Genomic DNA, 133,351 nt, shown 5'->3' on the forward strand with positions numbered 1-133,351 from the left:
TTAAAAAATGTCATTTTGTTGAATAAAAATAGCGTAAAATTAATAAACAAAACTTTCCTTTTGTCTACAACGTGGAAAAATTAAAAGGTCAAAGTCGCCATGTGAATTAAAATAAAGATTTGTCTACTACATGAAAGCTGAAAATTCAAGATTATCACATTAAATTTTTCTCAATAGTTATAAATCTTGTTAAACCTGAAATTCTACTCGTTTAATCATCTCCTTAATGACAAGTATTAAGAAGAAAGTAATAAAGTTATATTAAATTGTAGATTGAATTCATACTGAATTTAACAATCATTGGGTTGATGATCATATCATTATACTCGGGAGTCATTAATGAACCGCATATCGCAACCCTGGGCACGTTTTTGGTTCTGCGGCATCGCGAAGCATTCCTGCTCTATATAGATTAGTAGACCTAGGCTCTTGGTGCTTGCATAACATTATCTTGGAATGATCCGTAGATATTGTGTCATGTACCTTAGACATATTGGTATAACTCAGAATCTGACAGACTTCTTGATGTAAACGTATAAATTTTAATTTTTAACGTATTCATATTTTAAATAAGTTAAAACACCAATTTCAATAAATTAAAATATTAAATTTAATAGGTTAAAACACCAATTCTAATAGATTAAAATACTAACTTTAATAGGTTTACATGTCAACTTCAGTAGGTTTAATAGGCTAAGAAATACGTGTATGTTTTTAAGTTAAAATTTTTTTTTTAATAAAATATTAAACAGACTCGAAGGGACACATTTCTCAGCGACGCCATCTCTTTAGAGAATTTGTGATTAAAAAAAATGAATTTTCAAATATAAACAGAAAGATAATAAAGTAGTTTTAAAATCTTAGATTCATAAAATAATCTCAAAACTAAAAAGTAAAATGATCAACAAGAACAACCCTTTTTATGACATGTACTAGAGATTTAAGAGTTAGTACCAAATCTAAATGGAAAGTAAAGAAGTTTAGGGTGATAAAACCAACACACAAGGGCCTAAAGTTTACAACTTTATCCCTAGTAAACACCCAAGACTAATGGCAAGGGTGTTCAATGCAAGTAAACAACAATCTTCAATAATAAACAATGAGAAATAATAAGAAAGAAAGTAAAACAAAAGACATAAGATTTACGAGGTTCACCCCAATGTAGGCTACGTCCTCGGTAGTGGTTAGCTTGCTTGATTATGTGAATAACAATGGAGTTCTCAAGAACTCTTACAATGGAGTATTACACTTGGAGAAGATAAAGGAGATGGGTTTGTGTTTGGTTAGGGTTAAGAATCTACTTAGAAATGAGTGTATGAGGCTCCTATTTATTGTAATAGCCGTGTACCAATGATTGGGTAAAGGCCCACACTAAAACATTCCCGTAAAACTTATCGCGCAAGAAAATAGAGTGCTTTCTGGACTCCCGCTCGATCGGTCGAACGAAATGGCCTTAGTCGAGCGGCTTGTTTTTCAGTCGAGTGACAGATCAGAATAGCTACTGACTTGGTCGAGCCAACTGGCTCGGGTTGAGCATGCTTCAGGTGGGTCGAGCGGCTCATCAGAGACCCCAAAATGACTCCCACATCATCATACACACACATACACACATCCATACAACACCAAAATCATCATACTTGATGTACTCAAAATCACACCAAAACTCCAACATAGGAAAATATACAACATAAACTCGTACAATAGTCCAAGAACACATCAAACTTATGATTTGGATCATCAATTCTCACATCATTAGAGCAGGAGGAAAATCAATCCCGCGGACTCTTTTTAAGAGGAACAACAAGAGGAGATACCTTTACTTCCAAGCTCTTGGGAAATCCAATGATACGAAGTTCACCCGACTCCACTTATTCACCAAAATTAGGTCATTATCATCGTTGCTTCCTTTTCAGTCGTTGGAAAATCGGCTTCATCAGGTTACTTGCAGTAGTGAAACCTTGATCTGCAATACCAATGCTTATGGGGTGGTTCTCTTTTGTTCCATTTGAATATGTAGCTAAACCACTGAGTATCTTATCTGTATTAATAGCCTTAGTCTTGTTCTGTTTCGGGTTACCAAGTCTCTCTAATATATTTGAAGTTCTTGTGTCCAGCAGTCTGCGAGTTGATGGTGGAGATGTTCTTGTCGTCCCTAAAGTGGGCTCGGAATGAGCTAAATCCATCTTTGGAATACTACCAACAATTAGCTGTTCCCATTCTTGTGCCAGACATGTAATACCCTTTTCGTTTTCATCAGCAGCTTTCAATGGAATATCAATATCTTCAGTGTGATTCAATGGATTCGTTTTCCCTGATGATGGCGAAGTTGAAACATCTACATCAGGTAAAGCTGCGACATTTCTCACTTCACTAGGTTGCAATGGGACTGATACGTCATCAAGAGAGATGAAAGCTGGAGTAGTTGATATTTCTGGAGCAACCAACCTGCATAGAAAGGAAATGCAAACAAAAATCTAAAACATTCCAGACTCGATATAAAAATCTGACTAACTAAATTATTGAGCGAAGTCATAACAGGATCTGATCAATTACATTAGTAAGCAAAGTCACGACAGAATTAAATAGTAACGGCAAAGAAATGTTAGACTCAAGCTGAAGACTGCAAATCTTTTCCTCTGACGAAAATAAAATGCAAGAGCTGGGTGCGCTAGAAATCGATAAAAAATTTAGTGTAGTCAAATAAATTACAAAGTTACTGTCCTCTGGAAGTTTATTGAAAACTTTTAACGCCATATCATGCCTGTTTTACTAGAATTGTGAACGAAGACGAATGGTGAAAGAAGAAGTAACCATGTCGATCAAACTTGAAACATACTACTATACAATATATATACAAAATAAATCTAAATCTAAGTGATATTCCTGCTACCAATCCCGGTGGAATTTAATACGACGAGTTACTAAAATGTAGTTGTCAAAACATGTGTTGCTCATTCGTTACTCATGAACTGTTTGACTAAAATATTATCAAGAGAAAAACTCAAAAAAAGAGCTAACAGCCGACATCAGCAGTTAGCAATTAGTAGCCAAGGATGGCAAAGACCTTAAAGATCACTCAAAAACTCTTTTAATCTAACTAAACAGAGATTGTCCATCCTGAATCAAGAAAAAGCATTAGTTCCACTAGAAAATTTTCCTCTCTGATTGATGATGCTAGACAAACGTGTGTTGTTATCTATGAACACAAAATTCGTGACAGATTAAGGGAATATAAAGGCTAGAGAAGCTTCATATGAGGAAGCTTTAGAAAGAGAATCCTCTTTTTTTCAAAATATAAAATCTAAAACGTTTTCAAATTGATTATATACGCTCTTAGCAATTAGGAGTGTCATGCATTGCTGAAATTAACCAACCATTTGTAAATCAATGACTAATCTGATTGTACTATTGAGGGTTGAGATTATGCATGCAAGATGCAAACATAGAATATGCACTCCACTTGAGCTGGATCAGGTTTAGTGTAAAATGTACCCAAAATAATTAAAACAACACCAGAAATTCAACAGATAGAGCTACTGTTATGTGGATGCTGCTGTATGAAGAATTTAGTAAGCATGAAGATGTGACATTAAACATTAAAATAGCAGAACAAACTTTCACAGAGGCCAGAGCACATTTCTTCTTACCTAACTATATTATCATGGGTGCTACAAGCTTATATGGCATGATGCCAACCTGACGAAATGCTAGATAGATACATGACGATTAAAAAATTTACCCTGGTTGTAAGCTCTCTTCAACTAGCTGGCTGAGCTTCTGGTGGAAACCTCCACTATGCTGTAGCGGATTGTAGTCTCTAAGTTCCATCTGGAAGCAGGGATGCAGGAAAAAAAGTTAGAAAGTAGTGGTGTTTGCAAGGAAATTGTATAATATATTTTTTTCTGAGTTCCATGTTAATAATATCTGTTCTTAACAATCATAATCATAACAATCAAAACGACAATTGTAATGAACCAAATGAATCTATTTAGGAAAACAGGGTTTATCAATAGTGAAGATCAAACGTATTTTCCTCATAACCATATTTTTATACTCTTAGGAGGAGGAGACTGTAATCAGATGTGCAATCTTAAAAGTTTTTTTAGAAATGGAAGACAATACTATTATGTATTTTTGCCCTGGTTTTAGTTTTTGTTTTCATCAATTCTGTATTTTCCTAATGCAAGCACTCTTTCTTTTTCTTTATTCCACCATGTTGTATCCTTCTTTACCATAATACCAAATTCTCCTAAGATATCTTTACCTATTCAAGTGATAGAAATTTTCACCTTTGTCCAGGTAGTCTCTGCATCCGAAATCATTTCCCAATCAGCTTCTTCAACAATTTTATCGACAAAAACTTTGTCATATCCTCTTTTTATCTCCATCATCTAATCATTTGTTATTCTTTGTCTTTATTTTCCTTCTTTCTTGTAAGCGTACATAAAGAACAAGAAGTTTGTGTAGGGTTTGCACACACTCTCGTGTAATAAGCAACTACCTCTATCTATCCTTCTTGTTAAGAAATACAGTAGTCAATTTGAGTTGTGTTTACTCTAATTCTAAAAGTCACCAAATGGCTATCTTTCTTCTTAACCGTGTGTTAGTAACCAACAAATCATACAAAAGTGAAAAATCAAATATGGATACTCCTAGTGCATCCCTAGATCAATAGCAAAAAACCTCCATGGATGCTTTCAAAGCCATAACAATTTACGTCAATGGCCCATTCAAATATTCCCCCACCTCCGATCTATAATTTCTCGGCCGATGGAATGGTTTGCACTGTATCATCTAGATCCTCTCAAAATTCCATTTTAATTGATTTAGGAATCACCACTTGCAGAGCATTTATGATGTTCAAAATTTCTTTGCCATATATAATCTTAGCTGTTGTTTCATCAATAATAATCCAACTCCATTTTGGTATCTATTCTGCCCAGAACACCATATTGGCTCTACCTTTAACGCAATTTGTCTTTTGCAAACGAAAACGTCAAACTTCCTCATTTCCATGATTTCCACTATCTCTAAACATCTACTTGTCAAATTATCAATGTCCAAGATCTCAATCTTAACATATTTAGTCTGGTTTTCCTCAACCTCCTATGTTCAAAACTTATTTAACCTTGCTCATTACCACACTCAACAATGTAGCTCATCACTTCTGGGCATCAACCTAGTAGCCTTTGCATACTCTCCGGTTTCCACTACACTCAGGTCTAGAAAATGTAGCCGTCGCTGAGTAGTGATTAAGGAGTAAGTACCCCCATGAGAATTAGTTTTTTAATTTATGATCTTGGGATGTGACTAGGTTTTACCATGCTTCTTGTCACAATCCTACTATTCACCCTCAACCTTTATCTGGGCAATAAACCGGAAATGAGCAATAAGCACTGAGATGCGGAGAAATTTAATTAACTTGTAACTTGCAAGAGAATGAAGCCATGCAAGTGTAAATTTGCGGCTGAGTTTTAGCCTAATTATTTAGGTTGAAATTAAATAATTCTACATTAAATCATCAATTATTCAATTCAAAAAATGAATTCATGATCCTAGCCTAATTATGCTTCATTTAGAGTCTAGTAACCAAATATCAGAAAAGTAAGCATCCAGTAGCCACTGATTTCAGACACTGTGTTCTGATTAATGACAGTGCTAGAAGCCTAGGATTGCTTCCTAGGTAAAAACTTCACGTTTAATGGTTTTCAACAGTATCAGCAACCTCTTATAAAGTTTACCCTGAACAAGAAACGATTGTATATATTTTATGCCACTACCATTCTTTGAGAGTATTCGCACCTCAAGCGACATGCTACAAAAATCCGCAACAATGAATAGGGTAACTACTTTGGTTTCCACTTTTTTCTTCGATTAATTCAGAATCGCTTAAAGTCGGAAAACCTCACAAGTTATTTGAAGAATATTATTAGCCACATTTTCTAAAAACACAAGTTATGAACGAGTTAAATAATATAGCAGATATCTGAGATAGATTTTCATTTCTGAATATAGTCAATCTTAATCATGTTTAGGGAGCTTAGTGTGGTTCGATCCAGTACAGGAGGTGTCTAAGATAATAATTCTCATAGTGTAATATCCCTTCATTACTACAAGTTATCCTAGTGTGGAGCTATTCTGTTGGGGAAACTTAAAAACTTCTGGGCTAACCTATGGTGTGATGGATGTTACAATAATTAAATTCTTTCCTTTTAGTTTTTACGCATCAAAGTAACAAATGTAGACCAAACTTACTTCTTCTAGACATTGTTGAATGCTACAATCAATCTCCTCAGTATTTGAAGAGTCGTCTGTATTTGCATCAGGAAAGGGCAAGATTTCCTCAGCTCCTGCGAGTCTCTGCAATTTTAGTCTAAATCAGGACTGAAGGAGCAAAAAGAGGGCAGGAGGAGGCAGATATTCGACCAAGTGGAAGGTCCAACTCAGCGAATTAGGATTTAAGGTATATTTCTTTACCCTGAGCAGCATTAGTCCACTGTCAGATGGTTGAAGAATATAGTAGTAGATTAATGCAGTTTCTCTCATCTTGTCCAAGTTGCAAAATGACCAGCATATAAGACCCTGGTTCACTAAGTTAAGAGCACGACAAAGCCCCTGGAAAACTACCGATCATGATTTCATTTAGGGAGCTAAGGCACTTACCATGAAAAAACATTCCAACAGATACTAGAAAGAACTAAAACACATAAATGAAATTAGGAAGAGCTTCAGGATTCAGGTCACATTTGACAATGATGATCAATATGTAGCAAAAAATGAAGGGAGACAAGTGCAAGTACGCACGCATATTATTCCAGTGACACATGTCGCTTTCTTCTTGAGCTGTATCTGTCTCCTGAACAGCTGATGGAGTAACAATATAAGGTCTTCCAATCACCACACCTGTCAAAAGTATATCTTTTATTATCAATAAACGGTATTGCTTGGTGTAGCAAAATCAATAACTAGCCATGAATGAAGAATAGTATTCAAAAGAGACAATTAAATTTCTCAATTAACCAGGTTACACTTACCTTCACTTACAGAAGCCAAACTAGTTCGCTCAATTATATTAAAGATTATCGTAGATGGAACTTGACAGAAATTATTCCTGCACTGCAAAGATCCTTCAGCCAATAGGCCATATTCATCGACAACTTTGGATTCGTTGACAGTATTATCCTGTTCCACATTATGCTCTTTAACATGATAGAAAAGACCATCTGTGAACCCATAACCCTCTCTATTATTTCTTTGGATGTCATGACACGTATGTGCCTACAAGTTGTAAGCATCTGTTAAGAAAACAATCTGAATATTTTCAATAAAAATGCAAACGAAAAGAATAATGAGTTGCAGCAAAGCTCTACCTTAGCAACATTGATTGAATTCAACACTGAAGCAAAAGTAGTAAAATGATAAAGGAAATGTCAACTATGCATCGCATCCAAGAAGGATACTAAATTGGACAAAGAGAAAACAGTAATGGATTACAACACTTTCCACATTGTGTGTGATAGTGCAATGCAACGATTTTCAGAAAATAGGAGAAAGTAGCACAGATCCATTAGACAGATACAGTCAGGAAAGCCCTCTTCACATATCAAATTCTACGTTTTATTGAAATACATGTTATGCTTCAATGAGTAGCCCTTGAACCACCTTAATTATGGGCACATAAAACAAACGGCCTTTTACGATCTACAGAATTAGCATCCACTCATATCTCTCAAGCCATAACTTTGATCTCAAACCATATACTATGGAAGTACAATATTCAGAATCATCAGATTAAATTATCTCCAAGTACAATTTGAGGTCAGCGTCACCATAAGTAACCTGACAAGATGCACTATCCTGATGAGCAAGGCTGTAATTAACATTAAATTGCATAGAGCAGAAAGGCCAGTTAACATGATTCAGAATTTGTTCCACTTTCTTTTACTCATTCGTCCATGTAGAAACAAAAGGTGGAAAAGCTAAAAAAATCAAAACATTACAAATGACAAGAATCATACCTTACTAGTGAATTTCAGATAGAAGTTAATGCAATAACCACTATTCATTGAGGTAATATGCCGTTAACATGAAATAAAAAATTTGAAAAATATTTCTAAATTAGCTATTAATAATTACAGATATAGCACCTCAGATTCTAATTTCAGTAGTGCATGATATTAAGAATACATTGCACTCCTATATCATAAAAACAAAATATAAGCTCAAAGTCTTTCTGAGTTTCCTATCAGATGGGCTTACTTCACTTAAAGTACCCCAACACCCATGTTAGATTATGGATAAGGTTCACTAGCACATCAAGCATAACCAACTCAAATGAATAAAAGAATATGACCATAATAAGTTATCAATGCAATTTCTATTGCATTGGATCTGGATGTCCCCAAAAAATGCGGATGTTTAGGAAATAAGGCCATAAACAAAAACGGCGTTCAAACTTCATACATGCACCAGTTGTGGGCAGTAGTTATGCATTTTATATGTAATTTACTCTCAATTATGTCAACATATACCTTGCAAGGACTAAATCTGTCCATTACTTGATTTACGGAACTACACAACCTGCAACATATTCGGTTCATAGAACCCACAAAGGTTTTCTGAAAGAGAAAATGTGCCTGCAACCATTCTTCTGTGCTCTCTTTCAACTCCATAAGCCATTTCTTTGCCATGCCATTAAATATCTGCTCATCTGCAATTCTCCAGTTAATTCAGTAGTGCACAATAGCAAGTATATGCATTGAAACAAGCTTCATTTTCAGCACTAAACATGCAATCACCTTTCACAAGATAAAATCACCAGACACTAGTCAGTTCATATATCTAGCAGAATTAGTAATAAGAATGAATTGGCTTAAAATGTCAAAGGGAGAAATTTTGACACTCAAACATACTACAGTTGTGAAATAGTAGATTGTAGATTTCTACATTTTGTTTCTTTTATGTTTGAGGTTGGAAAGATAGCAAGGTTTAAGAGAAATTTTAGCCTCTCATATATAGGTAGACCTAACCAACGACATTTTGCTTCAATAGTTCACTAGTGTGTCAAAATAGCTCACATAAACATCACTGAACAATATTGTGGCATGTTGGTATCATATAGAAAATATAAATTGTGGACTAGCGGAGAACTGAACAAATGCTTGAAGCTGCTACCTGGAAGATATGCATTAAAAGAACAGTTCTCAAGATCACATATTTGTCCCCTAAACTTGTTTATATTCTCCGAAACATCACAGAGTTGACTTGACTTTTGCTCAAGGAAAACAAATTCCACAGATATGCATTTGTTGGCAGCATCCTGTCAAGAACATATAGCAATGCCTTTCAGATAAAAACATGAACTATCTGTAAGAGTTTGGGCTCTTTCTTGGCGATATATCAATCACATTCTACCAGGAGAGTCTTCTTAGCATTAGAATCCATATTTCCAACTAAACATGAACTGATAAGGATTATTTTTAACTCAATTTCTTTGCCACGAGTAGAGTCCAGCACTTCATCACCGATGATGCATGAAAGTTCTATATCTGCACAGTTTTGCACCAATAAAAAAACATACAAAAGTTTACATGAGTACATTTTTGGAAATAAAGAAAGATTGGAGACCATGTAAGAGGGAGGTCCCAGAATCCTCAAGTATGTGTGGCAAATAGTAATCAGAGGGCAAGTGATTGACTGCATAATAAAAATCACGAAGATTGAAACTTTTTCCCCTTGGAGAGTACACAATCTTAAGCTGCTGCTGCTGCTGCTGCAAACAAACAAACAAAAATACATATTTAAGGACTAATGCTTAATCTCGAATCTCTTGGATTCAATATATAAATGGGGATATCCACAAGAATTCCAATGAAGATTACAAAAATAACAAAAAACACTAACTTGTCTGATAGCTACATGTATTAGGCACCGCTCAATTGTCAGTTGCACCACATTGCTTAAGGATTCATGATAAGAAACCGATAGTAAACAACTTACGGGGATCACAAAGTAACCAAAATACAATAAAAGAATCTAAAACTGTGTCTAACAAATGCAAAAGTGATCATTTCAAATCAAAAATTCCTCAGAGGTGGCACTGTTTCAAAACTAATGTCAGATGAGAGAAAGTACAACATCTTTGTGAATCTAAAGCAAAGTACACCATTTCAAAAATGTTCTCACAAGCTACTGCCACACTTAAATTTCGCAAATGAGGAAGTTATTGTAAAATATAAATCTTTCTAAATGATGCAATAAGAACATCTCAAATTGGTTGCCCTTACAAACTGCAATGTTACTTTTGGAACAGCATGTCAAATTAAATGCTCTAAATACTCTAACACTTATTTCCTTTCGTTTCCCTTTTTCTCCAATATTTACTTATGCACTTGTATTTGGGATTTTGCGAAACTCAATTCAAGACAAATTTTACAAACAGCAGCCACCGGTTACAATTATAAAGCATCATTCAATCATGGCATTGGCGACACTCAAACTATTTATATATATATATATATATATATATATGTCTATTGTCCTGTTACGTAGCAAATCATCAAAAATTTTATCAATCGGACAACATCAACCAATCAAACAAAATACATTGAGAGGTTACAACGAGATATGAATCATTGAAAACAAGATTCGCGGCTCAATGCTTTTCATCGTTGAGTGAAATTTTCATAGCAAACAACTTCATGTTTTCGACAAACATGATTTACAATATCACAAGTATATTGCATTAAACCAAACATAAAAAATTATAAAACAACATCCGTACTGACTAAAAAATAACGGATAACATAAAATGTACCTCATTTGACGAAAAACATGCAGAGCTTTGCAAATAGCACAAGCCAATGCGATCTTGGAGTGAGGAATCAACATTACGGTATTTCAAGTTAAATGTAGGAGCAGAGATAGCATACAAATTCGCTAACTCTAACAAGCACTGATTAACGAACACATGAGAAATCAGCAACTAAAAATCGACATTAATCACGAAATTATCGAAACACAACATCGGTGAATTGGAAAACAAGCAAAATGATGTAAAAGACTGAATTTAGAAAGGATGAACAAGAGAGAATGCTTAACCTGCTTCAATTGTGCTAACAATGGAGGAGAGAGAGTTCGCAAATCTAGAACAAAAAACAGTAGAACCATTTTCGGAAGTTCGAGAGTTTTGAGTTTTGAATTATGTTGAAAGGACGAGGCTAGCCTGATAGGGACTAGAGTTTAAATATCATGATTTATGATGATGAGCTACTCCGAGATATTAAGTTTGCAACGGCAAACATGAAGAGCGCGCCAAGGAAATCTAGCTTAGTTAACAGCCATACCGTGAGAATCAATTCACTGTTATCATATAGTATAATATTTGGCTAATTTTTTTTCAATTATAATATTAAATTTTGATTAATAATGAATAATATCAATTTTAAATAGTATTTTTTTAAAATGATATTATTTTTTATTTAACTATTACTTTTCTTTGTTTTTAGTCAAACAACATACTATAAAAAAGTCGGTATTATTCAAGTCAAATACACCTCTAATTTGATACTCCCTCCTATTCATTTAAAATGTCCCATTTATTTTTGGGACACTATTCATCTATCACTCTTAAATTGCATTTTATTATTAATTTATAAGTTAAAACATAGTCATATGGGATCTTATTTGATTCGTTTTGATGTAAAGATTGTTAATATTAACTTTTTAAAATTTTTAATTATACATAACTTGATATATTAAGAATCGAATAAGTACATTGGATAAAGTGCATAAAGTAAATGGGACATTTTAGATGAATAGGAGAGAGTATTATTCATGATTAATTATAAGTTAATGGAGTATTATATTAGGAAATCAATGAAAATTTATATTATTTGCGATAATTCTTCTATTATTTTAAAATGAACTGAACAAGCTATTTTCGCATGTCACTGAAAATCAAATCTTATCTCAATTGAAATTCCTAATGTAAAATCCTAGAATCAATTCTCATACGAGCCTCTTCTTTTAGCCTACCTAATCTACGATAACAATAAAATGAAATTTAAAAACCTTGAAAATAATGTTGTTACCTGGGAGTCTATTCAAGGCAACTCTTCCAAGACCACCTAAAATAAATTCCCAACTTATTTTCACTTTGGAACAAAAATAACTCACTATCATTTGATATATAAGGTCCGCAAATAAAATATATAAATGAGACTAAAAGAAAATGATAAATAATCGTCTAAATATATTAAAAAAATATACAAAATAAATAAAACATATCAAAATAGCAAAAAACCTCATAGGCAAGACAACCAATTTCTATCAAACATCCAAGAGGCCATGACTAACCCGTAAATTTCATATCATCCAAAATTATAATTCGAAAATAAAGAACAAAATCGCGCAAAAATTACTAAAGAAACAATCCTGTTAAATTCTAATTTACATTCCTACAACTGAATGGAATGCTCCGAAGTGATGGTAAGAAATCTGTAGCAACCAGGCATCAGTTTGTTTCTCTCCTTATCGTATCATTTAGTCTTTGAGGAATTCGTAATGTTAAATCCAAACATATAACCATTGATCGAAGTCTCTAATTCTCACGCCTTGTTCTTCGGCGAGGAGCAGCAGTTTCTTCCTTTTCGTTTTCCTCTTCCTTCTCCTCGTTGCCTTCCTTGGTGGTTGAATCCTCTGCAGGAGCTGGCTGACTTGCAGAAGCCTGCACAAGATTAACACAATAACTAAGCAATATGAACAAAAAAAGAAGATGGAATTAAGGTAGGGATGATCATGGGTCAAAGACCCATTGAACCCATCCTAGACCTGACCCTATTTTTTAGAGTCTAGGTCCTCATCAATTTAGATTTATTTTAGACCTATTTATATTTATTTGGACTTATTTAAGACTTAAATTTGACCTATAAACCCATTTTAGATCTGATTAGACCTCAAGAGTGTGTTTAGATGGAAGGAAATAAAGGAAAAGAAAAGGGAAGGACTTGAAGAGAGGAAGAATCACTTGTTTGGATAGCAAAATGGAAGGGAAGGGATTTGGAGGGGAGGGAGTTGGAATGATTAAAAGGATACTTTTCGTTTAAGTTTCAATCTCTTTAAAGTTGGAGAGATTTAAAGGAAAAACTGTCATTTCCCTTTTTTTTTTCCCTTCCATTCCCTCTAATACAAACAAAAGCCATTTCCCTTCCCTTCCATCCCTTCCCCTTCCCTCTTTTTTTTTTTTTTTTTAATCCAAACATAGTGTAAAATTGTTGAACTATGAAGTATTAGATTAAGACTCACTTAGGAGTCAGAACCCATTTAGGACTCTAGAATGTATGGATTCAGGTCGGAGTAATGAGTTTAAATTTGGGTTGATTGGACCTGATCTAAAGCCTACCATAACCACCCCTAACTACTACTTAGTCATAAGAAGTAGTGAATCAATCAGCTAAAACAAACTAACCTGTTTTTTCCCACCAAAAAGTAGCTTGAAGAAGAGAGTGACAAAAATTACTGCAATGGAGACCAGGACACCAATGGTGATATTTGGTTGTGTCTCTGCTTTCTCGATCAATTCCTGCCAAAGAAACAAAAGGCTCAATTCACGACATTCAAATTTTAAAAAAATTGAGCAAAATATAAACATTTACTTACATTAATCTTAGCCTGGTAGGGTTCCAAAAATGGGATGTCAGCAACCTTGTACAGAACATCAAATACCTTCTTCTGGAAACGAGAAAAAACAGCAGAAGTTAAGTTTCAGAATCATAGATAGAAAATATCTTCTCAAAGATAAGGAATATATTCTCACCTGAATGCCCGAGATGCCATCTGCTGAACGGGTAGCTTCTTCCTCAACCTTCTCTTTTTCTTTTTCTGCGTCAAACTTGGGCTTCCATTGGGTCTCTCTGTATGATTCAGCTGTCTTTTCGTCATCAGCAATTAAAATGTTGTCAAACAGTATGCCATCTTGCATGGTCCATATCTCAATACCAATAGCTGCAATTGGCTCAAAGTCTGGGGTTGTAAGCTCAAAGTAGTTAGGGTTGGGAATTTCTTGTGGCTTCCAGATACCCTTGTAGTTCGGGTTGTCGATTAGTGGGGCGTGCCATTTTCCCTTGTAAGCTGGGTTTCTCTTCATTGGCCTCTTCCATTCACCACAACCAGGTGCTTCTTCGCACTTGGGATTTTCGATCTTTGGTGCTTCCCATTCACCATCCTCCTCATCATCCCAATCTTCAGGTTTAGTAGCCTCTGGGTCATCAATTTCTTCTGGCTCATCATCCAACCATCCTTCGGGTTTCTCAGCCTCCTCATCTTCAATCTCCATTGGTGCACTCTCATCCCAATCATCAGGTTTTACTGCATTTGGGTCAGGAATCTTTTCCCTCTCATCCCAGTCCTCAGGCTTCTTATCTTCTGGGTCTGGAATGGTCTTCGGTGGGATAATAGCTGGTTCAAAATGATCACCCAAAAGGATGCTAGCTTTCTTCTTCTCTTCACCATCAATGAGAATGCGCACGTCATTGTCAGGGGTCAAAATAGCCGTATAAACATGAGATAACTTATCAGATGGGACAGAAGGTGGAAATTTGAGATGGTGTTCAACATATTCTCCACTCTTAGGGTTCTTGTGCTTCAAAATGAAGTGAACCTTGTTTGTGGACCCACATTTGTCAGGTCCAAACATGATAGAATATGGTGATTCATTGTCAAATTCCTTGGGCACCATCCCAGCTTCTTGAGGACGGAGATACTTCAAGTAAGCACCACCACATTCAAGACCATTCTGGAGGCGTGTTTCGTATTGGAGAACAATAGTTTTTCCCTTCAATTCAACAGGTTTCTCAAGTTCTTTCACAATAGCGTACTTTCTTGCCTTTTCACTAACAAGAAGTCCATAGTCTTCATGTCCCTCACTTTTTGAATGCTTCCAAACACCTATAAGAAGCAAAATAATAAGAACATGGCAGTTCACTGAGATGCCAAACCAAAATAGAACATACAAGTGAAGTTGATCAGAAGTGTACATCCAACAGAAAAAGAAAGTGACCAGCAACTAACCCCCATCCTGATTTGCGTTCAAAAAGGAACTCTATCATATATTGTTCACTCCCTTTATATGAACATAGAGGATACACTACTTTACAATCCTATAAACAATCATGACTAAAATTCTTTTGCTGGGCATGAATTACAACTTACATAAAAGAATAGTAGCCTAGTAGGAAGCGTAGAAGGATTCACTACAGGGAAAACCGCCATTTTCTTCTCACAATAGAAAGTCACAACAAGAAAGCTATGTCCATAAAATAAAAACTAAACACGCAGAACACAACAGGAAATTCTCCACCTAGAGAAAGAAGCACTATACACAACTAATCTCACAGGTTCTAGAAGTGCTAATAAGCAAGAACACTAAGCATATTAAGTTCCAAAAGTATACAACTGTTTAGCATGAAGCCCACAAGATGAGCTTATCCAAGGCAGAGCCACTGAGCCACTGCCTAGCTGACATCAGCCCCGAATTACTCAGTACAATGTATTTGCCTTTCAAACAAGAAAAGGAGTGACATTTACTACTATATTCTTCTACTACTACCAGATGATAGGTTCACAAACATTGAAATGTGTAAGCTGGAACCAAGACTGCTATCAACTCATAGTTGACAAACATTGGAACCAAGATCATTGCATACTCAAAAATCCAGGTTTAAAAATTTCAACTCCTATTTCATTAAATTGCACCCTTATTGCTTTTTCAAGTTTCTTGTATAGGATTCTCAATACAAGACCTTTTTCTGGGTTATAAAACTTCACTCAAATGTGAATCCCACAAAAGTAAATAAATGAAGATCATGTGTAATTTAAATTCAATATCAATGTTGAATGAAGAATGTGAAAAGCCTTACTGGTTAGTGCCGACTGAATCAATGAACAATTCCCTGACTTAACTCATCAAATACATCTCAAAAATCTTCGTATTCTTTCTGCCTATTGCAGACATTTTCATAAGCAAAAAAATACAACTCTTTGATACATGGTTTCCCTTAAAACCTATCATATCCACCGCACATCTGAAATTATTGGCGACTCTCTAGCTAATAATAAAAATATTAACACTATGTTTGGATAAGATAATTGGAAGGAAATTGAGGAGCTAGGGAGGGGAGGGGAAGGAAGATTAGTGTGTTTTCCTTGCAAATTCAAATGTTGGAAGGATTCATCTTGTTTAAAATAAAAGGAGCTCCTCCTTACAGTTCCCTTTCCTCCATTTCCCTCCCTTTCCCAATTGTTATCCAAATGAAGGAAATGTAAACTAACTCATCTCTTCTTCTTAATTTGCTACATTTTCATTTATTCCGCTGCATTTTCTCCCATGGAAATGCACCATCAGTCCATCACTATCTTTAATTCCCATACACATTTCTTTATCTTTTATAAACATACACACAATTCAATTTTTTGTCCTATTATCTCATAATCCAATCATTTTGCCAAAATGCAGCAAATTATCGAGATTGTAGAATGAGTGCTAGCGAGAAAAATATTGGCAAAACAAGAAATTTTGAGCATATTAACCGAGAATCACAAGATCTGTCAGTTTTAAGCCAATGTCATTTTAACGTACTCGGATCTACGAACTAAACGATAACTGGTACCTAAAACAAATATCCAGCATTCAAATAAACATAAGAGGTAATTACTAATTTGTGACAATCATATAGGGGTAGACTACATCACTAATTTAAAAAATCAATCACATCATAATTACAGATCTATATATGACTTTTCTATAGAGATTTACCGTTGTACTCATCTTTCTCGGATACGATCCATCTCCCCTCAAAAGTGTCATCAAAAGATTCATAAAAGATCTGAATTCATACATTCCAAAAGAAACCAATCAATCAGATAAACAAAACTAATTCCAATCTTCCAAATACTAAACAAATTCAAATTCAAACCACTTACAGGATCAGAAGCGAAAAGTTGAATCGAAAAGCATGCAAGCAGTAAAAATCCTGCAAACTGATGCTTAAATGTTTTACGCATCTCCATGGTTATGGAGAAAATATGTAAGATAACGAGAAAATTCAAGCTTAAAGTAGAAATTTAGATGACAAAAAATGGGAGACGGTGAGATTCGAAGAAATGGAAGTGAAGGAAATGAGTGAGAAGCTGCGAATGAAGCGCATCTACTAGAACAATATGGTTTCGCGAATCGTGAGATTTTATTTTTAAGACTTTGAAACAAGTCTTCCCACCACTGATATTACACGCCACGTTAATTTAACCAATGGTTGTTTGCCATGTCATCTATGCCTACGTTGTTGCAAATTCTTTTCGCGCAAATAATTTCGAATTAGATATTTCGGATTATTTTTTAATCAGATGTTACGATTGAGTATTGTGTTATTGCTAACATTGTGGGGAAATTGTTTGGATCCACAATCAATTATTGAAACTTTATTACACTTTTATATCTTCTCTATTCCTTTGAATTTACACTATAATATTTAAATATGTGAGAATTTTCTGATTCTAAAAATACTGCAAACTCTAACCTATATTAAAATTTACATCCTTTTTATTCTAATTTGATCCTTTGGCCCGAAAATGATACAACATTAATGAATACTAAGCTTTAATTCGAAAATGGCACAATAATATGAGCTTAATAAATATCTCATCCATTATATCTAATTTGCTATATTTATACTTAAAAAAACTTTTATATTTAATGAACATATTATAAATAATTAAACGATTGAAAAAAATACTACAACCTCTAACTTAAATTTAAATTTGCACCCCCTTTTATCCTAATTTAATCCTTTGGTCCGAAAATAATACAACATTAATGAATACTAAGCTTTGACTCGAAAATGCACAATAATATGAGCTTAATAAATATTTCATCCATTATACCTAATTTGCTATATTTATACTTAAAACTTTTATATTTAATGAACATATTATAAATAATTAGGCGATTAAAATACAATTAATATATGTAAATCGCATATATATAAATATTACACATTTATATGTGTAGATGTACAAGTATTAGATATGACAACAAACGTAATTATAACATCCTTGTTAATTCGAAAGAAAGATCATCCATGAATTAATATTGCACAATTAGCAAAATATTGTGTTGATGATTAAGACTAAACAGAGTCAACTCCCACAGTTTTCAATGACTCCACCCGGTGCTCCCTGCATATATAAAACAATCAACCATTGTTGTAAACCAAATATTATAAGAATTATTTAATTTTATTTTCTTTTTAATTTAATCTAAACCTTATAGTTGTATTTTTATTTGTTACATTTATATCATCTTAATTTCATTTTAAATTAAGCTAAGTTTGGCTAGTAGCTAGCTCAAAGCTATCACAAAAATCTAAAAAATTGACAAAATTAAAAAGTATTAAAATAATCAATGTTCAATTATAATTCATTTTGACCTAAGTTTTTTTTAATTAGATCATATTCAGATTATGAGTCAAAATAATTAAATTGTCAAATTAATTCGAATCAATTTTTAATCGAATCAAGTTAAAAAATAAATGAAGTAAAAAATAATTACAAATTACGACCTTAAAGTTTTACACTTGACAAATTACAATTATTTATTGTAAATTACAGTCACCAAAGTATTAAAGCGTACAACGTTCAGGTCAAATCACATAATTTCCACCACCAAAATGGTTGAAATTTAAGATTTGACTTGAACGCGATAGATTTAGATACTTTAGTAGTTTTAATTCGCAAAAAATAAATATTAAAATTGTAATTCGTAAAAATACTAAATTGAAATACTGTAAATCGTAAATTATTGTAACGTAAATGATGGATGGTAATGGTATAGAATACAAACCTTGTAAGAGTATTTCCTTGAAGAGATTGAATAATAGGAGTTTTACCCTCTTGAATATGAGCAACTTTCCTAAACAAAGATTTATTAACAAAATCCTGAGAATGATGAGCAACGTCTTCAGGTTCAACAACTTCAGGTATTGTTTCTCTTCTACTCTTCTTAACAAATACTTGAGGGGAATGTAACAATTCCTGCTTGGCTGTGTAGAGCCCTAAACTTAAGGACACCCCTATCATACCCAATGCCACGTATACTGGTACGTAGTCACTTATTGGTTTCCCTTTTGGTAGTAATTCTTCTTTAAGGCTCTTTCTATTTTTAGGATTGGAATGGGATACCCTTAAGTTTGCCTCTTCAGGCTCTAATGTAGGTGCATATGAGTTCGTTTTTGGTGTTGATGTCGTTATGGTGCGGTTTGATCGCCCTAAAAGAGGCATCACTTCTTTAAGTCTTTTGGCCTGTGTCATAAGAGTAATAAAACATAAAAAAGTGTTAATATAATGAAGTTTTTTTAATATTTAGACCCATTTTAGTTTTAGATGAATAAAATCAATTAAATTTGTAAAAAAAATGAAGATCATATTAAAAGTAAAATTTATAAAAAATTAGAAAAATTCATTAATTAAAATAAAAATATAACACAATAAAACTTACGAATTAAATTAAAATGTGTTACAATTCTTGAAGGACGAAGTATATAATTAGCACAATCATTCACTTCTTTTAATAGATGTATTTATCTCTTAAAAATGATTTTTTTTTTTTAAATATAGCTTTTAAAAAATAATTAGAGTGATTGTTTTGAAAAGAAAATAAACATGTTTTTACGTTTCATTGTTTAGTTTTTTTTTTTATATATATAGTTTAGTAAAGGAATTTTAGAAAAACAGGTGGAAAGAAGTTTTATTTAACATTATTCTTTGCTTTTTAATTACTAACCCCTTTAAATTTTTATATAATAAATCAAAGCAAATAAAAAATTTAAAATTTAAAATTATAAAACATAATTTTTAAGTTTTTTTTCCCTAAAACAAACATTTCAAATAAAAAAAAAATTATTCTAAATAATTTACTGATTTTTCAACATAATACAAACTTTCAACTAATCATAAATAATACAAAGTTTTAAGATCATTTTTCTATCAATATTTTTTAACCTGTGACCGGTTAAACGTAGAATTTTATTATTTTTATTTTTTTTAAAGAAATTAATTACTCCCCTTTCTTTACTGCTTCACACCTTACCCAAATATTGATTCCTCTCTCCTTAATGCTTCAAACTTTACCCCGACATTGTAGTCTCCTCAATTACTTCAAACTTTACCTCATTCGAAGATAGCAAAGATTGAAGAACACAAAGATTCTCGAGCATCCCACGCTTCATAACGGCAGATTAGGATTAGTTATTCTCCTCGATTGCTTTTTTTTTTCCCCAATTTCTATTTACTCCAAAAAATTATGAGTTTAAAATCCTCAAATTTTCCATATTTTCATTTACTGTAATCTCGATTATTGCTTGTTCTTACTCAAAAATTTCTGTTTACTTAAAGCATAAACACCATGTTTAAGTGTTTTTTTAAATTAATGTTCTAAATTGAGATAATGATGAAGGAAAATACATGCTCAACATTAAATTAGTTTACCTTTAAAAATGAAAAAGAAAAAAATAATTAAAATGAAAGAATAAAGAAAAAATGAGGTAAAAAATCTGCAAAAAAGAGAATGAAATAGAGGCAGAGGATGACATTCTGATGCAACGGTCATAAATAATCTTTTCTACCCGTTACAAACCGTTTAGATATACCAGTGGAAAAATAATCTTAAACTTCATACTAAGTAGAAAAATAATCTTAAACTTCGTAGTATTATTTATGATTAATTAAAAATTCGTACTATTATTGAAAAATTTAAAAAAATATATAAAAATATATAATAATAAGGTAATGGAGAAAAATGACTTGCCATAGCTGCGTTCCTTAAAGCCATGCCCATGACCATGATGTATTTGCGATGCGATGATAAGGAAATTCTTATGAGTAGTTTGTTATTACAAGTACCTTACTGGACCAGGGGTACTTCTTAAGACTTGGCAAACTTATATAGGAATGGAAGTATAAAGTATAAAGACGTCTAGAATGTACTCAGTTCTCGCAGAAGACTCTTGAACCCACAAGTAAGCTCCTGAGTCCTGTCTATTTGTATTTGGTTGTGGATATTTATGAGGTCATGTCATGGAAATCGAAACTACTAGTAAGACTTTAGGACTGTACAATTCAGTGTATAAATTATTAAATTTCAATTGATAAATAAATAAATATATGATTTGTTGGATTTTACTATTTAATTTTTCTTTTATTTATGAATATGGATGACAGGTTGTTTATCAAGTGGATATATAAAGTAATGTTCGTTTTACGATACTTATTACACATTTTTTATTTAATCGTTTTAAATAACTTGATGTTACTATTTTGGCACAAAAATTATTTAAATGTCTACTATGTTTCTACGTTTTTCCTACTATTAGGCTTGTGCAAGTGTGCAACGGCCGAAGCCAGCCCGGGTTCTATTAGAAATGGGCTGGATTGGATTGGGTTTATCAATTTAAAACAGGGCTTTAAACGGGTTGGGCTCATCAAACCCGCCCCTCCTCGGCCTATCTATCTTATATCTATAAAATTTCTTGAATAAAGTAATATTTACATTTTACAATTTCATAATCACTGATATTTTTGATAATTCCTCAAATGCTTCTTCACTTTATTTTATATAATTATTTTACTCTATATAATTCATCTTCTTCTCTCCTACTCCCATTTCCTCCCCTTCATTTCTCACCTCCTACAACCATGCCAACAGATATAAATTTTCCTGTAATAATGATTATCAATCCATCATCAAATCAACCCAAAAAAACACAATCAATAACCAAAATTCATCATCAAATCCCAAATAAAAATTAGAAAGAATTGGTTTACAAATGTTAATAAATTAATCATGATGATGATGAACAATAAATAGATCCACTAAGAAGAACAATAAATAGATCCACTAAGACCGACATTTGAAGGAAGCTAGATTTCTTGCTGATGTAGATCGAAGAGATAATCGTATGATTGAAAAATTAATTGCAGGTTTTTGATTTGGAAAATTTTCTAGGGTTTATAATATTGGGGGAATTTTTAGGGTTCATAAGTGTTAGAATGATGAGAGAGTTTGGGAAATGGATGAGAGTTAGAATAGTTTAGAGATTCTGATGGAATACAATTTTCAACTGTTGATGGAAATGAATGTTTGCGTTTATTTTACTAATTTAATTGGTACAGCCCATTTGTTTTTAATTGACACGGCCCATTTACAACCCTTTTAAAACCTTGATCTAATCCTTTTCTTTTATATTTTTAAAAGCTTAGTTTTCAGCCCAACCCTTTTACAATCCTGGCTCCAATGGGGATCCAGCCCATTGCACAGGTCTACCTATTATATACTTCCTTTTATTCTCTTTAATTGTCTCATTTGATTTTGGCACATTTGCCAATTTATGTTTTTAATCATATATATCTCTAATTGTGCTTGAGTAAAAATTATAAAAAGTTAATATTAATAATTTTTACAATAAGACGAATAAAACAGGATCCTACATGACTATATTGTAACTTATAGATTAAAAACAAATCACATTATAAGAGTAATTAATAAATAATGTTAAAAACAAAATGGGACAAGTAAAGTATCTCATTAACTTTTTACATTTGCTTTTTTTCCTTAAACCCGATTAATAAGTAAGATTACAATAATCTTTTCCCTCTATGCATTCCTTTTTCTTTTTCTTTGATTCAAGCCTAAAGTGAAAGGTTAGAGAATTTGTACTAATGGGGGGAGAAAACTAACATTTTAAGAATTGAGAAATAAAATATTTTAAAGAGTGCGATCACTAAATTAACTCATAATTATATGATTCTAATTTTATTTTGCTACTAAATTTGGTATATTTCCATAGAAATGTCTAAAAGACATTTGTTTCGGACGATTTGAGCCCAATAAAGATTAGGGATAGACGATGGTTTATCTAGCCTTAATTAAATTGATCAACCAATTGCGATGATTTGGTTTCAATTCAAGGTCGAATATATGTATGGTGTATTTGTCAATTAGCTTTTTTATAGTAATTTTTTTGTTGACTTTAGGCCTATTATTTTTTTGGAAAAACAATCGACAACCATAAATAAATTGTTACGAAAGATCTCCTTAACAACTGGCTTAAACACCTGACTTATTAATCAATACTTTCAACTAGTCAAGTTAGCGAAAAACATCAACCAACATCCATTTGCCAAGCAAACCCGTAATCTTAAATGGTTAGCGGGTAACTTTGTCTCGAATTACATATCAATTGATTGAAAATTTGGCGGATCTAGTGTGTCAGTTTTGGGGCCCATATAATCTAAAATTTTAATCGTTCCATTACATTTGCTCCAAGTATATTTGGTGAGCAAACCAATGCAAGGAAAAAAGATAAAAAGAAAATCAAGTCTTGTCTCAATTAGAGCACTACTGTGTTTCCCAAATAAAGTCCTGAAATTGAATCTTGCATAGCCTTCCCTTTCCTCAAACTACCTTACCATTCAAAAAAAGGCTAGAAAAGAGTGTCCTAAGTGAAGGAGGATTATGTACATGGATATAATAATGTATTCATACTTTCTTTCAACACTATGATTACTATCATTTTGTTGAAACCTTTCACTACAAGTCTGATTCACTATTTCATTATTGACAAAAAGGACTGGCAAAGTGAATCAACAAGTTCAACAAATTCCAGCGCATTATCTGATCTATAAACATCATAAGTATCCCAAAAATGGTTCTAAGCATAGATAAAAAATTGACATGCACTACCACAATTTGTGCTTCGGCGCTCGATTCAGAAAATTTTCAAAGCTCAAGCGGCAATCGGCATTCTTGTATGCCCGAGTTTGGTGAACATGGGATCATTGAGCTGTTACGGGAATTCAACACCCAGTTATGGAATAAGCAGCCTGCAAAGTCGAATGTCGATCAGGTGAAATGAAACACAGAATTCAAAAACCTTAACATTTTAAAACAGCAAAAAGAAAATAAAGAAACAATAAGCTCCATGATCAAATCATTGATTTCTTAAAAGGCCTTCATTAGAAGCCTTCATATAAACAGAAGTTCAACACATCAATGACAATAACACAGCAGCAGCCAGAATGATCTGCACACCATGATGTAACTCGGATACAAGACATGCTTTGTTATTTCACAAATTCTCAAATGAGATGGTCTCATGGTCAGACCATCTCTATTGGGCTAGCCCATTGTACACTTACTGTTTTAAAGTGATCTTATCACTTTTTATAGTCTTAAATTGATCACCTATAACTTTAAAGTGATTTCTTACAATCTTACGGCCCATTTGGTAATTGGTACTAAATGGTGAGAATGATATGGAAAGCTAATGTAATTTTGGTAAGAATATCTCTTGACAAGTTAAATGGTTATGATTATACTACTTCAAGAATCTCATTTTCTTCACAAAATTTATTCCAATGCATTACCATTTGAACATGTGGTATTAGATGGCAATGAAAAATTATGAAGAAAAAAACTTTTTTATGATAAACTTACATTACCATGGGAATAATATCATACATATCATGAAAATTTACACTATAAATAATTCCTATTCCCATCATTTAGTATCAATTACCATACGGACCGTTAAAAGTAATCAATTAGAAAAATAAGTTAATTTTATGAGCACGTCTCATGGGCCTTCCTATAGGTTCTAAGACGTAATTTGGAACTTTCGCTATCTTAATATCACACTCAGTGTCATGGTTAGAATACAATACTAATCTTCATTTGAATTCTATCAGAAACTTCAAAAAATATATTCACTATACCAAAATTATCCCGTTCATGATTCATAACTTCTACTCCTAGCTTGGAGAAATAACAATGGCCAATGAAACTAAGTAAGCAACTTCTCATAGTGAGCTACAACTTATATAACTATGCATCTTAACAAAGTGCTCTAAAGAGAAATTAGGGTTTTTTCAAAGGTCAAAAACGATCCTAGTGAAAAATGGAATCAATCCCCTTCTCCCTCCAATCTTGTTCTACTTCACAAGAAATCATTTACCCCAAACGAACTTCAGTGTGGAGCTCGTTACCTAGAACAGATGCACTGCGGTATTTCAGTGAGTAAATGAGATTGCAATTAGCAAGTAACCTCAAAAATTCTAAAAGATTGAAGTATTAGGGTTATTTTGATTTCCATCAGCAAAATCAACCCACTCATTTGCACTCCCAAATCCCCTGATCTTTTTTCTTTTTGTTCACCATTTTTTGTTTAAACTCTAAAAAACTAAACATCCAAGCTCCTTAACTATCTCATAGGAACTATGATCAGGGTCTGAGGAGGGAAGAAAGGCGGCAATTCATATTCATAAAAGAGGGAAGGAAGGCGGCAACTCATACCCACAAAAAAGAGTGCGGCCAGAGAGTCCCTCGGCTCGAGAAAGATGCACAGAAGAATCAGAAAAACCTCAGTGCAAAAATAGAGTTCCAGTCACAGTCACCATAACGCTAGCAAAACGGATTTCACGGCTAATATAGATGATTTTGCGGCCAATGCATCCTGAATTTCAGTCGCGATAAACTCAAATTCCTTTACAATACGGCCGCAGGTGATGGGGCCTTGTTTTTGCACTATGTCCTTAACATCAGAATTTCAATTGAATTTCAAAAATCAACCTTACATAAAAGAATCAAGCATATTCAAGTTATTTCCATAAACGAGTTCGAATGCCAATAAAGCCAAAAATCAACCTTATACAAAAGAATCAAGCATATTCAAGTTATAATTGAATTTCAGATCAAGGGTTTGGGAAGGGTTTCACTTCACCACATAATACAAAAAAATCTCTGTAAATATTAGTTCTACAATGTCAATAACAATGGCATCCCAATTCAGACTAAAACTCTCATAATGGAAAAGAACAAATCCAATTATGAATTGTATTACAAAGCAGTAAATCAAAAGATAGCAAAAGAGTAATAAACTCACCTAAAATGAGAATTTCAAATGAGACGATTCTTCTTCTTAGGGCAAGCAGTCTTATACCCACCTTTAGTAGGCTTACCCCATGGAGAAACAGAATGATGCCCTTTACTTTTACCTTCACCACCACCATGAGGATGATCTATTGGGTTCATAGCAACACCTCTAACAACTGGTCTTCTCCCAAGCCATCTACTATTCCCAGCTTTCTTCAACTTTTTCGCACCATGAGATGGGTTAGAAACTGCCCCAATTGTAGCTCGACAACGAGTATCAATAAGCTTGTCTACTCCAGAAGGTAAACGGACAAGAACACGACGAGAGGAAGAGGGTTCTTTAAGGATTTTAGCGGAAGTTCCAGCAGAACGTACGAGTTTACCACCTTCATTTGGGCGGAGTTCGATGTTGTGAATAATTGTTCCAATTCGCATCATGGAGATGGGCATTGAAGTGCCAATTTGAGAAGCGAGATCATGGGTTAAGAGATAGTCTGCCATTTTTGAGGATTTGGATTTGGTTTCGGTGAGAGAGGTTGGAGATGAAGAAAAGGTGCGACGGAGATTCCACATGAGAGTGGTTGTGCGTCCTCGGAGAAACGCCATTGGTGGCGGTGATACGGTGGTCGAAGGAAAATGAGGAGAGAGTAGAGCAGTTGGTGTTTAGTCTTTGTTCAATTTTACCAATTCCGGTCGACTAGGCAACTAAAAGGTTTAGAAATTTGTTGTTTGGCCGTTAGTTTTTCATTGACTTTTTTAGTTGGATTTTCCCTTTTCTTTTGGTGTGTCAAATAATATATGAAAAATCCACCTGGTAACTCTGAGATATTGAATTTTTATATGATAATCAAAAAATTTTTGAAATCTACGCGGTATTTTTGAAATTTACCCAATTAAACTTCCATGACCTCGTTATCTATAAAATATTTGGAAACCGTCCATTAGTAAGGATATTTTGGTTCTGGGATTGAATACATCAAAATGCACTTAAAATATTACATTTACCCTATTTCCTTAACCCTAATTTGTGATCTTATGAGTGTGTTTTCGATGAATTTGTGTTTTGAATTTGGAAAATTAAGGTTAGGAAATTAGGGGTTAAAAAATTAGAGAAATTGGAGATTTGGGGTTAGGAAAATAGGAAAAAAATATAATCTTTGGAGTGTGTTCCAATGTATTCAATCTTAGAGCCAAGCCATCCTTACTACTAGACGATTTCCAAACATTTTATAGTAAAAGGGTCAAAGAGGTTTAATTGGTTAAAATTCAGAGTTACCGTGTGGATTTTAAAAAAAGCTTTAATTACCACGTGGAATTTTTCAATATAAAAAAGGTGGATGATAAATGACTAAGTAGTTAAAAAAGTTATTTAATCTGAAAATTAAGAAGTACTCATAATAATTTTAACTGGCTTTTAGCTTTTTACTTAATTTTTCTCGAATAAACAGTAGACAACCAACAACTAATTTTTACCAAACATTTTCTCACCAATTAGTTTAAACAATTGTTTTATCAGTTAATACTTTTAAATGGTTAACTTAGATAACAATTTCGTGGAATAGGTTTAGCTAACAGTTTCGGTCATTATGCATTAGTTGGAAAGTATTGTGTATCCATTAGCGGCTTAGGGCTTTAGGTATGTTTTTACAATGTAAATTCAATAATGATTTTCAAGATGAACAAATTAAACTATATATCATTAGTAAAGATGATGTTTGCTTTAATTTTTATCTTGCATTGTGTTTATCTTATCTTCTTTTGTATATCGTTCTCGAGCTGAGGAAATATATGATCGTACCTTTTTTTACAGGTATAATTTACCGTTTTTTATCTTTTCTTATGTCCTTATCAAAGTTTCTACTAGCATAATGCATTTGATATGACGATAATGATGACGGTGGCGAAGCTACCTTAGAGCTTAGGGGGTCATGTGCCCCTAGGCGTTTTTTTTAAATTTAAAGTAGACTTTTCTATTGGTAAGAGTAAAAATATAAAACTAATACTGAAGTCTTATGATGATAAATACTCCCTCATTTTAAAAATTTTATTTATTTATTTTATCTCTTTTTTTAATTAGATCAGTTGATTTATTTTGTTCTATTTACTTTTATTGTATGTCGTATTTAAAATTTTAGCAAGTAAGAATAACATAGTTATTAATTTTACTAATGAAACTGCCAAAATTTCGTACATTAGTTAGTGCCCCCTGAGACTCTGAACCCTGAATGATAGATATCACCGGTAAACATAATTTTTTATTCTAAAGTAAACATGTAAAGCAATTTTGATCAATTAGTCAAGTAGAATGGTATATTTTAAACAAGTATAGGCAAACGGTACAATAGATTTAGTGCAAAAACCTAACAAAGATAAGCCAACAATTCTTAATACAATCAACATTTTTCTCATTTCTATCTTTCTTTCTTTATATATTGTTCTACAGTATGTTCTTTCTGCATCCTTCTTATACTCTTCTCTTATTTGCTACAATCCTATTAGAATAAGCATTACACCAAATGACTTTTATTGTCTTTTTTATCAATGTTACCACCCATTTTCTTTTACAAGGACTAGTGTAAAGGGTAGCAAAATGAGGAAATTTTACAGAGAAGAGGAGATTAGAGCACCAAAATCGTGTTCTGACTTGGCACTTGTTCGGCAACCAAAATGTAGAAAAGCCCCATAACTCCGGTGTGTTTCTGAGAAGCGCTATAATTGGATTCTAGAACCAATGTCTCTCCATCACGAATCTTCATAGAGCCAGGGTCAGGGTAACAGGTCGACATTCCTACAATATATCCCGCCTCATTTCCTGCTTCACTTCCCTGTCCGTAGGACGGAATTGAGGAGCAAATGACTCGCCCATCCTGTATAAAATTCATACAAATAAATTCACCATTTGCAATTTTGAATGTACATCACTTGAGCATGTTTGATGTAGCAGTTTAAGTAGTTTGTGTGTTAATGAGTATGAAACAAATGTTCGATCAGCTATTCTTGTGAGAGTCTCTATCTCAAAGAGACGAAATCCACATTTTTATTTTTTTCTTTAATTTATATTAATTGGACTATTTAGCCCATATATCTAATGCGTCACTCAAAGAGACCATCTCTCACAACAATTTGTGATGTTCGATAAAGGAGCAATTAAGGTGTTGTTCAGTGGTGCATGTAGCTGTTTCTAAAACCTTACAATTTGTAGCGCTCTAAATCAAAAGTAAGGTAATAAGAAATAGACGTTCATGGATATAATATCATGATCACTTAACCTTTCGATAAAGCGCTGCGCCGGTTCCTCCTGAATGCTGATGGGCAACACCATAGATTACATATCCACCTCTTGGCATATCGAAGCTTATCTTTTTGGTGTCGGAGCATTCATTTGCGGCCATAGCAGATGAATCACAAGGGCTGATTTCATACTCTATCTGCCAGAAACAATGAAACATGAAAAAGAATAAAGTCCATTATCGTTTTTAATAGGTTCTCTACACAAGTATTAACATAGTTCAAAAACAAGGCTTCATCGTATTGTTTAGGTCAATAGTAAAAGTTTTAAATTTACCAAACCGATACTACCCGCATCGTAAAGGTGTAAAAAACTGAATTTTAGGTCGCTTCAAACAATGATTCATAGTTTAGGCTGATAATTGGCGAAACAACAATGCATCACCATGGGGCAAAATATATGGTTTTGGTCACGATCGCGAACGAATTTCATGGATAACGCAGATGGTATTGAGGTCAATGTGGCCAATATTTCGTTGGCGGTACACTCAATAACATTTATGATACGATTTCGACTGATGATGCATCCTTGTTTTTTCCTACGCGCATCACCCCTGTTATCATTGCATCACCATTAGAGGTGTTTAACGGGAGGGTCGACCCAACGGGCCAAGTCGGATCGGATTTTAATAGGTCATTAGCGAATCGGATCAATAATGGATCGAGCAATTAACGGGCCTGGTGTAAAGGATCGAACCGGGCCGGGTCGGATACTTATAGGAATTGGTTGCTAAAAAAAGTTTACCATTTTATTATTATATACATAGGTGAATCGACCCAACGAACTATCAAGTAGAATAAAAAAAGCTATTATATGAACTTTAAAAAAAGTCAAAGTGGGTCAGGTTTAAACGGGCTCCAACCTGCCCGATCCCTTTTAAATTTGACCCGACCCGGCCCATTGAACACCTCTAATCACCATCTCTGTCACTGCATATTTGCACCGTCACTGTGTACCAACACATCAGTTAAGAAAAACCAGGTAAAGAAAAAGGTTACCTTACAGTGATGATGTCCATTGGATTTCTTCCAAGTATCAGTAACGTCGAAGATATAAATCTGAACCGGTAAAAGAGATTCATTCCAGTCGAACCACTTGACCGTGTATCGCAAGTACAACCTCCTCAGTGAATGTGCAAAACCTTCCTTCACCTTACACTGTGTCTGATCATAGCAACACCACAATCCTCCTACATAATCAGGACTAATCGGTTCTCCGAATTCATTGATGGTAACATTGTACAAACTGCACCTACACTCGGTACATCCCAACCGATCCACTACACCACGAGTATCAATAGCATGAATATTAACCAGCCATTTCTCTTCATACCCATGTGGAATTTCATTTGGGTTACCAACCTCAATCGCGTAAGGGTCTGGAACATGTGTGGCTGTCTTTCGAGTTTCTGATCCTAATCCGAAATATTGCCCAATTTTTTGGCATAATCCGTTGTTCTTGACCCATATGAAATCCGTCTGCTGAGAAAGTTCTGAAACGCTACGTAAATTTTTATGTTCTGAACCTATCCGCTGATAGTATCTTATAACCACCCAGTGGTGAAGGTAAGTGTCCTGTAGGGAGACGGGAACTCCCGCCTCATCAACTACTTCAGCATTAAAACTCTTGATCCCAATGTGACCCGTAGGAAAATCGATGTTATAGTAGTATTTGTCGAATACCGACCCAGGTTTCATGGCTAACTCGGGTGACAGATAAACAGCTGATTTCATCATGCGTTCATTAAGCATATGAGTCTTCGTAATTTCGCAAGACACGGCTAGCCATACAGCTAAGCTGTAAAGCCATAGTAGCTGAGTCTTCCTCATTTTCACTGCACAGTGTTCTATTGCACGGATCAATTTAGTAACCGCTAAACTTTGTACAAAAACAACATTCCATTTCTCCAACGCCATAAAATGGCTTCCACATATGTGGGGTTTAGAGGGTCGGATGTGTACAACCTTACCCTTGTTAGTGATAACAAAGAGGTTGTTTTGATTGACCCTTGTAGCAACAATGCTCTATTGCGCGGATCTATTTAGTAATCCCTAAACTTTGTAAAATAACAACATTTAATTCTCCAATGCCATAAAATGACTTCCGCGTATGTGGAGTTTAGGGGTCAAATATATGCAACCTTACCCTTGTTATTGATAACAAAGAGGCTGTTTCAATTGACCATGTTGCAAGATTATCAGCAAGTTCACATAAGTATGAAAAACGCATGATTTGATAAGCCATTTTAGTATAGTCCATTATATTTCAAAACCAAAAAACTATTTTTGGCACCATCGAAATAAGGGGCAACAAGTACTAAACTTTGTAGTTCATCAATTAACAATAATGTGAAAATTCCAAGAATGATCACAACTACAATAGACAAGGAAAAGTCTTTGACTATGTAACACAATTGTTTATTAAGACCAGATTTTGGTATGCACACATTTTCTCAAGTTAGCAAACTAGTAGAATGTATAAGGTCAACTCCTCTTCCACATTGTATTTGATTTGGAGCTAACCAAGCAGAACTGCAATAATAATATTTCATTACTTCGATGTCATTAAATGGTTCCCACCTAAGGGGTTTTGGGGGTCAGATGGACACAACCTTGCCCTTGTTACTTGTTACCGATAACAAAGAGATTATTTCCGATTAACCCTTAATAGAAAACATGATCCACAACTTCACAGTAAATAAAAACCGCACACGATTTAATGAGTCATATTAATACAGTCCATCATAATCCAAAATCAAACCGAGCCCCACATAATTTTAATTGCTATCTAGGTTAAAACAGACACCGGTAATCAAGTCATTTCTACTAAAGAAGAATACAGATGAAAATAACATGTGCACATTTCCACAAGCACTAGATAACAATTTGAATAGTGTTCATTGTCATGAACTTATTCAAGCGACAAATCCGAGCTCGTCTGACACGAAAGACACAAGGCAAAGATGATAGCAGAAGAAAAGGCAAAAATAAGACAAGATCGGCTGCAGGAACGACAGCAAGATGCATCCTGGTGAAGTCAAAGAAATTAAGTGTAGCAAGGGTGAGAGCTTACTGAAAGCAGGATTATGCCAATGACTAACAAAAGCAAGAAGTCTTGTCTTATGTTTTTGTATGGCATGTACATTTGCTAGTTAATCACAGACGACATACTATAGGAGTGTTTTTGTCTTCTATTTTTGTATAGCATGGAAACTACTCTTCATTTTACCTTCCTCAAGTACCCGTGTCAAATCCTCCGCACTTGAACATGGATACGATACTTGAACTCGTTATTTGGACCATAATATTGTATTTTGTTATAATTTAGCGGAGTCATGAACCCGAATATGTATTAGAGTAGGATATGAGTTTCAACTCATAAGTATGGGTACTCAAGCATGGAAATAAGGTTTGTTACGGAAATATTCTTCTAAAGGTACTCAAGTAATAAAAGTGAGGGTTTCTTATTCTTGGTAAGTGTTAGAATATATAATAAATTTTGGTTTGATTTCTTGACATGGTATCAGAGCCAATATGATAAGAGATTATAAGTTCAAATTTCAACTACCCCACAAATTTAAGCTTTAACCATTAGCGTAAACTTTTAGTTGAGTTGATTCTTTGATGATAAAGTTGAACTTTCGGTACACACTAATTTTTTTAAGTAATCAATCATAAACTAATTATGATCTTCAACCATCATATTTGATTAGTACAAGTATCACTGTGGACATCAACATAGAGCCATTCAAACTATCAATATGACAATGAAGAAACTCCCTCTTCCAACCAAGGGCGAATCTAATACTTGTATAAGATGGCTCGAACTGACACCTCTACATGTGTTGAACTAAGTATACTACCATTCTTCTAAATCTCATTTCAATATCAATATAACTGTTTAGCAATTGAAGGATTTAAAGGTTGTTTTCAAGCCAAGAGTCTCACCAACCATAACCTCCTCACCTTTTCATATGATAAAGAGTATGATCTGCCGTTATTCAACCATCTGAGACCAGGATGATGATGACTTGAATCTATTACCCAGTTAGGCTTAAGCCTAAATTATCCCTGTTTCTAATTTGAAAGGTCTTTCTTATTATAACAAAAAATCTCTTCTCAAAGTCCATGAAAATCATATTAATATCTAAAATAAATTATAATTGATTGGATAAGAACAAAGTCCTCTTATTACCCATGAAGAAAATAAAGAAAAGAAAAGAAAAAGCAATTGATAAACATTCAAAACAACAAAAATAAATTAAACATGTGAAAAATATAAAAGATTAAGAAGTATAGAAGTTCTAAAGAAATTGAAAGCTCACCAGATGATAGAAGAAATTGAATCCAGGATGGGAGAAATTAAGAGTCATTACTCTGTTTAAGTAACTATGAGATCATGATATCATGTGAAAAAGATCGTGTGGGTCTAGACCCAATGACTCAGAAATTTAATCCGATTTAGTTATCGAATTTGATTTTATCCGACTTTAATGATTTGTAATTATGTAAAATTACAATATGGACTAAAAAACCCAATTTTAAATTGATCCAAAACGCCTAATTCGAAATCAATCTAATAAAAGAACACACATATATGGAGAGGAGCATAACGGGTTATATGAACAAGGTTAAAAGAAGATGATAAAATTCAATTTCATGGTAAACTAGTGAATCAATATAAAATAAAATTAATGGAAATTGAGAGGGATCAGAGATGTTTTAAAATAACACAAATGGTAAATGAGAAGATTGGATTTTTAACTTGACTCAAAATATTTGATTAAAAATCGATTTGATAATCTAAATGAACACGTACAGAAGGGACAAGAGGAATATTTTACTTTATATGTCCCTCTCATTTTGCATTACTTTTCATTTTAGTTCTTCCTAATAATGTTGCATCTTTTTTTTTTTAATAATAATTTTACTTTTTTTTAAAATCTGATCCACATACTTATACTCTTTTCATTTTAATCGATTACTTATCCTTTTTGTTATTTTCATTAAATTTCACTTATTTTAGGCTAAGCATAAAATAAGAGGAAAAGATAATGTAAGTCAGTAGTGGATAGTGTACGTGGAGGCCTGAGCAATTGAATAGCGACGTGGGGGAGAACGTAGAGAAGTGTATTAACCCAATCCACAAACGTTATCGTATGGCAACAGACATGATCTCATTGATGACAAGTGATAAATTAACTTTTTTTCTGGTGAGATTGAAAAGCTCCTAATACTTTATGCTCCTAAATAGTAGGGATCATCATGGGTAGGACCCAGACCGGTATTTAGATTTGCACGGTCTGAAAATTTTGAATCCATACTTAGATTTTTAGAGTTTGGTGGGTCTAAGGTTTGGATTTGGGTCTAAAATTTTTTTTTTCTGAAATTTTTTTAAAAATATAATATGGAGTACAATTTTGACCATTCGCATAAAATTAGTTAAACATTTTCGACTAACGAGGATCTTCTAATACTTTATACTTATTGAGCGAATAAATATATGAAGTTTTTCAACATTTAAGTTTTTATAACGAAATATTTATTAGGTCTTTACTTTTTCAAGTACAGATACAACGACCACATTTTAAATTATATGAATCGAGAAAGTTAAAAATCATGTAATGTTTAGAAATAAAACAAAATTTCAAATCAAATAATTGAATACACATGATAACTAATATATAGTGTCATGGTATTATTTATTTATTTATTTATTTAAATTATTCATGTTATATTACTTAAATACCCCTTGACCTTTCGGGTTGACTTTGACTTTCGGTCAACGGGCTTTTTCTGTATTCCCCGTCTTCCTTGAATGGCCCATGGGCCAATTATCTCTAAAAACCCTAACTTCCCATAAGGGAATGACCATCAAGTTGACTCACCTCCCCACTCTCCCATAATGCATGGTTCTCCTTGCTTGGTAACTTCCCACTTCCCCTTAATTGCATGGTAATCCTTCCTCCATGGGAACTAACTGCCCATGTCTCCCATGATCTTCAACTCCCACTCTCTGATGTAACTTCCCTTCCTCACCATTATAAATAGGGGCTACCATCAAGAGGGGGAGGGGCATCGAAATAATTCTCTCAAATATCCTTACTCATACCTTACCTCTTTAACCAACCAAGAATTCCAATAACATCCACCCCCGCATCTTCTTGCCTTCAGTTTCCAATCACTTGCTCCTTATTCTCATATCCACGTTCTAACTTGAGCGTCGGAGGGGTTTTCCGGGAGATCACCCCCCGGACAAGGCTAACGTGTTGTTTTGCAGGAATTCAAGTCACTTCCTCCCACGAGTTGCTCCTCTTGATCACACTTCTACCTATCTCCAGGTATTTTAAGTGTCTTTTGCACTTCCTCGTTTCATTACCGAAACATATAGTTTTTTAAAAAAAAGATGTAAATGGGTTCATAGGTCGAATCTGGCTCTCAAACGTGTAGAACCAGACCCGGTCCCTAAAGGTCATGGACCCAAATTCAATCCGAATCCATAGAGTTGAAAAATAGGTGGACCCCAACCCTTAAAATTAGGGTCGAGTCGGATCTAAACCCTTAGAATCCAAAACTCATGCTCATCCCTACTAAATAGTAGAGGTAGATTTGTGGTATTACTGTATTAGGATGGGGAGGTTCGTCTCATTTTGTGTCGTGTTTAAAATTGTAACATATTGATTTTACTTAGGACTCAATTTTATCTGTGAGGATTATAAATTAATCTCTTACATCAACACAAATTATTTTTAAGTATTTTGTCCTCACTTGTAAATATCTTAAAAATTTCTCAAAAATTGCATTATCAAAAGATTATTCTGTGTCAAACATTTTTTTTTATATCCCTCAGACTCTTTCCCGCCCCCAAATATGCATCCCATTGCTCTTCCCCCCTCCAAAGTCCCTTTTTTTCTTTTACGATAATAAAGTAAGACGAATAATGATAATGTTATTATCTTTGCATTCAGTTTGTTATATTTATTATTTAAGACGAATAATGATAATATTATTATCTTTGCATTCAGTTTGTTATATTTATTATTTTAGTTTGTCTTTATTAATTTCCTATATTTCTATTAAACATAAGCTTACTATTTGAAGTGAAATATAATAGGCAGTAAACTCATTAGGACAAAAAAAAAAGTACATGCATACAAGATACAAGTTATTCTTAGTTAAATGAGAAAAAAAATATAATTCAAAACACTACTAAAATATACTTAGGTTATTGAGGTCGTTGGAGGTAATTATGTTTTTGGTTCTATTTGATTTGTGGCGCCAATCTGAAATTTTGCTTCTATTTGGTTCTTTGTAAAATTTTGGAAAGGTTGATCGTGGCGTCATTTCTGAAACTTTGAAAGAATTGGGTTAATTATTCAGTTTTTTATGGTTTAATTTCAAATCAAATTTTTGTTTGTTTCAATTGTAGCTAATTAATTAAATTTAAACGCTAAATGCATATTTTTTTTGTTTTTTAAATTTAAAGTCAATATTTAGTATCCGTATCCATATGTGCATGTGGCGAGAAGGTTATTTATTATCGGTAGCCATCAAAAAATGTTGAAGAAATCAAGGAAGAAATGAAGAAGTAGTTTAGTTTATTTTTTAAATGTCAATTTACATTATGTACTTTTTTGTAATTTTAATGCAAAACAATTAGTGTTTTAATTAAAAGTTAGAAAATGTAATTTTGTAATCTTCTTAATTTATGATGCCATTGCTATCCTTAAATGTCAAAATTTGGATTTTTTATGTACTCATGTTCATCAATTTAGGAACGCCCTTGCCCATGAAATTACTAAATGTGATATGGGTGATGCCCATGAAAGAGTCTGTATGAAACATTTTCCCCAAGGTCTTTATACCTTGGCGAAACGTTATCCAGTATAATTGACAAGTGATCTTAAAAAAAAGTACATCCCTTTAAATTTGAATGAAATGGAAAAGAGCCTACTTTAATTTGAATAAATGAGGGAGGGATTAGTATTTAATTCATTCTCTTTAAAAAGTTAAAATCTCCAACTACCACTTTTTATGTGGTCCCTCACAACCCGTAAAATTCATGTTCAATCTAAATAGGATAAGTAAAGATAAAGAAGAAAACTAGATAGTTCTCGTTTGATGCACGACTTTATTAAATTTTCCGACATATTTGTATTATTTTAGAAATAAAAATTTTAAGAAGTAAATTTTATATCATAGTTATATTTCATTTCACTCTAATAGTTGTATACATTAAATATATTGTATAATTTGTATCATATTTTGCATCCAGATAATTTTGAAAATTTAGTTAATGATAAATAAATCACAATAAAAAATAAAAATTTGATTATATATTTAATATATATATATATATATATATATATATATATATATATATATATATATATATATATATATGTTTCTTTTGTTTATTTTGAATTAAAGGGCAAATAGTTCGTACATAGAGTATACAACACAAAATTATGACTTTTTTTTAATAAAAAATAACATACCAATTTATTCTAACAATAATAAATATTATATTAATTTTTATAAAGTATTACAATTATTAATAACACACTTGAAAATCAAATTAAACATAAAATATGTAAAAATTATTTTATAAAAGTTAAAAAAATTGTCATAAATAATATAAGTGACTTGCATAAAGATAGTCACAACTTAAATCATATTAGAATTAAGCATTGCATTTAAGTATATAAAGAACCAATGATATAAATAACCAAAAAAAAAATCCTAATTAATAAAAGTATATTATGTTTTAACCATCTCAAAATATCCAATACACTAAATAATACTCATTTAATAAATAAAATTAAAAAGATTTTATAAATAATTGAAAAAAATAAAATAAAAAACTTAAATGATTTTCTAATATATTTAATAATGTGACCTAAAAAGTATAAAATCAATCAATATAAATAATATTATAGCCATAGTTAGAAAGAAATAAAGTCAAAAATATAAATATTAGTCATAATGATTGTTATCATTATTGAGTTTTGGAAGGAAAAATTTTGTTGAGGTTGTGACACATAATCAATATTAAATAGTGGTGATGTCAGCAGTGTTTTGTTTTAGTAATAGTTATTATAGATATTTAACTTAAAAATTTATTACAATTTTGAGGGAGGGCCATGACATACTTTAGTCACAGGGTCGGCTACATGGGGGAGCAGTATGAGCTATTTCTCAGGGTCCCGATTTATAGGGACTTCATATTTTTGCTATATGGTTAAAATTAAAATGAGGGTTCTTGTGTATTGTGCAGCAAAATTAGGGACAATATTATAATTTAATGTGAATTTATATTCAATCTATTTTTTAAAAGATAATTAGATAAATTGGTTAATTAAATTTGTATTATAGCTTGTACTGAACAATTAAGATATATTAGTATGCTTTGCTCAGGGCCTTTAAAATGTATTGAATAATAAATTTGTATTATCAGCTTGTATTGAATAATAAATTTGTATTACAAATACCAAAATGTATTTCAACGTAATTTTAGATTTTAAATGCTCATAATTTATATTTTGTATTTTGGTTAGGGCATTTAAAATGTTAGAGTCACCCCTTCCTCAGCCTGTGCCCTTCTCTAACTTTGATCGGTCTTAAAGGTGCATTGGTACCTAACATTAAATATCATAATTAATACAATTTTTTTAATTTGAGAAAAAAACATGTTTCAAAAATACTACCAATGAAAAGCGTATTTAACATAAAAAATTACTACAACTTTGAGGGAGGGCAATGGCATACTTTAGCCCAGGAAATGATTATTTTGAACTTTATAAATTTTAATTTTTTTTATTTATTCTATATTTTAAATTACCATTTCTTACATATTACCAAAGTGACTAAATTTTTCCAAAAGCAAAATTTAGATTTACCCATAGTATGTTAACCAAAAACTAAAAAAATAACTAATTTTTATGAATTTAAAATTTAAAGATATTCAGAGGCAAATCAGCAATTATAAAACGTCTTAAAAATTGGTGGAAACCTCATTTTCTCTTAGGGGCTGTTTAGCATGTGAGAATTGGGTTGAGACTTTGGAGTTGAGACTTATATTAAGCAAAGTATCATGTTTTTTGTATGAGGAACGAGCATGAGACTTTCAAGTCTCAACCCTCAAAATTCCACCTTTTAATGTCCTAGAGGGTATGAGGGAAGACATTTATGGTGAGACTTAAATTTGTTTAAATAAAACACATTTGCTATAACTTTGTAGCTAATTTTAATTATTTCCCTTTCCATTCTAAAAGTTTACTGGACAAAAATGAGTATAAGACATTTTTTTCTTAAAGTCTCATCCCTAATTCTTATTTAACTTAAAAATTTAAATAAGTAGAGAATACATAGAAACCCTAGCCGCCTCCCTCTCTATTTCTCTCTTCTCTCTCTAAAAAATTCATAATCTCTATTATTGGTTTGGGGCTATCATCAACCTGTTGGTTGATGGTAAACCTCTAATTTCTATGATTTAAGCTTTTTGAATATGATTTGAATCCCACACGGGAGATTTGTTCTACACATTTATTGGGTTGATTCTACCCATATATTGGGTTTTGATCTTTCTCCTGGTGAGAGTTTTTTGGTTATGAATTTTGAATTCTAGTTGATTTGTTGGTAGAGATTAATGTGATAACACAGTAGACACCAAAATTGCAATTACTATTAATTATTTCAAATTATATTATATCTCAAGACTACAACAGACCTAAAGACCCCCTCATAGAAGGTTGTAACAAACAACGATGTGGAAGAAGATATTTAGAATTGTCAGATCTTATACACAACGATCGTAATTTTGTTATTTTTGAATTATATTTGGTTAAAGTTGTTATGTACTTGCTAAATTTTATGTCTTATGTAGATGATGAATGACTTTTTATTAATGAATTAGGTATTATTCAAAAAAGAAAATTCGCTAATTCTCATATCAAGTCTCACAATTCTCAAACCTATCTACTAAACACTTCCTTAGTCTCTTTAAATTGCAACAATTTTTTTTTTAATATTGAGAACATTTAAATTGTCAGAATAATTTCAAGGATCACTTAAATTATACTTCATCCGTTTTGAAATACTCGCTATATAATGATTTTAATTACTATTCATAGTTCAAGCTTATTTTATACATTACGATCAATGTGTAAAAAAAATTATATGCAAGTGAAACCTTGTTTAAATCGTCTAATCGTATACTTTTATAATTATAATTTTCAAATGTGTATAATTCAATATGAAACAGTCAAATATATTAAATAATGGTATAAAGTCAAATATAAGAAATACAATGATAAATGAATTTAAAATGAAAAATTACGAAGACATTTTCGTAAAAGAAAAAGTAGTAAAGAAACCGATTGGCACAAAGGTAATTGGATAGTAGTAAGAAAGGACTCTTGCCCATTGGAGCCACTTCTATCCCCATTCTCGAAGGACCACTACCCACCATTACCAATCACCATTTTCAAACACAACTCTCCTCAAGCTACTCCCTTTTCTAATTGCTACTGTTCAATTATGCTTCAACGGATTCCTCGAAAAACTTGAAGATTACCCAATTCCCAATTTCCTACAATAATAGAATGCCATAATTAGAGATAATAAATCTGTGAAAGTATCAAATGGGAGAGGGAGATGCAGAATCAAATGGGGGATGGAGCAAAGCAAGAGGATTGGTTATTAAAACCCTGCTAGTTGTAGGAGGAGCTCTTTTTATCCGTCGCATTACTAAATCTACCCCTCGGATTGATCATGCCCGTTTTATTTCCCAATCTCTTTCAGGCGAAAAGGTTTATTTAGCCTATCTTTGTTTTTCTTAATTTTATGGGCGTTTTTGTTTGAATATTGAATTGGGTTTTTTTGTTTTTTGGTGTAGAACTCTCAGGAACAAGCTGCTAAAGACCCTGACCATTATTTGAATATGAGGTACATTTTCTTTCCATGATTATAGTTTTTCAGAGCTTGGTTATTAGTGGGTTTATGGTTTTTTGGAATAAAAATTGTTACAAATGTGAATTGAGTCAATGGTGTATTGGTTTATGTATTTAGAGTGTTTGATCATGTAATCCAAGAAAGACCAAGGAAGGTTGCCCAATAGGTGCTCGGGAGCTTATTTAAGTGCTTGGGGTGAGCACATCTAATAACTTGGGTTTTGAGGTATTGTGAACGGATATACTGGATATGATAATGATGGGGTTTTAGCCTTTTAGGTGCTCTCTACTTGGGCAAACATCAATGCGCTCTCTATGGACAAACCCTGTTTTTATCTTTGTCAAAGGTTCATTTTTCTCAAGGCTTTTGTTGTGACTTAGCTAAGCTCATGCTTGAACATCAATTTCTCTCAAGTTTTCATGCTTTTGTATTTTCTCTTCCTCTACTTTTTTTCCAAGTTATATCGTCTTATATAATACCTTCATGGTCCGTTTAGTTTTCAGTATTAAATGGTAAGAATGATTTTGAAAAGTTGGTGTAATTTTGGTTGGAAAATTTATTGCCAAGTTAAATGGTTTTACTTATTTACTTCAATCATCTCAGTTTCTTCATAAAACATCTCCACTCCAATTATAACAAAAATACACGAATATAAAGTAACGCTTTGGAAGTAAATCTATAAGTTCAGATGATAACCAATAATTTTTTGGAGTTTGCATAAAGCTATCTAAATTTTATTCACAATTTAATTAAGTTCAAGGGTCCTTGAGTTTAGATAATGGCTGAGAATTTCCTATAAGGTTTTAATATAGGTTTTTAGTTTAGAAGTTCTTGGCTAAGGATAAAAAAACTTTGGTGGAAGTTATATGGTGATGAGGTACAAAATTAGAGTTCGAATGTGGAATTGTGGTGTTAGTTGAAGAAGGGAGAGATGGGGAATAATCACTTTCAATTTGGAGGCAGAATACTCACTCTTTTCCGGCACATGTATCCCATTTGGTTTTTTACACTTACCAATGCACTAATTTAATCCTTAATATATCCATAATTGAATCCTTAATACCTCTTATTGTGTATAAGTCAAAATATATTAGTTAATAGCAATAAAAGTTACATTGAAACGAATCAAATAAGATCTTACTTGACTATGGTCCATAACAATCATGTTATTTATGGAAGTCTTTAAGCTGCATATTACTGACTTTTGACCTAGGAGCCAATACATTTACACTCATTTTCCTTCCCTTTATTGTTTCTCTAACCTTATTTATCCATTAAATAATTACCTCTAGTTCTGTTGGGGGAAATAAGTTTTCATACTCCAGCTATGAAGTCCCCCAGCTCCTAACGAATGCCAAATGCTAGAACATTAAGCTGAACTACATTCGTCCACCCTTCTTTATATTTTGTATTTTTCTTTTTAGTAGTTTGTTTATACCCTTGTAGAGTTGTGATTACTATTTATGTTCCAGCTCAAAAATTTTATTGCCTCATTCCAAATGTGAGTGGAGTTTGTCAATAATTTATACAGTTGTAGACCATAAAACTTCGTCTCGTCTATTTATGATAGCATTTTGGAAGTGTTCAAGATCAGAAAGAACATTTGATTTATAGAATTGAGTATTATGAAATCTTTTTTCTGCAGGATGGTTGCATGTCCAGCTGCAGAAATGGGGGATGGTTCAAAAGTTCTGTACTTCGAGCAGGTAATATATATAATGCGTTATTTTCTGGCTTTGCAATCACCTGCAGAAACACTATGAGATCTTTTATGTTTATTTACCAGGCATTTTGGAGAACTCCTCAGAAGCCCTTTCGGCAGGTATGCCTCCCATATATCTTTTGAGTTATGATGAGATCATATGCAGCGTCTTGTTTCATTTATCTTCTGTAATTGTGTTAATTGAACTGTTCATATTTTAGAGCTGATCATATTATACACACTTTTATAAGAAAAAGGCAGGCACCCTTCCCTTCCCTTCCCTTCCCTCTGCCTGTCCGTCCAAAATAAAGCTTTTTGTTTACAACATGTGGATAAGGATCCAAAGTTTTCAATCTTCATTAACGTTCATGAATTTTTTGTATAAAAGGAAACGAGGGAAAAGGAAAGAAAGGAAGGGAAATAGAGGGATGAAAAATTTTCATTTGGATAGGAAGGAATGGATTCCTTCAAGTTGTGTACGAAATTAATTGCTCTAATAATGGAAAAATTTGGAGGAAAACTCACTACTCCTCCACCTCCCTTTCCTTCCGTCCCCTTCTTGTACTTTATCAAATGCATCCATACCGCCTATGACCTATCAATATTGTTTACTCTTGTAAGAATGCTTGGAACTTCTTGATGGTTATTCTTCTATATTGCTAATTGCGGCCGTTATATTGCAGAGGTATTATGTGGTGAAGCCCTGTTCCAAGGAGATGAAATGTGATGTTGAGGTGAGCCTTTATAGTCTTTTCTGAGAATTTTGAGATTATAGCGCCAAATGATACACATCTACAGTTAGCAAGTGAAACTCTGAGAATCTGTTGATGATTATTCTCCTATGTTGCTAACTCCTTGCAGTTTCTTGTCTACTGTTAATTCATCAACCATGAACCTTAATAAGGCCACTTTTTTACTCTGATCTTTAGCAGGATACCAGATCCATGCTTATTTTTTCCTCTGTTTAAATTGGCAAAGACCCCCAAAGATCTACTTTCCCCTGTCTAGCTCTTTCTTTCCGACTCTCGTGGTCTCAAAATGTTTCTTTCACATCTTCTCCTTTAACCGGAAACTGAAAGAGTTTCTTTATGTATATCAAAAACATACTTTCTCTGACAAATAAGTCCTAATCAGTTGTTTTTTGAAATGGCAGTTGAGTTCATTTGCGATTAGAGACATGGAGGAGTATAAGAACTTCTGTGATAGGCCAAAGGATCAACGCCCACTTCCAGAAGAAGTTATTCGGGTGAGTCATGTCCAGCATGGTATACATGTTGCAATTCCTTGTAAGTTTACAACTATTGTGTTGGAGCTGTAGTCTGTAGGCCTCTTTGCGATTGTTAGCTTCTTCCTTGAGTGAGAGAGGGATGGGATTAATTTTTTTATGTGCCTTAAGCTACGTGCGTATCTAGCTCAACCTGCCTGCAGTATGCACTTCTATCATCAATTTTATAGATACCTTCTCCTTTGATATGTATTCATCATCCTAAAAATACTTTTTGTGCATGAAGTCGATAGAACCCTGCTAATATTTATCATGTATTTGCTTGTTCTGGTTCTAGAGGGCAGTTTGTATTTGGTATCATGTGTGCAAACATTTGAGCATCATCCATATATCATGTTTTTATGTGTGAACAGGGAACGGGAACGAGGAACGAAACCTAGATTGGCTCGGGAATTATATTATGTATGAAAAGCATCTTTGAAAACAGAATTATATTAAAATGATTTTTTTTGCTTTAAGAAATTGTTTTTAAGTTGAATTTTTTTAGTTTTTTAGGTTTCATCCTCCCTTATTTTTTCAGTAATTTGTAAATGAAGGCGAAAATACCCTTTAAAAAGGTCTTCTACACTGGGACGTTACCTTGAGCAATTTGGGTCGCGTTTCGTGGTGATTGGGGACAAACATTCCCGGATTACGGAACGTGGCTATGTATGTGTGATGCAAGTGAGAAACAGTTCAAAGCCTAGCAATCGAGATATAACTATTTAACCAATCCCTTCAACTTCACTTCCCTAAGATGAATGTTACGTAACAATGAACCGCTCTTTGCTTGCTAGTAATAAAGCAAGTGATCATGGAACTTGCTTGAGGTTGATTCAGACATTCAGTCAAGTGTTTTACGCAAGCATGACTTCTAATTTGAGAAATCATTTTACAGGATATAGGAGAACATTTGACAACTATTCGTCTCAAACGCTGTGCACGTGGAAAGCGTTGCTTATATGAAGGGAAAACACCACTTGAAGGATTTCCTAATACTTGGGTGAGCATTTACCTATTTCACGACGTGCTCCTACAAAGTTTCTCTCTTTTATCTTTATTTGTTCATTTTTTTCTACATGGGTATTGTGTTTCAATTTTCTGTTGGGAAAAAAAATGCTTCCTTTTCAATTTTGAGTAAAATTTTCCTTATTCTTGCACAGAACAATGCTGCATACTGTACATCAGAGATGTTCGTCTTCAAAAACAATGAAATACATCTGTGGGATAGAGGATATGATGATGACGGAAATCAAGTAGGTTCTTATGGTGATTTATAACTGTTCATTTCAATTACACCCTGTTTGGTAATTAGTATTACTTATGGGAATAGTAATGGGAAAATTAGTAATAATTTTAGTAGGAATATCTCTTGACAAACTTAATGGTCATGCTTATTCTCCTTTAACAGTCTTATTTTCTTAGTAAAATTCATTCCATTGCATTACTATTTAAACATGTGGGATTAGGTGGTAATGAAAAATTGTAAACAAAAAAACTTTTTTATGATCAAAATTTCAGTACCATGGGAATGAAATGATATATATCATGAAAATTTACAATACAAATAATTCCTATTACCATCAATTAATACCGTTAACCAAACGGGCCGTTATTACTTTTGTTGCTAGAATATAAATTTATTGTGAACTGCGTTGCTGAAAACATGGTGCTACAGGTTTGGGGAATCAAAGAAGGCCCTTATGAATTTAAGCCTGCATCTACGTCCAGCTTCGAGGACGTATACACTCCTTTGAATTTATCCCCATTATCCTTGGACAAAGTAATAGAGGGATCATTGGTTCTTCAGGAGTGATTACAAAGCCTAGCTGTAAAGGCAGTATGTATCTTTCTTTTTTTTTTTTTTTTTTTTTTTTTTTTTTTTTTTTTGCATTTGCTAGATAGTGTAGAACAATTATTGATTATTTGAGCAATTCTCTCTTCAGCCATAATAGTTACAATTGCTGGAAGGTAGAATAGAGGGGTCCTCAATCTTTGTACGAATGAACAGAGAATCTTAATGTAATTTTCTTGCTCTTTTCAGGGATGCCTCATCCCTAACCTTGTATGTTCTTTATTTGATAATATATTTTTCCTCATAAAATAAATATAATTTAGCTAGGAAAATCATTTGATGTGTGTTTTACTCTAGTTAGTTTTTTGTCTTCACAACATATATTGTCTATCTATGGAGAATGACAGGCACCAAGATATACTTTTGAGAAGTCTCTACAAAGAAAAATGTTCCGACAAAGTGGCATAAGTCTACAATGGGGCCTTCGTTCATGGTAAGGAGTGCTCAATTATAAATGCGAAAGAAAAAACAAGAATGAAAAGTGTGGCTCACGGCTCACCCACAGTCGTGGCATATATAGGCTTGCTCGGAAGCAACACGCATAGAGAACTTAGGAGCAGTAGCAAGATTGACACTGGGAAGACAGAGTGTGGAAAAGGCGAACAATGATCGCAGTGCAAAGCAGTGAAAGGGGCGTCTGAGGCCGCAACTGGTGCCCGCAGGAGGCACCAGAGCTGAAGGTAATGTCCATGTCTTGTTTGAAGTTTCTGTTGCTGCTTGTTGCTATAATTATAGTGTCATTGCCATGCCCCTTCTTTTTGTGTGTGTGTTTCTTGAATGTTACAAAAATGTCATAATCTATTTTTTTTTAAATATAAGATTTGAGACTCTTTAATTTGATCATTTTGGCTTTAACTATTTAAGCCTCCTAGTAGAGAGATGAAGGGCAAAGGAAAGGCCAAAGGGGAGATTATTAGTGGATTTAAAATGAAATGTGGTTGGTTTTTCCTTGCCTTCCTTATCTTGTACAAATGCACTCCCTTGAGATACCAAAATGTGCTATGACTAGAGCTGTTCAATGGGGCGGGCCCTGATTAAAGCCTGTGACCTGGCCATTAAAAAAGGGTCTAGTCTGCTAAATTTTTTAAAGGGTCGGGATTTAACGGGTCGACCCATAAAGAAAATTAGCCGGATGGGGTGGCTTTTAACGGGTCATGATTAATGAAACTTTTTACAGTGAATCTAATGAATGACTTACCATTGCGTTATCTTTCTCTCATAAGTATGCTTGAGCTTGTTCTCACATAACTATACAAACATAAAATAGAGTTATTTTTGATGGTTAATTCTACAAATTAAGGCAAAATGGTAGCAACAAATAATAATTCAATGGCAATTGTATATATAATATATAGCTGGGTCTCATAAGGTACAAGTAAAGAAAAAATTTTACTAAATAAGACTGTGATATTTAATGTGAATTTATCAAAAGAGAAAATTAGAAATTTCACTAGAATAGGAGGCTCATCTTGTGATTTAGTCTGTCCCACATTCTTGTGATTTAGTATGTCTCACATTGTTTACCTTATTTTTCCTATTGCACGTGACCTTACTTAAATTACCCTAATAAAAATCACATTTAAATCTATAATTGGTAATTTCTCCATTAAAATACCCACTCTGTATTTGTTGATTATTATGAATCCTAGCAACCTCAAGAGGATAAAGAAGATGGAGAAGTACTTCCTCCGTCTTGAAATACTCGTTATTTAACGATTTTGACACTATTTATCGTTCAAGCTTATTTTATATATTGCGGTTAATGTGTAAGAATATAGTCAAGTGAGATTTTGTTAGAATCATCTAATTACATACTTTCATAATATTAAGTCTTTTATAATTTTTTAAATGTGTATAATTTAATATATAAATGATCAAAATAACACATTGAATTGTGTGAAAAGTCAAATGTAACAAGCATGGAACAGAGGAAGTATTAATTTGAGTTATTTTAGTATAATATGGTTTTTAGCCCACAGGATATTTTTTCATTCAAGGATGAGTAGTACTATATTTTTTCATAAAGGGAGTAGTACTATTTTTAAATGAAAGTGGTAGACTTGAGGGAAGACCCAATATAATAAGTTTATTAGAACAGCATAATCATAATGAATAAAAGCAAGATCACCAATTAAATTATGAATTAAAGGACAATAATTAAAAGTATCTTTAAATTTATATATTGTGTAGTTGGTAAAAGTTAGAGCAAACCATTTGCTAAGCAAGCCCTCTTTTCTCCATATAGTCCATTTGAATGTTATTTAAAGTATCTATTCTTTATATCCCTCTAAACTTCTCTTTATTTTCCTCCATACAAATTAGAATCCTTTGTGAGAATTACTTGTATCTGTATGGCATCCGGATCACAATCTGATGCAAGTGATAGTGATATGTTACACTTCTCTGTATCGGTAAGAATTTTAATAGAGTATATAACATATCTTGATATATAAGCACAAGCTTAAGTTGATGGTTACACCCAAAGATATCCAATATGCTATCAAATTACTTTCCAGTGATAAAAATGATAGGGCATATAACATAATATTGAAGTCTTAACCATCAACTTAAGCAGTTTATTGAATTGATAGAGTATATAACATATATTAGTGCCTCAAACATCAGTATACTATATATACCATATATTAGAGTCTTAACCATCAGGTTTGACTTTTGGTTGAATTAATAGAGTATTATATAACATATATTGGTTCTCTACCATCAGCTTTAACTTAAGTTTTAGTTGAATTGATAGAGTATGTAATATATATTTGGATTTTATCCATCAATTAATACTTCTGGTTGAATCGATAGAATATATAACATATATTTAGTCCTCAACTATCTTTGAAGCCTAAAATATGAAGTAGTATCAAAAAAGATCAATCAAGTTAGCTCTAGCTATTCTATCACTATTTCTATTATATTCTTCTTTTGTGTCATATTTCAGGAGTTAACTTCATATCTGAGTGATATAATGCATAAAGTCTTTGCTGGTAAAGAGCGTGATATAGAGGAAATATTGAACTCCCAAACAACTAGGAACTTTAATAAGGTGTATCATTACCCTAGGGTTCCTCTTGTTGAAGTGTACGATTGGTGTATTGATAACACATTTGTGAAGGATCAAATTGCTAATAATTCATTTTGGTCGCGAGCTAAAGAATGTTGTGGGATTTTTCCGAGCTATATTGTAAAGGATTTTGAGCAGACCGTTGTACTGGAACCTAAAATGGGCGAGAATGTATGTGTTAAAATACTTGAGGGATTTTTCAAGACCCAAAAAAGGGTTATACATTTGGGTTTAGTCCAAATAGCTATAAGGCCACTCAGAAGGGAACGTTTCTCAAATGTTCCAATAAAAGTTGGTTTAACAGATAAAAGTCATCCTATCTTTGGGGATTCCATTTTGGCATTAGTTGAAACAAATCTATCTCAAGGACCTTTCCATTTTAATTGTTTTCCTGATAGTTTTTACAATTTACAAGACCCTAGTCAATCTGTGGATGCCCTTAAATTATATGTAATGACGAGTTGGATACCTTTGGTATTGTCCTACAGGGTTGTGTGTGAAGTGTTGGAGCATCCAACTTATAAGTTTTCGAATCGGGTTTCAGGAGAAACAACTTACATTCAAACTGCGATACCGAAGACGACTAAATGGGATCAGGTGGAGCTTCCATACCGGTGGATAGAAAATTACTTTGGGTTTTACGATTGCTAATCAGCTTGCATTCATCATATTATCTCGCCTTTTGATTTGTAGATCAATGTGCATAGTGCACACCCATTGCGACGTGTTCAGGGTTGTTAATTGTTTTATAGTTCAAATGCCGGTTGAAAAGTCATTTACCAAATGTTTTTTTCAGCTTTTTGACTAATCAGCAAGTAAAAGGCCAGCATTAAGATTATTGACCAAACATCCTTATGATTATGAAGTCAATATATTATATATGTGTAATATTTTTCTCAAAAATGTTTTTTGAAACATCGTCAAACGAATCAATACTAGCTTGTAATATAGTATTCATGTTTTGTTTTGTTATGTATGAGTGAGCCTGCGACTAGTCTTAACTCCATGATCATGTTCAACATCTTTTATTTTCGTGCCCATATGATTCTATCGCTTCTCATAACATGTCACTTATATCAGTAAACTGTGATGCAATACTTCATTTTATATTTTTACCCAAAGTAATGCTATTTGTAACCAAAACAATCACTTTTACACCAAACTATTAAATGAGAAACCAGTGGCAATATCAGAGTTTTTCATTAAGCAGAACCGCTAACATCTAAGCTAATTAAACGAGAACAAAACTCTTTCTTCCCCATTTCGACGAAACTCTTTCATTTACAATTAAGAATCAATTATCCTTTGAGGGGGAGAAACACTTGATTTCTGCCAATTTAGTTTAAACCCATTGGTACTGCAAAATTACAGATGACCTCAGTACATGTTTGGGTAAAACATTTCAACACTTTTACACCAAAAATGAATGTATATCTTCATTTACAACGAACATCAGCCCACCCCGACAAGCATTCTCTCAAAGGGCAAAAATCAAAAATGTTATATCACCTGAAATTTTGTCGGATCTTCTACCATGGCTTAAGGTCAGCTATGGGTCCTGCGGTCCAGTTAAGGACTTTCTCCCCGGGTTTCAAGAAAATGCTTCGATTGTGTGGCAATTTACGAGCAAGCCCATTTAGAATTTGATGAAAAGCATCACCAGGTTGAGCGGGGGTAGGGAACAGCATAGCTTGTTTAACCGAAGGATTAGCAAGTAACCTTTGTTTCCTCAAGATAACTTCGGGAGGGATTGAAGTAAGAATTGTGTCCAAATTCGGAACATCCTTCTCGTCAACAAACAACCCGATTTCTTCCCAAGGGATGGCATCCGCAAATGGAAGAACAATATCATCAGCTATAATCACAGGAATGCACCCAAATATAACAGCTTCCACTAGTCTAGGACTCCACGGTGCCCATCCTAGCGGGCACAAGCAAAACACAGCTCTTTGCATATCCTCGTAGTATGTCGTTGGATGTTCCGTTGAGATGTCAAAAAGTGGATTGTCTTTGAAGTTTTCCCAAACCGCTGCTCTTGCACCCCTGTACATCAAGTAACATTTATCGGGCATAAGTAAAAGTACCAAGTCCGTTTTAGCTAAACAGAGACTTATCGTATCTATTTTCACTGATCTTTGTACGTTTGAGTTTTTGATTATAGGGTGTGACAAACAACTGATAGATTTGACCAGCTGATTTTGTACCTTTTGCTATGAGCAGCTTGTTCAAAAACAGCTTATTCATAACAATAAGTTGTTTCAACCAGCTAATTTACCAAACATTAGCATTGGCTAATTTGACCGCCCAACCTTCTATTTATATCAAAATAAGCAAAGATTGTCTAATAAGCTATTTTGCCAAACACCCCCTATGGTTTTAGTTGTGCGATAGTAATTAACCCCATGATTTAGACTAAGGTGCAAACAAACCCAAATGGTTTTTAATGCAGCAAATTCTGGCATTTGATTTGATTGCACAATCCAGTAAACTTTTAGGGTTCTTTTGCTACATTGAAAACCTTCGGGGCTAATTCTTAAGTCGTAACATCGAAAAACTTTGGGGTCAATTTGCACCTTGTCCAACCCTTTGGGGCTGGGATGCCATATTTGTCGTTGTAATTGGAAGTACATGCATACATATGTGATTTAAAGCGACCAAGCAATAGGAACCTTCAAAGCATGTACAACAAAAAAATTGCGAGCGATAAAGGAGAGAGCAAACCTTGCATAGTAGCCTCCTTCTGGGTCATTCCCGACATCGTAAAAAAGTCCACGGAAGTAAACAAATATGGAACGAGGAACATCTGGAGGGATCAAATGTGCTTGCATTTTCTGCGGAGGAGCATATGGTGGAATAGTGATGGAACCTTCCTTCAAGCAAACATGATTCCGCTGACCAAATGTCTGAACCAAAGTAGCACATTGGAGCAAAGGAAGAATCCCTCTTTCAATCGCTTTTTCTTCCTGTAGGGTGAACAGATGTCAGGAGTTTGATATTACGATAACTCGAGATGACACAAATTAGTTCATACTTCATTGTCTTCTCACCTGATAATGAAAGCAAGCACCAAAGTCGTGAGGTACGACAAAAAAATGATCGGCTCCTTCTGTCCGATTCCAATAAGGCCAGTTTGATGATATAAGTTGTATAGCACTTCTCATCATACGCGGGGATTTGAAAGGCAATGGGAGACCATTTGGTGTTAAATCACAAGTGCTATACACTGGAGTGTAAAACCAATCAGCTTCTTCAGGATTAAGGGTTCTGACTGGACTCGACAGAAGAAACCGGTGCATAAATATCTCAGCTGCGAACATGTGGGTAAGGCATCTTGGATCCTTCTGTAAAATCTTTTTGTTGTATTTGCTAGGAAGCTCGTAAACGAAAACCTTCAGTCTTCCAACCGGATCATCTTCCAGAACATCACCGGCACTACCTGAAAATTTTAGCAATTGGCAAGAAAATTCATCAGAATCCAAGGTAAGAAGTCTATTTGTGAAACGGAAAAGATAGAAATGTTGGTTGTTGAAGATTTTAAGCAAACAAGCAAAGTTGAAAAAAAGGTGGGAAAACAGAGCCAGAGGACTAGCTAGTGTCTTGAAATTTCCTTCTTTCAAATTAATGTTCAGAAGACTAATATATAATATATCCTGGGGCCTCAACCATCGGCTTAAGCTTTTGTTTGAGGCCCAAAGATACGTATATACTCTTACACTCTCCACAGACAGCATCGAATGAATGTTCAAACAATATCTCCAATTAAATTGCAGCGGATCATGTTCGAAAAATAACCCACGTGCGATCCCACATCGAAGAATTAGAGAGAGGTTGACAAATATATATACTTGATGGGTTACTCCTCCAAATTGGTTTCGGGATAGAATCTCATCTAATTTGTATGTAGTCAACTCTCCTCTTGTGTGGGTCTTGTGTACAACAGTACAAGCCCATATTTATCAGATCCTACTTTGTAATCATCTTTTCGATTCGATACACAAGATGCCCCCATAACCAAACCTAATCTTTAGTCAATAGTATTAGAAGTTTAAATAACACTCAAATGCTAATTTGAAAGAACTAGAAAGTTCAGAGCACATTGACTTTCAGAAAACAATGTGTAACTATCCTCACAAATAACCATACTCTATGAACTGGAGCTCATGCTCATTTCTTATTGTACACTTCGACATTCTCTAACACGAGTTCAACTAACAACTCTCTAGTTGGGAAGCCAGAAGATTTAAGGCATTTTTCTGAGCTATCGTTCTTATGATCATTCTAACACGACCATTGGAGATAAAACTCAACACTATTGCTTATGAAAACTTCATTTGAGATAAAATTAATCAGCACTGTCAAAGTAAAGAGCATATAGGTCCTAAATGACTTGCATACTTCACAAAACCCTCTTCTGCAGAATAATTTATTTGGCACAAAAACCCATTTAAAATACAAGGATCTCGTCAGGAAAAAGATGAAATTTTGTAAATCAAACACAAAATCAAGACAGAAAACCATAATAACAGCACTTGTTCATCCCTGCCTCCAAATTTTCCTCAGAAATGGGAGAAGTAGGAGCATTTTCAACATCTTATCATATTTCATTGCAATGAAAAAGACATGAATACCAATTGAACCACATAACAAGGTGAAAATATACTACAATCCAATCATCATCATGCCCGATGTATCCCCCATAAAAAAACTATGAGCAGGGTATGGGGAGGAAAGAAAGGCGGCAACTCATATCATAAAGGAGAACGCGGCCAAAGAGTATACTACAATCCAAGGTGAATACACTACAATCCAATCAAAAACAGAAAATCAACAAAACAATTAAAACAGTTCATAAAACCCTTAAACAAACGAAGAAGGGACACCAATCTAGTGAGTAATGCACAAACACATACAATAGAATTGACAATCCTTAATAATCAAAATCAAATTCGAACAATAATCATACAAACTCACCTGAAATACGCTCAGTAGAATGAGGCTGCGACTGCCGTTTAGCATCAATTAACACCCCTTTAACTGAAAATACAACAATCAAAACAAAAACCCACCTCCAAATCTCCATTCTTTTGAAAGAAGAACAAGATCAAACAATAGATAGAGGTAAAGAAATCAAGTATTCCAATATCTCATGTAAGAACAGCTTGTAGGGGCAAAAAAAAGGGTATTTCAAGCTGAAAATTGTTGGATAAAGAGTCTGCTTCATACACCAGACTTGATTTCGTTTTCTCAAGGTTTTTGCTGGAATTGGAAGGGACGCAGTACTTTCTTTCTGAGTTCGTGGGTTTTGTAGAAATCGTTGTCTGAGTTTGAAATGTGCTGTTAAATGGAATAATTTCTTGGTACTTTATACTAATAATTTTGTTCAAGGCTTTGTTTAGAAGATGGTATCAGTAAAAAACAGGAAGCAGGGATTGGTGGATAGAGAGTCAACTTCATGTACCTATCTTTCAACCTGTTTTGTTTTCAATTGAGTTTAGTTAATAGGTTTTAAATAATAGTGAAATTTAATTTACTGATATATTTTATTTATCTATTTTAGTGGAAATTTATTTAAGAATTAACTAAATTTTCCTTTTAAACTCTTTTTTTTTTAAGTTTATAATATTTTAATATGCATCTATATATAATTTCTATTTACAAGTTTATATTTTTATTTGTTTTTCCACTTAAGTACACTCTCTAACTCTTAAACTTATAATTGGTGCACACTATTCTAATAATTTACACTAAAGTTATCAAAGATCAATTCATTTTTTGTTCTTCTGCTTACCTTTACGCCCCATGAACCTCAAGAATTTAAGGTAATTACTAATTCACCCTGATATTGATTCACTGCTTTGGATTTGACTGATAGCGGAATTTGAGTTAAAAGTTGAGAAGACAAAGGGGTTATACTTTTTAGTTTGATTGTTTCATTCACTTTTAGCTATTTGATTGTTAATCGGTGGTAAAACAAAAAAGTATTTGATAAATAAGTTTTTAAATAGGTGAAAACTTCTTAGTCAAAATGGAAAAACTAGTTTTGATAGGTTTTTTAATGGTTCTTGGCTTGCTGATTCGTTTTATTAAATATACAAACATCAAATAACTAAGTTTATCAAATATCTCTCTAAACAACTGTCTTATTTAACTAGCTTAAAAACCAATAACTATAGTGAACACAATTGTCAAACAAATCTAACGAAAATAATATCATTTAATGCTCATCTTTAATTTTGTACAAGCAAAGTGGCCAATGGCAAAAGCTTTGCAAATTTTAACCTCGGGCTTTGTATGCTTCTCAATCGGGTTCTTCTTGCAAACAAAACTTCAAATGAAGTATGTCTTTCAAAAAAAAAAAAAAAAACCTTTAGAGACCGTCTCTTTAAGAAACGTCTCTCAAATCCAGCCCATTAAATTTAATGCCTACTTACAATATTCTTAATGGCTAATTACCGTAACTACTCACAATATCTTAAAATGTTCTTACATTATTTTTAATGTCTACTTATAATATTTTAAAAAATAATATTTTTGAGTCAGTCCAATTAAAAATTTTCTCTCACAACAATTTGTGATTGGCCATACTTGGTTTTATGGTATTTGCATACTACGTTACGTTATGCTTTGCAGACGTGCACTAAGCTGGAAAAATTTTGAAGCTTTTTCTAACAAAACAATGGGGAACGATGGGCTTTGCAAATTTTAACTTGGAGGACAAAGTTTTCATCCTAAACGAAGCCACACCCGTAAACGAAAGGATAACTAAACTGAGTTCATTAACCAAATGCTGTTAGACAAGCAGTAGCATAATCAAGAAAGGCGAAAATTTACTACAAAACCTCATTTTCCTATAAATATACGTGTCAACTAGTACTTGTAAGTTTCCAAAATTTGGCCCATCAACCAACGTAAAAGCGGGTTGGATATCCGACCTGGTTTCCCAAAAATGACCCGCCATCCAAGACCCGGTTCATTGGGTCGAGTTCTTTTTACACCCTTTAGTGTGATGTTAGAGTGCGCTTGCTCATCAAACACATCGAGAAGAAGACCATCCAATGTCTTTTGTTGCTCCTACAAAACGGTGAGTCTTTCTTTATAGAAAGGGAAGAGTTGGAATGGATGGAACTTTTCCCCAGTGTCTTCATCCTCCCATACTGCTGCCATTGGAACTCCTCTTTCACTCCATTGGTCATTTCTCACTTCACCAGACCTTGAGCAAACAAGCACAAACCCACTTTTCCAATAAATAACCATAGAATAGACAAGAACCGCATAACAAGAAAACACACAGACCTGTACGAACCTAACGCCAAATTGGGGGCGCTCTAGACCCGCCTTTTATAAGGGTTTGGATCTCATTTTTTGAGACCTATCGGGTCTAGAACGGATCTGAATCTCAAAAATAATCCGGTTCTGGGTCCGAATCCAGACACTCGAACCCAGACCCTACCTCTAGACCTAGACCCAAGACCCCCCTAGATCCAGACCCGGACCCTATATATTTTTTTTAAAACTTCATTAAAATATTTTTAATAAAACTCTAAAACTTATCCCTCTATTTGGGAGTCTTTTCTCTCTCCTGAAATGGGTGGTCAACCATCCCATATTCTCATTTACATTTACAGTAGCTAAACAATAGCAAAATAAACCAGCAATTCCATTTCAATTTCTTCATTAAATTCTGATCTCTCCCCTCTAATTTGTCAAACAATTTTCCTTTTTGGCAGCCTTCCATTACATCAAACGACTTTACTTTGAATTTTTAATTTTTTATTATTTTTATTTGATTTTTGATTGTATTTAGTTTCTGAAGTAGTCTTTTAAGTGATTTGAATTTCAATTTGTTTGCAATTGAAATTGATCAAATGTTTGACAGTTAATTTATTTTTTCTTGTTTTTAAGTTTGATTTTGGTTCATATTAAAAAATTTGAAGTATATGGAGAGATTTGAAAGAAATGAGATTGTTATTTAATGCATTAACAACTTCCCATTATATGTACAATAATTGCACACACATAAGACCAAATCAAAGACTACCAAGAAATCATGCAAAATTGAATATGAAACACAAATTATTGAGAGAAACGATTTTTACGAAAGACGCATTATATATATTATGGGCTAAATCGTCTAATTAATACAACTTAAAAAGGAGATAAGAATGTGGGCTTTATATTTAGAGGTCGTCTCTCTGAGAGACGGTTTCTCACAAGAGTAGCTACATATGAAAACTACCACACAAATATCGAGTCATTGATGATTTTGCGCCCATTTTTCTTCCATTCGCCTTAACCAACGACTTGTTGGTTTGTTCAACGAGTCGTCGGTTCTACACTATGGCTCATCAAACATTCTGCCTTTGTTCCAAATTTGACCTTTATTCCTAAGTCAACCCTTGAGTAAGCTTGGCAATGACTTTGAATGATAACTAATATTCCAAAATTCCAACAATTTATTACTTAGAAGTTTGAAAGAGAACCCACAAATGTGAGTTAATTTTGTGGTATGTGTAGCGTAATAGTAGTCATAAGTCAAGACTTTAAGTTCAAACACATGGAATTAATAAATGCCGTTAGGTGGACGCAAATAGTATTATTGTATTATCGCTAACAGCTCAAACTTTGGCACCACTTTTTCAACCACTAAATCTAGAGAACTTGGAAAATGGATTAATCTTTTTTATTTTTTTAGTATTGGACATAATGTAAAAATGCGGTAACGGGAGTAATGCAATTATCATAACGTCTAATAATGGTCAAAAACATAAGATATCCCTTGATATGGCCTAAAACAATAGATTTTTTACACCTTTCCAATGCGTGAAATATCCGTTCGTTTTATGAAACCTTTACAACACGGCCGATGAAATGCGACTTTATTTTAACACTACAATACAGAATAGGCCTAGAGAAGGAAAAAGACACAGAGAATCAAATCCAAAATTTACTTGAAAAGCGTGGCAAGTGCTCCGACTGAAACAACACTTAGTTCCCAAAAAAGGATTATTCTTATCAAGTTTTTCTATGTATGAAAAGGATACACGTGTATATATTCAATCGCTAAATTCCGTCCAGGTACAAGCTATTTAATGACTTGAAATAATTAAACGTTACTCCTTTCATTTCATTTTGATGTTCAACTATATTTTAAATTCAACATTTTCTTTTTTTTTTGGTTGAAAATACAACATTTTCACATTAAGTAAAATTAAATTTTTTTGCGTGCTTAATTTACTTTTCTTTTATATTTGATTTTATTTATTAATAAATCATTTTAAGAGTAAAGGGTAGTCATAAATCAATTTTAATCACTCATATTTGATTTAAACATCTGAGAAGGAAAACATGGAATGAAAAGGAGGGGAACATTAAATATAATTGGGATGCTCCACAAAAATCCGGCCTTTGGGAGAATATGGTATATAAATTGGTGTAGTAGGTATGAGCTTAGGACCAAACAAAGCCAGACTAATAAAATTTTCATTGAATAACTCCTACTTGATAACCAGCAACAGCAAGGAGAGTGACCAACCCAGAAGTATTCAGTTTTTATATACATAACAAAAAAGACACAGAAAGATAGAGATTCTGAAGATGGAAGAAAAAGATCATACCAATATCAATGGAAAGGATAATACAGCTGAGCAACATAAACTTTGCCTTATGAGAGCCCTTGTTGAACACCGTGATCCGTCTGCCAAGGTACTCTCTTCCCAACTATCTTTTTTCTGTTCTTTTTTACTTGCAAATTCAAGAAAAATGAAGAAACTAAGCAAGAATTGTTCATAATCTTACATGAAACAATAAGATAATAATAATTGAGATTTTCCTGCATTAATGAAATTGAGATTATTTCAGATAGTGGGAACTAGAAGTGTTCAAAACAATCCTGAAAATCTGAAATTTATCCGACCTCGTAACCGAAACCGATTTGACCCGACTTAAATGATTTACAATTATGCAAAAAAAAATATGGACGCAAAATCGGATTCCAAACCAATCCAAAATATCTAACCCGATGACCTGAATGAATACTTCTAGTCGGCACTTTGAGATTATTCATCAAAACTAAAAAAGGGTTCTTTAGAACTGAAGGGAATTCAATATTTATGTATACAAACCAGGAGGCAGATGACTTGATGTTGAGGAGATTCTTAAGAGCCCGAGATCTAAATGTAGAGAAGGCAGCTACCATGTTCTTGAAGTACCTGAAATGGAAGCGAACATTTTTACCAAAAGGTTTTGTTTCAGAAGATGAGATTGAGTATGACCTTTCCCAAAACAAAATATGTCTAGGAGGACAAGACAAACAAGGACGACCTATTGTCGTTGCTTTTGCAGGTCGACATTACCAAAGTTCCAAACCAGGAGGTCTTGATGAATTCAAGCGTACGTTTCTTCCTGTGTTCCTCCACTTTCCATCTTCAGCTACTTTCGACTCTAATATCATCCTGTGAGATTCTTTGCAGGTCTTGTTGTGTACACTCTTGACAAGCTATGTGCAAGGTTACTTTCTAAAAGTTCCATATTTTCAATTGAAAAAAACATACTTCAATGTATAAATCCTTACTTCCTGTCTCCCTCCATTCTAAGATCACCCTATTTTCTATTTGGGTTGTCCTTAAAAATTTTCTCTATTCCCTTTTTAGCAAGTAACTTGGAGCAGTCCTTTATGAACAGAGTACGGTTTAAGAAAGCAAGAATAAGTGGCTTGGGGGGTTTGTGATGATCAATTATGCTGCAAATGGAAGTTTATAGTGTAACTTACATTGATATTTTTAAACATGGCTCTATCAGGATACCAGATGGACAGGAGAAGTTTCTCGCTATAGGTGATCTTCAAGGATGGGGATACTCTAACAGTGATGTCCGAGGATATCTTGGGTTCATTTCTGTTTTGCAGGTAAAGGCAACTATAGTAATGAATATTCCCAAAAACTACGATCACCACATCCCAATCCCAAATAAGAACATCTCGAAGACCTAAACTATGATCACCACATTCCCTTTATATAAATTTTAAGGGGGTGTTTGGTTCATGGCTTTTATCTTTAGCTTTTTAGCAGGCTTTTAGCTTTTTGGTTGATTAAACAGTTTAAAAAATATTAGGCAAATGTTTTTTAAAGCAGCTGAAAAGCTGGCTTTTAACCCAAAATAAAAAGGCTGCTCCAACTAGCTTTGTTTGTTGGCTTTTGGCTTGATGACCAACTTTTTCTCTAATATCAACCAAGAGTAAATCTCAAATTTACCAAACATTGCCACAAATAGCTGACTTTTTCAGCTAGCTTAACAAACCAATAACCAATTGTCAAACACCCCTAAAAGGGGCCGTGAAGAGGATATACCATTTGTTTCATTAACCTTTTGAATTGATTCCTAGAGTTTTCTAGTTGGCCACAAACTATTTACGGATTAACTATCATGCACTACACACAATATTCTGGATTTTCAAAGTAATATCATGTCTGCTGAGGCTTATTTTTATGGGTGTATTGCAGGACTACTACCCAGAGAGATTAGGCAAGTTGTTCATAGTCCACGCACCAAGAGTATTCATGGCAGTATGGAAAGTTGTTTACCCCTTCATTGACGAAAACACCAAGGCCAAAGTGAGTTTTCAAAAGCATTTCAAATTGTATGTGTGTCTGCAAAAGGTTTAGTTTTAGGAGGGGCCTGATTCCTTACGAACCGGTTCCCCACTTTTGCACTTTTGCAGATACAATTTGTGGAGAAACAGCACATAAAATCAAAACTGCTAGAAGACATTGATGAGAGTCAACTCCCTGACATATATGGAGGCAAACTACAACTCGTGCCCGTTCAAGATGCCTGAAGAAACTTGGTGCTACAAAACTAAGACACCCATCGTGAACGAGAACCATCAGAGAACTCAGTGGAATTCTCTACCGATCACCATGATTATTCTATCGACCATCCTTGAACAAAATTACATTCTCTGAATTTGTGGCCCGAATTCACCAATACTCTGTAGCTATTGCTGAATTATGATATTTCGTTGACTACGAAAGTATATGCCTTTTTGCCATTCTCACCTTAGAATCAGCAATAAGAAATAAAATGTTATCTATCTAGTAGTTTATGTAGATAGCATTCTACAAGTCTCAACTATTTCGATGTTGAATGGTGATCTAAGTTCCAAACGAATCGCGAAAACGAGAGGTGTTCTCATTCACTAACTTACACAGGTAACCTTAAACAAAATAGTTTCACAATAGCATCAATCTACAGTTTCACCAAGGAAACAGGAACATTCAGAAAAGGACCTTCTGGCTGGCCTTTTGCATTCTCCAAAGCTATCTGCCCTTTCTCTAACAAGGTACAATAATACTAATACTTAGTCTTGAAAAAAAGCGAAAAGGTGGAAAAGAGTTATAGACAAAGGCGCTCGCTGATAAAGACTCCTTAAAAACTGCATCTTATAGCCAACCTCATGTTTCAAGACTAACCAAGGAAGAGATGAAGATACAGCGTCATCGATAAAAGGACGAAAGAAAATAGGGCTCATTATAAAGATAGGTAACGTTTCAGCAAAAAATTAGATATAACATGGAGTCGAATTCGGGTACTAGATATCTATCCAAGTCAAAGGGCCAAAACAAGGACGCATCAAGGTTTTCGAATCTATCGAATCGATAGGACCCATATTGTAAAGGTATACCGCTTTTAGGTTGGTACAAGAATATCTTATGGTCTTAGCTAATAGCTTATTTGGCACTATGACAACCGCATTACCCCTGTTAGCATTTCCATTAACGCAATAGTGATCTAAACCGCATTCTTGAAAAATGATCCAAATATTTGCTATGATATTTTTGACGTTTGAGGATACAAGGACAACGTTGTTACCTCAAAATTGGTACTCAAATCCTTTTTTTCTAAGAAATATATCTAAAAACATTATTTATAACAAAGAGTGGGTAAACTAATACAAACTATTCGAATATTGATATCCAAGTACAAGAGTTGAATCACTAAAAAAAACTAGAAATGATTTTAAAAAAAAAATACTTCTACTTTTCTAATTATTCTCAATTACTAGTACCATTTCTATTTTGGTAACCAAACCCAAACATTAGCCTCTTTGCCCAAGTTCAATTTTTACTTACAGCACTTTATTCCATTTACTAGTTAATGTTCTCCTTATCGCATCCCAAAGCCTTTCATGTGAAAGCAAGGGCAAAGTTAAAACTTTTTTCCACTTTACACTACTTCCTCAAAATGTGTCGATCCCATATATTGTATGGTTTATATATCCAAACGGGTAATAGAAAAATAAAGAGAGTAACGATTGTCATCTCAAGAGAGAAATATGATAATTATATTGTTGCATGGTTATAGGGGGGGTGGGGGGTTTAAGAAAAAGAAAAGGGAAGTTTAAACCATAGACTCGAAATAGCAGCCATCACTAACAAGAAAATCTGACAACGACAAAATTGATGGCATTATGCTCACCTTTTCTTTGTGATCCAAAGCCCCTACATCACAATCTCCTTACGGTGGACCTTACCCAACAATTTTCAGACCTGCAGTTTGTCTCTCTTGTTCCCTTCACCTTAGATCATACCCAAATGCATATAGTAGGATCCGACACATACCTGCACCAATATTTGTGTTGTAATCAAGACTCTTAGATGCCGGAAAAAAAGATACCTCCAATCAAGGGTCCACACTGCATCATCATTTACACTAACAATAGGCATTAACAACCTCACAGGCATTAACACAATCGGCGAAACAAAGAAACAGTGGCAATTTTCCGGTAACATTATCAAACAATGAAACAAGCATTATCATTTACCATTAACAAAACATTTAATGTTAATTCCTAATCTATTTAGAACGGTTTCCAGTACGGTCCATTGTGAAATTTTACACATACTAACCCGGAAAACCATAATTTATAAAATTAACAATAAGAAGTTCCTTACTTCCTCAAATCAATCAAAGTTTTAAAACCATTTCAATAACATTCAAAAAAGTAAGTATCTTTATTCTTGAGAGGGTCTTCAAAAAGGAAATGAGTCATATAATCTGCACCATGAATCAGAGAAAAGCGTAAATTTTTCTTCCTCACACTCAACAAGCAATGATGTTTACCACTTCTCCAAAATAAAAGAAAGATTTTACCCATCAATGTAAAAAGAAATAAAGAACAAGGATCAACCATGCCTGAGGTTGAAGCCTCTTTTAACATCAAATGACTTAAAGATCTTCTGTTTACAACTGAACAACCAGTTAGTGGCTAAATTTATTTCCTTCAGTGACCAAACCCTTGGCACTACACCATCTTAACCAAAACACTCAGATCTTTCTCATAAGCTAGCTTATAACAACTCCAAATCAACTCCTAATACAAGCAACAATAATGACAAAGCGAAGATCCTAAGTTCGGCAATCATACACACATGCATGTGATTTGTGCAAAAGAAAGAAAACCATCAAGCTTATCTTATTTACTACCTACATTACTTTCTCTTTTTGTCCCTACATGGACTTTTACGGTCTCCAATGACCAACTTTGACCTTAATTTTCTTCCATTGCCAATTAATAAATTCCCTCTGTCCCACCGAATTCGCCCAAGGGAAAGGAAAACCAAAAAACGAAGACAAAAATAAATATTAAGGATGTAGCGGGAAGAATATGTAGATGAAATGAAAAAGTTAAATATGTGGATGAAAATTAAAGAAAAAAGTGAGTCATGGGCCATAGCCAAAAATATAAATAGAGAAAATTTGGTACGATGGAGTAAAAAGGATAGTGAAGCTAATTTGGCGGGACGGAGGAGTAGCATTCTAAACATTACTTGCATCAAAACTTTGTTTAAACACATATTCGTCAATAATGTTTTTTTGATGAAGTTATTACATTAATTCATATATTAACATAGTGCAAATTATTTCCATATTGCAAACGTATTGTAAACCTTTTGAGTTTATCACCACTGATACAAACGCCGATCAGAAAACCATCTACATTGACCACGAAAGTTGTTTGGCAATTGCTACAGCGTCACAATGGCTATTGTTCAAAGTTACTTAAGTGGCAAGATAGTGTTTTATGGCTTAATAAGTCAACCATGAGGCATAATTCATCAACCTTTAATTTATCATTCATTTTATTTGATTATAATTATAATAATGCCAGTTTCTTTATTTCTTACTTACAATAACATTTGGTAGTACCTAGTCAAGGTTTGGGTGGAGAATGTGGATGTATTATTCACAAAGTATCCCAAATAAAGACAATGTACCTAATTGATTTTGGCCCAAACATATGTGTCTTAGAGGTCTTCAATTGCAAAAATATTAAAGAGCTACATATATGCAAATTAGGGGGCTTGATGACTAAAGCATAAGTTATTTCATTTTTCTGCTATTTTGACTAGAGTGTCTGTTTCTTGACAAGATTCAACAACTTCTCGTTATGCAATATAGATATTTGTTTTTCTAAGGGTTCTCTTTTATGCGCATAAAACCCTCCAAAACCTTTTCAACAACAAGAACCAGGCAAATATACGATACCAGATATCATGAACCAAGGTTTATAAACCACCAATTTCCCGAAAAAAAGCAAATACGGTTACAATTTTCACTCACTCGTATGGCTGCTAGTATAGTTCTTTAGCAACTCTTAGCTATAGATATCATGAGAGGCAATGAATGTCGATGGGTCAATATTATCAAAGTAGTTTTCTACATGTGTATAAGAATTAATTTTTCGTAATTTTATGGTTCTTACTTACAAACATTCCGGCTGAATTGACTAGGACGGAGAAGAGCCTTTGAATTTCACATGATAAGTGCAACAAAAATTATAAAGAAACAAACACAATGCAAAAGGAAAAAAACAAAGGGTATGCAGAGAAATTCATTTCCAACATAAAATAGAACCTTAGAAGTAAGACCAAGTTTCATTTATTATGTGAAACAAAACCTTGAAAGTTGAACGAAGTACCTTAATGCTTGGAGATGACTTAATCTTCTACGACATTGAGCCTTTGAAGTTAAAAATGGGGTTAAGTGAATCAGCAGTGAGCATCCAGCCTCAGTGAAATTCCTCGATTTCCAAACTCAAACCAACATCATAGAATTGTTTTTGTATTTCCATTTTCTTCATTTTAGTCTTAGCTAGTTTAACAGAAAATAGATCCACTTCTGTCAGCCCTATGTACAGCATTAACGCAAATATACTAACCGATATCTTTCCCTCAAAGAAACCTTGGATCTTCATGTGCTTCAAGAAGGTTAAATGCCTTATAACTTTGAACTTATTCAGCAATCACCAGTAATCTCCACAAGAACATGAACCAGCTTCAAATTTATGAAATCGGACACAATCCCTAACAATAATTACCCTTCTCAACATTATTGAGATAATTTTGAACCAAGAATGACAGTCATAACAGATTCTTAAGTTCTTCAAAATTTGAATTTCCCTTCGTGGACTGGTTTTTAGGACTCCAAAAGCTAATGCCAATTTTTCACTGTGGAAATTCAAATTCTCCTCTTTTTCCTCCTCTGTGACGTCCATTAAAACCAACTCTGTTGCTGCAACAAAACCCTCTAACTTGGCTCTTTTAATCAATTGTTTCAAAATTTTGTCTATCGCCTCAATTTCAGGGTGTGCCCGACTGCCTGCCTTAAAATAGTGTATGTTCCCTGCCAATTCAATCCAACTTTTTCCATGATCCTTGTATATTCCTTCCCTTCTCATATTTTCCCTCATGTTTGCAGAGATAGTCCACCTATTTAAAGAGCAATAGGTATTTGAAAGCAAGACATAATCACCACTATCAAGACATGATATATTTCGGGTTACAAATTCTCCTAATTCTACATTTTTATAAGTTCTGCATGCACTGAGAAGCGTTTTCCATATCACCAAATCAGGGTACATTGGCATTGCGCTGATAGTGGCATATGCTTCATCTAGTTGCCCAGCACGACCAAAAAGATCAACCATGGCCCCATAATGCTCAAGTTCCGGCTCTATACAGTATTGTCTCCGCATAATGTCAAAATATTTTTGACCCTGCGCTACTAAACCACAACGACTACACGCAGTTAAAACTCCAAGAAATGTTATACTGTCGGGAAGAATATTTTCCTCCTCCATTTGACAAAAAACTGAGATAGCATCAGAGGCAAGTCCGTGAGCTGCTAAGCCAGTTATCATTGAATTCCAAACAGAAATTTTTCTGCTTCGGCAGCCGTGAAAAATTTCTTTCGCAATGTCAATTTTTCCACATTTTGCATACATGTCAATAATCGCAGATAGCAAAATGTCATTCAATACAATTCTCTTGTCAATCAAAAGACCATGAATCCATAAAGCATGATCAAGGACTCCAAGTCCTGCACACCCAGCAATAACAGAAGAAAATGTAAACTCATCCGGCTCAATATTCGACAAACACATATCCTTAAACAATCCTATTGCCTCCTCATATCGAGAATTCTTTACATATCCACCGATCAAGGAATTCCACGAGACAACATCTTTAAAAAGCATATCAAGAAACACCTTTTTGGCGGTTTCAACATCTTTATTCTTCATAAAACTCGAGATCAATTTATTGTTGGTAATTAGATCAAAATTTGGAAACCGGATTTCACCTAGAAGACTACGGGCAAAATGAAGATGTCCACATTCAATATAATTGATCAACAAGCGAGATACGAGTGTGGAATCCATCCCAAATCCAAATTTGACAATCTTTGCATGGATTCTTAGTACTTCTTTCAGATTCAAAGAGGTTTTACGATCATCAAGAGCACATTTAAGGATTTGAGCATCTGAAATAATGGCATATTCAATAATGAGTATAATCATCACTGTCATCATACTTGATATATTCCACTCATAGAATCTATTACGGGTCTGGGTAAAGATAGGACACGACAGAGCATACTCTTATCAAAGGAGAAAAACAGGTTGCATCCACTCAAACCCTCGGCTCAAAAAATAGTCAATAATGAGTGTGCTTAAACTTATACTCCTTTGAGAAATCTGTACAGATCATTAAAAGATACCCAGCAAAACCCATCATAAACAAAAGGGTAAACATCATTATATTCTATTCCCAGTTGCATCAGGTGTAATCAAACTAATCCTAGCAATAAACCCAAAAAAAGGTAATCATTTATTGTCCATGTAATCCCCATTTTTGTTCAAATCAATCAATTTAAGCAATTAATGGTTTTATTAACATTCATGAATGGAAATGTTAGAGAACAACAAAAACAGATGATTGGGTAAGTTGCTAAATATAAAATATGCAGTGTAAAAGAAATGAAATTGAGCATTAAGATTAATTGTCGAAGAATAAAACGGGATTATAAAAAAGATGAAACCTGATGTAGTAGCAACGAAAGGAAGGGGCGAGATTGTGGAAGAAAATCGAAGAGAAAAACAATAAGAGAAGCAAATCCTCGCCTTGTGGTGTGCCAACCGCATCGTCTATTACTTCGTTCGGCAATTATTCGATCAATTCAAGACTTCGTCAGTCAGATTGTCGTAGGCTCGTAACCTTTGGGTTTCATGGAATGCAAATTAGTGCATCATTTTTCCCTGTCCGAGTGAGAATCAAATCATATTAATTGAAAACTTTTAATTACCGGGCTGACTTATAATTTTTGAAGTAAGGAATTAATCTTTATGATATAAATGATAAATAAACTATGTTATTACTACAAGGGTGAAAAGAATAATCTTCAACCATTTGATTACTCAAACCCTTTTCATTCAAATTTTCATTTTAGACTAATCTTATTTGTAATTTCGACTATAGTGTCGTACATGGAAAATCGATAGTTGATTCAGCATTTTTTGCTCGTGAACTTAAAAACGCTAACATTATTTGATGAACTGCTAACTAACAAATAACAATATTAATGATTTACTTTGATTGGAATCTAACATAAAATTCGCACACAACCCTTTATTTTTTTTAAAAAAAATAATCTCATTTCATTGGAAATGCAAATTCACTCTCCTTAAACTCACTCAAATAGTCCAAATCTTCCTCCATTGTTGAAAGAGCTACACAATCATTGCATTTTTGACAAATTTTGCGGACTTTCCACTTTTTAATTTAAAGGCTTCATATTTTTCTTTTTTAATATTTTTACTTTATATCCAAAATATTCAATGTAATGCTTGTACTTAAATTGATACTTCCACTTTAAGGATTATAAAATGTTTTATGGTTTATATATTGTCATTGTTTTGTGTTTGGAAAATAAATTTCTCAAAGCGTCCTATAATGTTCTATAGGTTTGCAAGTTACTAGAGGATTGAGGTGATGTAGGTTAGGTGGTATAAATAAAATTATTTGTTAGTGAAAAAATCAAATGGACTAAGATTAGGGATATGTTGATTATTTTTATTGGTTGTGATTCATAATATGTAGACATAAGTGTGGAAATGAGTTTTATTGTACGACATTCGTACATGACAATGACACTAGATGATGATAATGTGTTAAGAGCCATATGGATGTAAGTGATTCAATAATCCGCTCCATTAACACAGTTTTATATGGCGCAGATTTGTAAATAAAAAATTATATTTGGTGAGGATCCTTCCAGATTGTGTGCGGTCATGTGTAATAATTACTTTGAATACTTTAGCTTCTATTCTAAATGCAAGTGTTGGTTCATTTACAAAGATGTGCGATTTGTTGGTGGTTAAGCCTATTTTGTTGGACTTTTAGAGTTAGTGTATTAACAATGATACTAATGTTGTTTGTGATCATTGCACATGATATTTATCATCAAAGGTTAATCGAAACCATCTCTTTATCATCACTAACAATATTAATGTTGAAATTATTTGATCCCAAATTTTACTTTTAAGTGAAAACCATTTAATTACATTAGAATAATAGAATGTCGTTTGTCATGCAAGTGAAAATAAACCGACCAACATAAAATTTTCCACTTATCAAACTACAAGACTAGCATCCCATCATCCAAGGATATATACCACTACTAATACCAAACTACCAATACCATAAACCCTATTGATCACATCTATCTAACAGTCAATACCTATAACATTAAAACCCATACACATTGTTACTAGCTAATACACGTCCCACAAAAAATACAACATTATCACAGTCGATATTTTAACTAGAAAGGTAGATGTGCGGTACCAGAAATAGAGCTAGTGGCAGTAGTAGTGCGATCACTAGAGCTACGCTCGGCATGGCAAAGCTGACGGAGCTTGGTGGGCACGTACCATATGGAAAGGCGCGGATGAGAATTAAAGATGGCATCAATATCCCAACCTTGACGAGAAGCGATGGCAACAAGGGGCTTGTAACAGGCTAATCTCCATGCTCCTACGTTTTCACCTCGGTCCTTAAAAGCCTTCCTTAGGGAGTTGGATGTTTCCTCGTTTAAGCAGTGAAGAGCATAGCAGTGTACGTAGTGCCTCATTTTGGGTTTGTTTATGTAAGTTGCTCCTGCTTTTTTAGCGTATCTAAATACTTGGTTTGTTACCTGTGCAGGCATTACCGTCGATTAGCATGTGCGAAGTGGTCTACATCATAAAAATCCATTTTTATACTTATTTCATTTATGTTTCAAGTACTGTGAACACATGTATATTATTTTAAACGAAATACAGCTTAAACTTTTGGTTGAAGCCCCGATATGGTATTAGAGCCGACGTGACAAGAGGTCACGGATTCGAATCTTAACTACCTCTCATTTAAAGTGGAATATCCACCTATGTGCATCCACACGAGAGCCCATGGGGCTAGAAGCATGGGCTCTCGTGTGAGGGGGCATATTAGAGTATATAACATATCTTGAGACTTCAACCATCAACTTAAATTTTTGGTTGAATTGATTCCTTAACAATAAAGAGCCAAATATTAGGAGTATTAATTTATTCAATAGAGAGATTTTACCATAAACTAGTATTTTGGGATTTTTTTCTTAAATTGTAAGGGTATATAAAATAAAATTGGCAGAAAAATCCAAAAATTTACGAGATAGCCCTATGGGCGGGGAGGTGAGATAGGCAAGATTTTTAGTCGCGACTCAGAACAAAACAAATCAATCAATAAAATATACATGAAGGAACGACTTAAGACACATGTCATATTCTCATTAAAATTTTTCTTGCCTTTTTCTATTGTTGACATGAAAACTTTTAATAATTGGCTTGATATATAAGAAAATAATTAAGTCATTAAAATATACTAATGAAGAAACGACTTAGGGCACATGTCATGTTCTCATTAAAAAAAATTTCACCTTTTTCTATTGTTTACATGGAAATATTTAATGATTGGCTTGATATTTAAGAAAATAATTAACTCATTATTAAAAATATAATATTGTTTGATCGACTATAAATATATTTCTTTATAAACCTTTAATTTTTTTTTATCCCAAATCTTAAATAAAATTAAAGGTTGCTTCGTTAAAAAGTGATCCAACCATAAAAAGACAAAAATTAAATAATTTAATTTTCTTTTTTCATATGCATAATCTTAAGTCTTAAACTCAAAATTTATATTATATTTTATGTTTAGTTTATATATTTTATTATTCTTTTAAAAAAATTTTATAATCATACATGATAAAAATCTACAAATTACATTAAAATATAATATATTGATGGAAAAATCTAAAATCTTTCAATGATGGGATCATAGAAAAAAAAATTAATTTTTTTAATAATAAATAAAGTATTCTATTGCATGTTAAAATTGTAGTAATTAAAATTTAATAAAAACTATTGACGGCCATTTCTTGACTTACTTGGGTAATTTCATTAATATAATATAACTTAACGATAATCACTTTGATAAGATTTTATTGATTATTGACAGTAATATATTTTTGGTCTATTTTTTCACATATATGCTTTAATATGATTGTATAATAAATTATTTTATCGCATTTTCAATTATATTATTATAACAAATACAAAGATTTGATTAAGTTTATGTTGTAAATGAATTAATTTTATAAATTAATATATAAATATATTCATATAACTAAATATTTATTACATCCGTATTTTACACGGGAATCTATCTACTATATACTGCTTTGTTTTCATTTCTAAATCGTCATATTTGTATTCACAAAGTAAAGCACTTACGTATATTTGTTTTCATTTCTAAATCATCATATTTGTGTTCACAAAATAAAGCACTTACGTATATTCTTAAACATTATGGTAGATCTAAGTTAACCATAATTATATAGGAATGGTCATTGGTCAATAACCTGTCTCATACCCAACTTTAATTATAGAGTCTAGGTTCAACTATTGGGGAGCTAATGGGTTTAGATCGTGGTTTGGGTCCAAAAATATAATTGAGTCGGGTTTCAAGGTCTGCAGAAGTAAATTTAGAGTTAGTTCAGACTTATAATTTGACCTCTACACACATTTTAGATTTAAGCGACACAGTGAAATTGTGGGAAAGAGTGATAGAGGGTAGAATTAGACAGGAAACAGTGATTAGAGAGAACCAATTCGAATTTATGCCAGAAAGGTCAACCATTGAGGCAATTCATGTTTTGAGGAGACTGATGGAGAGATATAAGGAGCGAAAGAAAGATCTGCATATGGTGTTCATTAACTTGGAGAAAGCGTATGATAGCATACCACGACGATTCATCTGGGAAAGCCTCAAGGCTAGAGGTATTTCTTCAGTGTACATTGAGGCCATAGGGGATATGTATGACAGAGTTTCGACTAGCATTCAAACACTAGCGGGGAAAACATAGCCTTTTCCGGTTAAAGTAGGGCTACATCAGAGATCGACTCTAAGCCCTTTCATCTTTACTGTCATAATGGAAGAAAATTCTAAAATCTATTTGGGAGACGACACTGTGGTGTATGATATTCGCAGACGACATAGTGCTTGTAGGAGAAACCAGAAAGGAGGTTTGTGACAAATTGGATGAGTGGAAGGAAGCTTTAGAAGGTAAAGGTTTGCGCATTAGCCGTACGAAGACCGAGTATCTGCGTAGTGACTTTAGTGTGACATTATCGATAGGTGAATCAGAGGTGTCCATAAATGGAACTGCTGTTAAGAGTACAACCAAATACAAGTATTTGGGATCGATCATTTAAAGGGATGGGGAGATTGACGGGGATGCAAATAATCGTATACAGGCGGGTTGGCTCAAGTGGCGAGCAGCCACCGGAGTGTTATGTGATAGGAAATTCCCAAGCAAGTTAAAAGGAAAATTCTACCGGGCGGCAATCAGACCTGCTCTGCTATATGGGATCGAATGTTGGCCAATAAAGAAAAATTTTCAAACATAAGATGAAAGTTACAGAAATGCGTATGCTGAGAGGAATGTGTGAGCGCACTTTGATGGATCGAATTAGGAACTAAGAGTTTAGGGATAGCCCCTATATCTGGAAAAAAGCGCGAACATAGATTGAGGTGGTTTGGTCATGTGCAGAGAAAGACTTTCGACACCCCTGTGAGGAGTGTAAAAAACATTATAGTAAAGGGTAAGAGTAGTCGAGGAAGACCCGGGAGAACTTGGGATAAGCAAATAAGAGTTGACTTTCATGAGTTAAACTTCTCTGCGGACCTGACTAGGGATAGTTAGAGACGACATATCCAAGTGCCAGACTTTTGATGTCCGCTTAGTTTTCCGTTTAGTGCCCGTAACATCATGCTCTTATTGTTTCCTTTCTTTTAGTTCTATGTTTTCCTCTGTAGTAGCTCCCCTTTTTAAGGCCTTTAAGTTATCTTGCACGTGTAATCACGTATTTTTATCTTCCTCCAGCTGGGGGCTCCTTTGGTCGCGCTCTCCTTTATGGGTATGGGTTGCCGCCATCTTTCCCTCCCTAGACACTGGCCTTAGTCTTTTATACGTGGAATATACTGGGTAGGATGATAATGATGATGACACATTTTAGATTTAAGGAGACCTTAAAATGTAAAAGTATTGATATATGAACTATTAGATTAAGAAATATTCGGGACCTTAGACATATTAACTCTAATAACACACAAAATAAATAGATTTGAATCTAGTTGAACTCGGTACAAACTCACCCTTGAACATTCATAATTATATCGTCTTTACACTAGATCTAACTTAATTATTAGTATTGTTTTTTTTATGAAGTGATAATTAGTGTTGTTAATGCTAATGTGTTTAGGAACTTTACTTAGTTCAAAAATGTCTTTTTCTTCAAGTAAAAACTTAAAAAATAAATAAATAAATAAATAAAAAGCCACATCGTTATCACGTACAGTTTTCCTAATAAGCAAATTAGAAATGTTCTTATTCTTTTGTCTTTTAAAATAAATTTACTTTTTTTTAACAAATACTTAAGCTCATTTCGTTTTTTTCTTTAATCAAAGCTTATTTATTAAACTTTGAATACAAATCATTTTGGAAATAAAATTGTGTTTTCAAGAGTCTAATAAATCAACAATAATTAATTAGACAATTTAGTTCTAATTGAGAATTGTACATATTAGTAAATTTAACAACCTAAACAAAAAAATTACATTAAAAAATATTTATATATTTAAAAAAAATAAAAAAAATTAGAAAATCGGATATGTAGGTTTGCTAATATTCCGAAGGGAATCTGGTATCAAAATTGAATATTTGATCTAAATTATCTGATTTTTAAAACAGGATATTTTAAATCAGATATTTTGATCTCCCCTCTAAAATATACCCTAGCCGACACTTAATTAGTCTTTTAATTTATTTTGAATGCTCTAAAATTTTTACTTGACCAAATTATATTTGTCTTTATATTAAGGGGTTGTTTGGTTGGGTGTAATAATCAAATGGAAAGGGAATGGACAGACCCAATTCTCTTTATTGTTGTTTGTTTGCCACTTTCTATCATTCCCTTTCCCCTTTTTTATTTTTGTGTTTACCCAAAAGTATTCCACACTTATTCCCCACCCTCCTCAAGACTTTTCCATTCCCATTCCCCAGGACCTCACTTCATTACCCATCACTTAAAATTTGAACTTTAATTTATGGGTATTGTTATAATTCGCCACTCTTTTCATTTTATTGCCACCCTCTAATTAAATTACGAATTTGCCCCTAGACTTCAAAAAATTACGAATTTGCCATTGGACTTAATAACACTATTATCAACTAAATTAATAAAAAAATTATTTATAAAAAATTAAAAATTAATTAACAACTAAATTTAATTAATACTCATATTATTATTATATTAAAAAATAGTTAAACATTCAAATAAATTATTTAAATTCAAAACTACTTATTATAACAACATTATCATAATATAATATTATATTAAAATAAAATAATTTATTACAACATTTATTTAAATAACAATAACTTAAAAATAAATTAATTAAACAAAAAAATTTCATAATTCGAAATTAAAAAAAAATACCAGTCGCACAAAAAGTGCGACAGTACCTAGGTCGAGTCGCATAAAAGTGCGACTTGACCTAGGTACAGTCGCACTTTTTGTGCGACTGGTAATTTTTTTTTTAAAAAAATTGTTATTAATTTTATTTATATTATTATTGCTATTATTATTATTGTTGTTGTTGTTGTTATTATTATTATTATTATTATTATTATTATTATTATTATTATTATTATTTTTTGTAATCAATGGAGCTAGAAAGATATTATTTAGAATTATATTTTTTTTTCTTCATATTACAGGAAAGATGATACAGGTTAATGATATTTTTTTAAAAAATCAGTTTTCAAGTTTATCATATAATAACTAGTTATTTTTGGAAAAAATATAAAAGAATATAGAAACTCATAATTTGATTTCTTAACTTGAACCAAACAGTCACAAAGGGAATCAATGAGCAGTTCATTCTGTTTCCTGAACACAGCCAAACGACTAGGCTAAATTAGGGGAATTCATTCCTTTCTCCTTCATTCCTTTTCCTCATTCCATTCAGATTTCCTTGTGCGAACTAAACGGCCCCTAAAGTTATTCGAGGTCCAATAAAGATACTGCCCACGAAATTGATAGAAATAGTTTGTCATTAGGATTTTTAGGATAACAAATTCTTGTGACAGACCGTCTGTTATTAGGTCGGTCTATTATATATTTATTAAATTGTAAGTAGACATTAAGAATAATGTAAGTAAATATTTAAGATACTGAACGTAAGCATTAAGAATACGGTAAGTAAACATTAATCTTTAATAGATTGGGCTTGAGATACGTTTTTCAAATAGACGGTCTCTCAAGAGTAGCTGTTTTAGGATTAGTAGAAGATTGGCTAAAGTTTTGTACCCGTAAATTTATACACTCTTTGAATTTATTTGTTGTTCTCATAAAAAATATTCACGTAATAAGAAAAAATTAAACCTTTTAGACAGTAAAAATATTATTTTATTGAGTAATAAAATTAATTGAGATATAGTAAAAATCTTAAGCATTAAAATTAAAATATATAAAAGTATTAAATAAAGTAATTAGAAAAGATATGGAAACTACAAACATTAAAAAATTTGAAAATATAGTAAATGAGAAACATGTGAGAATTAAAAACATTATAATAAAGTTAGTAAAAAATAGTAAGGACTATACGCATTAAAAATATTAAAATTAAGATAACTAAAATATCAATTATATTAAAAAAAATATATATTATATAGATAGAAATAGTCTCTAAGAAAGAACAACAAATAGAATTGTCCATAATGAAAAAACGAGAACAAATAGAAAGGGAGAAAGCTCATTATATCCCTCCTGCCATCCTGGGTAACAATGTAATACTATTTGACTTAAAATCTGTTGCATATTTGAATTAATTAGTACTCTCTCATATTCTTCTAATTATTCTTATTTGACTTTTCATCTTATTTTAGGTGGATTAAATAGGACCACTTAGAAATAAGAGAGAAAGGTAATAAGTATATTGTTAAATGGTTCTTCATTAGATTAAGGCGTTGTAATAAGGCGTTGTAAGCAAGGATAATAAGATAAAAATACATACTATAAATAGAAATGGGATTAATAGTATGACTTAACCTTATTTGAAAACAGCTAATCTCTCGATAGAACGTCTCTTTGAGAGACGAATCTCAAGTTCAGTCCATTAAAGATTAATTCTTATTTACCGTATTGTTAATGCCTACTTACATTAATTTTAAAGATTATTTACTGTATTCTTAATGCCTACTTTCAATATTTTAAATGTTTATTTACATTATTTTTAATGTCAACTTATAATATTTTAAAAATTATATTATAAATTGGCTTAATTAAAAGTGATCTCAAATAAAAATTTATAATCTGAAAATAAAACTAACAAGGAGAATAAAAAAGGAGTATTATTCTTGAAAAACAGAAGGAAGTAAAAGTAGGAAAACGACAGACAAGCAAGAAAAAACAGTGATTTGTACAAAAAAAGAGAAGGGAGAGTACAACAAATAAAAGAGAGGGGAGTGGGCCAGAGAGAAGTAGAGTAGAATTTGGAAGGATAGTGGTGGACGACGGACGAAATGATGTTACCACTGTAGCCTTCTAGACCTCCTGTATCCTTTTACGAGACACTTCCCATTCCTCCCTATTTCAAGTACACTTTTATTTTATTTTATTTTATTTTTTTATTTTATTTTGCCTCGTCTGATAGGAAATCATCTTATAATAGAACGGATTTATATGGAGTATATACTCTATTTTAATTTTAGTAATCACAAATTTTGGTAAAGACAGTTGCTGCGTCTCATACTTAAATTAAATAGCTCAATTGTAAAAATTTTTAATTTATAGCCTTTTTATTTTGAAGTTTTCTTACTGCAAGATAGTCTCATACAAAACAGGCTATTTTATAATTAATTACTTTAAAATTATAAGTGATAACTTAAAGACACTAAAAAGTACATGATTCAGCCCAACAAAATTTTAGTGACTTATTTTCTATTCTAATCCTTGCAAATTTTTTCCATTATATATTACTAGTATTGTTTTATATATTCTTATCCCTTTAAATTTTGTTTTATAGCTTAGCCCTATAATAATACTCCTATTAATTGAAATGGTGTTTTTTTTTTTACAAATCAATAACTTATTACTCCTTACTGTATAAGCTACTTGTCCTACTTAGTTTTTATCACTATTTACTTATTCCGTTCTTAATCTATAAGTTAAAATAGAATTGAGTAGAATTTTGTTTGATTCGTCTGAATGCAAAGATTATTGATATTAACTTTTTATAATTTTTTAATTAAGCAGAGATATTACAGATTAAAATTTTCCCTTGGTAAATGTGAAAAAAATTAAATGAGACTATTAGATTAAACAAAAGGGAATATGATTCTAATATATTTGTATAGAATTTTATGATATACTTTTAAATTTTTTTTGTAAAATATATTTATAGATATTAAGACTCAAGACATACTTTCAAAACCAAAAAAAAAAAAAAAAAAAAAAAAAGAGAGTAAAGTATTAGTAATATAATAATATTGTTATGTTTGATATCGATCCACGATTCACGAATGTGTTTCCCTCATTTGCGGAAGGACGGAGTAGGGTGCCAAAAAATGCAGAGAAATGACATTGAGTTGTCAAAGCCAGTGGGTTGTTGACACCTATTTCATTATTCTCATTATTTTTCTCACTCCCTCTCCTGACCTTCCCTTTTCCCATTTTTGACTCAATTTAATCTCCTTACTTTTTGTTTTTTTTCCACTTCTGACACGACACGTGTCGACATTTTACTCGTTTCTTTTTAATTCTATCTATTTTTCTCTATCTACCTCTAAATTAATTTTGTATATATAGCATTACTATTACTATTAAACTACAAAATATAAAAATTAAATAGTCTCAAAAGACCAACTTTGGTGAAACAAAATTTAATATAGATTTATTCCATAATAAATATTAATTTTATTGTGTAGTACTCCCGTATTAAATGTAACTTTTATATGATAGTATAATATGTAGTGGAATAATTTGGGATAAAAAATGATGGTATATTTGGCTTGATAGAAAGCTACATTTTGTTTGTTTGGAATAGTTTTATACCTACTTCGGAAATAAATTGCCAATTTTAGGGCAGGTTTAGATTAATCTATACTATTTTAATGTGCAGTAAGTTCGTACAAGATTTTCTTATCGGATAAATACTTTAAATGATAGTTATAGTCCTAAAAATGTGACTCTATCCTACACACTATTAATATCTAATTTACTTTTTATACTCTATCTAATACACAATATTATTAATGGCGAATCTTCCATTACGTTTAAAGGAGTCCAACCCTTTGAAACTTGAAAGTATTTGGGTCATTAATTTAAATATTAACACACATACACAATATAATTACAGAGTATAATTTAAAATGAGAACCTTGTCCAAGAAAAACGATCTTTGCTTCACTTGACAAAACCTAATTTTCAAATAAAATTTGAATTTTTAAATCAAAGGTTTAAAGTTCTGGTACCTTAATTTTTATTTGGGTGACAATATTAATAACATCCTAAAATCCGCCATAGCCTGTCACATACTCATATCTGAGGAATAGTGCTTATAGCCTTATACAGTTATATTGAACTCAATCAGCAGGTTTTCAGTGGGGACCTATTTTTCTCTTACCTATAAATAAAATATACTTCCTCCATTTCATAATATCCGCTATATTTTCTATTTTTGGCAATTTTATATTACTTGCTACATTTCCGTTTTTAGGAATAAAACAATCATTTAAAGTTCTACCTACCCTTATTTTTATCTTACTATATACTCTATAATAAAATACGATACTATACTCTATAAAGTAACCTAACAACCTATTTTTCCTTTTTCTTTTTCAATTAACAATAATAATATACTATACTCTATAAAGTAAACAATCAGCTACAGTGTTGGTCAATCATTTTTCTTAATTCTCGTGCCCATGCAAATGTAGCGACTAAAACGGAACGGAAGAAGTATTAGCTCAAAAAATTAGTCGTGCAAAGAATGCTTAAACTGAAGTCATTGTATCTACCAAATTTTTGATTAAATATGAATAAATCCAACTATAAAGAGTGTTTCTTAAAAATGTATTAAGATAACCTCTTACATATACAATAAGTTATTTTATGTAAAAAAAAATAAACATGTAGATACAAAATTAAATTATTAAAGAACTGGAAACATTAAAAGAATTCAAACATGAAATCTAAGTAAATTTACTTTTTGATTTTAACTTTTAATTATTTATATTTTTGAATTTTTTTTATAGTAATTAACCTGTAAAAATCAGTCACCATTTGAACAACAATGTTTTTAGGTAAGTGACCCTAAAGTTGAGTTTATTTATGGCTAATTAAAACTTAGAATTACTGTAGAATAATCAATAAAAGAATGGATTATTCAAATAATTTTTCATTTTATGAATTGTTTATATGAATAGTGATACTTAAAATAAAAACTAATAATTCTTACATTAAAAATAAAAATTAGTGATATTTTTAATGTCACTAAATCTTATTCCGCAAAAAGTTAATTTTATTGTAGTAAGTGATAATTAGAAATATTTAAATTTCAACTGAATAATTAAACGTAAATATAATTCAATTCAAGTCGAAAATAACTCGCACACAAGAATTAAATCATATTAACAATATATTTTCATGAACATATAATCCTAAATCGAATTGACCTAAAATATTGTTCCCTAAACCATCCCAAACACCTCAAATACACACCTCTAGTGATGATGGGACAATCCATTAATGTACAATTTCAAAGTACTTGCATGTCTGTTTATTTTGGCAAAGTAGGCTACATGATCAAGTTTGGCAAAGTACTTTTTATGTTAATCATTTTTATTTCTTCTTTTATCATAAATGGAATATTCTCTCAAATCCAAACACATTATTGGAGTCTAATTTACTAATTTAGTCTCAATAAATGAAATTATACTTGTATTTTCACCCTTTTAATAACATTAACTATCAAGTCTAAAAATCAACTAGAATAAGAAATGATTTGTAAATATTAATGCAATCAATCTTCCATTCTTAGAATTGTCACAATTTCACCAAATAATAGCACGATACAACTCGACTCGATTCAAACTTAGTCATACGTGAAACTCAAATTAGCTTCAGATTAATACGTTATTTACGCACAAACAAGACCCAAATTCACCTTACCCTAAATAAACCCGAAACCAGTCTAAACACTCAAATCATCGACATGCAGATAGATAATTTAGTGTAAATGAGTAGGAGAATTAGGGTTACCTTAGTAGGGCATTTTTCACCACGTTCCCTAGCAATATTTTGAACTTGAATCAAGAAATCACGGCATTGTTCATACAAATGGAACAAATAATCCAACCCATTCTTCTTCCCTCGAGCTACCTCACCGGGCTCAGTAACAATAAAGGGATGTTCCCTTTGCCTTTCGGTGGAGCCACCGGCCCCACCACCGCCTTCCTCGTCATCATCATCAACTTCTTCTTCCATTTCGTCCTCCATATTATTTAATTTCCTATTGGTTGTTGTTATAGTCATTAAGTTATGGACTGTTTTCCTACTACGTTCATGTTGCTTTCTGTGCTTTTTCCTTTGTTGATCCTCACCACAATTATAATTGTTAGTATTATTTGGATGTGCAGCTACCATTTCCCAATTTGATCCTCCGCCCCCTACCACCTTTTTTTCATGTACTCCTTCCTCTGATATTCCTGCATTCATCATAGCCTTAACTCATCTGTATGGGTAATCTATAGTAATTGGCTTTAAAAATAATAATAATAAACATAAAAAATTTAAAGAGATGCTCCTTCAATTCAGAGCAAATGCTCTGATACCATGATGAAAGTAAGGAACAAAAATAACTAAACTTAAATTTTTTATTAACCTCATAAAAAAAATATTACAACTAGACTCCATCTGATATTCTTACATTCATCATGGTGTTAACTCACTTTACGGATAATTCTATAGCAATTGGCTTTAAAAATAATAAATATAATAAATTTAAAGAAATGCTCCCTCCAATTCAAGGCAAATACTCTGATACCATGTTAAAAGTAATTGACAAAAATAAGTAAATTTAATTTTTTTATTAACCTTATAAAAAAAAAGTACAACTAGACTCTATCCTCTGATATTCTTACATTCATCATAGCATTATAAACTTATCTGTATGGGTAATTTTATAGTAGTTGGCTTTAAAGATAATGAATATAATAAATTTAAAGAAATAAAAGATTTTTAAAATTTGATTATAAGTGTGAGGTCATTGCCGATAGCTTAAAAATATTTGTTACTTTATATATTTTAATTGGATTTAAATCATTTTTTTATTAGTAAAAAATTAAAACACTGAGATTTTATACAAGAATTAACCTACGATTGAGATTTATTTTAGGATTGTGGTGAATACATTTTAGTCTAAATTACAAGTATGTAGGATGTTGATGAATGATATATCAATTACAAAGATTAGAGTGATATTTAAACATTTTTTTAACCTATTCACTATGTGAATAGGTTTAGTTTACAAAATAGGTAAATTTATTGAAATGTAATTGTAATATTTTTTAAATTTGACAAATATAATAAATTTTAATTTTAAAGAATATATCATCTATTTCAACAAATTTACTTGTTTTATAATCTAAAGCTATGCAATTGCATAGGTTAGAAAATCAATATTTGAAAGCTCAATTATGTAAATTAAAAATATTTAGACATAAATTGACTATCAAATGTTTAAACATAGATTGATGATATTATTTGTTTTGAAAATATAACATAATATACAAGTGTATGTTCTTCCTAGCTACTAAAAGGTTTAGTTCTATCATTTTCGATTTGAGTTATAAATATTTATGTTATGTTTGAAAATCATGATTTTATTTAGAAATTTAGAATTGATTCAAATTTATTGTTTGAACAAATTACAAATTTTAAAATTTGAATTTGGATCAGATTTCACCATTGTTTTTAAAGTAATTAAAATTGAAAATTTGAGAATGACTATCCAAACCTTGTCATTCTCAAATTCTTTATTTATGATTTCATAATTAAAATTTATAATTTAAAATAAAATATTTTTTTTCAAACACTAAAACACTTTAATTCAGCATATAACGTTTACTCTTATATTTTACTATACAATCAATTAATATAAATTTCAGTTCAATTTAACTTGATGTAATGGTTAGTAGTTTTAGATTACATATTCTAAAGTTTTAACCTAGTGCTACAAGTTAGGGTCTATATGAAATGTGAAAGATCGCAGATCAAATAGCTAAGTATTATATGAGACTATTTTTCAGTGAAAAAAGCTATAAAACAAAAAAGCTTGTATATGTTTCATAAATTATAGTTAGATTATGTAATCTACTTATAAAATGCGTTTCATATTGAGACTGCCGAATACTAAGCTAAGTTGGTTACTATCACTTTGATATTGGACTCAACTTGTTCATAAGGTCTATTAAAATTTTATTTCCTTAGAAAATTTATGCTAAAAGGCCCATTAATTAAAGCTTAACAAAACACTTGTGGAGCTTCCATGTAATAAGTTATTACAATTTTTTGTATTTGACTTTGAATTAATATAAACTTTCACAACTCACAAGCATCATCAAAACCAATTGCAAAAATCATGAATTAGTCCAATAATCAAGGGTTTTAACTCTTTTTCGTATATTGTTATAACAAAAGTTTGATTTTCACCGCTTAAGAATAATAATTTAAATTCCTTTCTCTTATTCACTTGAAATTTTTTAACTTACTCTGAAACAAACTAAATTTCACGATCAAGTCTAAATAAAACTTTTCATTCACATTATACTTGCAATTAATAACAACATTTTCCTAAACAACATGTCAATACTCTGGTAAGTTTACATATCACTTTAAGTTAGAGGCGTAGCAAATATTTTAAAGAACCAATTTATTTTTGCAATGTTTTTCGAGCCTTTCCACTTCGAGAAAAATAAGTAAAGTCAAAATGTATTGTAATATTATGTTACTTCAAATATACAAAAGATTTGCTAATAATCACTTAAAAATATTGTTTAGAACCGGGTCTGAATAGCAACATTTAATTTTTTAGGCCCTAGCAGTCGGCTATTCCGGATAACCTAAAAACCGACCTTGCTATCAGTTGTAAATATTTCAGAACATAATTAATAATAAAAAAAAAGGCAAAAAAGTCAAGTGTTACAATACCTTCTTGAGAAAGGGCATCATGGGGGAGGTGATTAGAGTCGGGCGGAGGAGTATTAGAGTAACTCATAAGCTGGTGGTTGTGGTGGTGGTGACGGTGGCGTCGAGACTCTTCAAGCTCCTCCAAACGGCGTTTCTCAGCACGGATAGCCGCCTTAATCCCGTAACGCTCCCCCACAAGAAGGTCCCACCGGAATAGATGAGACAGGCTGTTCATCATTTCTTCCACCTCTTCTTCTTTCATGTCCACTAGTGTACTTACAGTAAACCCCATCTCTGCTATTTTCGCCGCCGTATAGTACCTTTTTTTCCATTAATAAATAAAATATTTTAAAAATATTAACTCTTAATTTTAATTTAATTAATTATTTTCTTCGAGATCGTTTAGTTGACGTAAGAAATATATATATATATATATATATATATATATATATGGGATGTTTTAATTTACTTTTAGAGATTTATTTTCATCTTTAAATTGCTAAAAATTTACTTAAATTGTTTGTTTAACGATAATTAAAACGAATTACGAAGCTACTCTTGAGTATCGATAGTTTGAAGGTCGAACTTCAAGTACCATCAAATAAAATAAAAAGTAATTTGTAAGAATTTCCTTAAAGTATAATAATTTAGATTTAATGACAGTTTAAAATTCATATGGTTTTAAAAATTTTATTAAACAAAACAACTTTAAATATCAAATTCATTTGAATTTAAAATTTCTAAGAAATTTATGTGTTTTGTTATTACACTATCAACATAGTAATTTAGAAAAATCATTTATAAATAAATTCTTAAAATTTAGTTTTATTGGTCTATAACATTGGGGCCAACTTACAAAATTCCAACCATTTTATCGGTAAGACCAAGTGGTCGAAAATCCGTGATTTGACCTGAATATTGTATACATTCTTTATCCGATAAAAAAATTAAAATGAAATTATAATTCGCAAAAAATATAGACTTTAATACTACTACTATAATTCACAGATTATTTTATTTAAAATTAATATGCTAATAAATATTTAGTTTTTTAAAATAACTTCAAAAAAGTTGAAATATTAACACAAATCAATAATTATTTCATAGGAGTAATAAATACCAATCATCTTAAAATTACTATTTTTTTGAGATCATCTTAAAATTACTATTGAAACTCTATAAATTTATACTCATCTCTTTAGATTTCTTTTTTATTTTCACGATCAAAATTACATAAGGATCAAACTCGAAACCTTATCCTAAAAAATTAATAATTTCTTTAACCGAGACAATAATAAGGGCAGAAATTACTCCTAGGAATTAAGTAGAAGTACCTTATTCCGTACGCCTGAAATAAGTCTTCAAGGCAAGCAGAACCTGAATTTCCTCCTAATCCTGTTCCTGCTACTGCAGGAGTATTATTATTAGTAGTAGCACCACCTCCTGGTATTCCCATTGCTATTCCTTGCATACCCATTCCCATACCCATATTCATTCCCATTCCCATTCCCATTCCCATACGATTACCCATTCCAGGATCTCTTACCCCTAACACCCCTCTAGCTAAATAAGTTGGTAATGTTGGTGACTGTACTTGTCCATTACTCTGTTGTAAAGGTCCTGTACTTGAAGGGGCTATTGCTAGGCTTCCTCTTGGGTATTCCCATTTGAATAAACTTGCTGTAAACGGGTCTTGATCCATGGATAATATTGTTTCTGTAAACGGTTCTTTTTGGGAGAAATAGTATTTTTGAAAGGGCTAGTAAAGTGAGTATTAGAAAGGAAAGAACCTAAAAAAATGGGTTATGAATGGGAGTCAAAAGTTGGGATCTTGTGTTTGTGTTTGGTACAGATGGGGTAATTCAGAAACCAACACTAGTGTGTACTTGAATGACTTTAATATATCATTATATAAATACTGCTCCATGCTGTCTTCAGGGTCGTTTTCGATGTTTTTGAGGCCTTAAGCGAAAGCGGAATAATAGATTTATAATAGAGGTATTCAAAATAGAATTGATGGGTCGACATTTAATTACCAGCAAGGGAGTCTTTGAGGGGGTGCGAGCTAATCAACTGCACTGAAACCCCTGTTTCTCCCGTATATGAAAAAGTTATTCAAATAAAGAATATGTTAAGTTTATTAATAAAATAAACATATATTTTTACTATAAATAAGACGCAAAATAAAAATTTTGCACGTGACCCCCAAAATTTTCAATACAGCTCTGTTACTTTGTATTTGGACCTGATTTCAACTTAAATAAAAAATGGACTAACAATTTACGTGGAGAGAAGACTCAATTTGAACCAATCAGAAACACTTAACTCGAAAGCAACCCGAATGAATACCTTCAGTTTTTAAAATATGAATGTTATGCCTTTTTAAAATGACAATTGATAAACTACTAATTTTATCAATTAGACAAAAAACTAATATGCTCAATTTAACCTAGAAAATACAATAAATTAAAAAAACGTATTGCTTAGTAAAATGATTATTAAGAAAAAAATATCAAATTATATCCACCAACTAATATATTAATCATTATTATGGAGAATTATTGTCATCCATTATATTAATCATTATATAATCACTTTTTCATCTATGTAAAATTATTATAGCTATTTTTTAACATAAAAATAATAATTAATATATTAAAAAATTTAAACACCTCAAAATAATGACGTCATGAGTCGTTGTTCATGTAATCATGTAATTATAGTAAAGAGTTGCCCTATATGTCTTATATAAAAGATTGTAACACACGCCAGTAGTACACATATTAAGAAAAATATTCAAAAGTCGTTAATTTGTGCTAAGATATAATTTAATAGACAATATAAAAAATATATGAATAAAAATAAAAAAAATAATAAAAATATTAGTAAAAATATAAATATTGCAAAGTAGAGGACATAATAAAATAAAAAGTGTTCAGATTTGATGATAACAGGGGGTACTTGTTCGATTAGATAGCAACATAGATAAGCTATGCATTTTCTCAATAAAGTTCTTGATGCCTTAATTACCCTTTGAATTTTAAGCATAAACAACAAAGTTTGATCTAGATTCATAGGGACCCACCACATTATTCTGATAGCATTGTGAATTGATCTAATTGAATTTTGTACTTGGGTTATTGTCGTCAAATAATAAATGATTAGTGTTCAAAATCTAAGTCATTAATAGAAATCGATTAACTTCACCTAATTTGAATACACTGCGAATAAAAATCAAATTTAAATGTAAAAATAAATATTTACATACCCATAATAATTGAAATTAACCTGATTCAAGATATCATATTTGAAACCTGCTTCAACACTCGAATATACACTTATTCCTTGCTAAAATGTTTCATTTGGAATTGCATGTTTGTCAATATACTAAATCAATCTTTAATATTTCAAAATGTGCATAGTTTAAAAATAAGAAAAGTTGATATTAAGCGTAATCCGATACATGCATATATTATTCAATTTTAATCGGATTTGTGTGCAGTCAACTCTCATTTGTGGGTTTTACTATGTACAAGTCCAACAAAAAATATATCAACACATATAATTTTCCTTTTCATCTCGTCTATGCACTTCTTTTATTTTCTCATAAATTTCAATTTCCTACCTATCTTTAGTTTTTTTTTTCTAATTTTCTCTAATTTTATCCTTGTAGCAAATATCGCATGACAAAGCACTCTAGAGTCTAGAAGTTTCTATTGTGAAAAAATGAGTGCAATATTTTCAAGGCTAGCTTTATGAAAGCACAAATTCAATTTCTATGAGAGACTATCTTTAATCGGGTCGGCCCAATATATAATTTTTTAAATATTATAAGTAGACATTAAAAATAATGTAAATAGACATTTAAGATATTGAAAATAGGCATTAAAAATACGGTAAGTAAACATTAAGAATAATATAAGTAGGTATTAGAAATACAGATATTAATGAAAATCCAAGTGGAAAGAAAACATTGATTGAAAGTGAAAGTTTCAAGAGGCTAGAGGTATGAGATGTAGGTGATTGCTCGGATCCGGCAATTACTTGAAATGAATCCGCGGTTCTTGGCTTAATTCAATGGGTATGTTTGTGTATTCTCATTAGTGTCTTAAAGCATAATCCCTTTGTTCTTTTCCAAAGTTGAAACAACTATATTTAGTCTATTTTCATTAATTATTGGTAATTTATTTTGTTTGACTATAAAATTCATATTGCACATGTGTCAATGTCAAACTATTGAAGCACATCCAAAAGGATGTCTTCCTTGGTAAAACAAATAATCAAAATTTTGTTTGTGTGATGAATGTGTCTTTGAATTCGATGCAAGTAATAGGGTTTAGTTAGAGCATAAGTTAAAATAAAAAATATAAGATAAATATAGGAAAATGATAAATAAAATATTACCATGTTAATAGATAAAATTTAAACGCAACATAATTAATGCTTTTGTTTATTTAAAAATTTTTGTAAGAGAAAAAGTTTGGCTCACACTAATTAATTTAGTATTATAACTATATACTCTTTAACTAAAAAAAATAATTATATACTCTTTTTTACTATGAGTTTATGATTAGGGTTTGTTGCTATTTTTAGATTTCATTGGTTAATATCATTGTGCGACTAAAAGATTATGATTTCGAGTTTCTAAATTAGCTTTTTATAGAAATCAAAAAAATTATACAAATGATATGATATGTTTACTACTCCCTCATGTGTTTAATCAAATTTTCATCGTTCTTGTACATTTATCAATGTATTATTTTAATTTTAAACTAAGTCTTTTTAATTGTAATTGATTAAAAATTATAAAAGTTTATATTAATAAAATTTATTATAAGAATAGTTTAAAACAATAAATTGAACATTTAATTAAAATAGGACGGAGTATTGTTTAAAAAAATCAAAAATCATGTAAACAGCCAAGGAAAGCCCTTGAAGACTTGTACTAGCTATTTACTATCCTATCTAGTACTCTATTTTTTGTTTTCATAGTTCTAAGATAGAAAATGGAAACCAATGTTAATATGATAAAAGTGGTGGTGAAAAAAAAATAAAAAAGATGACAAAAGTGGTTGTGAAGTGAGATGAAAAGAAGGAAAAGTTTTGTGTATAAAGAAATTCAACTAGAGCTGTATTGTTTTATAATATAGTATATATGTGGATGGCGTTTTGATTATAGGGTCTAGGGATAATATATTGGTGTTTGTATTGAGTATGTGGATGATAATAAGAAAGGTGTTAAAAATAAAAAGGATCAGAAGGACTCTACATCATATATTGGTTCTTCTTTATATATTGGTTAGTTTATTGTTATTTGGCGGTATTAGTTCTTTTCCATATATTGGTTAGTCTATTGTTATCCATGGCTGAAACATAGGTTAAATGTTATCATTGTTAACCATCACTAAAACATTGGTTAGTCTATTTACAATATATTAATTATTAAAGCTATAATTGTTTAGTATATATCAAAATACAACAAATATATGTTGGGATAATTACACAAATCAATATAGAAACAGAGTAGTGTCCTCAAGAGTATATATCAATCATCGATACAATTGTTCCACAGCAGAATTGTTATCAATCACAGGTTGTCCAAGCTCAATCTCTGCCACTGGTGGACTTCCATTATTGCTCGCATCTCCCACAGAGATTTTGAAGAGGCAACAATCAAAATTACAATTAAATGTATTATTCCCTGTTAAAAATACATTACAACATACGTACACAAACACAAAACAAAGTCATATACATATATAAGTCAATTAGTCTAATTAAGATGATCAAACAAAGTGTATGTATGTGCTTAGTGCTTACCAGTACGGCAGTATTTCCAGAGTAAAGAAGCAATGAAAATGAGGATGACGAAGAAAGTCGGTAGCCCGATCTTGGCAAAGCCAATGCTGCTGAAAAATGTGTTATTGTCTTGAGGATTTTCCATGTTTGTTTTCGCGTCTGAGCTTGGTTGCATAAACTAATCTTTTGGGCTGAAAATGGATGAGTAAATATCGAAATGTGCGTGTATATTTAAAAGTACAAATAAACCTTCAGACTTCAGAGCCTTCCAAGCAATTGCGCAAAACAATTAACCAGGGTTTAGGTTAGTGACGAAAATAAATCAATGGAGGAGAATCTTCCTTCAGGGTTTAGGTTTCATCCAACGGATGAGGAGTTAATGAACAAAATTCCTTTTGCCTGTTTTACTTTTCGTTTTCTTTTCGGCTGTGATAATTTGCCTGGCCAATGACTATAACCATTGGATGATTATGAGTTTATGACGCGATTGAATGATTACGGTGCCAATTTTCCAAAGCAAACCTAAACCCAGGAGGAAGATTCTCCTCCATTGATTTATTTTCGACACCAACCAACTCTATAACCAGTTGACCACTTAAATGAAATAAGTATTCATCATCTAAGTCATTAATAGAAATCTGAGTAACTTTACCTGTTTTGAATACACATTTAAATGTAAAAATAAATATTTACATACACATAATAATCGAAAATAACCTAATTCAAGATATCATATCTGAAATCTGCTTCAACACTCGAATATACACTTATTCCTTGCCAAAATATTTCATTTGGAATTGCACCTTTGTCAATATACTAAATCAATTCTTAATATCTCAAAATGTGTATAGTTTAAAATAAGAAAAGTTGATATTAAGCGTAATCCGATACATGCATATATTATTCACTTTTAATCGGATTAATGTGCAGTCAACTCTTATTTGTGGGTTTTATTATGTACAAGTCCAACAAAAATATATAAACAGATATAATTTTCCTTTTCATCTCGTCTATACACTTCTTTCATTTTCTCATAAATTTCAATTTCCTACCAATCTTTAGTTTTTTTTTTTTCTAATTTGCTCTAATTTTATCCCTGCAGCAAATATGGCATGACACTCTAGAGTCTAGATGTTTTCATTGTGAAAAAATGAGTGCAATATTTTCAAGGCTAGCTTTATGAAAACACAAATTCAATTTCTTTGAAAGACTATCTTTAATCGGGTCGGCTCATTATATATTTTTTTAAATATTATAAGTAGACATTAAGAATAATGTAAGTAGAAATTTAAGATATTGAAAATAGACATTAAAAATACGATAAGTAAATATTAAAAATAATATAAGTAGGCATTAAAAATACAACAAGTAGAAAATAATTTTTATGGGTTGACTTTGAGATACTCAAAGAGACGGTATGAGACTAGATGTTAATGAAAATCTAAGTGGAAAGAAAACATTGATTGAAAGTGAAAGATTCAACCGACAAGAGGTATGAGATGTAGGTGTTTGCTCGGATCCGGCAATTACTTGAAATAAATGTGTCTTTGTTTTTATTCTACTTTGTTTGTGTAATAAATGTGTCTTTGAATTCGATTCAAGTAATAGGGTTTAGTTAGAGCGTAAGCTAAAATAAAAAATATAAGATAAATATAGGAAAATGATAAATAAAAAATTACCATGTTAATAGATAAAATTTGAACGCAACATAATTAATGCTTTTGTTTATTTAAAAATTTTGTAAGAGAAAAAGTTTGGCTCACCCTAATTAATTTAGTATAATAATTGTATACTCTTTAACTAAAAAAAATAATTATATACTCTTTTTTACTATGAGTTTATGATTAGGGTTTGTTGCTATTTTTAGATTTCATTGGTTAATATCATTGTGCGACTAAAAGATTATGATTTCGAGTTTCTAAATTAGCTTTTTATAGAAATAAAAAAAAAAATTATATAAATGGTATGATATGTTTACTACTCCTTTATGTGTTTAATCAAATTTTCATCGTTCTTGCACATTTATCAATGTATTATTTTAATTCTAAAGTAAGTTTGTCTTTTTAATTGTGCTTGATAAAAAATTATAAAAGTTTATATTAATAAAATTTACTGTGAGAATAAGATACAAATTGAAAATGATTTGGTGAATAATTTAAAACAATAAATTGAACATTTAATTAAAATAGGATGGAGTATTGTTTAGAAAAATCAAAAATCATGTAAACAGCCAAGGAAAGCCCTTGAAGACTTGTACTAGCTATTTACTATTCTATCCAGTACTCTATTTTTTGTTTTCATACTTCTAAGATAGAAAATGGAAAATAATATTAATATAATAGAAGTGGTTGTTAAAAAAAAATAAAAAAGATGACAAAAGTGGTTGTGAAGTGAGATGAAAAAAAGGAAAAGTTCTGTATATAAAGAAATTCAACTACAGCTGTATTGTTTTATAATATAGTATATATGTGGATGACATTTTGATTATAGTGTCTTGGGATAATATATTAGTGCTTGTATTGAGTATGTGAAGGTTTGGCTAAATAAAAATTTCTTTATGAAAGATCTTGTAAAGTCTCAATAGAATTTAGGCATATCAATGTATAGTGATAGATCGAGACAAATGATTGGACTACGTTAAAGGACTTAAGTTAAATAGTCATTAACAGGTTCAATATAACAAACTCTAAGAAGGATTCCTTCTCATGGTCTCATGGTATGTCTCTTAGCAAGTCATAATATGTATGTCTCACTGGTATTTGATAACATAGAATGAGCTAAAGAGGTACCCTAGGAAATGAAGATATCAATGTTGTGGAAACAAATGCATTCATGAATATAACTTCTTCTGCTCCTTCTCATACGCCCTTCCCAACCCAAGAAACCCAAAATTCCTTTATGCCATCGTCCTCTTATTCTTGTAATGAACCCAATCAACTTCAATTTCAAGTCACAAATGATGATACTTTTAACTTAGAAGATACAAATGAGTCGTTGGGTGATGTTAATAGTGAGGGTAATGAATTCGTAGAAGCTCCTTCTGAGGACGATGTGGGTGTTGACGAGGAGGCTCTAGCTAATGACATGAGCTGAGGAAACATTCCAACAATCATTGCTCCTACACCCTATGCACTGGTTCCCCCTCTAGATGAACACATTGAGGACAACTCTTGGAGGTTTTGGGATTGTGATACAACCTACACCAATGAAGGACCTACACCAATGAAGGAGAGTTTCAAAAGGGTATGATGTTTGATAACAAGAATGCCTTATTGGACGCTATTAGATTGTATCATATTCGTAGGAACGTTGAGTACCGAACTGAGACTTCAAATCAAACCGTGCTCACCTTAAAGTGTAAGAGAGGGTGTGGTTGGAGGCTTAGGGCTAGGAAGAGCTCCTATTCACCATCATGGGAGATTGTTACGTATAAAGGGAAGCATGGGGGTTGTGTATTAAGTACTAAAAATGTGTCAGCTGGGCACATTCATTTGACATCTTCCGTGATTAACAATCTTATTAGAAATTGTGTTGCTCAAGACCCATCAATTAAGGTCTCTGTTGTGCGTCAAATGGTGAAAGACCAATTTGATGTCGAAGTGACCTATAAGCGGGCATGGTGTGCTAAACAACAAGCCCTTCTCTCCATTTATGGTACAGGGGAAGATTCTTATCCTCTTCTTTCACGTTTCTTGAAGGCACTGCAAGTTTCAGACCTCGGGACTATAGTTGAGTGGTTCTTTAAGGAAGATAATGATGTTGGTGTGTACGTCTGTCCTAGTATTAGAACTTTCCAATGTGTGTTCTGAGCTTTCCAACCTAGTATTGAGGGATTCAAGTATTGCAAACCCCTTATTGCTATTGACGGAACACATTTGTATGGTAAGTATCGCCATACGTTGTTGACTGCGATTGCCCAAGATGGGAACAAGGGAATCTTCCCGCTTGCCTTTGCTTTGGACGAGAAAGAATGCATAGTCGCCTGGTCTTGGTTTATGGCGTGTGTTCGTAAGCATGTGATGCATAGTCCAGGGTTATGTGTTATTTCCGATAGACATGCGGGCATTCTAGCAACCATGGAGGAGCCGGAACGGCAACCTCCAAACGCTCATCATAGGTTTTGCTTGCGGCATTTGTTAAGTAACTTCAACCGTCAAATGGGTAATGTGAAGTTGAAGAAGATGTTTAGACGGACTGCAGAGCAAAGACAAGCACATAAGGTCATCGAGGGATTGAAGGTCATTAGTGTTGCTAATCGAGAGGCTCTTTTTTGGATTGATCAAGTTGGTGATATGTGTAAATGGTCAATATGTCATGATGGAGGGTATAGGTATGGTGTTATTAATACCAACTTAGCCACAGTGTTCAATAACATGATGAAGGGTGTACGTTTCTTGCCCATAACTACTCTTGTGGAGTTCACCTTCTATCGTGTTAATGATTACTTTGTTAAAAGACGCGAGAATGCAAACGCGTGGCTAATTGGGGGAAATAAGTACACTTCACACGCCACTAGAATTATCAACCGTAACACCGAGAAGGCAAACTACCATAAGATCGTCGCATTTCACTAATGACGAGACCTTATCCAAGTTAAGACTGCGCGTAACATGGCTTGCGCAGAACTTCTCGCACCTCCCTGAAGGTGCTGATAACGCCACCATTGAGTGTATCTCTCATATCTGATTGGTGCTGTCTTGTTCTCCGACAAGACTGGCAACCGGGTACAACTATTGTACTTGACGTTGCTTGATGCGCCATGGGAGGTCATCTCCGGTACAGCTGGGGTTCGGCAGCCCTAGCGTATCTGTGCAGGAGACTTTGTGAAGCTTCACGGAAAAACGTGAAGGAGATCGCTGGGCCCCTCATTATTCTGCAGGTAATACTAAGTTTACATTTTACCGTTTTGTTTCTTTTATCAAATGTTTTTGTGTTTCTTTTACTTACTTATAATTGTAATTCATAGCTTTGGGCGTGGGAGCATGTTCTCATTGGTCAACCGATGAGGAGTGTGGGACGTGGTGCATTTGCGCCACCAATTCTTCCACCCCCACATGTGCCATATGGATCGCGGTGGTCCTTTGAAAGACGAACAAGGACCCACACAGGATTGGGCGTGGGGTTCTATCGCGATCAACTCGATCTACTACGAGCTGACCAGGTAACAACTTCACTACAACTTGTTTTGTAACTATCACATTGCGTAATTTATTAATCGAATTTTCACGTTTAGTTTCGATGGGACCCTTACCTCGCTGAGGCATACGCTGCATTGCCTCAGCACTCGGCCATATTGTCAGGGGCGTGGAGAGCATCTGTACCTCTGATCTGCTTCGACATAGTCGAAGTGCATCTCCCTGAGCGCGTACTGCGCCAATTTGGGATGGTACAGGGCATCCCGCCGCCATGTGTCACAAAGGCGGAACTCCATCACTCTCGCAAGGATCGGGATCCCAAGAATTGGCTCGAGATCAATTGGCGCCATGTCGCTCGTTGGGAGCACAGGCTAGAGCTGTTTGGCCCAAGGTGCGCCGATCGAGGCTGTAGGCACACCTACTTCGGCGGATTACATGCCGTGGTTCCTCTCCAACACTTGTCGATGGATGACACCACGAGGTATCATGGCGACAGCCCAGTACGCTCCCGCAGCACCGACGATGACACACTTTGTGAGTATACTTCAACATTGATTATTATCCATAGAACTTACACGTTATACATTTCATTAATACTTAAGTCTTACTGCAGGCACAGGGCATTGCATCAGTCATCAGCTCCTCCCAAGAGGAGCCCGTACGGGAGATTGCCCAAGGCATACTCCTAGGGACGCAGTTTCAACACTTCATTCCGGAAGTGACTGCGTCCCACACCACTATGTACGATTACGGGTCATCTCCTCATCATGCCGATGTCATCTTGAGGAGGTTGACTTAACGTGCCTAAACTACGGTGTCGGGTCCTCACAGGGTGCCACATCATCACAGTATCAATCACCTCCCCTACCCAAGCGTCATGCGACGGCCTCTTACTATCGTAGGAGGCGTCGTAAACCGTCACAGTTAGACAGGGTATAGGAGGACGATTAGCATTAGAATACTGTTTGTATATATTAAACATTTGTATATACTTAATATTTGTAACATTCGTTCTTTTGTATATAAATTGTAACATATATGTAGATGTATATATTTTTATCGTATTATCACACGTCTATTATGAATGAAATGATGTTAAGTACTCAGATTTTTCGGCGATGAATCATTCCGCCAAGAATGCAGTATGAATTTAATCAAAAACAAACAGACAATCATATTCAAATAGGAAAAATGCTATCGAAAATTCAACACAATTTCATTCAAGTTCAACAAATCCATATCAAATTACATAGTTCATTCGTTAAGTTAAACTACCGTCGCTAACTAAGATGGCTTCTTAAACTTTCTCATAATCCTTTCAGTCTCTTCTTTCCTAAGTGTCATATCATCTATTTGTCTCTTTAGATTAAATACCTCATCTTTAAGCTCTTGTTTTTCCTTTTCAAGTCGTACTATTAAGTCTCTCTGCCATTTAGTACCCTCCGGAGCAATCCATTTAAAGTATGTGCATCCTAATCCGTCAACCAAGTAGAAAGGGCAAGCAACAAAATCACGCCCTGGATCGAAGTCGCTCCAATCTGTATTAATCTCAACTTCATAACCACAATCACAAAGCTCTTCAATACAATGCTCCTTTAACCTCTACGGAATACATATAATCTAGTAACGTAAGTGAACTTTCAAAAATAATATTAACATTTATAAATTGAGAGTAAAAATAATATAATACCTTATGTTACCTTTAAAAATTGATTCAAAAGAACAAGAATGATGTAGATTGGATATAATGAAGTAGGGAAATAATGGAATTATTTATAGAACATCATTACAACGGCTATTTCAAGTTCGTAACAGCTATTTTTCTAATTAACAACGACTAGTTTAATTCATACAAAAAATAAATAAATAAATAAAAGGCATCAGTCGCTGTTACTAACAGCGACTTATGCCTTTTATTTTTTTATTTTTTTTGGTCTTTCGCTGTTAGTAACAGCGATTTTCACCGAGACTAGGTTTGGATGTACGAACGCTTATTTTGGGAATTAAGTTTTCACGAAGCTTATTTTTGAAATTAAGTTGTTAAATGATCTTATTTTTTTCAAATTTTCACCATATGCCTGACAACTAGTTGATACAAATATCGAATAATGGTGATTTTCTAACTAAGTTACTAGAGCAATGTGCACAATCAATCAAGAATGCAACTAGGATGTTTGACAATTGGCTGTTAATTGTTGACTGTTGGCTTTTTTAGTTGGCTTGTTTGGTCAGCTGGAAATGTTGGTTGTTTTTATTGGCTTTTAAGTTAGCTGAAAAAGCTAGCTATTTGTGAAGATGTTTGGTAAATTTGAGTGTTGGCGGTTTATTAGAGAAAAAGTAAGCCAACAAGCTAAATGCCAACTTAAAAAGCTAGCTGGAGCAGCTTTTCATTTTGGCTTAAAAGCCAACTTTTCAGCTGTTTTAAAAGCCATTTATCAAACACTTTTATTGATTTTTTGACCAATCAACAAGCCAAAAACCAAAAGCCAACCAAAAAACTAAGTAAAAAGCTAAAAACCAAACACCCTTATATCAAAGTAAAAAGTACATTTAGCGTGAAGGGTAAAAAAAAATGTGTTAACACCAAAAAAAAAACATAAGTTACCTAATCTTTTGCGGTTAAATAACTTCACTTTCAAATTTCACCCTTCCATTTCTGAGATAAAATCACTTCTGCTTGTGTGCTTACTCATCTGCAGAAGTAGAAGAATGAGTTGGGTATCTCCACATCATATCAGCCCAAGTACTCTGACCCTCAGTCACCTCTTTGATAACAGATGAAACATCGTCCACATTGACTCGAATTTGTTGCTTGCTGTCCCTCTCCCGCACTGTCACAGAGGATGTCTTGTCAACAGTGATGGCGAAGGGAACTCCGAGTTCATCGGTTCTTGCGTAACGCTTACCGATTGATGTGCCTGCAAAAGTCAGGTAAATGGTTCATAATTTAAATTTACAAGTCAATGTCGAGGGCTCGAGGCACTCCATAGTTAGCCTACAGCGACAAAATCTTAAAAAGTATGATGCCTAGAGTCCATATATCGATGGTAAATCATCAAACATCCAACGTGGTACTTGAGAAATGAAGTGATTATACAATTTTTTTACCACCAAGTATGGATTTCCTTCATATGGTAAGGCAAGATAAGATCCAACAGTGAGAAAAACTATTTCCAAGAAAATAGTAAGGTCAGATAATCTTTTAATAAAACAATTTTTAACTCATGGATCGGCTTTCTTTACACCTTCGAAATTTTAGTTTCAGTATAAACACAATGAAAATAAAGTGGAGATAAAATCGAACATTCCACTTCCCACTTGCATACTCTAATCAACCAATGCCACTAAGTTTCTCCCACCTTGACCGAGTTCAGGAGTAAACTTAAAGTTAAGCTAACTTGAAGCTAAGGTATCCCCATTTTGAAGAAAAAACAAGCTACAAGATGAATGAGGCACAAGGCAAAAACAACTTGAGCAGCAACATTTCACTACCCCAAGGAAAATAAAGTAAATTTATATCTTGTATTCAGCTTATGCGTCTCGTTTGCTTTGTCACATATGTCAATGTACTATTTCAATTGTTAATAGTTTTAACTTCTAATTGTGCATTGCTAAAGAATTATAAAAAGTTGATATTAGTAAAATTTACATTGAAATGTATCATAATAAAGATCACTAGACTATATTTTAACTTATAGATCAAGAATAAATTACAAATTAACAATAGTTGATGAATAACGTTGAAAAAAATGGGACATATAAATTGAATAAAAGGGAGTTTGTAATGCTACCAACACAAGAAAAGTCCACATAAGTCAACATATCAACAACAACAACAATTTCAAAGCCTAAATCCCAAAAGATTGGGACATAACTTATCAATTAGGAGTAGATAGTATTAGACATATTTACCTACAGGTGCAGAAGAGGTGTTAAAAAATAAAAACATTACTGACAAGCAACAAACAATAAATAAATAAATAAAGATAAATAAATAAACAATAATACAATAATGAACTCACATTCGAAATGCCAAACCATGCCAATTTGGAACTTGGAAGTACCAAATCATTCTAAAAAAGTTCTTTTCCATAATTGAATTAAACCTTGATGAACAAAGGCAGCTCTTGAGAGTTGAAACGACACAAATCAAGACATAATCATGAGCTATAACTACTTATTGCCACCTTTCTTTTAATAGAATGCTTTCCAGATTTTTTAGCTTTTCAATTTACAGCCATAAGTATAGATTAAAAAGAAAACTTTCAATAAATTTTAAAGCATTCGAAATTATAAAAGCAAGAAACAACCCAAATACTAATATTTGCTTCTGTATAGGACATCACTTTGAAATAAATTACTTGCATTTGTCAGTAAACCCAAGTTATGACTTATGAATCATTTCATTTCTATATTTCTCTCCAGTGAACCATGTCTTTGGATGAAAAACCCAAACAGAATTCGCTAGAGATAAGCAATGAAGAATTTTAAGTGTACCTGTAGTGTCAATTTTATGGGAGATACCAGACAAAGTTAGTTACTCTGTAATCTGTTCTGCAACCTGATTTTGAACAAGAGGAAACACAGTGCATTTTATAGGAGCCACAAGTGGAGGGAAACGAAAAACATTCAGTTGCTCATCTCCAGCTTTACTTGGCCTAGTGTAGAAAGAATGCTCATATAAACAATATATAATACAACCGATACCAAATGATGGTTGTATAACTGAAGGTGTAAAAACCCGCTGATGTTCCTTCTTTTTCTCTATCTTGATAGTTACCATCTTGTTAGTTATTGTTACATTCTTCCCAAGAGTGCAAATATTGAATTCCACTTTGTCCTTGGACTCCAAGTTGGCTTTCATTTCCATAGCTTCCTTTTCATCCATGGCCTGCATAAATGGGGGTACAGCATAAATTGAAGAAAACAGTTGTAGTTTCAAACGAAAAGCAATCTGAAAGTCCTTGAGTCTTAACACATCACAGTAGGAAAAGTATGTTTCAGGATTACCTCCAATGCTTCAACTACCATCTTTTGGCTACCCTTGAATGCAAGACCAAGCTCCTTTTTCATAGGGGTAATCACAACTTTCTGAAAGAATATAAAAGATACATAACATTACAAACTTAGTAACGGTACGCTCTAGAAATAGACACAAGCAAGCAATAAACTGAAATAAAAGAGAGTTAAGTAGTATTACCTCTACTTCTCTTGGTTCAGAAAACTTCTCTTGAGCAACAAGGGCTACACCACTTTTATCCTAAACAATGTTAGAAAACCTCATAAATCATTGACTCGTGTGATATCCTCATTTGTTCAAGTTAATAATAAACAAAAATATTTCAGCTGCACTTCAGCATGTGAAAAATAAAGAATCGCCATGAAACTTTACCGTGTGAGCACGCAAATCATATGCAGATCTGTCAGCAATGCCAACACACTCAATCCAACCAAATGAGCATTCAATCTCAGCATCCCAACAATCTGCAGCATAATGAGCCATCTCATTTGCAAGATGCTGACGGAATCTCAACCGTTCTTTGTCAATACCAAGGCTTGTGAGGAATATGTAAACTCTCCCAATAAAATAACCCAGTGTTTCATTGTTCACAATGCCCTGTGCAACAGTGAACAAACACATTAGCCAAACATTAAAAGTGTATTTGACCTCAATTAAGAGAAACTATAAATGAGAAAGGATATCAGGACATAGATATGAACCAACCTTACCATCTGCCTTACCGAGGACCATCTTCTGTGCAGATTGCCCAGAAACCTGTAGCTCCCTTGGAAACATCAAAAACTCTAAACTTGCTACATCACGGAATTTACGATGAGACTTATCCTGAGGATCCACAAAATGTTCTATTTCTGCTAGAGTAAACTCTCGTACCCTAAGAAGACCTTGGCGTGGAGATATCTGAAAACAAATATGACAGTAAACAATTTGACATGTGAAAAACAAAGTATCCAAATCACCCCCCTCCCAATTATCAAGAAGTATATGACTATGTAGTATCGTAGATGCCATCAATGTCTAGAGCACTCCATGATGCTAGGACTAGGTCTTCACCAGTGTACCAATGTTCGTACTACCTGACCTGAGCAACGACAAGGAATACAGATCGGACTCCAGTATTGGTATGAGTTTAGTTGACTAGAGCCTGAAGGCTCAAGGCTCCGCTAGAAAAGCTCGTGGACAAGCTCCATAATGTTATATCGTTACATTTTAAATATTCAATTAGTAATTTGGGCATAGGTTTCTTATTAGAGACTTATTACTTCAACTTCTCACAAAGTAGTAGTACTTATAGTTTGACAATAAATATTTATAAAAATTTCAGGAATACTGATTTGCATTTCAATTCGACATCAAATCAAAACTTGAGCCGAAGCTTGAGCCTGTAAAAGTTGGGTCTTGGTTGGGCTTGTTAACACCTCTAGTGAGGCCATAGAACAATTTTCAAGTACAGGATACAAAGGATAGTTCAAAGTCCACAACACACACAATGACACAAGGTAGTAAAGCCTTAGAATCTACCAATGCAGATACTCTGATCAGCCCAAAAATCAAGTTCTGGCAAAAGTTTTTCAAAAACTCTGACCCTTACAGAATCTGACGAATCAACACCAAATTGGTCTGTTAAAACAAAAATAGAAAATATTTACAGACCTCGTTTCTGAAAGCTTGACCAATTTGAGCAGCAGCAAGGTAACTTATTGCCATTGTAATAGTACATGTCCTTGAAGTTCACAAATATACCTTGTGCGGTCTCTGGCCGCATAAACCTACAACCAGCCAAGTGACATGATTACTAAAATGTAAGCTATTGATTAGCCAAGGGAAACATATACAAGAAACAGCAAAGGTATGTTTTAAGCAAATTACAAGCATACCCAGGGCTTAAACCAGAAGGACCAATAGAAGTCTGAAACATTAAATTGAAGGGATAAGGATCAGAAAGAGGATTCTTTGTATCTGGTGAAGTAATGCCATATTCCTTTATCTTTGCTCCCAACTCCTCGGCAGAGAGATCATCCAACAAAGCCAAGATATGCTATAGTTCAGCTGCTTTTTCCGCAGATAGACTAAGGTCCTTCTCAAGCTTCTCTTTGCAAAAATCCTTCAGCAAATGGTCAGCACGGTAGCAAGTGCCTGTCTTTTCATCCTTTACCATAAGGTCGGTAAACTTATCCACATGCCCTGACGCCTTCAGCACAACCTCCGGCGTCACACACGGGCAATCGACCTCTAACATGTGTTCTTGCAGGACAAAATGCTGGTAAACGATAAAATCAAAAATCAAAAATCAATTTCTGTAAAACATGTTAAGAGGCATAATTTGAGAATCAGCAATTGGATTTATCATCCTCCAAAAGACTTTCTTATAACACATAAACTTATCTATGCAAATTATCTGCCATGCAAAAACAAGTGGAGTACTCTCCAGTCTCTTAGGAGGTTTCCTGCACAAGTTAAGGACTCATACACAACCTTATCCAGCAACAACGGCTTTTAAGGCAATATTTGGTTCCCTTCATAAATCAAAGAGTATTTCATGTTTCTACCAAGGTCAACTAGAAACAATATATATTTGTTATCGCAAACAAGGGTATGAGCCCGTGAATTTGACCCTAAACACCGCGTAAGTGGAAGCCACTGTTGGCACTAGAGTAACTAGGATAATGGAATATTTTTGTTCATAAATCTTATTATTTTCACAACAGCAATACATTAATTGACAAAATAATTGTGCATCAGCCACACAATCCACATACTAATCAATTCTTATCCCATTAAGTTTTTGCAATTCTATCTAAATAGCTCTCAAAAATCATGAGTATCATGTAGAACAAGTTTAGCTATTTTTCAATCATCAAATCACATAAAAAAATCAACCGAATTATACAATTCACAACCAATTTAAGCTTCAAAAGTATAATTAAAATACAAAATAGGAATCAACATACCTGACGCCAAAAGGCGAGAACATTTTGCTTGACAGATTTGTAACATTTTGACGAAAAGCCTCTCGAGTAGCCGAATTATCACCTCCATTACTTCTTACAATCTCTTGAAGTTGCATTTCAATGGAAGATTTCTCCAATTTGAGAGCTTTAAGAGTTTCAACGGCGGCGTCAATTACAGATTTGTCAGCAGCGTCGGAGGCCTTGAGGTCTCTAATGGAGTTAGCTTGGACATCTATACCGGCTAGTTTTTCAGCTAATTGTTGCCGAAGCTCGAGTTCTTTGGGATCCATTAATGGAGGATGAAGAAAATTGATAGGGAAAATGATATTGTTAGTGGAGTAGTGGGTGGAGAAATATATCCACTCTTGTGTAGATAGTATTTTCGAAGGTGCAGTCAGTACTGACTACTGAGATTATGAATCCTCCGTGTCTCGGCAACGATCGGAATTCGGATTGTGCACAAAGACTAACGGAATTATTTTAACATTTTTTTTAATAATACCCGATTCATTAATAAAAGTGTTATACGACATATAAATCAAACATAAAAATTATCAAGTACATAACAATTTTAACTTTGTAGATATTTTTTTATTTTTAACTTTAAAGATTTAAACATAATAAGAGTTAAAATGTCTAGATGAAAATAAAAGAAAGTGATAAAAAAAATTTCATTAAATGAATTACACAAATTATCAAATAAGACGATCTTAAGGTGAAACTATTTATATCGGATTGGCTCAAATGTATATTTGCGGTCTTAAAGTGATCACTTTATAACCTAAAAGTGATTAAAGTAATTTTTTTAAGTTATCACTTACAATTTTAATGTTATTAATTAGATAATGGACATATTATCTGAAATAATACAACTTTTTACCACCCTCCACAATCAGATACATTGGTTAACTTATTGGTAACCTAAAATTGTAGGTTAATCGTCAAAAAAAGTCATTGCTACCCTTTTACCACCCTCTACAGTCAGAACCCCACCTACCCTCCCACTGCTAGACCCCCACCCCTACCTGTCCCCCACCGTGTAATACCCCCATCCCCTAAACAAAGTAACTCATGAATCTAGAAATTGCCCCATCCCTATTTAGCCCCAAAACTCATTAAATTTTGAATATAGATTCACTTTTATTTCTTATTTAGATTCATAATTATCAGCTAAAAGGAGAGATGTTTTGATTGGTGGTCATAGGATAGGGTGTTTCATAATTAGAAGCTCAAGGATTGCCATTTATAGGTGGTGGTTGGATGGTGTGTTATTAGCGGCTAATATGACATGGAGGTTTGTACTTATTTGGTGGTTGGTTAGTGTGTTAGGGATGAGATGATACATGATGATGGGTGTAGGGGGGAGGGGGTGGATTAGTGCACATTTAGAGATTTTGTTTTTTAATTTAAATAAATTTAGTTTTTGAGATAATTTAACTTGTTTACACGTAATCGATAAAAATGGATATTGATGGAAAACTCACCATAAAATTGGTATTATTTATTATTAATTAATAGTTGGTATTGACGTAGAAAAAATGTTAAAATGTACTCCATCCGTTCCTTTTTGATCTTCCACATTACTATAACGGGTAGTTTCAAAAGTTCTTCCACTTTAGAATACTTTCTATTTTTAGAAAGTTTTTATCTCACTTTTACCCCTTAAAATCCCCATTTTCTTTTAATGTACCAATTTTCTTTTATTTATAATTATTTTCTCTCTCATACTTCCAATACAATCATTACTTTACACTACTATTTAATTAAAATAATACCCACTACAACCTCATACTTCCAATACAATCATTACTTCCCACTATTATATAATTAAAATAATACCCACTACCACCAAAGATTCTCTTTTTCTTAATCTTTGTGAAATACCCATATAGGAAGAACAAATAGGAACGGAGGGAGTATTATTTAGGGTTATTCATCCTTAGAAAAATAAAGTAAATATATGGATATGTCTCATACAACAATTATTGTATCTAATTATATAGCATATTTAAAAACAATTAAGTAAATTCTTTTAACACATAAATATAGTAACTATTTGGTTTTTTATGAGCATTAGATATTCCTTTATCATACCATTCTATTTCACTACTTATATTTTTTATACATTAATTTCCTTCCATTTAAGGCGTAGTTTTGAGGTCAGATGCATGCACCTTTTTACATTTGTTAGTGATAACATAAACAAATATGTTATTTCGATTTACTACCGATTGCAAATATCACATGCAACTTCATATAAATAAGAAAACCATATGTTTTAATTACTCATATTTACTATAATTCTATATGATCAAAAACAAAAAAAATTATACATGTTGGACCCATCAAATAAGGGACAAATATAAAAATTATAATTAACGTTTAAATGTTAAAAAGACTAACATAAAAGTTTCATATATATCAAATATCAATAGGTCAATTTTGTATCATGTAAAATAATTTGTTATTTTTAAAGGAAACTTTAGCAAGATTAATATTACATATTTTTTATTAAAAAAAATAATTGAAGAAAAATCAGACAATAATTTATTTTGGGTACTGTGATAAATCTTTTTAGTTTTTTCAATTACTACCACCAATTATTGATGATCAACAAGAAGATTACAAAGACACATAGAGTAATGATTAATGTGTAAAAAAAATTAGATCATATTTTAATTAGAAAATCAAAGTGAAGTTTTGAATGAATATGGTTTTTATTTTATTTTTATTTTTCCTCGGCCAACCTAATATGAGTACTAATAAATAAAAGATTAAAGTGTAAGCAAAGGTCAAAGTAGTAATTACACGATTTAAAAATATTATCCCGTTTAACTAGCCTTGCATTGGCCGTTTTTTAATAATCTCATTCCCATCGAGATAATCCGCATTATCATAGTAAATCCCCCATAATTAGGAAACAAAAGTAATCTTACGGTCTAGAATTATACAACTAAGCAAGAAACAATATCCACCGTGTAAAAACACGTCACCACAATAAAGCAAATACATACCACCACAGATAATAAATTCCCAAATTCAAACCCCCTCCTTTACTTATTTTCAAAACCCCGCCGTCTCCCTCTCTCTCCTCACACTCACTATAAAAAACTCTAAAACCTCCTCTTCATTGGCTCATTTCTACCTCTTTCCCTATTTTCTCTCACTACATTTTTCTCTTCCTTCCATGGCGGACCAACAGCTTCCCTGCGACGGCGATGGTAATTGCATGTTGTGTAAGAAGAAGCCATCGGAGGTCGAGAAGGTTTTGTGTAAGACATGTGTAACTCCTTGGCATGTGGAATGTCTTGCTTCTCCACCGGAATCCATGGCTTCCGTCGATCAATGGGAGTGTCCTGACTGTTTTTCGGTTGAAGACGTCGGAAAATCGGTGGTTCCGGCGACGGTTACCGGTGTTGGAAGTGAATTGGTGGCGAAGATAAAAGCAATCGAAGCAGATGCATCGTTGTCGGAGACGGAGAAAGCGAGGAAACGTCAGGAGTTGTTAAGCGGGAGTGGATCCGGTGGGAATGATCAAGGCAAAGTTATGGATGATAACGAAATTCTGGCTATTCTTGGTGATAACATGAGTTGTTCCTTCTGTATGCAACTTCCTGAGCGCCCTGTCACTGTAAAATTATCTTTCTCTCTCTTAAGTACTTGCATTTGGGGTATCTGGTTTCCTTTTGTTGAAATTTGTGTCATCACCTTATCTTCTCTCTGTTTTGTTATTTATTGATGTTTATATTCATTTTTTGATTTATCTGCAGATGATAAATGATAGGTTTTAGTTATTTCAGAAATGTTCCATCAGTGTTTCGATTTTCGATTTCTTATGAAATCTAATGAACATTTTGAATTATTTCTGTCTCATTTTTTTTGCATTTCGTATTTATTTATTTCCGATGTCTGATGCATTCAATCAATTGACGTTTTTGTTTTAGAAGTTATGATTTGTAATTAATTGAGGTTTAATATCATCGTTAAGTTCAATTAACACTGTATTAAAACTCTGGTTATTGCGTGTGAAGAGTTATACCAGTAGTCTTAACTCTTAAGTATCCCGTGGAGGATTTTATTTGGTGTTTGTATTAATACCGGTTATAAAAATTTGTAGTTGATCGTTCTTAAACAGCATAATTTAGTTTATTTTTAGGGTTGTGATATATGTAGTTTTAACAGCTACATATATAAGCAAACATTAATTTTTAACAGGATCTGTTCCTTAGGCTTCTACCTTTGTAATTATAAACAAATGTAAGGTTGTGTTCATATGACATTTTCAAATTCTACCATAGTTGGGAGCCACTCATTGGAATGGAATGTTTCTGATTAATTTTTTTTTAACAAATTATGATTTTAATGGCGTAATTAATGTTTCATAATTTTATTTTTAACTCTTAAGAGCTTGTTTGTGTAACATAGGAATTAAATTCCCATAGGAAGTCTTAATATCTAGTAATTAATTTTCTTTGTCAAATCCCTAAGAATTTACATAAATTATATGTTTGATATCAAGTAATTTTGAATTTCTGCAAAATGCTTATTATCAAGAGTGGACATGATTATTAAATTTCTATAAGTGTAAGAAGTTTCATTTCTTATTAAATTTACTATGGTTTTTAGTTTATTTTGTCAAATAAACAATACTCAAATTATGAACTTCCAAAAAATTTAAAATTTATATGGAATAAGTGCAAACAAACAACACCTACGTATCAATTAGATATTATCTTGTTTTGTTAGGTGTGGATACTATACGATAACATTCTATAACCCAGTGTTATAAAATGGCTCTCATGTACTTGGGGTCTCTTAGTAATAATAAAGAGTTTGTTTCAAATTGACATTGATAGCAAATATCATTTGCAACTTTACATGAATTAAGTTTTATATATGTACCCACTGTTTTAGTCATGCTAGCTTAGAAGACAAGTTTTATATTTTGACCAAAGTAGTTCATGTGTTAGTGTATTGACACCCTTTTCTCTTATCAAAAATACTAATAATTTTGGCTTGGAAATAGAAGAGTTACTCTAATGGCTTCCTAATCTGTCGTCTTCATGCTTTACATATTTGTAAAAGTATACTTCTTGTTGTGTTGAGTGTGGATGTGTTGTACCTATTTATCAATTTTCTGGTCATATTGTTGATGTCAGGTGTCGTTTCCTACTCAAGCACTATCTTTTGCTTCTTTGATGCCTTTGATTGTGTATGATTTATAGGTGGTTCTTTTTCGTTGTTGTTCCTAGGAATACCAAGTTTTGTTTTTGTTTCGCAGACTCCATGTGGGCATAACTTTTGTTTGAGATGCTTTGAGAAATGGGTAGGACAAGGAAAGCGAACATGTGCAAAGTGTCGGAAGGGAATTCCTGAGAAAATGGCTTCCCAACCCAGAATTAATTCTTCCCTTGTATTTGCTATAAGAATGGCAAGGACCACGAAGTCAACTACAGTTGCGGCTCCTAGAGTGTTTCAATTTGTGCACAATGAGGATCTTCCTGATCAAGCATTCACGACAGAAAGGGCTAAAAAGTCGGGAAAAGCAAATGCAAAAAGTGGAAGGATATTTGTCACCATCCCACATGATCATCTTGGGCCCATTACTGCTGAATATGATCCAGTTCGGAACATGGGAGTGCTGGTCGGTGACTGTTGGGAAGATCGCCTGGCATGTAGACAGTGGGGGGCTCACTTCCCTCATGTTAGTGGCATTGCTGGACAATCTAATTACGGGGCACAATCCGTTGTTCTTTCTGGAGGGTATGAGGACGACGAGGATCACGGAGAGTGGTTTCTTTATACAGGAAGGTATATCTTTGATGATGCTACGTATCTTACCAAACCTTAGAATTTTGTTATCTTCCTTTAGGTGTAAGTTAAAAGTGCATTTTTGTGATTTTATCTAGTTATTTAAGTCGGTGATGACACGTAGGATAACTCATTGGGTTGTAAAATTTCCTGATTTATTCTAGTCATTTTGTTATGCCATTTATTGACATGATATTGTTTTCATGTCACAAATGCCAGTGGGGGACGTGATTTGAGTGGAAATAAGCGTACAAACAAGTTACAGTCATCTGATCAGAAGTTTACAAGTGGAAATGAAGCACTTAGGACTAGTTGTAGAAAAGGATACCCAGTTCGTGTTGTAAGGTAAATATATCAGTTATAATGTTATGATTTGGAGTAGTTTCAACTTTGACTGTTTATTTATCAAACCTAGCCATGATTTGCGTTATTGATTTTGAGTTTTGGCTCTTGTTAGTCACTTGTTTTTGATTCTAATATCATTGCCTTGAAGCTTAAATGATATGAAATAGAAATAAAATGGTGTTTTTATAATCCTGAAGTGTTATGCATATAATTGTCCTATTGCAATTTAAATCCTTAGCTGATTTATGATTTTGTATCATCAGAATATTCTTTTTGTGTTATGTGCAGTCACTTGCTATATGATAAGAAATTTATATTTTCTTTTTCATCTTTGTGCTACTTTAAACATGTCACCGATCACGTTATTATTTTGGTGTAGTAGCTACATGATCCTGCACTCCTAGATATAGAATTGACCTATACCTTTCTACTTCATCCAGATCTCATAAAGAAAAGCGCTCTCATTATGCACCTGAATCTGGGGTACGTTATGATGGTATTTATAGAATTGAGAAGTGCTGGATAAAGCAAGGGTACCAGGTAAAAATGGCAGTTCAGACTATGATTGATAGACTTGTTATATTACCTTAACTATTGGGTTGTGAGTAGTATTAGTAAGCTAATCTATTTTGTTGGTATTGAAGGGCTTCAAGGTTTGCAGATATTTATTTGTTAGATGTGACAACAGTCCTGCACCATGGACAAGGTCGGTATTTTGCTGCTTACTGTTAATTCGGTATGCCTAATTCTGTATGCCTAATACCTAAGTCTCTTTTTTCCACAGTGATGAACACGGTGACCGACCAAGACCATTGCCTGATGTTCCAGAGCTGAAGAAGGCTCTTCAGCTGACTGAAAGGAAAGAAAGCCCCCATTGGGATTTTGACGTGAGTATTCTTGTTTGTGACATAACTGTACCCATATTCTTGTGAATCTTAAAGAAAGATTTCGTAATATTATGGTTTTCAAAGTATTAAATGAAAAAGCAATCATATGATCTTTTTAGTAACAGTATTTCATTTTCAGATGCTTTTCTCAAGTTTTATCTTCATTAAGGTAATGTTAGTCTGTCCATTTTACAGGCAGAAGAAGGTTGTTGGAAATGGAAAAAGCCTTTGCCACCTAGCAAATGGTCCAAGGAAAAGGGAACTGGTACTTCTACTGCTCGTTCAAAGAAGAGCTCCAAAGCAAAAATTTTGAAGGGTATTACTTGTCTTTGATGTTTTGACCTCATTTCTGTTCTGATTATATACCTAGAAAGTTTATGTGTTTCCTTTGCTTGTCAATTTTTATAAGCTATGATACTTCCTTAACAAGACAACTTGTCCTGACTTGTTTGTTGAATACAATAAATTCAGTATCTGGGATCTTGTTTCTATTGTGATTATTTTCTCATAAGGGTTGCTCTTTTTTTTGTGCTGCAGAATTTAGCTGCCAACTGTGCCACAAGGTTTTGACTCTACCAATTACGACTCCGTGTGCTCACAACTATTGCAAAGCTTGCTTAGATGGTGCATTTGAGGGACAAAAATTTCTAAGAGAGAGGAAAACTGGTGGTCGGTCACTTCGGACCCAGAAAACTGTAATGAAATGCCCCTCTTGCACCACAGACATCTCAGAGTTCCTTCAAAACGCACAGGTTTGTATATCTCTGTTGTAAAGCTTAAAATTGTATGCCGCTAATTGTCATATGTCTAGAGATCACTGATGATATTAGATTTGGATAAGTGCAAATTTGTCCTGGCTGACACTTTTTTGGAAGGGTAATGTTGTCGAGGAGGGAACGTATCTGAACTTAAGGAAAGTTGTTGCATGTCTATGTCCAGCCCTGTTTGTAGATGTTCTGTCTTTGATGAATTATAAATGCTTAATCATTTAATTCCTTGAAATGTTGAATTGTGGTAGGTCAACCGAGAGCTCATGGGTGTGATTGAATCATTAATGCGTAAGTTTGAAGAGGAGGAGAAAGCTGACGGTGGGGAGAATTCTGGTGACCTAAATGAGAATGAAGAGGGTGTATCAGATGTAGAAATTAGTACCTCAGATGCCGAGGACACTGAAAGCAAAGCTGTTGAGGAGGTAGCTGAAGTTGCAACCGAGAAGCCTGAAAGCAAAGCTGTTGAGGTAGCTGAAGTCGCAACGGAGAAGCCTCAATCTGATGACGGTAACCTCGTTGAAGCTGCTGCCTGTAAGGACCCAGATGTTGTGGTTGCTGCGCCTTCTGTCGCCAAGAAACGAGGTCGCCCCAAGAAAAGTGCTGCTGCACAGGGGGCTGCAAACAGGACAGGCGGACGCAAGTCTCGCAGAGTTGCTGAAGATGGAAACAATTCACCTTCAAGTCCTCTTCTTGTCGGCTCAGATAATGATCTGGAGTAATTCTCAAACCTCGGTAAGATGCTTAATGTGTAGTAAAACACATGATTTAGAGGAACACATTTATGTGCTTTTCCCTGCATCACTATTGTTCAGAGGCCATTTTTTAACCGTTTTGCTCCACAGTTGTAATCGGAGTTTAACTAAACAGCCAATTGCAACTAATTTTGTACCTTCTTTCATGCAATGCGCTCTCTTAGGGCCGAGGATTGTTGCATTTTGATGTAAACTGAGTTTATATTAGTAAATGTTATTTGATCTATTTGTAATAACCCTCTTCTATGCATTTTTCGGATGAGTGCTGTACATTCACACAGGCTGAATGTCAATTATTAGTTCGCGCATTATAATTGTTAGTATTGTATCCTTTTATTCCTTGCGTATCTAGTTTTATACTCTACAAAATATGTTCTAGTCGTTGAATAGGATACTCGAGTAAGTCCTTCGGACTCCATAATGTATTACTTCAGTTTAGATATTTCGAGAAAGGGGCGGGACAAGAAAAATAAGTTTTCAAACCAGGATCAATTCTTGTCTTTGTGGAGAAATCAGTGACAGAATGGCCAGGACCTCAAGATCTACTACAGCCTGCAGATATGACTCTGAAAGTGTTTCAATCTGTGCACAATTACGTTCTTCCTGATCCAGCATCGAGCACTCACTAGTCACTACAGAAAGGCTAAAAAGCAAATGCCCAATGTGGTAAGAAATTTTTTACTACTATCCCAAATGATGATCTTGAAAGCTTGCAATTGTTAGGTTTTTTTCCAGATTGCTATTTGTTATGCCATTTACTAACACGATCCTGTTTCAATCTCGTGATACGTACCAACAACATATGTATATCGTTCACAAGCGCAGATGAATAAAACCTGCTCATTACATAAGGAAGTATTTTGTCGACATTGGTTACAAGCGCAATGTAATTTAATCTCAACTCGATCATAAATACATACATTGTGCATTAATGCCCTTCATTTCAACAAATTTGCACCATGGATGAGATCAGTACGACAGTGCCTAGTTGTTTAACACCTTGACGAGCTAGGCGATCTACTGTAACCATTGCCGATGTTTCATGGCTAAAGAGTTTCGGCTAACTCACTTAAAAGGAAGCCCTCGCTGATAATTCTGATATGCTTGTATGGCAAGATTGATTGATTGACTTACTTTTTATAGAGATTGTTTTGAGATATAAAAACTTAATACAATATATGTAAAGAATACAAGTACATAAAGCTCTCTTATTAATGCCAAGTATATTTCTTCTATGGGTTTATTAATTAATAGAGGATTTTAATTTTGTGGGATTTTCTAACATTATTTTTGTGATGGGTTATATTAATTTGAAAAAATCGACAACAATAACCTAATCGATATGAGTTTTGAAGAACACACTGAATTTTTTCGTAACCCTAATAAACACTTCTGATAAATTACTACCACTAAAATTGCAATTTTCTTGATTTGATATTAGAGCCACCATGAGAAAAAAATTAGATACCATTAAATATCATCTACTTCATATGATTTGAATTTTAACGATAATCATAAAATTTGAATTTTAAGCATAACCTAACATATTAAAGAATGGCCGTTCAGGAAAGTTTGTGTACACACCATCATCATCATCCTATCCAGAAAAACTATGGACAGAAAAAATTTATGTATACATTAATTATTATTCTCTTTAATGAAAATACAAATGATATTCTTTTATTATCTTTTCTTGATTTGATATTAGAGCCACCATGAGAAAAAAATTAGATACCATAAAATATCATTTACTTCATATGATTTGAATTTTAACGATAAACATAAAATTTGCACCACATTGGTGCAATTAAAGACAAAATTACGAAGCGTGCACCTGCGCTAACCTTGTGTCCATAAGATTTTTCTACACAAAGAATTTAAAGAACTTAAAAAAGATTTTTACTCGAAAAAACCTTATATTTGATCAATTAATGAATGCCATTGTAGATTGTAAGCAATGTGGACTTCCGAATGGTGACTTACTACGAGACTTATCTATACAATAACATCTCGCTTTTGTTACGTTGACTGCTGCCGTGAATTTTAAGGATTTAGTAAGAATTATTTGTAGTGAATTAGGGTTTTTTAATTTTCGGATAGTTACTTTGTTGACGTCATTCTTTTTCCTTATTATATGAGTGATTGCCGTTGTCAATGAAAATTTAAGTTTTGTGATAGATCAGAAGTTAGATAAGCTAAAGTTGATAAATTCCATTTAAGAAATCATCTCTTTATAGGAAGGGCATGTGAATGCATTTCCATTTTTATAGTATATTCTCAGATTTTAACCAATAACTTAAATTTTTAGTTGAGTTGATTTTTTAACATGCTTTATTTATTTTCAAAAAAAAATCTTGATCTTAGCCTGTTATGTGTATTTTTTCATGTTTCCTGTTATGGGCTAAGGTCTTGGGTGTGTTACTCGATAGTGAACTAATTGTTGTATTCAATGATCATGGTAGCTGGTTTTAGGTTTTTCACGTGAATATCACTGGGTATTTTATTTGTACTTTATTTTGTCAGAAATTAGAATAGAAGAATTTTTAATAATTATTAAATCTTTACTTGATCCGTTAAATTGTGCGGGAGTGTAATCACAAGAAGAAAATTTGAAATCATTAAGTCAAAAAAAAAAAAAAAAAAAGTGAACCAAATAATCGAACTTTCAAACTTATTCCAAAAGTAAGCGTGAAATTCCCAAATCTGAGGTTTGGGGGTGTTTGCAGTTACTAACTGCGAACAGGTCAAAAAAGACAAAATAGCTGTTCGCAGTTAGTAACTGCGAACAGCTATTTTGACCTGTTTTTGTGGAGTAGAACAGGTCAAAACATGTCAAATAGTTGTTCGCAGTTACTAACTGCGAACAGCTATTTTGTCTTTTTTGACCTGTTTCCAGTTAGTAACTGTGAACAACCCCAAATCTCAAGTTTAAGAATTTCACGGTTACTTTTGGAATAAATTTGAAAATTAAATTATTTAGTTCATGTTTTTGATTTTTTAACTTAAAAATTTCAAATTTTCTCACAAGAAAGCCATAAAGTATTTGTACTCTATATATGTAAGCAAACTCAATATACCCATCTCAATAATAATCCAACCCAAAACCTACCTATGTATATACAAATTGGTGTCACATGTCTACCCAACATATCCATCACAAACTAATTTAGGGGTGTCAAACATGTCGGGTTGGGTCGTTTTCAGGTTCGGGTCATATATAAATGGGTCAATAGACCCTTGACCTGAACCTAACCCATTTAATTAAATGGGTCAAAAATTGAAACCCCGACCTGATCTGTTGCAGGTCGGGTCAACCTGAAAATGACCCATTTAACCTGCTTTTTTTTTTCAGGTCATTGAACCCATATATTTCAGGTCATTTGACCCATTTGACCCATATATTATATTCACATTTCATAATAAAATTAAACATGCTTCAAAATTCTTAAAAGTCTTCAAAAGTTAACAAACATCAAACAAGCAAAATAGCACAACAAAGTATCATAATTAGTTTCTAGTTTCTACAAATCATCATAATCTAAAATATGGTGGCTGATGAAGATGCTTTTGAGCTGAATTCATGTTGATCGAAACTTTGACATGGACTTGGACTTGGACTTGGACTAGGGTAAGATATGTCTTCTTCTTCTTCAACTTTAATCTTCATTACCAACCCACAAAGCTCATCCAATTGTGATTCCATTTTTGCCTCATTAACAAACAAAAATATAAGTTATCAAACAAACCAAAACCAATATTAACTTAAGACATATTATGATATAGAAAATTACCTCCTTCAAATGTCCAATCCTTTAGACAAACAATAGCTTGGACAATATTTGGCTTCAAAGCACTTCGATAGCAGTCAAGTACCCGACCACCAATGCTAAAGGCAGATTCGGAAGCCACGGTAGATATAGGAATGGCAAGAATATCTCTAGCCATTAAAGAAAGTATCGGATAACGAGATACATTTGCCTTCCAATGCGCAAGAATATCAAGATTAACTGAACGAGGCACTAGTTGCTCCTCAAAATTTCTAGCTTGTGATCCCTTACAATATTTCACACTTTCTCTCACCTTAATCACAGCATCATCTATTTCTTTCAATCCATCTTGAACTACTAAGTTCATGATATGTGCACAACACCTCACATGGAAAAATTCTCCTGCACATAACAATTCAAGCTCACCCTTAAGACAATCCGCAAACACATCATTTGAAGCCGCATTATCAAGAGTAATGCTAAAAATCTTTTGCAAAATACCCCAATCTTTCAACAAGGAACACACATGATCACTTAAATGAACTCCCGTATGAGGGGGAGGCATAAAACAAAAATTCAACAACTTCTTTTTCAAGACCCAATTATCATCAACATAATGTGCAGTTAAAGTGATATATCCATCTGAGGTTATTGAACTCCAACAATCAGAAGTAAGGCAAATTCTACTACTAATTGAACCTAACAAAAACTTCAAATTCTCCTTCTCCCTTTCATACATCTTAACAACATCAGACTTAGATGTATTACGTGAAATTGTTTTAGTCGTAGGATTCAAATAACTAAATAATCTCCTAATCCCTTCATATTCAACAAATTGGAAAGGGAGATCATGTCTTACTATTGCAAGAGCTAATAGTTCACGAAAAATAGCAACATCAAATACAGGCAATTTATTTGCTAAACCAGCAGTGGAATTCTCCAATATCATTTGACCAACATCACGAAATGTCCTCATTTTACAATTTTTTACATGACGAATTAAATTTTCTGTCCCCATTTTACTATCTGCCCTAAACATTTTTTCACATTTTTTACATTTACAAAACAAATTTCCATCTTCATCAGTTTTATCCACAAATTCAAAGTTTACCCAAACACCAGATGTAAGTTTACGTTGTCGTTTAAAATTCTTGCTAGATATATGAATTGTTTTGTTACCTATGTTTTTAGGATCCTTCTTACTCATTGTGTCACTACTCTTAACCTCCACCAGATCTTCTTCTGAGTCAACATGAACACGTTCAGATTCAATGGTATTGGTATCCATTACCTAAGAAGAAATACACAAAATAGTTTAAACTAATTTATAAAAATTAATTGAAGAAATACACAAAATCACCAACCAGTAAAACGACATTAATCACAAAAATACACAAAGTAAAACATTCTTACTTTGTAAAATGACACTAATCACAAAATTCGAGTAAATTCAACAACCAGTAAAGCAAAATTAAAATTAAAATCCACAAAATTGAACCGAATTCATTCTGTATAACTTATCAATATCAGTATAAGACCAAAATGAATGAAATAACTGAAAATCAAACCAAAAAATTTATCAAAATTCACCATATGAATTCATTCTGTATAACTTATCAATGAACATTCTTACTTTGTAAAACGACACTAATCATATTAAAAAACTAAAACTTGCTCATGAACACAGCTTTCACCAAAACAAAACAACCCACAAACCCAAATCAAGAAATGAACGAATTTCACATTTCAAAACAAAACCATGACAAAATTAGAAGAATATTGTAACCTTTACAAGAAGATGATGATTAAAATAAACTAAAAAAAAAAAAAAAAGTAAAGACCAAAATGAATGAACTAACCCAATTTACATCGAAAGAACTAACCTCGGAATTCGGATACACCGAAAGAATGAATAGCTTAGAGGATTGGAGAAATGGAGCGAAGATACTTCGGCAGAGAAGGAATTAGGAATTAAGGAAGAAAGAGGAAGAAGAAGGCGCGGCGCAGTTCGGGAGAGAAGGAGGAGTTTATGATTATTTTAGGTTTTTAGGGAGAGAAGGCGCAGAGCAAAGATACACTTGGGCTTGGGCCGCTCAGGCGCTTATAATATTCCAGTTTCAAACTTTTAAAAAAAATTTCAATGGGTTATTAAATGGGTTAATATGGGTCGACCTGACCTGATTGACCCATTTAATAAATGGGTTAAACAGGTTTTTTTCGGGTTTTAATATTCAACCTGAACCTAACCCATTTAATAAACAGATCAGGTCGGGTTGACCCATTTAATTAATTGGGTCAAAAATCTAAACCCAAACCCGCTAATTTCGGGTCGGTTTCAGATCAGGTTAGCAGGTCGGGTCAGCTTTTGCCAGCCCTACAAACTATTCCAAATAAATATCCCTAAAACATTTTAAATTTTAATCATTAAGGCAAGATGTGTTATGATACATGAATATTGGTTGTTGGTATGAAATGGTAGTATGACAATGAACTTATACTGAAAAATTTTATGAAATGTACCATGTTATTCCAATGGTAAAAAAACATTGAGCAAAAAAATTTTTTGTTCTCACATATTCTTTACCATCTTATACCACTTTTCTAAATGATAATGCAATAGGGTGAATTTTGTAAAGAAAATGTAATGATTGAAGTGAAATAAGTATGACCATCAAACTTAATAAGAGATTTCCAACCAAAGTTACACTAATTTTGCATTATCATTTTCACTATTTAATGCTTCCTCCATTCCATATTACTTGCACCAAATAAACTTTTGCGCTATTTATCATTTTATGGTAATTTCCATATTTCGACCATTATACGAGAAAAAAACATAGCCATGCGAGATCTTATTTTATTCGTCTCGTCGCATATTTTTGTAATATCCAATTTTTATATTTTTTGTTGCGTATAATTTTAGATGTAAAAGATCTGACAAACGCATTGAATTGCATAAAAATGTGTTTGGTACAAGTATTTTGGAACGGAGGAAGTACTGACTATTAAATGGGTAGTAAATCTAGTTGTAGGGTAAAAGAGTGCATAGTGTAATACGTGTATTGGTCACTTGGACTAATGTAGGTCCAAACCCAAAGGTGAAAGACATTAGACTATTAGAGTCAACGACAAAATTAAGAATCAGCAAATAACATTTTTGGGACGGTGGTGAGTGGTGACCGCCGCAAATATTGACACGGCAGCCGACATTCTCGCTTAATTCACCGCCGCGCTCAGCAGCAATTCACGGTCTCCGCACATTTCATACTCCAAATGTTTTCAAATCATCATAGAAGAAGAATATTAAGTACTAAACCTTCAACACAAAGCTAAGCAAAGTATCAATAATAGTCTACTCTGTAAAAAAAATCAGTTAAAAGTATTTTGTAGTTTACTGTAAAATAGAGAAATATGTGAGTGATATGAAAAAATCAGTTAAAAGTATAAATGTAGACTAGGTCCGCTATATGTTAGATTATTGAGTTTGTTTTGAATAATCTATATGTATGTGAATAAAAAAAGCATGGGATCCGAGGTCATGAAAAAATAAAACTGTAACAAATTTAATAAAATATGGTTATATTCAAAAGAAAATTGTTGCAATTTCTGTCGGCTAGAGGGAGTATATGGTAAGGATTTGTCATTTTCCCTCAAAATAGAGGTAAAATTTAGTCTAAACTTGTTTAGGTCATATCTTGAGTCATTTAATAAATTTTTTATATTAATATGAATTCAATAACTTATAATCCTAACACTGTAACACACATAAATAATATTCAAGTTGGTTCCGCACACATGTATAGATAATTGCTTCACCCATTTTATACTATTATTCTAGATTCATTCGCTGTAAAAATTTGTAAGGTCAATTCCAACATCGAGAATCATATGGATGGAGAAAGTAAATCTCTTTAAATAGTGGCTGATCCCACCTATATACTCTTACCATACTGGACAATCGAGTCTGTTAGAGTATATAAGATATCCCGGGGTCTCAACCATCAATTTAAACTTTTAGTTGAGTTAGTTTCTCCTTATGGTATATTGGTATCAAAAGCCAACGTGACAAAAAGTCACGACTCACGAGTTCGAATCTCAAGCACTCCTTATTTAAAGTGGAATATTCAGTGTCTATGTGCATCCATACTTCTAGCTTGATGGGCTTTCGTATGAGGGGGCATGTTAGAGTATATAATATATCTTGGAGCCTCAACCATCAGTTTTTAAATTTTTAGTTGAGTTAGTTGTTTGACATAATTGACCTGAATCTAAACTTTTTTTTCACCAAATAAAAAGAAAGCTAAGTAGAGAAAAAGAAGTGATATCAAATTAGTTTGAATAATTGTTAGATCTAACTTTGCCGCCGATTTCCACGACTAAATTCTTTCATTTGTGAGAAGGAGTTCCACTTTTCCACGTACACTTAACGTTAAAGAGACGGTCACTAATAATCAACTTAGTCACTTTCATCACCTTGTACAAAGTCGTATCATAATAATAGATTTAATAACGTTAATTGTTATGTCATATTCATTGTATTATGTAGCTTCAAAACTATGTAAAAATCTTGCATTAATTCGGTTCAAATTAAAATAATATATATATATTTTTTCATTTTAAGAGCAGAATTAAATAATTTAAGTAGAAGTGTAAGAATATTAAAATTAGTATTTTAAAGTGGATTAAGTCTATAAAGGACTTACTCTATTAATATAACTTCATTCAAATCAATATATATATTAAATACATAAGTTTAGTTTTCATATTTATGTTATTTTAAATTTAATTTGTTGGTATAATATAGTTTATTTGAAATTTCAATGAACATAACTTAATAAAAGGAGATATGCTATTCATGTTATCACATGTATAATTTATTATTTTAGTAATAGTTATTATAGAACATATTCATTCTCTTTATTTAAGATATTATTGAATTTATTACCAATTTGTAATTGTGTTGATGTAAATTGTGATCAATTAATTTTTAATTTGTAAATTGAAAAAACAAGCTAAATTGGTTTAGATCATTCATGATTTATTAATTTCAATGGACAATTACAATGAAGAAAACTTTTTACTATAATACTTCACATGACTTAATAATAGTTTTGATTCTCAAATATTTTTCCTTAAAAAAATTTGGGTCTTAATCATATTATAAGAGAGATAGTTAGATAGCACGAAAATTAAAAAGTAAATTCTTAATAGACATTACAAAACTTATAATAATATCATATCTTTATTTTTTTAAAATATTTAAGGTGTCTTTAATAATTGTAATAAGTAATAACTTATAAGGCCACTTAGACATTATTAGAAATTATTGCATTTAGAAATAAAATGAAACATCTGTATTGTTGTGCGACAGCGGAAACAAGTTCGTTGAACAATAATGAAATAATAAGAAAATTCAATGTAAAATAAGAAATTGACACGAGAGATTTAACGTGGTTCACTATCAATGTGATAGCTACATCCACCGGCACCAAGATCAAATAATTTCACTATGATCGCAAAGAATTACAAGATGAATCTCAATCACACTCACAAATTAATCGCTCTCTTGTGATCTCTCTCAATTTTGTGTATCATCATATATTAATCCTAAAATGTGAGTTTATATACTAATGCCCAATAAAAGAAAGTTATTACATAATAAACACAAAGTAACCGTCCCAAAAGACACCTCCCATGAAAAGAAACCGCCATCGCGAGCCGTGTACAACTACGCGAGCCGCGAAATGGAGACAAAACACACTCTGCGTCCTGCGGACTGAGGCAACAGCTTTTCCGCACCCTGCGGACCTCCTCTTTGATCCATACTCATCTTCTTCGATAATGCGTACTAGTTTGAGTCACCATTAATCAACACTTCATGACTTGAATTAGTCAACCAATTGGACAAAACTTGAATAAAACGTGAGGTGGATCAGTCAATTACATTCTTTACATCACTAACCAATTTACAAGACTTCATACTAGGAAAGTTTGAACCCAAAATTCAACGGGCAGGGGCATTACTCTTTTGAATTTAGTCTGTTTTTTTGTTTGTGTTATTATTATATTTAGATATAATTAAAGGCGGATCCAAAACAAAATAAAATGATATGAATGTAATAAGTGTTATTTTTAAAATATATTAATAGTAAGATTTGAACTTAGGATATTATTGTTACACAGTAATAATTTAATTAATTTAACCAATACACTTATTATCTTATTTAGATATATCATATATTACTTGTTAAATATTATCAGTTGACAATATTAATTTAACCAATACACTCACATATGGTGTTTTTAGATTATTAGCCCATTAGAAGGATTACAAACTACATTAGGAATGAATATTTCATTATAAAGACTCAAAGGAGAAATCAATCTCTCATACCTTTGTTAGAATTAAAAAATAGGCTTCAACAATCTAAAAATGATGAAAAGAGATAACCTAAATGAAAGCCAAAAGTAGGTATACTTCTAAAATCACTTATTTTAGTAGTGAAGTGAAATTCCTTTTGTCTTTTAGATAGGTTACCTCTTATCTCCTCTTTTTATGTGGCCCGTGTTATTGAAAATAAACTTAATTAAATGCTTTGAAAATATACAAACATTATTGAGAATATTGAGGGAACCCACTAGAGGTGTTCGATATTTACTCGGCATTTTAATTGATTTCTACTTGATCCGACTTTAAATTGAATTTTAAAATTAATGTGGACAAGATCTTATTTTGAACCAACTCAAAACACCTGATCTGAAATCAACCCTATAATCCAAATGAACAACTTTAAAATTTAGTACTTGAATATTTTTTCTCTTAGGGTTTCGATTTTCAAAATACAAATATTATTTAACTTTATTAGATACCAAGTTAAAGAATTGAATGGAATTAAGGACCCACGACCTAAAATTCCCCCTAAGAAGTGTACTACTACATACTTTAAAAACTGTATTTGATGAGTTAAAAAGTGTTCCTTTATCAGTTTGTATGGAATACTTTGCTTAATTTAGTTGTTTAACGCAGAAAGACATAAATAACTTTGTACATCCACTTTTGGTAACCAAAAGTAATACTTAATCTAATTAATCATCATCTCATTTTTTTAATTGAATACGTCCTAATGAAGCTCATCTTTTTTGACATTAATTGTACCACTTATACTTATATACTTCATAGATTCCTGGTTTCCTTTCTTTGCTTTGTTCGTGTAATCTATAATAACTATTAACATGTGGGCCCCCTTTGTCATCCCTCAAACTTGGTCTTTTACTCTTTTCCTTTTCGTTTTTGTTTTATATGCTAGTACCATGGATGACTATCAGTTTATATATGAGGTGTTTGGCAAATGGTTATTGATCCTTGTCTGTTAGTTGTTAGCTTGTTTGATCATTTAAATTTATTGGTTTTTTGTGTTGACAAAAACTAGATGGATAAGTCAAATGTTTAAAGAAATACTCCCTCTATTCATGTGGAATAATACCATTTAACTCAAAAAATTCTCACAATTTTGAGTTTATGGTGCTACTCCAGAGGAACAAAAGAATATAACTAAAATAGGTATTAGTTGTTTATTAGAGAAAAAAATGAGTTATCAAGCCATGAACAAACTAGTTTTTTCTTTTTTCTTTTTATTTATTTTTTTTTTATTACATTGTTCAGCTTTTAGCTGGTTTTAAAACCCATTTACCATATTCACTCTACCCCTTTTTATTATTTTTGTTTATTTTTTACACAATTTTTAAAACAATTTAATTTTAAACTCTCATAAAACTAATAATTTATAATAAAAAACTATATATCAAGAAAAATCTTGTAAATTAAATCCCAAGTGAATTTATTGTATCTTCTATAACTCTTACAATCAAAATATATAATGATCAACAACTTCACTCCGATGTGTACACAAAAATTTTATTAAATGTGTTAGCTCAACAAAATAATATATATATATATATATATATATATATATATATATATATATATATATGTATATATATATATATATATATGTATATATATATATATATATGTATATATATATATATATATGTATATATATATATATATGTATATATATATATATATGTATATATATATATATATATGTATATATATATATATATATGTATATATATATATATATATGTATATATATATATATATGTATATATATATATATATATATATATGTATATATATATATATATATGTATATATATATATGTATATATATATATATATGTATATATATATATATATATGTATATATATATATATATATATATATATATATATATATATATATACTGCTATATTAACATTGTCTTATTTAATTTGAATCAAATTCAATCACTATCATTTAATATCTATGAATAAAATAAATCAAATATATCAAAGTGATTGTTAATTGGTCTTACTCAACTTATTAATTATTATGTCATCAAATTGTGACATAAGATATTGTATAATTTTTAAGGAAATATTAAAATATGATTTCTTATTTATGACAAAAACATAATTGCCCATCAGTATTTAGGCGGAAAATTTTTACTTGAAAGTATACCAAGTGCTATATTTTAGTTTTTCTCTTGGTATATAGCTAGAATTCATGTAGACTTACATGACCTCTATAATATAGAAGTATTGTATATATAGCATCATATTACTACGAAACCCTTAGCTTTACAATATATAGATGGACTAATTATCTCTTCATTTTTTGACTTAAAAAACCTAGCTAGTAATAAAAAATGATCACAAACCATTACTATATTAGGAATGTGACAACTTTTTCCTTACTATTTAAAATAACATATCATTAATTTTGGATAAAAAGATTACTTGTAAACAAAGATACAAGAGGAAGTGAAACAAAAAAAAGATATAAAATAAATAATTAAAATATTTTATAGTTTTATGAGTGAGCTTCAACCTCCTTATCACATTTTTGATAAGGATATAGTCTGTTGTCTTTCAACCCTCTTCATATCTTGATCATACTTTCTATGAGCGGGATCTAATGACTATAATGATGACTAGGGTAGATCAGTTCCTCTAGTCCAAAACAATGAACTTGAATAATCCATTTGTTGTTGCTCTTCATGAGTAAGATTTTCCATCTTAATAGATGAAAGAGAAGGTGAACCAAAATTATGATCCTCACCATAAGAACTAGATGATTGAGATACTTGATAAGAACTATAATCAAAGCTTGGATATTGTCCAAATGAAGAGCAATTAGATAGATTTTGTTCATGTTGAGGGTAATTAGGGTTCATCATTAAATTGTAATTAGGAGCTTGATTATGAGGATATGGGTAATTAGCTACTTGAATATTTTGTTGTGGTGGATTAGAAGCCAAGTAGTAACCTGAATCATTCAACTTTCCTTGAACTCTTTCTGGGAAATTTAATTTTGCCTTGTTTCCTTTAAATTTAAGGGCGGCTTCATCATAAGCAAGGGCAGCTGCTTCAGCAGTGTCAAATGTTCCAAGCCAAACTCGTGCTGCTTTCTTAGGATCACGTATCTCAGCTGCCCATTTTCCCCATGGCCTTTGTCTTACTCCTCTATAGTGTCTTTTCCTCACTTCACCTACATATATTATACATTAATTATTTAGCAATTATTGTTCATTAATTAATCCTATTTGACATATATATGTATCTGTGTGTAATGTAAAATATAGTCAAATGAGATATCTTTATTCATCTTAATGCATTTCATAATGTTATTTTTTAGAATTTTTTATCGTATAAAATTAAAGATATTAAAGATTAAATTATGCATTGAATAGCGTAAAAATAAAAATGTAGCAACTATTAAAATTGAGAGGAAGTATCCTTTATGCAGTGCAATAGAATTTTTATTTGGGAAGAATTCATATAGTTCTAAGAGATTTTTCAATATTTGATGCTATATTGTTAATTTTATATGATGTAATAAAATTTGAACTATTCTATGTATTTGGTTTTACTTGCACTTTGATCTGGCAATCTAATCATAGAAGAAGGCATTGTAGTATTTTATAGTATGTAGTTTTTAGCGTTTCAAATAGGATTTTTTAAAAGCTAACAAAACAAGCTTTTTTATATAATTATTTTGCAAAGCAATGCATCAATTACCTTTTGAAAACATACTTTAGTTTCATATTCACACTAGTTTTTTTTGGAACAATAATCTATTTTAATTGACAATTTTAACAACTAACTACAAATAACTATGAATTCACTAATATTGACAAATTGTTTAAAATTCATGTGTAATTTTAAAAATTATGATATTTTTAAAATAATTTTGTATTTAAACACTTAACATATATTAAATAATTTAATATTAAAATACATAATTTTTGGGGCTAGTACAATTAAACATATTGAATATGTTCAAAACCTCTCATGCAACGATAACAACTACTCATATGAGCAGCAACAACTCCAACTAATAAAAGTTAATCTCCCAATTATTTTTTTTAAACATTCCCTTGTAAGAATGTAAGAACCGTTCTTAAACATAGAGTTGTAATAAAAGATCATCACCTTCAACACCCACAAAAAAACGCAACAATGGTTCAAATATGTAAAAATATCAATTTCAAATATGTAAAAATATCAATTTGAGTATGTTATTAGAGTGACGTACGAGCTTTTAGTAACAAATTTAAAGGGACAAATAAAATAATGATTTTGTAGTGTGAAACATTTGAAAATGTAAAATATTCGAGATAAAGCCTTAGCTAAGAAGAAGGTATGACACGGTTCTTGAAATGTGAATGACAGCAGATTTCTTTGAAACTTGGAAATTCTTTGTGTCTTCCATTAAAACACATAGGGCCAACACTAACTACAATATTTTTCATAGTAACTTCCTTAAAGTGATTTTAGATATATAGTTCTAAAAGCATAAGAGTATTATAATCAACCATATTAAGCATATGATCAACATGTCTAAACCATGAGAATTCGGTTTTGTATCAGTTTCAGTATGTACCATATTTCTCAGGTAAAGTCCATCATCTTATTCACAGACAATATTTTAGCTACTTTGAGTGCAATAAGAAACATACACCAACACTGTGTTTGAATAGATAGAGGGAAAGGAAGGGGAGTGATTTAGAAAGATTGAATTGTTTAGATAGAAAAACGAAAGGGAGAAATTTGGAGAGAAAACTTGAACAAACTTTATTAAGAATATAATCTCTCTTATAGTAAAAAGATTTAAAGAGAAAACACTCATATTCCTTCCTTTTCCATTCCCTTCCCTCCTAAGGTGCACTTACCCTCCTTACCCCTTCCTTTCCCTTTCTTTTTTTCTCTTTTAATTTGTTATGCAAACATAGTTTAAAGCGGTGATGAATTTAGGATACTAGTAAGCATAAAAAGAACCAAACACTCATCTCTATGTCTATAAATACCAACATTAAAGTCGTTTTTGCCGTTGATTTAGGCCTAGCAAATTTCAGGTACTAGGATATATACCCTATATCAACGCAACTAAAAACTTAAACTGATAATTAGAACTCAAAATATGTTAAACTTTTGAACATGGTAATAACTAATTAATTTAGGTCAAAACAAGTGATTATTATTTTTAGGGTTTACCTTGAGAAGCCTGAGGTTGAAAACTTATAGTTTGAGTTTGATTTGCATGAAATATATGAGTAGGATTAACAACATCATCAACTTGTGCACTTGTATTAGAGCTTGAATTCCCTATAACTTGAGAAAGGGCTTGAACCATGGCAGACATATCATATTGAGATCTAGCCGAGTACACCGGAAAGTTTACTAGGCTACCATCATCCACACCATAAACACCATGATCTTGACTATGATAATGGATATTTTGATGATATTGCTCATCATAACCACTCATTTCTCTTGTTGTTTCGTCGTCTCCGCTAAATGCCATAGTTGGCCTTTTTCCTTCCCTTGGATCCACCATTAAAATTTTTGATTAATTAATGTATTAATTGAATTAATTAAATGGGAATTAATGATCTAATTAATAGATCATTAGATCAAGATCATAATTTAGAAGATGATTAAGGAAATGTGAAGATAAGAAGAGGGAAAAAAAAATGGTGATTAGGGTTTTTTCTGTTTTTCAAGATGATCGATAGGTTTACAGAATATTGGGCGAGTATAGTCTAGATAGCGATAGTAAAATAGTAAGCTTTAAGACTTTTGTTGTCTTCTTATATTCTTTTGGTATGCATGTTTGTAGTCCTTTTATATAGTGTCTTCTTATTCTTATTATTATTCTTCATTTTTATTTCTTTAACTTTACTTTTACTCCATCTTTTTTTTTTTAATTTTCATTTTTAGTTTTTTTAGTATTTTTTTATTCTAAGGTAGACTGATGTTAAAAGATGGTTAGGTTTGAATCAAACTTAAGTCTTTTTTTTTTTTTTTTGAAAAGTGATACTTGCTTTCCAATTGATCAGATAAAACTCAATTAGTACTATCTTATTATATTGAGAAATTTTGTGGTGAGCCTAAGTTTACGACTTTTTCTTGGTGGCTGACAGAGTTTTTTTTAATCCGCATGGTGATCTTGAGTTTTACACTTTCTATCCTTTGTGACCTTACCAGGTATAGACAAACTAGACCTGATCAAACACCGTGTCGGGTCGGGTTCGGGCCGGGCCAGGTGGAAAAAATCCCATTGTTTCGGGTCGGGTCGGGCCGAAGTACGGGCCTAAATGTTCCTGCCCAAACCCGTAATAAGCGGGCTTGCGAGCCTATGTTATATATTATTTATACATAATTAAAAACTTAAATTACAAATAATTGTAATAAATAAATACAGTTGTTTCATATTATACATAATTTAAAACACAAATTACAAATATGCTAAAAAAACTTTATTCATAAAGTCCACTCAATTTTCTGGAAACACGAATGAGAATACGCTAAAAACTTTATTTATAAAGCCTCAATCAGATCATGGATAATATGCAAAACGACATGGATGTACAAAAAGAAGGCATGAGATTAGAAGATGAGACAATGGCATAGCACATAATATTCATCAGAAACTACCTGAGAATTATGGTTTGGATCTTCCTAATTCTCATAATCATGTTCCTAAATCTAGAAAAAAGGTTGGTCTTATTACCATGCCTTTTATTATTGGTAATTAGAAATGAGTAAACCAACATATTTCGGGCCGGCTCACGGGCCAAACGCCAATCCCAAACCTAAGACAAGCTATATAAGGTAGGTACGCTAAAGGTTTAATAGTACTCAGATTTCACAATAAATTTAAAATTGTATGGATTTTTTGAAGAAAAATTGTAAAAAATATTAAAACTATATAGTAAAAAAGTTTTGCCTAGCTTTTTTTTTTTTTTTTTTTTTTTTTGTCAATTTTAAGAATTACTGATTGCAAAAGTTTTAGATCCGCCACTAGTTATATAAGCATTATTCTAATAGGCAATAGCTTAGCTCGAGGAACAATGTTTGAATAAGTGATGTGAAAGCTCGATCAAGTTTAAAACATGCTATATAGTATTTAATTTTTTTTTAGAAAGCTTAGCTCGAAAATCTTAAAATTATATGGATTGGGTCGACTTTGTTCGACATTACCATGCAAAATCCTTTGTTCATTCTGAATTTTAGGTGATCTAATTTTTTTATCAATTGTTTAAGCTTACTTTTGACCATTGTTAGTTAATTGTTTTTATTAACTTTTAATATAATGTATGTGTAGTAGAAAATATGTTTAGCAATGTTCGATACTATAAACCAAAAAATTTATAATATAAAGTAAAATCGATAAACTAAATGACACGTCACTAGTGGAAAAAACATCATTTGCTGCGGTTTTTTTGCCATTATTTGCTGCGGTTTTGGCCCCCAGCAATTGTGATAGCAGCAAATGTCCTTTTTTAAATGATGCGGTTCAAAACCGCAGCAAATAAGGGCATTATTTGCTGCGGTTATGGGCAAAAACCGCAGCAAATAAGGGGGGTTATTTGCTGCGGTCATGGGTAAAACCGCAGCAAATAACCCCCCTTATTTGCTGCGGTTTTTGCCCATAACCGCAACAAATAACTCTTTTTTTTTTATTTTTTTTTTTCGTTTTATACTCATAATAATCAAATAATATTGTTATTTTACCATATCAAAAGCAGTAATTACAAACTGTGCTAAAGATTATACTGGCTATATCATTTATTCAATCAAACTGTGAGTAAAAATGTAATAATCCAATAATTACAAACTGTGAGTAAAAATGTATTCTCAATAATCTGAAGGTACAAAAGATTATACTGGCTATATCATTAAGCTGCTGTCCTTGAGCTTCCACAAGTGCAGCCATATCCAAAAAAACTTGATGTAACTCCAGCTTGGTTTTAATATTGCTGATGGGCTGTGAGGTAAACAGGTGCCTCTTCAAGGTCTTAATCTTTGATTCAATGTGAGGATCAGCTTTCAATCCACAACTAGGTAGTTTCAGTTCCATTTGTTTCTCTACATGATAGCAGTATCCGTTCTTGTAGCCATGGTCAGTTTTCCAGCTTGTACCATTTAACTCGGAAAGAATATCAATTAGAGTAGCTTCCTCCCTAACATTCCAGAACTTTTTGTTTTTACCTCTTCCCCTGACAATCACGGGTTGCATAGTATTTGGCCCTGGTTCAAAATTTAACATCTGCAAAGTGAACAGACCAAGTCTCACAATGAGTACACATTACACAGTTAAGAAAAACGGGAAGGAAAACAGAAGTACTAATTACATGGTATATGTAAACCAAGATTGAAATTCATTTATTTGAATAAAGTTCAGGCATTTAAAGCAACCAAACAATCGCTTCGACACTCAAAAAAGGAAAATAGTTTAATTTAATCTAGATTAATGTATGAAAATGGGAAATTGGAGTAGAATAAATTTAGAACGGAAATCCAGACTTTGCACAAATAAGTTCAGAATGATAGATATATGAGAAAATCATTGTTTTGTCAGCACTGTGTCAATGTAAACAAAATTCCAAAGACACAAAGGTAAAAGCTCCTCAATCCCTTATAACTTGTGGTTTTCCATGGAATACGATGTCAAGCAGTAGAAGCCCCAATAATATCTGCATAGACATCATCGACATCAAACAATATAGTATCACTCTACTCTTTGTCAAAAGTTAAAATCCACTTCTCATCCAACAAAATGAAATGGACATTTTAAGTAAACCAAATTTTCGCACCTGTATTGCACTTGTTAAAAATGGCTAACTAAAACAAGACAACCACCTAAGCCCCCAGAAGTCAAATTTCTTCATAGAATATTATAATGTACTAGGATTAACACAAATTATGATGTCAACATGGCATATAAATATTAAGCATACACATCACTTAGTCAGTTAATCACTTAAAAATGAGGTAAACAAAAGATTATCCTAGTTAAACCTGATCTTGTATTAATATTTTGTTGAGTCTCAATTTTTTCTTACATTCATCAAATAAATTGATCTTTGAATCTAATAGACGTTTGGATGTCGAAGTCCATATTGATGTTTACTTTGGGTACTTGATTTGAATGAATGTTTGATATCCTTCATGATGCAGGAAATGGATGTAACTGCCATTGAATCAAAAAAGGGAGGTCCTTCACAGTCTGAAAAAAATGGTAATACTGTGTATTTATGAGTTTGTTTCGTTTCCCATCAGGAATTAATTAAAAGTCTGTATCTTTGCTAGAAATCAAAGCTCGGGCAGATGCTGTGTGGCAGCAAATGGATAAAGGAGTATCGTCCAGGACATTGAAATCCATTGTAAACAAACGTAATTCAATTGGAAATAGAAAACCACAGACAGTTTCTAATGAATTTTTTTTTTTTGCACATTCCCAAACCACATTCTTGATTTTGTTGCACAATGAATTTTGGAAGAAAAACCCAATTTCAAAGCAACAAATACAAATGAAATTGCATGATTTAGGGTGTGGAACAAGCCTGGAGTTCAAATACAAATACAAATACATGGAAAAGCCTGGAGTTCAATTTTATCTCTAGAATTGAAAAATACACTACAAAATTCAACCAAAATACCAAAAACAAATTTCTGAATAACAAGCCCTAAACACGAACTCAAATATCAAACAATGAAATGCAAATAAAGTAAACAATAATTCATCGATAAAACAACAAGCAATCAATTAAACATAAGGAGTTAAATAGGCAAAAATACTTGATTTCTTCAGAGTTAAGTGGATTTCTTCAGCAAATAAAATCACAAACCCTAAATCTGGAATGAACGAAGTCGAACTGTCAAGATTTTCAAAGAACACAAAATCCCAATTTGTTGATCATCCCAAACTTAAAAATTTCCAAATAGATGTGAATGAACGAAGGACAATGGAACGAAGGGTTTTTGCGTTCGAAATCTGGAATGGAACGAAGGAGAATGAAGGAATTACTGTTGTTCGTTTGTGCGTTTGAAATTAATGAACGAAGGAGCGAGAATGGAACGAAGGTTTGTGCGTCTGGAATGGAATGAAGGAATGAAGAAGATCAGAGAACAAAAGCTTAAGGGTGAAGAAATGAGAGAAACAGAAGCTAAAGGGTTTTATTATGAAGCTTAAGGCGAGAGAGTAATGTTATTTGCTGCGGGTGGAGGCAAACCGGAGCAATTGGAAGACCTATTTGCTGCGGTCATGGAGAGAACCGCAGCAATTGAAGCTGCACAAGGTTATTTGCTGCGGTCATAGACCAAAACCGCAGCAATTAGTGGTTTTTTTTTTTATTCCAATTCTTTTTCCTATTTATTGCTGCGTATATGCAAAAACCGCAGCAAATAATAAGCAGCAAATACGTTTTTTTCCACTAGTGCGTGTCACAATCAATCCTTGGAGAAAAAGACAAATACTCAATAAATCAGCATATATTCTTTTCCATTAATTTTAAGCAATATTGTGATAATATGAGTTATATTTTCATATTCTCGCTTTGTAGTTGTTCGAAGTCGAGGGTCTAAACCTAATTACGTCTAGGTTTAGATGTTTTAAGATATTTAATTTGTCATTCAGTTTAGAGTATTTAAGGGTCTTATATAAACGACTCTTAACTTTATTATTGTGTGTTGTTTTTCTCCTCACATACTAATTAAATTTGTTCTCTCCCTACCCTGGTAGTTGTATTATATAGCCAAATCTCTATATATGATGTCTGTTATTTATCATCTCTTTCTTTTTAGCATTTATTTCATCATAAAAAAAATTTCACAATAAATTCAAAAATATTTTGGCTCTATCATAAATATATAATAATAATAATAATAATAATAATAATAATAATAATAATAATAATAATAATAATAATAATAATAATAATAATAATTTGTTTATTTATAAGTAGCTAGATTGAGTATTTGCGTTGAAAGTTAATTTAATATAATTATATGTAGAGATTCCACATAATATTGGTTTCATATTTATTTATTGAAAATCTTAAAAATGTCAAAGTTTGACCTCACAAAGGCAAACAAAAAGTATTACATAAGCAAAAAAGGTTACACAACTATAATTAATTATCTTTTGAGCATGCATGTTACATTTCATTCTTTGATTTTAGATGCGTGAACCAAACAAAAAACCTTCAAACAAACCTTCATTGGTTTCTGGATTTTGTTCTCTCAACTTTAGTTTGGCAATCCTACCCTATTTTCTTCATTTGCTTTTGAATTATTTAATAAAAATATATATTTTTTGTCTTATAAATTTTGTTATATTTTTATTTTTAATTCGTCTTATGAATTTTGCTACATTTTTATTTTTGATTTTGACTATGACTCACACTCTTTTATTAATTATAAAAACCTTAACTTTATGACAAATATTATCGTATATGATTTCAAAAGGTGTCATTCTATAAAAAAATATTATATTAGGAAAAAAAGTTCCAATGGGGCAACACCCCTTCCCAACATAACCCTCTTCGTGAATGAATATAAAGGATCATTACGTGACAAGGGTCGATAAAGAGTCTACATTGTAATAAAAAATTTGGAAAATTTCAAGTGTCATAAGTAAAGAAAATTTTGGCAAATGAAACTTATTTTTTGGTTAAAGAAAAATAATATAGTATTTGATCTTAAGCAATATCTCTAATATTAAAAATATCTTTGACTAGCATTTATATATATTTAAATTGAGTATAGAAAATATAAGATACTGCATAATATATTCTAACAATTTCTATAATTACAAAGTTAATTTATACACAGAACTTTCAAAATTGAATATTTTTACTGTATAATATCTCTGGCTTTATTTTTTAACTCATATATTTATATATATCGATGCTAATTAAACCATGCATTGCAAGAGTTTATACACTAGTAAATTATACACTTTAAGACGCCCACTTACACGAGAGCCATTTAGGCTAGATTGATGCAATACATACTCTCTTCATTTCGGGCGCTAAATATACTACGTTAAAGGGGTGGTTGAGATTTGAACTCGTGACCTCTTATCATGCTTGCTTTGATACCATATGAAGAAACCAACTAAACAAAAACTTTAAACTGAGTTGATATCCCATAAATATTATATACTCTAATGGTCTAACCTATCATATTTGTTTATGTTATAATTGATTTGAATCAAAGTAATTAATAAAATTTAGCAAGTGGATAGATAAGGATTTGAAAAATTAGAAATTGAGGTATGGCCTACTTATATTGAAATTGTTGAGTTGAACCCGTGCAAAATCCAGATTTGACCAGAAAAAGTCTAGAGAGTTTGGGTAAGCACTAAAAAGATGTTTGATCTTTTAACACTTTTCGGTTACGATATTACTCTGTTGTCTACTGTATAGTATAAACACAAC

At 32.4% G+C, this 133,351-nt stretch overlaps 13 protein-coding genes and 1 pseudogene across 33 annotated transcripts; 3 read left to right on the plus strand and 11 right to left on the minus strand.

Annotated features, from left to right (window-relative positions):
- Nucleotides 1–1,207: 1,207 nt before the first annotated feature.
- On the minus strand, nucleotides 1,208–11,336 carry LOC130800452 (uncharacterized). Its single transcript, XM_057663981.1, has 12 exons — nucleotides 11,101–11,336; nucleotides 10,817–10,954; nucleotides 9,628–9,772; nucleotides 9,415–9,548; nucleotides 9,175–9,319; nucleotides 8,532–8,710; nucleotides 7,035–7,278; nucleotides 6,805–6,903; nucleotides 6,478–6,623; nucleotides 6,256–6,360; nucleotides 3,740–3,828; nucleotides 1,208–2,445 (listed from the first exon to the last, which is right to left on the minus strand). The coding sequence occupies exons 1-12, from the start codon at nucleotides 11,167–11,169 to the stop codon at nucleotides 1,893–1,895; spliced, it is 2,046 nt and encodes a 681-aa protein (XP_057519964.1). The 5' UTR covers nucleotides 11,170–11,336; the 3' UTR covers nucleotides 1,208–1,892.
- Nucleotides 11,337–12,347: 1,011 nt separating this feature from the next.
- On the minus strand, nucleotides 12,348–17,259 carry LOC130800454 (calnexin homolog). Its single transcript, XM_057663982.1, has 6 exons — nucleotides 16,981–17,259; nucleotides 16,814–16,883; nucleotides 13,817–14,946; nucleotides 13,660–13,731; nucleotides 13,469–13,582; nucleotides 12,348–12,727 (listed from the first exon to the last, which is right to left on the minus strand). Exons 1-6 carry the CDS (start codon nucleotides 17,065–17,067, stop codon nucleotides 12,602–12,604), a joined length of 1,599 nt encoding a protein of 532 aa, XP_057519965.1. The 5' UTR covers nucleotides 17,068–17,259; the 3' UTR covers nucleotides 12,348–12,601.
- A 619-nt stretch (nucleotides 17,260–17,878) lies between these two features.
- On the minus strand, nucleotides 17,879–21,074 carry LOC130800455 (uncharacterized). The gene is made up of 3 exons (XM_057663983.1): nucleotides 20,858–21,074; nucleotides 18,896–19,353; nucleotides 17,879–18,231 (listed from the first exon to the last, which is right to left on the minus strand). Exons 1-3 carry the CDS (start codon nucleotides 20,891–20,893, stop codon nucleotides 18,183–18,185), a joined length of 543 nt encoding a protein of 180 aa, XP_057519966.1. The 5' UTR covers nucleotides 20,894–21,074; the 3' UTR covers nucleotides 17,879–18,182.
- Nucleotides 21,075–23,639: 2,565 nt separating this feature from the next.
- LOC130800456 (60S ribosomal protein L2, mitochondrial-like) lies at nucleotides 23,640–26,726 on the minus strand. The gene is made up of 2 exons (XM_057663984.1): nucleotides 25,989–26,726; nucleotides 23,640–23,931 (listed from the first exon to the last, which is right to left on the minus strand). Exon 1 carries the CDS (start codon nucleotides 26,582–26,584, stop codon nucleotides 26,003–26,005), a length of 582 nt encoding a protein of 193 aa, XP_057519967.1. The 5' UTR covers nucleotides 26,585–26,726; the 3' UTR covers nucleotides 23,640–23,931; nucleotides 25,989–26,002.
- A 1,633-nt stretch (nucleotides 26,727–28,359) lies between these two features.
- On the minus strand, nucleotides 28,360–33,810 carry LOC130800457 (uncharacterized). 2 transcript variants are annotated; one of them, XM_057663986.1, is made up of 4 exons: nucleotides 33,592–33,810; nucleotides 30,266–31,113; nucleotides 29,248–29,406; nucleotides 28,360–28,845 (listed from the first exon to the last, which is right to left on the minus strand). In XM_057663986.1, exons 2-4 carry the CDS (start codon nucleotides 31,094–31,096, stop codon nucleotides 28,597–28,599), a joined length of 1,239 nt encoding a protein of 412 aa, XP_057519969.1. In that variant the 5' UTR covers nucleotides 31,097–31,113; nucleotides 33,592–33,810; the 3' UTR covers nucleotides 28,360–28,596. The 2 variants fall into 2 exon arrangements, with proteins under 2 accessions (XP_057519969.1, XP_057519970.1); XM_057663987.1 differs by having other exon boundaries at nucleotides 30,266–31,101; nucleotides 33,592–33,692.
- Nucleotides 33,811–40,636: 6,826 nt separating this feature from the next.
- LOC130800459 (chromophore lyase CRL, chloroplastic-like) lies at nucleotides 40,637–50,140 on the plus strand. Of its 18 annotated transcripts, none has more exons than XM_057664003.1 (13): nucleotides 40,637–41,076; nucleotides 41,163–41,212; nucleotides 42,864–42,924; nucleotides 43,005–43,040; nucleotides 43,604–43,654; nucleotides 44,074–44,166; nucleotides 45,083–45,187; nucleotides 45,348–45,440; nucleotides 45,863–46,024; nucleotides 46,131–46,206; nucleotides 46,387–46,472; nucleotides 46,545–46,719; nucleotides 48,990–50,140. In XM_057664003.1, the coding sequence occupies exons 1-9, from the start codon at nucleotides 40,909–40,911 to the stop codon at nucleotides 45,998–46,000; spliced, it is 795 nt and encodes a 264-aa protein (XP_057519986.1). In that variant the 5' UTR covers nucleotides 40,637–40,908; the 3' UTR covers nucleotides 46,001–46,024; nucleotides 46,131–46,206; nucleotides 46,387–46,472; nucleotides 46,545–46,719; nucleotides 48,990–50,140. The 18 variants fall into 18 exon arrangements, with proteins under 18 accessions (XP_057519986.1, XP_057519989.1, XP_057519984.1 ...); XM_057664006.1 differs by having other exon boundaries at nucleotides 49,601–50,140; XM_057664001.1 differs by having other exon boundaries at nucleotides 46,560–46,719.
- Nucleotides 50,141–50,151: 11 nt separating this feature from the next.
- On the minus strand, nucleotides 50,152–54,566 carry LOC130800458 (probable beta-1,4-xylosyltransferase IRX10L). The gene is made up of 4 exons (XM_057663988.1): nucleotides 54,084–54,566; nucleotides 52,160–52,548; nucleotides 51,834–52,075; nucleotides 50,152–51,155 (listed from the first exon to the last, which is right to left on the minus strand). The coding sequence occupies exons 1-4, from the start codon at nucleotides 54,190–54,192 to the stop codon at nucleotides 50,642–50,644; spliced, it is 1,254 nt and encodes a 417-aa protein (XP_057519971.1). The 5' UTR covers nucleotides 54,193–54,566; the 3' UTR covers nucleotides 50,152–50,641.
- Nucleotides 54,567–57,080: 2,514 nt separating this feature from the next.
- LOC130799179 (uncharacterized) lies at nucleotides 57,081–61,228 on the plus strand. 2 transcript variants are annotated; one of them, XM_057662280.1, is made up of 6 exons: nucleotides 57,081–58,814; nucleotides 59,237–59,501; nucleotides 59,582–59,618; nucleotides 59,910–60,015; nucleotides 60,611–60,721; nucleotides 60,829–61,228. In XM_057662280.1, exons 1-6 carry the CDS (start codon nucleotides 58,707–58,709, stop codon nucleotides 60,943–60,945), a joined length of 744 nt encoding a protein of 247 aa, XP_057518263.1. In that variant the 5' UTR covers nucleotides 57,081–58,706; the 3' UTR covers nucleotides 60,946–61,228. The 2 variants fall into 2 exon arrangements, with proteins under 2 accessions (XP_057518263.1, XP_057518262.1); XM_057662279.1 differs by lacking the exon at nucleotides 59,582–59,618 and having other exon boundaries at nucleotides 58,250–58,814; nucleotides 59,237–59,565.
- On the minus strand, nucleotides 59,260–67,716 carry LOC130799178 (pentatricopeptide repeat-containing protein At5g50990). Of its 2 annotated transcripts, none has more exons than XM_057662277.1 (4): nucleotides 67,488–67,716; nucleotides 65,089–66,929; nucleotides 62,586–62,728; nucleotides 59,260–59,320 (listed from the first exon to the last, which is right to left on the minus strand). In XM_057662277.1, exons 1-2 carry the CDS (start codon nucleotides 67,588–67,590, stop codon nucleotides 65,413–65,415), a joined length of 1,620 nt encoding a protein of 539 aa, XP_057518260.1. In that variant the 5' UTR covers nucleotides 67,591–67,716; the 3' UTR covers nucleotides 59,260–59,320; nucleotides 62,586–62,728; nucleotides 65,089–65,412. The 2 variants fall into 2 exon arrangements, with proteins under 2 accessions (XP_057518260.1, XP_057518261.1); XM_057662278.1 differs by having other exon boundaries at nucleotides 62,586–62,802.
- Nucleotides 67,717–69,033: 1,317 nt separating this feature from the next.
- Nucleotides 69,034–85,100, minus strand: LOC130799823 (floricaula/leafy homolog). Its single transcript, XM_057663070.1, has 4 exons — nucleotides 84,615–85,100; nucleotides 83,302–83,600; nucleotides 80,353–80,798; nucleotides 69,034–69,641 (listed from the first exon to the last, which is right to left on the minus strand). The coding sequence occupies exons 1-4, from the start codon at nucleotides 84,980–84,982 to the stop codon at nucleotides 69,270–69,272; spliced, it is 1,485 nt and encodes a 494-aa protein (XP_057519053.1). The 5' UTR covers nucleotides 84,983–85,100; the 3' UTR covers nucleotides 69,034–69,269.
- Nucleotides 85,101–94,946: 9,846 nt separating this feature from the next.
- LOC130799789 (glycine--tRNA ligase, mitochondrial 1-like) lies at nucleotides 94,947–102,625 on the minus strand (annotated as a pseudogene).
- A 2,657-nt stretch (nucleotides 102,626–105,282) lies between these two features.
- LOC130799786 (E3 ubiquitin-protein ligase ORTHRUS 2-like) lies at nucleotides 105,283–110,986 on the plus strand. Its single transcript, XM_057663023.1, has 9 exons — nucleotides 105,283–105,816; nucleotides 107,467–107,996; nucleotides 108,216–108,341; nucleotides 108,782–108,881; nucleotides 108,986–109,047; nucleotides 109,126–109,228; nucleotides 109,424–109,544; nucleotides 109,766–109,980; nucleotides 110,247–110,986. The coding sequence occupies exons 1-9, from the start codon at nucleotides 105,373–105,375 to the stop codon at nucleotides 110,715–110,717; spliced, it is 2,172 nt and encodes a 723-aa protein (XP_057519006.1). The 5' UTR covers nucleotides 105,283–105,372; the 3' UTR covers nucleotides 110,718–110,986.
- A 1,292-nt stretch (nucleotides 110,987–112,278) lies between these two features.
- On the minus strand, nucleotides 112,279–115,805 carry LOC130799210 (zinc finger BED domain-containing protein RICESLEEPER 2-like). The gene is made up of 3 exons (XM_057662318.1): nucleotides 114,542–115,805; nucleotides 112,595–112,614; nucleotides 112,279–112,347 (listed from the first exon to the last, which is right to left on the minus strand). Exons 1-3 carry the CDS (start codon nucleotides 115,803–115,805, stop codon nucleotides 112,279–112,281), a joined length of 1,353 nt encoding a protein of 450 aa, XP_057518301.1.
- Nucleotides 115,806–123,200: 7,395 nt separating this feature from the next.
- On the minus strand, nucleotides 123,201–126,717 carry LOC130799790 (ethylene-responsive transcription factor ERF114-like). Its single transcript, XM_057663024.1, has 2 exons — nucleotides 126,120–126,717; nucleotides 123,201–124,113 (listed from the first exon to the last, which is right to left on the minus strand). The coding sequence occupies exons 1-2, from the start codon at nucleotides 126,460–126,462 to the stop codon at nucleotides 123,557–123,559; spliced, it is 900 nt and encodes a 299-aa protein (XP_057519007.1). The 5' UTR covers nucleotides 126,463–126,717; the 3' UTR covers nucleotides 123,201–123,556.
- Between the last annotated feature and the right edge of the window lie 6,634 nt (nucleotides 126,718–133,351).

The sequence above is a fragment of the Amaranthus tricolor genome, chromosome 14, assembly GCF_026212465.1.
Source record: "Amaranthus tricolor cultivar Red isolate AtriRed21 chromosome 14, ASM2621246v1, whole genome shotgun sequence".
NCBI lineage: Eukaryota > Viridiplantae > Streptophyta > Magnoliopsida > Caryophyllales > Amaranthaceae > Amaranthus > Amaranthus tricolor.

Bases quoted from the DNA above. Each gene is read 5' to 3' on its own strand.
- LOC130800452 (XM_057663981.1), bottom strand. From the start codon at position 11,169: ATGGTTCTACTGTTTTTTGTTCTAGATTTGCGAACTCTCTCTCCTCCA. The intron at 8,711-9,174 runs GTAGCAGCTTCA...GGAGAATTGCAG, and splicing joins TTTTAATGCATATCTTCCAG to ATGAGCAGATATTTAATGGC. The intron at 6,624-6,804 runs GTGCGTACTTGC...CATGATCGGTAG, and splicing joins GTGTCACTGGAATAATATGC to TTTTCCAGGGGCTTTGTCGT.
- LOC130800454 (XM_057663982.1), bottom strand. From the start codon at position 17,067: ATGGAGATGCGTAAAACATTTAAGCATCAGTTTGCAGGATTTTTACTG. The intron at 13,732-13,816 runs GTGAGAATATAT...TCTCGTTTCCAG, and splicing joins ATGGCATCTCGGGCATTCAG to AAGAAGGTATTTGATGTTCT. The intron at 13,583-13,659 runs GTAAGTAAATGT...TTTCTTTGGCAG, and splicing joins CCTACCAGGCTAAGATTAAT to GAATTGATCGAGAAAGCAGA.
- LOC130800455 (XM_057663983.1), bottom strand. From the start codon at position 20,893: ATGGTCATGGGCATGGCTTTAAGGAACGCAGCTATG. The intron at 19,354-20,857 runs GCAAGTCATTTT...CTTATGACACAG, and splicing joins CTTTAAGGAACGCAGCTATG to GCCAAAAGACTTAAAGAAGT. The intron at 18,232-18,895 runs GTTTGTATTCTA...TTATATATGCAG, and splicing joins CAAGGAAATACTCTTACAAG to GGAGCACCGGGTGGAGTCAT.
- LOC130800456 (XM_057663984.1), bottom strand. From the start codon at position 26,584: ATGGCGTTTCTCCGAGGACGCACAACCACTCTCATGTGGAATCTCCGT.
- LOC130800457 (XM_057663986.1), bottom strand. From the start codon at position 31,096: ATGAGGAAGACTCAGCTACTATGGCTTTACAGCTTAGCTGTATGGCTA. The intron at 29,407-30,265 runs GTAACCTTTTTC...TGTTTCTGGCAG, and splicing joins ATGGACATCATCACTGTAAG to ATAGAGTATGAAATCAGCCC. The intron at 28,846-29,247 runs GTTAAGTGATCA...AATTTTATACAG, and splicing joins GCGCAGCGCTTTATCGAAAG to GATGGGCGAGTCATTTGCTC.
- LOC130800459 (XM_057663992.1), top strand. From the start codon at position 48,391: ATGGCATCCGGATCACAATCTGATGCAAGTGATAGTGATATGTTACAC. The intron at 48,451-48,989 runs GTAAGAATTTTA...GTCATATTTCAG, and splicing joins TGTTACACTTCTCTGTATCG to GAGTTAACTTCATATCTGAG.
- LOC130800458 (XM_057663988.1), bottom strand. From the start codon at position 54,192: ATGGAGATTTGGAGGTGGGTTTTTGTTTTGATTGTTGTATTTTCAGTT. The intron at 52,549-54,083 runs GTGAGTTTGTAT...TAAAATTTTCAG, and splicing joins TTCTACTGAGCGTATTTCAG to GTAGTGCCGGTGATGTTCTG. The intron at 51,156-51,833 runs GTTTGCTCTCTC...CTTGATGTACAG, and splicing joins GAAGGAGGCTACTATGCAAG to GGGTGCAAGAGCAGCGGTTT.
- LOC130799179 (XM_057662279.1), top strand. From the start codon at position 58,707: ATGGAAGAAAAAGATCATACCAATATCAATGGAAAGGATAATACAGCT. The intron at 59,566-59,909 runs GTGAGATTCTTT...TGGCTCTATCAG, and splicing joins TTCGACTCTAATATCATCCT to GATACCAGATGGACAGGAGA. The intron at 60,016-60,610 runs GTAAAGGCAACT...GGTGTATTGCAG, and splicing joins GGTTCATTTCTGTTTTGCAG to GACTACTACCCAGAGAGATT.
- LOC130799178 (XM_057662277.1), bottom strand. From the start codon at position 67,590: ATGCGGTTGGCACACCACAAGGCGAGGATTTGCTTCTCTTATTGTTTT. The intron at 66,930-67,487 runs GTTTCATCTTTT...CCATTATTTCAG, and splicing joins TTTCGTTGCTACTACATCAG to ATGCTCAAATCCTTAAATGT.
- LOC130799823 (XM_057663070.1), bottom strand. From the start codon at position 84,982: ATGGATCAAGACCCGTTTACAGCAAGTTTATTCAAATGGGAATACCCA. The intron at 83,601-84,614 runs GTACTTCTACTT...ATGGAAAAAAAG, and splicing joins TTTCAGGCGTACGGAATAAG to GTACTATACGGCGGCGAAAA. The intron at 69,642-80,352 runs GTAACCCTAATT...ATGCCTGCACAG, and splicing joins GTGAAAAATGCCCTACTAAG to GTAACAAACCAAGTATTTAG.
- LOC130799786 (XM_057663023.1), top strand. From the start codon at position 105,373: ATGGCGGACCAACAGCTTCCCTGCGACGGCGATGGTAATTGCATGTTG. The intron at 105,817-107,466 runs GTAAAATTATCT...TTTGTTTCGCAG, and splicing joins TTCCTGAGCGCCCTGTCACT to ACTCCATGTGGGCATAACTT. The intron at 109,048-109,125 runs GTCGGTATTTTG...TTTTTTCCACAG, and splicing joins AGTCCTGCACCATGGACAAG to TGATGAACACGGTGACCGAC.
- LOC130799210 (XM_057662318.1), bottom strand. From the start codon at position 115,805: ATGGATACCAATACCATTGAATCTGAACGTGTTCATGTTGACTCAGAA. The intron at 112,615-114,541 runs GTAATTTTCTAT...TTCTTTGTGTAG, and splicing joins GGATTGGACATTTGAAGGAG to AAAAATCTTATGGACACAAG. The intron at 112,348-112,594 runs GTTAGCGCAGGT...TTTTCTGGATAG, and splicing joins AAAAATCTTATGGACACAAG to GATGATGATGATGGTGTGTA.
- LOC130799790 (XM_057663024.1), bottom strand. From the start codon at position 126,462: ATGGTGGATCCAAGGGAAGGAAAAAGGCCAACTATGGCATTTAGCGGA. The intron at 124,114-126,119 runs GTAAACCCTAAA...TAATATATGTAG, and splicing joins TCAACCTCAGGCTTCTCAAG to GTGAAGTGAGGAAAAGACAC.